The sequence below is a fragment of the Papio anubis genome, chromosome 1, assembly GCF_008728515.1.
Source record: "Papio anubis isolate 15944 chromosome 1, Panubis1.0, whole genome shotgun sequence".
NCBI classification, from domain to species: Eukaryota; Metazoa; Chordata; class Mammalia; order Primates; family Cercopithecidae; genus Papio; species Papio anubis.
The window spans coordinates 156051849-156193169 of record NC_044976.1 but is presented as its reverse complement, the minus strand read 5'-3'; the positions used below and the strand labels follow the sequence as shown (position 1 = coordinate 156193169).

At 48.5% G+C, this 141321-nt stretch overlaps 4 protein-coding genes, 1 long non-coding RNA gene and 1 other non-coding gene across 9 annotated transcripts; 4 read left to right on the top strand and 2 right to left on the bottom strand.

Annotated features, from left to right (window-relative positions):
- Nucleotides 1–4688: 4688 nt before the first annotated feature.
- CDK18 (cyclin dependent kinase 18) lies at nt 4689–33550 on the top strand. Of its 3 annotated transcripts, none has more exons than XM_017950164.3 (15): nt 22210–24188; nt 24378–24610; nt 25127–25252; nt 26039–26095; nt 26939–27053; nt 27241–27335; nt 27639–27701; nt 28656–28779; nt 28910–29030; nt 29821–29918; nt 30147–30252; nt 30346–30388; nt 31072–31162; nt 31416–31493; nt 32109–33550. In XM_017950164.3, exons 1-15 carry the CDS (start codon nt 23993–23995, stop codon nt 32141–32143), a joined length of 1581 nt encoding a protein of 526 aa, XP_017805653.1. In that variant the 5' UTR covers nt 22210–23992; the 3' UTR covers nt 32144–33550. The 3 variants fall into 3 exon arrangements, with proteins under 3 accessions (XP_009187151.1, XP_017805653.1, XP_021783520.1); XM_021927828.2 differs by having other exon boundaries at nt 22212–24188; nt 24378–24520; nt 32109–33540; XM_009188887.4 differs by lacking the exons at nt 22210–24188; nt 24378–24610 and adding an exon at nt 4689–4926.
- A 13097-nt stretch (nt 33551–46647) lies between these two features.
- LOC103878373 lies at nt 46648–69503 on the bottom strand. Of its 2 annotated transcripts, none has more exons than XR_638546.4 (4): nt 69395–69502; nt 68389–68521; nt 67207–67264; nt 46648–47880 (listed from the first exon to the last, which is right to left on the bottom strand). It is a non-coding gene; the product is annotated as an uncharacterized LOC103878373 (long non-coding RNA). The 2 variants fall into 2 exon arrangements; XR_001896133.3 differs by lacking the exon at nt 46648–47880 and adding an exon at nt 66956–67029 and having other exon boundaries at nt 69395–69503.
- MFSD4A (major facilitator superfamily domain containing 4A) lies at nt 69249–102908 on the top strand. The gene is made up of 10 exons (XM_003893220.4): nt 69249–69565; nt 80073–80271; nt 80977–81237; nt 84207–84375; nt 85113–85228; nt 86269–86442; nt 92357–92504; nt 97771–97841; nt 99126–99246; nt 100408–102908. Exons 1-10 carry the CDS (start codon nt 69336–69338, stop codon nt 100461–100463), a joined length of 1545 nt encoding a protein of 514 aa, XP_003893269.1. The 5' UTR covers nt 69249–69335; the 3' UTR covers nt 100464–102908.
- LOC116272004 lies at nt 95074–95180 on the top strand. Its single transcript, XR_004180734.1, has one exon. It is a non-coding gene; the product is annotated as a U6 spliceosomal RNA (small nuclear RNA).
- A 6172-nt stretch (nt 102909–109080) lies between the features above and the next one.
- On the bottom strand, nt 109081–131033 carry ELK4 (ETS transcription factor ELK4). Its single transcript, XM_009188824.4, has 5 exons — nt 130779–131033; nt 123260–123475; nt 119265–120137; nt 118266–118382; nt 109081–115914 (listed from the first exon to the last, which is right to left on the bottom strand). The coding sequence occupies exons 2-5, from the start codon at nt 123464–123466 to the stop codon at nt 115816–115818; spliced, it is 1296 nt and encodes a 431-aa protein (XP_009187088.1). The 5' UTR covers nt 123467–123475; nt 130779–131033; the 3' UTR covers nt 109081–115815.
- Nucleotides 130811–132436, top strand: LOC108582514 (atherin-like). The gene is made up of 2 exons (XM_021927813.2): nt 130811–131811; nt 132290–132436. Exon 1 carries the CDS (start codon nt 130824–130826, stop codon nt 131211–131213), a length of 390 nt encoding a protein of 129 aa, XP_021783505.1. The 5' UTR covers nt 130811–130823; the 3' UTR covers nt 131214–131811; nt 132290–132436.
- The last annotated feature ends 8885 nt before the right edge of the window (nt 132437–141321 follow it).

The following is a 141321-nucleotide window of genomic DNA, read 5'->3' as shown; positions in this document are numbered from 1 at the left end:
TTCTGTTGTCATGGCAATGCGTCAACCTGAAGGGAGTGTGTGTGTGTGTGTGTGTGTGTGTGTGTGTAAGTTTGGAAGGCACCACTGGATGCAGTGGTGGGGTTCTAATTGGTTTGATAGTTGCTAGGGTCAACTGGTCTGTGATTGGCTGACTCTATTTATGTGTCCACCCTGTCCTAGAACCCTCTGGGGATGCAGCTGTTGCCTCATCTGAAATCTAGAATGGTGTGTGCGTGTGTGCACGCATGCGTGCATATGTGTAAACACATGCATGAGTGCACACATGCCTGTACTTTCACCACAAATAGTGAAGGAAGGATATGACACTTGGTGCAGTGATAAAGCAGAAAGTCCCAGGCTCTCTGCTGGAATCACACTGCAATGAGGTAAATGATATTCTCCTAATCATCCCCACTTCTCATAAATCACTGGGAAACAATGGCCTAGGTTTAGCCAGAGGAGGAGTAAGAGTTGGCTCAGTCTAGCCAAGTCTTGCTGTCCCAATGACTCACAGACCTCTAACTAGCTAGGCCATAATGGGTCAGTCCATCTTCAGGTCTCTGCTGCCAATCTCCCTCCTGCCAGCCAAAGGCAGGCTGTTGAGGTGAGTTTCTCTGTTCTCACTTGGCTTCTCATTTCTCATGTCTTCACTTGATTCCTGGAACCCTAAGAAGGGCCCTTTGGCCAAACACTAATGATCTCATACACATGCAGATCATTCTACAGTGTGCAAAGCACTTTGACGGTCACCTTTGCATTTAATTCTCACATTCTGAAAGGCAGGTATTCACACTATTCCCATTTTGCTATAGAGGAAAACAGAAGCCCAGATAAACAAAGTGATTTCTGCACCTTAGGGGCAGAGTCAAGTCTCCGGCTTCCTAAAGGTCCCTGCAGGGCTTTCAGAGGTTGTGCCTGCTTGGATGCAGGGCCAGAGGGGAAGGGAGCCCGTGACAATGTGCAGAAAGGAGATTCTCTGTTGGCTGAACTCTCCTTGTCTGGATGCTGTGCCTCCCAGGGGAAAGTGGGGTGGGCGTGAACTTTGGTTTTTCAAAAGCTATTCAAATGCACTGCCCACACAGTCTGTGAGGGAGAGCTGTTTCCAGTTTCCCTGCTCAGCCCTCAGGCACCCAGGGACGCCTGTCCTATCTGCAGAGCAGTGGCATGTCACTGGCAGTGGGGAGGAGAGACAGGAGCAGAGCGGGGAGTGGGCTGAGCTGCCGCTGGGGCCACCATTGTCATGCTGCTCAGGCCTGCCAGCATTACACTGCTTCACGGCTAGGGTGACCAGGGCCTCCCAGGGATGCCACAGATCCATTAGACTAGCAGAGGGGAAGGGGGCTGCAGGGCCCACAGGGGATGGGCCCCAGGGACTGGGGTGCCAGGGAAACCCCCAGCTGAGAGTCTGTTGTCTGTCCCTCTGCAAGGAGGGAGTTAATGGGCTGCAGAAAAGAGAAACAGCATTGATTGGGTGCCAAGTTTACATCTTATTAAAACCTCACAACAGCCCCATGAGATAGGGACTGTTACCATCTCCATGTTATGGACAGGAAAGGAAGTCAGATACGTCAGTAACTGCCCAAGGTCACACAGTTTATGTGGCTTTAAAGCTCAAAGTATTGCTTGGTAAGGCAGCAGGGAAGGAGTCCCTCCTTAGTGGAAGACCTAGGTAGTGCTGCTTCGACTGTTTTGGGCTTATTGCGAGATGCACAGAAAGAAAGTTGGCATCAGAGGGCGGGGGACACCAAGGGTGTCCAAAGAGGGAATTTTTGGAATGATACAGATGAGAAGCAGAAAAATTAGGATGACCCAAAGAGCACACATACACAGGCCACTGATGTGTATGACCGCATATCACGGGCTCCCTATCCAGCTAGGAAGCCCTGCCCAGGGTCACTCTTACCTAGTTCCCCCCTCCCACCTGCCCATCTGCACTTCCCCTCTCCTGAGGTGGCCAAAGCTTGACGTGCCATTCTCCAGGCTTCATATAGATGCCCACCTGCAGTTCATCCTCTTCCTTCAACCCTGAGAAGCAAGACGATGCTTCAAAACTGAAGCTTTCAGAGATTCTGAAGCAATCCCATGGGGGGGGGGGGGGGGGGGCAGGGGGTGACGTGACAGGCTCCGAGCAGGTGGCTGGCCCTACATCATTTCAGTGCCATCTCTCCTCTCTGGAGCTGTCCCAAATTCTCTTGGGCAGAGTTAAGGGCTTCTTCCTCTGCTCAGCCCATATTGCTTTGGTAGTTGACTGTTGCTCTGAACATCTTTCTCCCCCTGAATAGTGAGCTGCATGAGAATAGGAGCTCAGACTTAAAATCATCTATCCAATGCAAGGATTCAGTATAGTCCTTGTCACAGAGCAGGTGCTCAATAAATGTTTGTTGAATGGATGAATGATGGTAATTATATTTATTATCTATTGAGTTCTGCATTATGAGCCAAGTCCTATGCTAGGCCCTTAGCATACATTACCCTAATATTCACAACAACCATACAAGATTGATTTTAGCAACTTTGTTCTACAGATGGCCTCAGAAAGGTTAGTTCGCTTGCCCAAGTTCAGAGAGCAACCTAAGGAGGTGCTGGGAATCAAGGCTCACTTAAGAAGCTCCAAGGTTCCACTCAGCCTATCACATCAGTGCTTCCAATCTTGACACTCTTGGCTCCCTTATCTTCTAGAATCCAATAGTCACAAGGCTCTATGACCCTTTCTCCTACCTATCTCTCAAATCAGTTCTCTCCTCTCCTCCCTGATGCCGCTGTGTGGTCTAAGCTCATTCTCATTTTCCACTAGGATCAGCCTCCAAATTGGGGGTCTTCAGGACCCAGCACCTGCCTGCCTCTACAGTGTCACCTCCACCCCAGACTTTAAGCTCTGACCTCATAGAACTGTGGGTCCATATTCTTTCACCCCTGCACTCTGCACAAGGGATTATCCCTCCTGGAAAAACAGGTAAAACCCTTCCTCCCCTCTCTTGTGCCCTCATCCTGTAACCCTCACCTCAAGCAGAACAGCTCCTCCCAGGCATCCATAACACTAAGTTCCCTCCTATAGCATCCTAACTGTTTGCTTCCCTGCCCCATTACACCATGAGCTTCTTGTGGGCAGGGACTGGGTTATATTCATCTTATGTGCCCAGAGTCCTGGCTATCATTTGGCATATAAGAGATGTTGAGAAAGTGTTTGTGGAGACCTCTTGACTTCACCCCCTTAGTTCCCTGAAACTCTACCCTTTGGTCCCACTCTCTTTAATCTGCTAGTAAAGCTAGTAAACAGTTCCTTCGCTGTAGTCCTTCTCCCTTTCCCTCCCTGCCCCTTCCAAACCTCTTCATGGCCTCCTGCTCCCCAGTCTTCCCACCACCCACTGGACTATGGAGCCAGGCAGGTTGCTGCACACCTAAAGGCTCTGGATCCATGCACCCCAATAACACTTGGCGGTTTCATTTTTAGGAAGTGCTTGTACCCAGGAAATCTGCATGCCCTAGCAGAGAAAGCAGAGGTTAAAAAAAGAGTTGGGAGGCCCCCTGTGAGATGTCAATTACCCACAGGTCACTTTCATGCATGGGCCCAGTGTCTTCCTTCATTCTCCTGTCTCCTGCTGAGAGTGGGACCTCAGGCCCATGTCTTCCAGAAGGAAACTGTTCTATTCTCAACAACTCACGGTCCCCAGGGAAAGGGTTCGGGTAGAAGCACATGTACACTGTGGAGCACCCCCTCCTAGGGAGACCTTCCCTGTTGGAGACCCCAGACTGCAGTAGCCAAGCCCGCTGGGACGGCAGGGGACACAGACCTCCTTGATGAGGCGCCATAGAGCCAAGACACATCTCCTCTCCTCACAGCCCTCAGGAGGAAGCAGAGATGAGAGGGGCCTGGCAGTGGGGACTGTGCCCTGCACCTCCATCCCCAGATTTTTGTTTTGTTTTTGTGATCCTTGAAGTCAGATGATGTGGGTGCAATGGCCATTGGTCTGAGTTCTAATCATGGCTCGCCATTAATTCTGGTGGCACTTTGGGCCAGTTCAATTGCTTTGCTGGGCCTGTTTCCCCTTCTGTAAAATGAGAGTGCCACTAGCTGAACCAGCTATTCTGTAACTTTTCTTGGGTGATTCTCAAATATCCTGTGGAATTTAATTCCAAAAGGACACGTTGAATTATCCTTCGGGGAGGAAAATGGGAATGATGGCTGGTAGCAAGGGCTTCATTCAGGTCCTGGAGAGGTGGGAACTTTGTCTGGAAAGGTAAGTGACAAGTCCCACTGGATAGAGTAGAAGGGGAGCCCGAGGGCTACTATTGTCAAGAAAATGACCACCAAAATTTGTCCATGCACATTCGTTCCTAGGGCGCTAGGTACTGGGAGGTACCTAGAAGAGGTTGGAACACTGCTTTAGAGATAGGCAGGCACTGTCAGTGTACCCCTGGCGCCTTGGTGTCCTGGGGTGATCCAGTCCAGAAGGCCTCATCCCCTAGCCAAGGCTCTCAGGGCCGGCTTTAGAAACGAAACAGGAAGAGGCACTTGGACCCTGGTTCCCAGAGTGGGAGAAAGGGGTGGGCACCCGGGCAGAGGGAGCCCTGGGGATTGGTAGCGGCTGTGGGCAGGGCGGGAGGGCCGGGGGCGGAGTCAACTTGTACATGTGAAAAACTCTGGCGGGGGCCGGGCATTTTCCTTCCTCCTCCTCCTCCTCCTCCTCCTCCTCCCTCCTCTTCCCCACCTTCCTCCACTCCCTCCCTTCCCCTCCCCTTCTACCTCCTCCTCGACCAGCTCAGGTTGCAGCTTCTCTGGGGAACTGCTCACCTTTCCAGAGCAGGGGAAGCTGCCCCGTGCCCGGTCGGAGACCCCAGTACGGCGCAAGGCACGGCACCTAACCCCGCGGCACCCCGGCCGTCGCGGGAGGGAGCGGGCGCACCGCAGCCCCCAGGACACGCGCGGTGAGTCCCGCGGGCGGTGCGCCGGGGAGGAAGGGGAGGTCGGAGGAGGGGGCACCGCGGCGCCGGGTGTACGGAGCAAAGGTAAGCGGAACGGCTCTTAAAGGCGCAGTTTTGCTTTTGCCCTGGGGCGGGAGGTTGGAGGGAAATACCGGAGCGGCGAGAGGACAGCAGAGGATCACGAGGCGTGATCTGTGTGATACTGTGTTGTGTGTTGAGGGGTGGGGGGTACCCTGGAAAGACCACTCCTAAGTTCCAGGTGCTGGAGAGGGAGGGCTATTTTGCAGTCTAAGACCCTGCGCCCCCTCAGGGAGTCTCCATCTGGGATCACTTTGGCCCCTGGGCTCCTGTCTGAACCCTACAAAGCAAAGTTTTCCACCCAGTCCCGAACCAGGCGCTTTCTAAGCTCCCTTCATTCTGGGAAGGGCAAGGGGCAGGAGTCTCCAGAGACCAGAGGACCCGAGAGTGTGGGGCCACATCGCCGCCTTGAAGGGCTTCCTGGGCTCTGGTGAACTTTCCAGAGCGGCAGGCAGCGGGTGGGAGGCCGGAGCCCTGGGAAGAACGTGGAAGGACACGTGAAGCCCTGCAGGTCCCAGTTCTGGGGCAGGCAGGGGTCTGGGGAATGCTGCCTCTTCTCTCATTCCACCCCGGAAGACCAAAGGGGCAGTGCCCCCTCCACCCCTCATCGGCAGGCGCCAGAGGGTTAATGCAGCAGTGGGAAAAGAGGCGGGGGCAGGGGAGAGAGGGGGAGTAGTGGGCGGTGACCTGTTGGGCTAAGGAGATGTGCCTTGAGGATTCTGCTGTAGTTGGGGGAGACCATCAGGAATCTGAAATCCAAAATCGGGTCTGGACTGGAGGCCTCTGTTTTCGCCCTGCTGGGGGCGGGGATTCCCTGAAGGTGTCTGCAGACCTTGTGCTGGGTGGGAGTTGGGCTACAGAGACAGTGAGGGGTTTTCTGCGCTGCAGGGTCAGCGCCCTCTTAGGCACCAGCGCCGCCTCTCTTCCTTCTCTCTGGGCACCTCCTGGCAGTCGGGGTGGGAGGATTGACACTGTGGGAGTGGGAGGCCCTGGAACCTCTTCTGCGCTGTCTGCTACTGTCTCCCCTTCCTCTCCACCCCAGCCCAGCCCTCAGCAGTTACTGGGCCCTGTGACTCACTGACACCACCGGCTTGCCCCTCCTGTGTCAGCACCCGGTGAGCTTTGGCATGTTCCCGTGGCATTCCCCACCCGGGCATGGGCACGCGGCACATTCCTGGACACTGTCCTGAGAGGATGCCTGGAGCGCCTGGTGGACTGGCATGTCCTCAGAGATCCTCTGCCTTTAGCCTGGCCTTGGGAGGGGCCTGAGAAAATGGTGCTGACGGTGCTGAGGGTCGGCGGAGTACAGGGCGACACTGGCTCCAGGTCTGAGTTTGCATCCTGAAGGCGTTCCAGAGAGAGGGTCACCTTGCCACAGCAAAGCTACTATCTCGGGTTACCCTGTCCCAGCCACCTCCTGCACAGCTGAGGAGCCTGTGGGGCTGACCTCCCCCACCCTTAATCTGGGGTATATCTGACCATTAGGTTCCCAGGACTCTCCCCACTGGGTCTCCAGGACTCTCCCCATACCCTGCCAGGAGAATGGAAGAAGCTCTCCAAGCGTGCCAGAAGTTCTTCCCAGACTTATCGTGTGCCAGAGGCAGAGTAGACAAGCCTTAGTGGCCACCATTTGTTGAATATCTACTGTGTGCCAAGCAGTGTGTCACAACTTTATGAAGTAGGTATTGTTATCATCCCCATTTTACAGGTGAAGAAACTGAGTCTCTGAGACCAGCTTTTCCAAGGTCACACAGAGGTGGGATCCAGCCCACTTCCTTCTGACCCCAAGCCTCTGCTGTCAACCCCTGCCCCATTATGGGGAGGTTGCGGCCCACTCTGGGGTTCTCTGGTCTGCATCAGTCCTCGGGAGAAGGAAGAATGGGGGTGGTGCTCCAAGTATTGAGGCTCCCATCTGTCTGTCCTGCACTAGGCAGAGCCAGCCTTCTTCATGGAGCACAGGAGAGAAGGCACCAGATCTGAGGAGCAAGTAGGTTCTTGTTCTGAGATCTCGTGGGATCAGGCTGCCAGCCCTGCAAACCCCCACTCGGGTCTAGAGGACATGGAGCTGCCTTTCAGGGTGCATTTGCTTCCTCTACAGACCCGGACTCTGTCCTCTGCCTACTTGGGCCGTCCTGCACTCAGGGGAATGCGTCCCACACTGTAGGGCAGAGCCCAGCTTGACTCTTCCCAGTTCCTACCCTAACCAAGCCTCTACTTTCTGGGATCACCCTGTTGGGACTTTTGTCCGGCATCTCCATCTACTTGTCCTCTGATTCCTTCTGTTCTTCTCTAACTGAGCTGGAGACCTAAAGGGGAGGGCAAACCTCTGGCCTTGGTGGAATCCAGCTCCAGCATATAGTAGCTATGTGACCTTCCCTTCACTAGCACACTCATGAACTTCTCCCAGCATCTGTTCCCTCATCTGTAAAATGAGGATCATAACAGAGAGGGCTGTTATAAGATTTAAATGAAATAAGGCATAGTGCCTGGCATGTAGCAGAGACTAAATAACCGGTAGCTATAGTGGTTGGTGGTGCTTGTTTGGCAAGGGAATTTCCTAGTGATTGTACCAGGGCTGGTCTAGAGACCAAGGTAGATTTTCCCAGCCCCATCAGGCCAAGCCCTTGGTTAGACAGAATCTTTTTTTTTTTTTTTTTTTTTTTGAGACGGAGTCTCGCTCTGTCGCCCAGGCTGGAGTGCAGTGGCGCGATCTCCGCTCACTGCAAGCTCCGCCTCCCGGGCTCACGCCATTCTCCCGCCTCAGCCTCCGAGTAGCTGGGACTACAGGCGCCCGCCACCACGCCCGGCTAGTTTTTTGTATTTTTAGTAGAGACGGGGTTTCACCATGTTAGCCAGGATGGTCTCGATCTCCTGACCTCGTGATCCACCCGCCTCGGCCTCCCAAAGTGCTGGGATTACAGGCTTGAGCCACCGCGCCCGGCCGGTTAGACAGAATCTTTACTGCTCTTCTAGGTTAGGGAGGAGGGCTCTGTGTAAGAATGGTGGTGGTGGTAGGGCAATGGGTTGGATGGAAATCTTCCAGGAGTGGCCAGGAATCTGTGCTGTGGGGGCCCTACCTTCTAGCAGGTATGAATGAGACAGGCACTGGGAGCTGGAGAGGCAGCAGCCTCCTGCTCTGAGGGGCCTCTGGCAGCGCCTTCTTCCCCCGAGATAGGAGGACCCTCCCCTGGTACTTAATTAATTGCAGTCCCTGTTCTGCTCTGTTGTTCAAAGTGAGTGGCTAGCCTGGTTTCAGGTCCACCTGATTAGGGCACCTTTGGGAAAAAGTCACATTTCTCTTCCTCAGCCCTGTGTCCCACCATAACCCCTTCCGTCCCCTTCCCTGGACTTTTCACCTTTGCCCTCCAGGCATTCCCTGCTGAGTGGGCACTTCCCCATATCCAGAGGGTGGGAGCAGACCAAGGTTAATCTTGTCCTGGCTCCCACAGCTGCTTATACACACACACGTGCATGCACATGCACACACAGGCTGGGCTCACAATAGCTCAGGCCGAGGGTCTGGGACCCAGGAACACTACAGAGCTGGTAGCTGGGCCTGGCTGGAGCTGGCCAGTGGATCAGCAGCAAGTCCGGAAGAGGAAAAGCCGTGGGCGCATCTCCGCCAGACCTCCTGTCTGAAAGAGAGTCCATCTGCTCCTAGAATCTCCACAGCTACATCTGCAGAGGAGGAGGGGTAGTGAGGCAAGTGTGAGGTTTGGTTTTAAACTGAAAAGGGAGGTGGGTGGATTGCTTGAGCCCAGGAGTTCGAAACCAGACTGGGCAACATGGCAAAACCCCAGCCCTACAAAAAAATACAAAAATTAGCCAGGTGTGGTGGCACATGCCTGTAGTCCCAGCTACTCGGGAGGCTGAGAGGGGAGAATCGCTTGAGCCTAGGAGATTGAGGCTGCAGTGATCCATGACTGCATCACTGCATTCCAGCCTGGGCAACAGAATGAGAACTTGTCACAAAAAAAAAATTTGAAAAGGGTCTTAGGCTGGGTGTGGTGGCTCACGCCTGTAATCCCAGCACTTTGGGAGGTCAAGGCAGGCAGATCACTTGAGGCCAGGAGTTCGAGACCAGCCTGGCCAACATGGTGAAACCCTGTTTCTCCTAAAAATACAACAATTAACTGGGCATGGTGACATGTGCCTGTAATCCCAGCTACTCAGGAGACTGAAGTAGGAGGATTGCTTGAACCCAGGAGGTGGAGGTTGCAGTGAGCCAAGATTGCACCACTGCACTCCAGCCTGGGCCAAAAAACCAGAAAAACAAAAAAACAAAAAACAAAAAAAACGGGTCTTGAAGCAAAGCTCCCTGACAGCATGAGTAACCTGGAGAGACTGGACAGCTTGCTCTGGGAGACATGGGCCAGAACTTTTGAAAGGACTATGATGAGATCCTCTTCCCTGAAACTCTTGATAATGATCCCACCCTCTGAGCCTCCCTACCCCCACCATTAAATAAAAGTCTTCCCTAGAAATGGTGGGGTCGGGGTAGACAAGATGACCCAATAATGGCTGGCTGATGCACTCATGATTATTTATATGTTGAGTGTATGTCTCCTGTCCACGATGGGTGGAGGCAGTTTATGGACTTTGGGGTCAGTTCAAATTATACCTCCTCCACTCAGTAACTGGTTGCCTTAGGTTAAGTAATTTGCTCATCCAGGTTTCAGTTTCCTCTTTTATAAAATGGGAGGATAATACTATTATCTCATGTGCTTACGAGGACTCCAGTGAGATAATGTCCACCCAGTAGCTCTTTGCTTTGCCTGATGTCATTATCGAGGAGTGGTGGCAGAGTTAGTGGGCTACATTTGGTAGTTCTCAGTGCCTTTGGCCCACTTGATATTTTTTCTGAAGTCAGGGTCCCTGCAAACATCAGGACTCGGCCCCCAAATTGGGAAGAGAACTCTATTCTTAAAATGTTTCTGGCCAGGTATGGAGGCTCACGCCTGTAATCCCAGAAATTTGGGAGGCCCAAGTGGGTGGATCACCTGAGGTCAGGAGTTCAAGACCAGCCTGGCCAACATGGTGAAACCCCATCTCTACTAAAAATACAAAAATTAGCCAGGCGTGGTGGCAGGCACCTGTAATCCCAGCTACTCCAGAGGCTGAGGCACGAGAATCGCTTGAACCAAGGGAGGCAGAGGTTGCAGTGAGCCAAGATTACACCACTGCGTTCCGGTCTGGGTGACAGAGCGAGACTTTGTCTCAAAAAAAAAAAAAAGTCTACCCTCCCTCACTCTGAGCACTGTTCCCCATCTTATCATTATTGAGGGAAATTCAGACAGAGCTCTGGAATGATTACTGCCCTCACAACTTGCTTCCCTAAAGAAGCCTGCCCTTTTCTGCCTGGGGAGTCTTCTCAGGAACCAGACCTTCTTCTCTTCTCTGGCCCCAGCCATCCAGCACCCCAGGATGTGGGGTGACCAGCCCAGGAGGGGACAGGGCTGTCCTTCCCACATCCTGGCAGGACCCACTGCCTAGAAGCAGGTGGGCGATAGGTGTTATGCTAGAGGGCATCACTCTTGACAGAAGCAGCGCTGGCTCCCAACTCTGCCTGCAGCATGGGATGAGCCCAGGAAAGGGGTCACAGAGCCCCTCCCTGATCTTGCCATGGAGCCCGGCTGGCAGCATCCTCTGCTGTGGCTGGGCTGGGCGCCGTGTTCTGTGTGGATGCCAAACCTGGCATGGCTCCTTCCCCAAGGAAGGTGGCCCTTGGGGAGGCTGTGACTTTCTTGGCTGTGGTACCCAGTAAAGAGAGTGCCATCTCTACGCAGACCCATGCAGTCCCTTCCAACCCTGTACAAAGTCAGAAGCCCACAGTGTGGTTCCAGCTCCGCCCCATCACCCTCAGTGGCCTCGGGCAGATCGCTCACCTTTCTGAGTCTTGCCTTCTTTGCCTGAAACAGGGCGCAGACCAGGGGATTTCCAAAGCCCCTTCGGAGGCTGCTGGTCTGAGTCTCCGACTTTTGCCAGTGCTGCTAATGAGGTGAGCTGTGTGCTGGGGCCCCAAGAGGGGCTCAGCCTCCTGTTCCTCCAAACTGTAGAGCCAGGGGCTTCCCCCAGCTGATATCTGGGTACCTGGTCCCTGCTGTGCTCAGATGGGCAAGGAAATCCTGGAATGCCTCAGCCCTGTCAACTAGGAGGAGAAGAAGTACCTCACAGAGAAATGGATGCTGGATTCAAACACTACATAGGCACGGGATGCTCAAGGCCAAGGGTTGGCAAACCATAGCTCTTGGCCAAGTCCTGCCTGTTTGTGTATGGCCCATGAGCTAAGAATGATTCTTACATTTTTAAGTGGTCGACAAAAAGTCAAAAGAAGAAAATAAAGTTTTGTGACCCTTAAAAATTTTATAAAAATTTGGCGAGGAAGCAGTGGCTCAGCCTGTAATCCCAGCACTTTGGGAGGCCGAGAGGCAGGATCTAGAGACCAGGAGATCGAGACCATCCTGGCTAACCACGGTGAAACCCGTCTCTACTAAAAAATACAAAAAAACAGCAGGCCGAAGTGCGGAAGCCTGTAGTCCCAACTACTCGGGAGGCTAGTAGGAAGAATGAAGCGTGAACCGGAGAGCGGGCTGCAGTGAGCTGAGATCCGGCCACGCCTCCAGCCTGGTGACAGAGGCAGACTCAGTCTCAAAAAATTTTATAAAATTCAAATGTTAGTGTTCATAGTAAAGTTTTACTGGTGCGAGGCCAAATTCATTCATTTACATCTTGCCCATGGGTGCTTTTGTGCTACAAAAGCAGAGTTGCAGAGTTGCAACAGAGACTGTGGCCCGCAAAGCCTAAAATAGTGGCTGTCTGGCCTCTTACAGAAAAGGTTTGCTGACCCCTGCTCAAGATAATCATAGCTCTCTCCAGACTTTGCACTAAACTGCTCCAGGATCTCAATCTAAAAGTACTTTCTTTTCATTTAAAAATAAGTGTTGCTCTTTTCTTCTTATGTAAGCAATAAATGTTCATTATGGAAATATTAGAAGATGCAGATAAGCAAAAAGAAGACATTAAAATCACCCATAATTCTACCACCCAGGAATAACTACTGCTGGTGTTTTGACTTACCGCTTTCTGGGTTATCAGTGTGCTGTGTTTATATGTGCATGCCTGTGACACATGTGTATATCCTGCATACATACAGCTTTTACAAACTGTACACATCTGTCCTCTTCACTTAAAAACACATCTCGGCCAGGTGTGGTGGCTCACACCTATAATCCTAGCACTTTGGGATGCCGAGACGGGCAGATTACCTGAGCTCAGGAGTTCGAGACCAGCCTGGGTAATATGGTGAAACCCCGTCTCTACTAAAATACAAAAAATTAGCTGGATGTGGTGTCATCTGCCTGTAGTCCCAGCTACTCGGGAAGCTGAGGCAGGAGAATTGCTTGAACCCAGAAGGCAGAAGTTGCAGTGAGCCAAGATCGCGCCACTGCACTCCAGCCTGGGTGATTCCGTCTCCAAAAGAAAACACACACACACACACACACACACACACACACACCCCTCAAACTGAACCCTTGGGGGACACCCAGGCAGGGTGCCCAGCAGGCAGCTGGACCCAAGCATCTGGAGCTGAGGGGCTTGGTGGGGCCACGGCTACAGATCTGGAGTCATCAGCACGCGGGTGGTGGTTTCCACTTCGGGAGGGGATGAGGTCACCCAGGAAGCATGCCCAGAGGGGAAGAGCAAAGGGCCAAAGGGAATTGTGGGAGTGTTGACATTCAAGAGACAGGTAGAGGAAGTGAGTCCACCAGACCCAGGAGGAAGGAAGAAGCAGGAGGAGACCCAGGCTGCCAAGGGAGTGGAATCCGAGGCCCAGGGCCCAGGACAGTGCCTGGCGCTGAGCAGGTGCTTGTGAAATGAGTGAGTGACTTTGAGGGGGCTGAACCCTGGTGAGTGAGTGACACGGATAAAGGACATTTAGAGAACAACTGAACAACTATGAGATGTTCAGAGGCCTGGGGGAGGCCATGCAGGCCAAGGAGGCCTCCTGGGCCCGGCCTGGTGGGAGGGAGACGTGGGGCAATCCAAGTGACCAGAAACTGGGAGCTGGTCAGAGGAGCCCAGTGGAGTTGTTGGTGGTGACATGAAGCTGCTTTTTAAAGCCAGTCTCTCAGATTGGAATGAGGAAGGTTGGAGATGACCAGCCAGGGGTTCCTGTCAGAATGTGGGCACTGGGTGGCGTGGGCCAGCCTGGTGGGGGTGGAGTATAAATAGGAATACGGTTTAGAGATGCTGGGAAATCCTCCCCCTTCCCTCCCTCCTCATGAGACGGAGAGGTCTCCAGGGATGCCAGGCTCAAAGGCCCCTGCAGCTCTGTTGCCAAAGTTGGGCATGGAGAGAAACCCAGAGACATGACTGAAGGTCCCATGACAGGCCAGCAGGAGAGCTGGACGCGGGATGTCTGGCTGAGAGAGGGCTACTGGGTGGGTGGATTTGACACTCTTCATTTCTTCTCCGATTTATTGTATAAAAGATGGTAGGCGTCAGTTTCTGTGCCAGAGCAAGTGGAGAGGAAACAGAAGCTGTTTCCTCTGGGATTTAAGGAAGACCTAAGGAAAGGTTCCAGACTCTGGGATCTCAAAAACACAAGACAGTTGGGGAAGGACCTTCCTCAAGGGTCTTTAAAGAGGGCTGCTAAAAGGAGCAGAGAGGGCTCCTCTGGCTGGGAGAGTAAGGCGGGCTTTCTCTGGAGGCAGGAGGATGTGGGGGATGGAGGCCAGGCCTATCCTGGCCCCTTGCCCCTTCTCTAGTCTCTGATCTGGGATGTTCTGTACGCCCAGGACCAGAACTGACAGAAGGGCTCCTTGTCCCATCTTATCACTTGGACATCCTGAGCCTCCTCAGAGAGTGCAGACCAGCTTTAGCTGGGCCCCCAAAAAGGGTCAAAAGGAAAATACCAGAAGATGCAATATACCTCTATTCCTTGAGCCTCAGGAAGCCAGAGAGCAGCAGGGTGGACATCAGTAGGACTGAAGTGGAGCCACACAGAGGGGCTAGATGCGAGGTCGTGTGGGGTCAGGAAGGGTCATCTGTAGGAGTCAAGGCCAACATCTGAGCCTGAGTAGTGCACCTGCCCTGCAAGGCTCTGAGAATCTTCCCTGAGTGACAGAGCCAGGAAGAGGGCCACAGGCCCCTCCAAACCCCATCCCCACAGCTCTGGAGGCCCTAGCTCAATGCATGTTGCAGGAGGAACTTCTCATTCGGGTTTTTCTCATTCCAGTCCACTCCTCAATGTAGGATGGCGCCTCCAGCCCCAAAACCTCCACAGACCTCACTGGGGGAGTAATTGCTGGGCAGGACACTGCTCCCACTGCCCCAGCCCATCTCCCACTGCTGTCGGGCCACATGCTGGCTAGAGGAGGAGGGTCAGGTTTCAGCTGAGGCCTAGAGTCCAGCTTTCATATATCATTTGCTAGTCATTTGAGGGCTCACTCTGTCTTAGGCCTTGGGTCAGGCTCTGGGGGTGCAGTGAGGAGTCACGCCACAGTGCTTGCCCTTAAAAAGCTCACAGGCAAACTAGGGAAATGACAAGTAAACACTTATAGGACAGGGAGCCAAGTGCCCTGTCTTGGGACGTCAGAAAGCTGTGGGAACACGGAATAGGGACCATCACCTGGCTGGGGACAGTGGAGTTTCAGGCTAGAGGAGATGCAGAGATCCCCATGGCAGGATGAGTAGCACGTTGTTGGTCTGTCCCTAGTCCCCCCTCCATCTGCTTGGGTACCAATCCCTGTATTCCTGTTCCCTCTGAGACCCAAGAGAACTGAGGAGGAAGCATGTCCTGGGGCGTCTGGGGCTGGGTGATTAGACAGTCTAGGCTTGCTCTAGTGTGGCCAGAAAGAGGACAGGGCCAGGCCCACCCCGTTCATGCTCAAGTCCCAACTAGGACAGGAGCTGGCCTGATGAGAAGATACATCTAGAAACAGGTCCCTGGCCTGCCTGAAAGTGGAAGGAAAGGCACCAACATTTATTGCATGTGGCAGTGTGTCCTGGATCTTAAAGGTGACTAAGATGCGGTCTTTGTCCTTGAGGGATCTCATGTGTCTATCTCTGTAGAGGAAAGAGGCTTAAACAAGTCATCATGAAACAGTGGCTCGATGGCCTCATTCAGTCACTTGTCCATGCGTTCCACAAATGCTGAGTACCTGGTGGGCTCCTTACTCTGTGTAAGGCACCAGGGAAGCAAAAATGTTAAGGCCCTGTTCTTGTCCTGAAGGATCTCACAGTGTAGTTATGAGTGTGTGCTGGCTGCTCTGGAAGGGACAAGGAGGAAGGATCTCACTCTACCTAGAGGAAGAAGGTGTGGTCACGCATAGCCTCCCAGGGGAAGTGACCCGTGAGTTGAGTTTGGGAGTGGTTTTACCGAGGGGAAAATTGAGGAAGGGCATCCCAGGCCAAATGATTGCAAAGCCGTGGGGTGTGAGTGGAGTTTGCTCTGGGAATGCCAGGTACATCTGATAAAACCAGACCCTTTGGGGAGGGGTGACAGCTGAGACTCAAGAAGACAGGGATCCAAATACAAAGGCCTGGTCTGCCAGCCCCTGGAGTTTGGACTTTTTCCTGAAGGCAGTGTTAGCTTTGAAGGATTTTTTTTTTTTTTTTTTTTTTTTTTTTGAGATGGAGTCTCGCTGCAACACCCAGGCTGGAGTGCAGTAGTGCCATCTCAGCTCACTGCAAACTTCGCCTCCTGGGTTCAAGCAATACTCCTGCCTCAGCCTCCCAAGTAGCTGGGATTACAGGCGTGCACCTCCATGCCGAGCTGATTTTTATATTTTTAGTAGAGACAGGGTTTCACTATATTGGCCAGGTTGGTCTTGAACTCCCTACCTCAGGTGATCTGCTCGCCTCGACCTCCCAAAGTGCTGGGATTACAGGCATGAGCCACCACCCCAGGTGCTTTGAAGGATTTTTTTTTTTTTGAGACGGAGTCTCACTCTGTCGCCCAGGCTGGAGTGCAGTGGCACGATCTCAGCTCACTGCAAGCTCCGCCTCCCGGGTTCATGCCATTCTCCTGTCTCAGCTTCCTGAGTAGCTGGGACTACAGGTGCCTGCCACGTCGCCCGGCTAGTTTTTTGTATTTTTTAGTAGAGACGGGGTTTCACCGTGTTAGCCAGGATGGTCTCGATCTCCTGACCTCATGATCCGCCCGTCTCGACCTCCCAAAGTGCTGGGATTACAGGCTTGAGCCACCGCGCCCGGCGAAGGATTTTAAATGGGCAAACGACACCATCAGAAAGCAGTTGAAAAAGTTAAGTCTAGGACGCTTATGGCGGTTGAATTGGAGGCCAAGTATTATTCTCAGTTAGCAGCAAGGAAACTGAGGCATAGGGTGTCTTCCCAGGTCACAGCTACTAAGTGGGGTTTCTTCCATGACCCCAAACTGCAGAGAATTTTGGAGAGCAGGGCTAGACACCGTGTGTTCCTCACTGCAGGACATTTCTGGTTGGAGTGAGACTCTAGGAGACAACGGTGCATTTGTCTGGAGCAGAGGTGACCCTGATCCCCACTTTGCCTCCTGAGCAGACATCCAACAGGTTTGCCCAAATTGATCCCGGAAGGCCTTCCCCGCCTACTTCCTACATTCCAAACAGAGGCTGTGGGAATCCTCCTGGAGCTCCAGGACTGTCCAGAGCATCTGTTCATTGGCAGGGTGACTGCAGGCCTGGCTATGCTCATTTCTGACCACCCTGAAGATTTCAGGCCTGCAGCCTCTCTCATCTAGGCTGGGGCAGGGCAAGGTTGTGAGGAGGCCCCAAGGCTTCTGCTGCTGATGCCACCACAGCTGCAGGCACCTAAGCGGTGACTGGCTTCCCCTGAGGTTTGTCCCAGGCTCTTGGAGACTAAGGCCTCCAGCTGTGCAGAACGGGGTCAGCTGGAGGATGAAGGAAGAGATGGTATCTGCAGGCTCCCAGCAGGCACAGTTCTCCCTGGGAGGAGGGAATGGCTCTGAGGTCCTAGCTCATGACGACTGCAAACTTGGTCAGCCATGGCCTCTAGTTCTTTGAAATTCACCCAAAGCCCAAAGTGGCTGAGTGACCAAGGCGGGGGCAGGGACTGGGAGACAGGGTGTCATAGGGATCCTGGCTGGTGGTCAGCCTTCGTGACTGAGGGGCAGACCCTATGGGCTTCAGATAGTGGGCAGCCGCAAGTTACATCCCCCAACCCCTGCCCCTGGGCCCACAGAGACCAAGATTGAAAAGAAAAGCAAACAAAACAAAAAGAGGGACTTGGGGATGCATCTAACATGTGCCTGGAACACAGCAGATGCTCCATATGTGCCTGTAAAGCAGACATGTGCCTGCTGTATGCCACCAGCACCAGGCATAGAGACCAATGTGCTCCAGGTGAGGGAGACAGGTGAAAAGTCATGCCCCATTGAAGGAGGGGCACCTGGTGGTCCTGGGGGTGTGGGGTGAGTTCCGGGAAGCTCCTGAAGGCCCCAGGGACTTGTACAGCATGTAGGGGACAACGAGGAGGGGCAAAGCCAGAGAGGAAGGGGCCCCAGATCTTGAAGGGCCTTTAGGTGCAGGCTGGGGAATCGGGGCTTTGTTCAAGAGGAGGGCAAAGAGGCATCTTGAAGGGGTTTGCTGAGAGGAGACTCCAGTCCTGGCCCCAGGAGCTTAAGAAGTGAAGCTGGCTTTCCCACTCTCCAGTGTACAGCATCCCAGATTCCCAGGATTCTCCACCAACCTCCTTCTCCACCTCCATGGTCTCTAGGTCAAGGTCTCTCAGGGGTCCGGCCCCAGGGCAGGTGTTAGGTCTGGGGCCTGGGACAGGTTGTCCCAGCAGTCAGTGGGCTGGGAATCTGCCCTGTCTGGACACTGGGGCCCTGGGGCTGGCCGGGCCTGCTCTGTGGAGCTTTCTTTCCTCCTAAGATAGAAGATGGAGATTGTCTGCCAGGAGCCAGGGTTCCCTGCCTTGCACGGGCCCCACCCTGAGTGGCCCTGCAGTTGTCTAAGGAGGGGGGACCCTGCCTCTCCGGCCCTTCTCCCCCTCACATCTGCCAAGAGATGATCCTGCTCCCTGTCTCCTGGCCCTCTTCTATCCTGGAATCCGAAAGAATTTTTCAAGAAGGAAGTCTGCGTGGATGTTTGATGAAGTTTATATGAGGACTCTTTTTGTCTGGGCAGGAACTTGAGAGACGAGAGCCAAGCTTTGCTGGACATCTTCCCTGTGCCAGCGGTGTGTTGTGTTGGCTCACCCAGCATGTCCACTCAGATACCACTGGACATTGAAAATGTCACCTGCTCAACATCCAACTCCTGGTCTTCCCACTGAAACCACTACTCCCAGAATGCCTTGTCCCCTCCAGTGACTGTTCCATCCCTCCACTCCGGCTGCTTGGCCAAAACCCTGCAGAGTCATGCTTGACTCTTTTCTCACCCACAACATGCAATCCATCTGCAAAGCTCTTTGGCTCCACCTTCAAAACATAGCCTGAATCCAGCCACTTCTCACCACCTCCGCTGCTCCACACTGGTCCCAGCCACCACCAAGCTCTCTCCCCTGGGCCTCAGCAGCAGCCTCCTGCCCGGGCTCCCTGCTCTCCCATTGCTCCCCTTGTCTATTCTCAACACAGCAGCGTGTTAAAGCCTCAGTGAGATCATGTCAGTCATCTGATCAAGCCCTCCTTACCCCTCGAGGCCCAACACAGCTGCTCCGCGCTCCTATCCAGCATCCTCTCCAGCCACATCATCATCCTGCAGTGAACCAGACTCACTTCTGCCTCAGGACCTTTGCCCCTGCTGTTCCCTGGCTGACCTGCTTCTCCCAGCAAGACTGACCCCCTCACCTTATACCTACTCTGGTATTTCTCCTCTGGATTTCTCCTGAGATGTCACCTGCTTCTCGGGGAGGCCTTCCTGACCACCCTGCTTAAACTTGCAACTGCACTTCCCACACCTTCCCTCTTTCCTGCGTGAATTCCCATCATTGCACTTGTCACCATCCATCATACTGTGTATTCATTCTGTGTATTGTCTGCACCTCCCTGCCCCTGATGAAAGGTATTAGGAAAGGAATTAATATCTGTTTCATTCATCTGTGATTCTCAGGGTCTGCAACAGTGCCTGGCATGCAGCAGGTGTTCAGTGATTGTTGAATGAATGATTGGAGCCAGGAGTGAGAGGGGTTTTATAACATTATTGCGATTCCACAGCCCGCTAGTGGTAGCACCAGAGTTTGGGTTTGTTTGACATGCAATTCAGAGTGGGAGAAAACAGTCAAGCCTAGGCCACAGGGAAGGGGCAAGGGCAGGGAGGGCTCCAGGCAGGAGAAGAAAGGAGCAATATGGTCACGTTTGTGCACTTCGCAACAACCAGGAAACTGCTGCATGATCTCGAACAAGTCATTTCCCTTCTTGGAGCCTCAGCATCTTCACTGGGCAAGGGATGGGGATGGAGGGTGTGTGAGCATCTTCCCCTGCTAACATTCTGGGAGGCCAGCCCTGCTCACTGGGTGCACAGTGGCCTCTGGCAAGTGCTGTCTTTCCTCCCAGCCTGGCTCCTCCTTCCTCCTTCTGTGCCACTCATGGCTCTGGCACCAGCAGGAAGTTCTGGGCCGGCTACTGTGTCCCTGGAAGGAAGCAACTGGAGCGGGCTGAGAGCTTTATGACTTACCTGGGCAGGGAGGTGGGAGGGGAGGCTGGCTGGGGTCTGCCTGCCCACCCTGCAGCTCCTCAGTGGGACTCTGCTCCTTCAACTTCCCCCACCCCCCACTGCCAGGCCAGCATCCCTGGATGCCCATTGCCCTCTTCCCCTGGCACCAGTTGCACGGGGACAGCCCCAGATGGCTCCTTGGCCTGAGGACAAAGGCTGTGCTGTGCCTGGCCCTGGGCTGGCCTCAGGCTGGTCATACTGAGTCCTTCTGTCCCCACTTGGGGGTGAGGGGCAGACAGCACTAAGGTGACAGGCCTTTTTCCTGTCTCCCTTCCCCCTCAACCCCCAAATCTGAGGAGCTGACTCTCCCAAGGGAAAAATGACAGAGGCATCTTGTGTCTTGACCTAGGGAACAACAGACTATTCACTGCCCAGTCTGCCCTGTCACACCCAAGACCCTGCTGGGTTCAATGCCCCGATTGTCCCCAGCAGAGAGAGACATCCACTCTGCTGTGGTCACCACCCCCACCGCCTGCTCCCCTGTCACCATCAGGAAGTCCATCCTACATCTGACCTCCATCCCTCCATCAGGAAGTCCATCCTACATCTGACCTCCATCCCTCCATCAGGAAGTCCATCCCTACATCCCCGGCCTCCATCCCCTCCATCAGGAAGTCCATCCTACATCTGACCCCCATCCCTCCTGCTACTGACAGGCACTTCCTCTCGGGCTCCTCTCCTGCGGGTGGAGAACAGCTGGTCTCCATCGCCTGCACTGCTTGGCCCCACATTCTTGCTCCACTCAGCTGCCTCTGGCCTCACCCTCCCTCCGTCTCCCTGCGTTCACCCCACCCCAGGCACAGGCTGGTGGCTCCTTGCTCCTCACTGAACCTTGGGGAGAGCAGGTGTGACTCAGGGCTGAATCTCCTTTGTCTTGCAGAAATGGGGGGCCTCCTTCCCGGAGGCTTTTAATGAGCTCCCCTCCCCTCAGCCTACAATCGAGAGCAAGGGTGTGAGATTTATGGCTGCTACTTGTAGATTCCTGAGCTGCAAATCCAACAGGCCATCCCATAAATCCCAGACTGCAGGACGGTTTTATGGGGAAGCCCTGTTTTTAGAAAGGGGTGTGGCTGGTCTCCCTCCTGGCAGAGCTCAGACCCCAGGGAGTCAAGTGCCCGCCTCTCCCCACCCCCAGAGAACAACCATGACAAAGCCCGGGGACATCGGTTGGTGCCGTGCAGATGCGCCGGCTTCCAGGACAGTGACTTCCTCTCCTGTGGGGGGCCTCCTGCTTCCCTCCCCTGCTCTGAGGATCCCCTGCCTCAGCACAGCAGGGTAGTCTGGAAGCCTGGGCAGATAACTGTCCCTGACCTGGACCTTAGATGTTTCCTGGTCACGGCTCCAGGTGTACATCATTGGAGATGTTTTTTCAAATGCATTTTCCCAGACACCATTCTCAGAACCTCAGTTCCAGAATCTCAGGGTAAGACCTAGGAATCTGAATTTTTTTACAATGCTCCCTAGTGATTCTAATGCTCAGCTATCTTTGAAAATAGTTGGCTGAGTGCAGTGGCTCATGCCTGTAATCCCAGCATTTTGGGAGGTCAAGGCAGGCAGATCACTTGAGGTCAGGAGTTCGAGACCAGCCTAGCCAACATGGTGAAACCCTGTCTCTACTGAAAACACAAAAATTAGCTGGGTGTGGTGGTGCAGGCCTGTAATCCCAGCTACTCGGGAGGCTGAGGCATGAGAATTGCTTGAGCCCGGAAGGTTGCAGTGAGCCAAGATCACACCACTGCACTCCAGCTTGGGTGACAGTGAGACTCCATCTCAAAAAAAAAAGAAAGAAAGAAAAAAAGAAAATAATTGATCTGTAAAGGGGGCCATCTCCACTCTCCTATCTTACTTGGAAATGGGAGTCACCAGGTAGGAGTGTCTGGGTCCTCTTGTCACTGGGACCCATACCTCCTGCCACCATCACGAAGCCTCCAGTGGCCTGGATGCTATACACAAGTGTGAGGCTTGGTGGCTGCCCTCTGGAAGCTTCCTGTCTGCAAGAGTCCTGCAGACAGCAGACCTGAGACATTGCACAGAGCCATGGAGGAGCAGCTGAAGATGACTGACAGGAAGGAGTTTAGGGATGGGGAATCAGGAAAGTCCAAGGCTGGTGGGCTTTGCCAAGGAAGCCAAAGAGGAAGCACTTTCAGCTACCTTCTCATCAAAGGAGGCATCACCAGCCCCTGAGTTCCTTGAGAATAGGGACCACCCTTTACTTGCCTCTGAAACCCTCATGCCTGGCACAATGCTGGCGCATATTAGGTGTTCAGTTTTGTTTGTTTGTTTTTTGAGACAGAGTCTTGCTCTGTCACCCAGGCTGGAGTGCAATGGCGCAATCTCCACTCACTGCAACCTCCACCTCTAGGGTTCAAGCGATTCTCCTGCCTCAGTCTCCCAAGTAACTGGGATCACAGGCATGTGCCACCACGCCCCACTAATTTTTTTTGTAATTTTTTTTGTATTTTTAGTAGAGACAGGATTTCGCCATGTTTGGCCAGGCTGGTCTCGAACTCCTGACCTCAAGTGATCCACCTACCTCAGCCTCCCAAAGTGCTGGGATTATAGGCGTGAGCCACCATGCCCAGCCAGTTTGTTTGTTGACTGGAACTGAGTGAGACTTCAGGGCCCACTGACAGAGATGAACCTTCCTAGCACTGCAAACCCGAGGCCTCTACTCTGAGAGGTGCCAGCCTGCTGAAGGAATGAAGGAGAGCCTGTTCATACCCAGCCATGAATCTTGACTGGGATCAGGGTGGCTGGAGGGCCACCACTGAGCTGTGTTTGGGGGCAGCCAGGAGCATGCGCTGCCAGACAGAAGACCCTTTCCAGGCTGGCTGAGGACAGAAGGATGTGATCATTAAGCAAAGCCAACATGTTACTGATCCGTAATCCCTTAAACCAGGAGGATTCGGGAAAGGCCTGGTCGCCTTGGCAACCAGGTGCTGGCCAGTGGCAGGGCTGAGAGCATCCTCCAGGAGTGGGCTGTGCCTGGTGCATGGGTAACAGCTGGGAGTGGGTGCAGCGCAGCCCATCATAGGGCTCACCCCGTGGTGCCTTCTTGCTGGCATGGGCAGAAGCCCTTGTGAGGCCTCAAGGGCAATGTGTGCAGAGCAGGATGACAGGGGGGCTGCACTGAGCATGTAGGAAACCATGAAGGGAAGTGGAGGGGACGTGGGACAGTGCTGCTCTGGGTTTTCAGGGCAGGAGGGAAAAAGGAGGGTCTGCAGGAAGAAGCAGTTGCATGGGTCTCATTGGGTGGCCAGCAGGGCATCCTCTATGGGGGTGTCTCTGCCAAGAGGACCGAGCTGCAAGTCTAAGAGGGACAGGCATCAGCTCCCCTCCCTGCCTGTCTGTCCTGAGGGAGAGGAGGGTAGCCCCCCTCCCCCAGCCCTGTGCTCCTCCCCTAAGACCAGAGGGCACGAGGAGCTGGAGAGCCTGAAGAAGAAAGCTTTCATGGTTAGGGACAGGGCCAGTGGGGGTGGGCAGAAAGCTCACACTGCTCCTGCATGGTGTTCTCAGTAGGGGATACCTGCCTGCCTGGAGGGCTCTGGCCTGGGAAGAGGCCAGCAGAGATCAGGCCTCATCTTCTCTAGGGCTCGACTGTATTTCTGGCAAGCTTCTGTGTTTGCCCTGAGACCTTCCACTGTTCTTGACCTCCCATATTTCAGCTGGAGAGGAGATGCAGCTGGTCAGCTCTGATGCAGTCTTCCCCTCCCTCCTCCTTTTCCCCTCTTGCCTCCTGGGGCGTGCCAGAGCAGGGACCTTCATGTGTCAGTATCAGAGGTGAAATGAGGTTTGGACCCAATCATGTCCCAAGGGTGTTGGCCAAGCTGACATTCAGTTTATGGGCCTTGGTCAGTAAGATATACTGGCCGTTGACACATTCAAGCCCTTGGACACAAGTTGGTAAATTTTTCCTGGCCCAAGGACTGCCCAGTTCTGGCACCCTCCCTGCCACCCCAGCCCTTCCCCCAGAACTCTCTAGACCTCTAGCAGCTAAAGGGCTCAGGTCTGGGGGGCCTTCAGGATCCTCTTTGCACATCATGCCTGCTATTATGACCAGTACTTTGCTGGACTAAGTGGTCCATAGAGAACTGCACGGGATGTGGCCGGGTGGGTTGTTGGCGGGAGATGGGGGCAGTGCTGAGAGTTGCTGGGAGGAAGAGGGTAACTGGGAAGAAGAGGGTGAACACCCACCCTCAGGGGGGTCAAACTTTGGAGAAGACGCAACCCTGGCTCCCAGTGATGGTGGCATACAGGTCGACAGAACTTGATGGAAAGAGAGAGCTGAATTCCCAGTGGGTGGAGACCCAGACTGGATGCCTTGTTCATTTCACCTGCTCTTCTCACACCTCCCATCTCAGGACCTGGCTGCCCGGTCCCTCATGATCATGAACAAGATGAAGAACTTTAAGCGCCGTTTCTCCCTGTCAGTGCCCCGCACTGAGACCATCGAAGAATCCTTGGCTGAATTCACAGAGCAATTCAACCAGCTCCACAACCGGCGGAACGAGGGTGAGAGGTCTGGGTCCACCCAGCACCTCTCCCACTTACCAGACAATCCCCAGGCACCTCCTTCCCCTCCCTGCCCACCCCTTCCCCACTGGCCTTAGGAGAGGAGCACAGGGCTGGGGTAGGGGGGGCTACCCTCCTCTCCCTCAGGGCAGAGAGGCAGGGAGGGGAGCTGATGCCTGTCCCTCTTAGAGTTGCAGCTCGGTCCTCTTGGCAGAGACCCCCCGCAGGAGTGCAGCACCTTCTCCCCAACGGACAGCGGGGAGGAGCCGGGGCAGCTGTCCCCTGGCGTGCAGTTCCAGCGGCGGCAGAACCAGCGCCGCTTCTCCATGGAGGTGAGGGCCTCTGGAGCTCTGCCCCGGAAGGTGGCAGGATGCACGCACAGGGGTGTGCACAGGAGGGCAGCTGCCTTACAGCCAGACTTTGTGAGTTCAAATTCCAGCTCTGCCATTCATTAGCTCTATAACTTTGAGCAAGTTACTCAACCTCTGTGCACCATGGTCTCCTTGTCTTTAAAATGGTCATCATGGATTAAATGGGTTAATCTATGCCAAGTGCTTAGAACATTCCTGAACTTAGCAAGGGCTAGACAATTTGACTATTTGATCCACACACATAGGCCCAAATATATGAAAAAATATACTTACAGAATCAGTGCCTGTAAGGGCATGACATTGATGTTGCACAGATGGTGATACTGTGGCCCAGAGAGGCGGAGAGTGACCTGGTTGTGCTAAGGTCACACAGCAGCCCCGGGTGTTCATGTGTATGTCTTGAGCACACACTGGGAGCAGCTGTGAGCTTGGGGTCACAGCCTGTGATTGGGCTCTGAATGGTTGTTCTGCAGGGAACGCTAGGTCCAGAGTGAGCGTCTGGGGCCCCACAGCCCTAGCTACCCTGAAGCCAACAGTGGTGTCCCCATCTCATCCCTGTCACCACAGGACGTCAGCAAGAGGCTCTCTCTGCCCATGGATATCCGCCTGCCCCAGGAATTCCTACAGAAGCTACAGATGGAGAGCCCAGATCTGCCCAAGCCGCCCAGCCGCATGTCCCGCCGGGCCTCCCTGGTGAGTCCCAAGAGGATCAGAGGACACAAGGTGGGGTGATATGCCCTCCTCAGCACAGGCATATCAGTCCCAGCTGAGGCCTATATGGTGTTTCTAGGAAGATTCCTGGGCCTCTGGCGCCACCTGCTGGCTTAAGTGCATTCAACTAGATCGTCCTCCTACATCATCATCCATTTCCTAGATGGGTCCCACTTGGGCTAGAATGGGACTCTAAGCCCACACCAGGTCCCACGATCTCCACATGGTTAAGATCAATAGGCCAGCTGGCATGTGCCTTCCAGTCCTAGCTGCCTATCAGAGCTGTTTGGGACATCTTACAAAACACAGACTCTAAGACCCCTCCAGACACCTATAGAATCAGCCTCTCCGGCTAGGGGGTCCGGGAATCCGTCTTGTTAAGGGTTGGATACACCTGAGCTAGAAGTGTGCTGATGAGACACACCGTCAGGTAGGTGGGTTCTGAACTGGACACTCAAGGTAAAATGGGAAAAAAGGCAGCGTTCACTCTGGAGGAGCTTGTGGTCTCAGTCGGAGACACAGGTAGCCAAGATGTGCAACAATCCCAAGTGCCACAGCCCTGGGCTCCACACTCTTGGCTGTCCTGGGAGGAAGAAACTCACACTTCCATGAGCTCTGTCCTTTATCACAGGGATAAAGGGAAAACGAGCCCCTTCCACCATGGGGTCTCATCCCTTTCCTCCCAGAGGCTGGAGTTGGGGGAGGTGTCATGTCTGTGGAGCTGCTAAGGGCTTCAAGCTCATGGCATTCTGTGTCTCTCCCTCTCAGTCAGACATTGGCTTTGGGAAACTGGAAACATACGTGAAACTGGACAAACTGGGAGAGGTAAGAGGCTGGGTTTGGTCTTCTCCAAATAGCCAGGCAGGATGGCTTGGAGGAGGGGCAGACCTCCCTGGTCGGCCCTCTCTGGTTGGCCCTCTCATGGCCCCTGCCCCACAGAGGTGCACAGTCCTGGCCGTGCACTCTGGCCCAGCCTTTGGCAGGGGTTGAAGTGAGCTCAGATCCTGAAGGAGGGCGTGAGGATAGAGTAGCCATGGCCCTGGGCAGAATCCAGTCTTTTTTTTTTTTTTCTTCAAGTCCTTCTTGCCTGGGTTCAAAACCTACCTCCACCATTTACTAGCTCTGTGACCTTTGGTGAGTTACATGACCTCGCTGTGTGCCTTAGTTTCTTCCTCTGTCCAATGAGATAGTAACTGTCCTATCACATAGGGTTATTGCGAGGATTGGGCAGGTTATGTACAGCACGCAGACAATGCCTGGCACATAGGAAGTGCTATATCACTTAAGTATTTCTGTTGTCACTGTGCAGAGGCCTGGGGTGGGTGAAGGTTTATAGAGAGGGCAACACACAGCCCTTTCCCTCCAGGAGCCCAAAGAGGTGACCTCTGTGTAAACATCAGCATCATATAGGGAAGAAAAAACCTGGTGTTATCATAGAGGGGCACATGGCGTGCTGGGGCTTAGAGGAAGGACGGATTCACTCCAACTGGGGGTCATTAGGGATGCTTCCTGGAGGAAGTAGGCTTTGGAGGAAACAGCATGTCAGTGAAGGGAGGAAGGGCACTCAGGCCCCAGTCATAGCCCAGGCAGAGGCACAAATGGGGAGACACTGGGCAGAGGCCAGCAGCACCTGAATGTGCCTGGGACCGCTGCGGCCCTCCATCCCAGGGCACCTATGCCACAGTCTTCAAAGGGCGCAGCAAACTGACGGAGAACCTCGTGGCCCTGAAAGAGATCCGGCTGGAGCATGAGGAGGGAGCGCCCTGCACTGCCATCCGAGAGGGTACAGCGTCCTAGGCTCCCACACTCCCCCTGGGGCTTCAGGAGGAGGGGTTCACCAGCCTGCGCCCTGGTAGGAGCTGGGGGTGGAGGGTCATTGCTGGAGTGGGACTCCTGGAGCTGACCCCAAGAAAAGAGGGTATGGGGACACATGGCGTCCTGGGGACCCAGGCAGGCCCGTCTCCCCGCAGTGTCTCTGCTGAAGAACCTGAAGCACGCCAATATTGTGACCCTGCATGACCTCATCCATACAGATCGGTCCCTCACCCTGGTGTTTGAGTACCTGGTGAGAGTCGGGCTGGGGCTGGCAGCCTCTCCCTCTTGTGGTAGAAACAGGGTGTGGGTAGGGGAGTGGGAAGCTGAGGAAGTGGGAGAGGTGGGATGAGGGCGAACCAGGCCTTGTTCTGGAATCAGGTTCTCAGATGTTCCCGTGCAGGAGTCGGCCAAGAGCTCAGGCTTAGGGGTGGCTCAAGCCAGGGACCTGTCCCACTAGTGGGCGTGGGCCCTTCCCAGGGAGGGGCTTCCTCTCCTCAGCCTGTGTCTGGGCTTCTGGCCATGGGGCAGGACTGAGTCACGCTCTGTGTTCCAGGACAGTGACCTGAAGCAGTATCTGGATCACTGTGGGAACCTCATGAGCATGCACAACGTCAAGGTGAGGCCTCGGGGGCAGGGTCCCCCCATCTTGGCAGCCACCTGTTCAGAAGCCCAGTGCGGGGACCCACTCTCACCGCCAGGGATCCGGCTGCTGGGGTGGCTCAGACCTTCTCACCTGGGAAAGAGAGAGAGGGCAGTGCCATCAACGAGTCTAGGAACTGGGTTGAGCACTTTACCCCAGGAACAGACACACACTCTCTGCCACTGTCTAGCTGTTGGTATAAAATCCACTCCCAACTCTGAACATCAGTTTCCCCATCTGTCAAATGGGAGTGTGAGCTACCTGCCAGAATGCAGGGAGGCTTCTGGGGAAACTGGGGGTTATGAATGACCTCTCCTGGTGTTTGTTAAAGAATCAAGGCTGGGCGTGTTGGCCCATGCCTGCAATCCCAGCACTGGGAGGCCAGGGCAGGAAGATGGCTTGAACCCAGGAGTTTGAGACCAGCCTGGGCAACATGGCAAGACCTCATCTCTACTAAAAATTGAAAAATTAGCCTGGCACAGTAGCGTGCACCCATAGTCCCAGCTGCTTGAGAGGCTGAGGCAGGAGGACCACTTGAACCCGGGAGGTTGAGGCCGCAGTGAGCCATGATCACGCCACTGCATTCCAGCCTGGGTGACAGAGTAAAACGCTGTCTCAAAAAGAAAAAAAAAAAAAAAAGATCAAGCACATATGTCTCCACATAGGCAGGCATCCTGACCCCCGTGCTCCTGACTGAGACTTCTCTGGCCTCCCCCACACTCACTGCCTCTTCTGCATCCCTGGTGTCCTCCCCTCTGGATGGGACTCCCTGGTGTGGGTTGGGCCCAGGATGGGGGCTGCAGGGTGGGCAGGAGAATGAGGGGCTTGTGCTGACCTCACTGCCAAACCTCTGCCCCCATCCCGGTCCCAGCCTTGGAGCAGAGGCTTAGGACCACCTTCCACCTCACATTTCTCTTCCCCCTCTCCCAGATTTTCATGTTCCAGCTGCTCCGGGGCCTCGCCTACTGTCACCACCGCAAGATCCTGCACCGGGACCTGAAGCCCCAGAACCTGCTCATCAACGAGAAGGGCGAGCTGAAGCTGGCCGACTTCGGTGAGGCTGGGGCTAGGGTGGGGGTCTGATGCCACTGGGGTGCCTCAAGGTGTGGGTGCAGTGGGGGAGGGCATAGCAGTCAACCCCACAGCACCTGTGGACAGAGGTCCAGTGACATGTCTGCCCCCAGGACTGGCCAGGGCCAAGTCAGTGCCCACAAAGACCTACTCCAATGAGGTGGTGACCCTGTGGTACAGGCCCCCCGATGTGCTGCTGGGATCCACAGAGTACTCCACCCCCATTGATATGTGGTGAGTGAGCGCTGTCGGGACCGAGGAGGGGAGGACAGTCCTGGCCACACCTCCAGACTCTCTTGCTGCCCCAAGGGCCTCGGGGAAGAACTTCCTAACTTCCTTTGCTTAAAAGCCATGTGACATCCTGCTGAACTAGATGTTAAAAAATTAAGTCTGAAATATAATCGGTTAGGATTTCCCTGGCTTAAATAGACCCTCCCCCAGGGGCCTGTGGGAGGTTACCAGAGACCCAGAGAGTCCAGGAGGGCCCCTATAGTAAATACGATGAATCTTCCCCAAGCATCAGTCCCAGTGAAAATTTTGAAAGAGAAGTACTATTTTTATGTTAAAATGAACAAGCGTATGATTTGGTGTAAAATGAAAAATCAGCCCAAATTGCAAGCCGAACCGCCAGTGGTGATGAATGGCTGCTGTGACTCCGCCCCGAGGTTCCCCAGGAGAACGGATTTATGTACTTCTCTCTTCCAGTGGGGCACACAGTGGAGAGAGTGTGAGACAACACTGCTGAGAGAATTGCCACATGGGCGCTGGCTGCACAGACCCAAACCTCACAGAGCGAAAGGGGAGAGGTCGCAGCTTTCCCGAGCCCAGGGAAGCCCCCAGAGAGGGGCTGTAGTGGGGGCTGGGCAGTTCTAGGAGCCTCCACTGCCGTGGGACACCCCTCTGCCGCCAGAGCCACGACCCCTGCAGCCAGCTGTGGCAGGTCGTCGTTGGTGCCCTGGTGGAGCAGCCCTAGGAAGGGCGGCCGCCCCTGCCTGATGCCGCCCCTGCCCCTTGCTCCCCGCAGGGGCGTGGGCTGCATCCACTACGAGATGGCCACAGGGAGGCCCCTCTTCCCGGGCTCCACAGTCAAGGAGGAGCTGCACCTCATCTTCCGCCTCCTGGGTCAGTCTCCCGCTGCTCCGCCCCTCTCACCACCAGGGGGCGCCGGAACTCCGTCCAGCCCAGGCGTCGAGCGGGACGGGGAGGAGCGGCTCGCCTAGTTCTCTCCCGGGCGGGGACCCCCTGTGGCCTCGGCCATCTTTGCTCCCACCTGCTACGTTGCATCCCTTTCAAGTCGGCCTTGGCCCTGGGCCTCACTCAGGCCCTCCCCACCCTCTCTCGTCTCCCCAGGGACCCCCACAGAAGAGACGTGGCCCGGCGTGACCGCCTTCTCCGAGTTCCGCACCTACAGCTTCCCCCGCTACCTCCCGCAGCCGCTCATCAACCACGCGCCCAGGTAGCCCCGGCGCCCGCACCGCCCCTCCTTCTGTGGCCCTGGCTCTCCCACCCCCGCTCAGGCACAGCCTGTGTCCGCGCCTTCTCCTTGCAGGTTGGATACGGATGGCATCCACCTCCTAAGCAGCTTGCTCCCGGTGAGTGACCTCCCGGCGGGGCCCAGGGAGAGGCAGCCAAAGAGCCGAAGTCCCCGTGCCCCATGCTAGGCCTACGCCCCAACTTCTGTGGCTCGTGTGCTCACGAAACATCTTCCCTGTACTCTCCACCCCAAGGCTCAGGGGAGCGCTGGCCTCCATACACATCCTCTGGAGTCTCTGCACTGCGAGCCCAAACCGTTACTAGCTGTGTAGCTCTGGGCAAGTTACAGAGCTCCTCCATGTCTCCGTTTCCTCCACTGCAAAGTGGGATTAATTCCTATTTTATAAGCTGGCAGTGAGGATACATTGAGATGACGGGACACACTTAGTGTGGTGCCTGTCTTCTAAGGCACACGATGAAGGGTCGTTATCGGCACAACGCTATGTTCTCCTTCTAATCATGGTTGGTTTGCATCTGTATTTCTATCTCAAGAGAAGGTCACTGTCCTCAAGTTTCATTTCTGGTTTTTCCTGGTGACTGGAGACCAAGGAGCCTTCCCCTGAGTCTTGAGATGGCTTGAGGTTGGATTTGTGGTAGGGGCTGGAGGCTGACCTAGGGCTTCTCCTGTTAGTCTCAAACCCCACCCACCTTGGTGCTCTAACCAGCACAAGAGTCCTGCTGCTCAGAGGGTTCCCTGCAGCCCCCCAGCCAGGGCCCAATAGCCCCACCCTGTGCCTTTCAGTATGAATCCAAGAGTCGCATGTCAGCAGAGGCTGCCCTGAGTCACCCCTACTTCCGATCTTTGGGAGAGCGTGTGCACCAGCTTGAAGACAGTGAGTGTTGTCCGGGCAGGGAGCAGGGCCACCCAGAACAACCAAGGAAAGGGGGTGGTGAGTGTGGGTAGAAGAACCAGAACAAAGAGGCCAGAAGCCCCAGGCCCAGCTGAGCAGCCCTGGGCACCTGGCCTCCCCTGCTGGGGTTCTCACTGCAAACTGAGGGGGCAAACAGTGGAAATGAGACGCTGCCTCCAGGGCTCAGTTGGTCCCGCTCCACCCAGCTCTCTCTCCACCATGTCCTCTCCCCCAGCTGCCTCCATCTTCTCCCTGAAAGAGATCCAGCTTCAGAAGGACCCAGGCTACCGAGGCTTGGCCTTCCAGCAGCCAGGTAGGGGCTTGTGCTCTCCTGGAGCCCTTCCCTTGTTAGTGGAAGCCAGGACAGGCTACCCCTCCCCAGTGGGGAATCCCATGGTCCCTCCGCCACTTTCTTCCCTTTGGAGTCTTCAGGGAGCCGAGAAGGGGTTGGTTTCTCCTGCCTAGGCTTCCTCGTCCAGCTCTTCCCTCTTCAACCCTCACCCCAGACAGGACATTGTGTTTGACAGTAGCCCTGGCAAAGAGGCATGCTGTCTCTGGTGCATTCTCTTTGCAAACTCTGAGCTCTCTAATCAGATTCCATCCTGGGAGAACAGTCCTTTGTTCCTAGAACAGTCAATGGCCTTGGACATTGACAAATGCTTCCCATGCATCTTCTCCTTTAATCCTTAAAACACCCCTTGAAGTTGGTACTACTACTGTTCCCCATTTCATAGTCAATGAAACTGAGGCTCTGGGAGGTTAAATCACAAGACATGCAGCTAGTAAGTAGCAGAGATGGGATTTGACACCAGGTCGGACCCGCTCCTATGTGCATGCCCTTGCTTGCTCTGTCAGAGCAGCTCTGGGGGACAGTGACTGTCCCTGCTGGTCTGGGGTATGCCTTGGCCCCACCTCCTCCATTCTCCAGGACGAGGGAAGAACAGGCGGCAGAGCATCTTCTGAGCCGCGCCCACCCTGCCGTGGCCCAAGGGACAAGAGATCACATGGACCACAAATTCGGGTAGGATGGAACCTGTGTGGCCCTCGGAAGACTGAAGAACGAGGGCTGACAGCCAGCCCAGAAGACCGTTTGGCAGCCCTGCTGGCCACGGCTGTTTCTTCTCTGTGCTTCCCACGTGCCTCCCCAGTAGTCCTCACCTGCATACCAACCCCTCCATTACCCACGTCGGGGCTGGCATGAGCTGCTTCCCTGAGAAGACATGAGAAGGAGGGGGGACCTTGTACCCTCTCCCACCCTGAAGTGTTTGGGCACCTGCGTGGGATGCACATGGGCGAGAGAATTAAGGCGCCAGGATGGGCACTGTGCCCTGGATACAGGCTTTACCCTCCTCCCCCAGGGGCCTGCCTAGGGCCAGTTTGGTAGTCCCCTTTTCTGGCCCCTTGGAGCCCACAGATGTTTCATCTTTTTCCCTTCTGAGAGCAAGAAGAGACATGGCATGCTCTCTGGGACCCTGGAATCCTAGGTACCCACATGTGTGCCAAAGCCTGCCCTACCTGGCAGGTGTCCCACAGCAACAAAAGGAGTAGTAGTTCCCTTTCTTTCCATCAGCCCTACCCCACCCTCATTCCCCCGACACCCTCTGGCTTGAACCGTGGCTGAGCAGCGCCGGCATGCTTGGATGCCCAGCTATGTCCAGAGGTGGCCTGGGTCCGCCAGTTGCACGCCTGCCACCTCGGCCAACCCCCACCGAGCTCACCAGTCTGAATGGAGTTGCCTTAAATTGGCAGGTGGTAGCGTGCTCACTGCCCTTGGAGCTGTGACCGGCTCCTGCCTGTCCACCCCTTCCCCAGGTGGCTTCTGCTTATCTTATCATCCTGGGGCTCCGATTAGCCAGGCCTGGTCAGGGTCCTGGGGACGGCACCCAGATATGCAGAGTCACCCTGACGCTGGTACTGGGCTGACCTCAGCTCCCGGAGGGTTGCACAGCCTCCCCATCCCTCCTTCCCGGCCCTTGTGGCTCGTGTCCACCTGATCCCAATACCAGCTTTCCCGAGCCCCTGCCACCCCAGAGGGCAGCCACGACAGGGAGAGGTATAGATGCCACCATCTGAGGTAGAGGAATGTGGACCAGGAGCAGGCTGTGATGCTGAGACACTTGCCTCGGGGGGCCGGGAGCCTGGGGGGCCAGGGCCCCTGAAGAAGGCCCCCCTCTGTATCCCCCAGGTGTCCTCAACACTGGACTGATCCTGAATGGCACAGGCCAAGGGGAGGCTAGCCTCACCTTTCTACCCAGGGCCCCTGCCCTGCCCACCTCAGGCCCCCACCCTCCACTCCTCCCCACAGTACTGTGAACATCCTGTGACTCAGCGCAGAGACGGATAATATATTTAATTCATGTTGTACAGAAAGGAGCGAGCGGTCTCATACAGAAAAGCTGATTTTGATAGATTGATACCAAAGATGGAGAACCGAAGGCCCCTCTCCAGGCCTAATGAGTGTGGGTGGGGCGTGCTTGTGTGCGTGTGTGTGTGTGTGTGTGTGTTGTATATATATATATAAAATGAGGAGGCCGGGCGCGGTGGCTCAAGCCTGTAATCCTAGCACTTTGGGAGGCCGAGACGGGCGGATCACGAGGTCAGGAGATCGAGACCATCCTGGCTAACACGGTGAAACCCCGTCTCTACTAAAAAATACAAAAAACTAGCCGGGCGAGGTGGCTGGCGCCTGTAGTCCCAGCTACTCGGGAGGCTGAGGCAGGAGAATGGCGTAAACCCGGGAGGCGGAGCTTGCAGTGAGCTGAGATCCGGCCACTGCACCCCAGGCGGGGGGAACGGGGCGCCCTCCCTCCCCAAAAAAAAAAAAAAAAAAAAAAAATGAGGAGAGAGTTTGATTTGTGTGTATCTCTGACCTCCGCCTCACCCCAGGCTGTGGGACAGGTGCCTAGCATTCCCCCTGCTGTATCCTAGGTGCTGCTGCGTTTGGAGCGAGAAGTTGGCTTTTGCTGAGGAGCATCACTGGTGGTTGTGGGTAGGCAGAGGAGCCCCAGGCCTGGGAGTCTGACCTGTGGCCTGGCATTGGCCCAAGTTGGTGCCTGTGGGGTGGGGCTGGCCAGGAGAGCAAAGAGGGACTCCTGGGCAGGGGTCTGGGGTCTGGCCGTGCAGCTGATGCCTGTGTTCCCAGCACCAAATGGCCCCCTGGCTTCTGGGGAGGGAGGAGGCAGGATCAAGATGGGGTTGACATGGGAAATGGCCAAGACCAGGGCAGCAGGATGAGGGTGTGAGCCTTGCTGTAATTCAGGCCCTGCAAGCATTACTGCAGACCTCGAATACACCTCCTGCTGTTGCCTAGACCACCTCCCCATCTTTGATCTGGACGCAACCCCTGCCCACATCACACACAGCTCCCAAAGTGCTCAGAATCCTGCTGTTGTCCAATTCAGTGTCCAGGTTTGTTCTTCCCGAGACCACTCTGAGAATACCAGGCCCCAATCCCTGCCTCGTGACCTGTCCTCATGCCTGGCCTTAAGCACTTTGCAGTTTGCCGGCATGGTTTGCAGTTACTGGAGAGGGTGGCTGCTTTCCAGAGGAGGAAGCTCATGCTGAGGCTGATGATGTCTCCCAAGGCTCTGGAAATAAGGGGCGGGCCAGGGCTCCATTCTCAGCCCAGCACCAGTTCTACCCAACAAGACCTCCTCACTTTGCTTGTAGGCAGCCAGACACCAAAGTAGGATTGTAACTCAGACAATTAGTGCTTGAGGGGAGGAGAAGGGCTGGGAAATGCAGTGGTGGGAATTGGAAACCAGACATTTCTTAAGCTCCCTGCTGGGTGCCAGGCAGCCCTGTGCCCAGGCATTATCTCACTGAATCCTCATGGAAACCCCCCTTTCTCCCCACTTTGCAGATGAGGACATGAGCCTCCCAGGGGTAGCCTGGGGTCACATACCAAATTAGAATCCCAGATGTCTGCCCCCCAGCCCTGTGGTCTTCAAGGAGTGGCAGGCGTGAGGAGGGTTAGGTGGAAACAGTGCAGAGGCCCTGGAGGGAGGAAAACACACAAGGAAGGACGTGGGCAGATGCTGCCTTAAGGAGCACTTTGCAAGGCCACCCTTGTGGCAGGCAGAGGTGGCCCGGCAGGGCTGCATCTTTAGGAGTCGCTGGGGGCAGCCATTCTTGCTGCTGCAGCTGTGGCCCTGCAGTGGAGGCACACACACTTCTGACATCAGGCACTCTGAGCTTCTGCCCTAGAAAGCTGCCAGGGCTGGGGGTGCGGGCCAGCCTGGGGTTGTGGAACTCAGCTGGACAGGCCCACACCAGGCCTTGGATATGGTTGGTGCTCAAAAAGTGATGGCTCCGGAGAAGGAAGCTGGGTTCGGGCATGAAGAGGGGCTGAGTGATTTTGGCCATGAGCTGCCACTGGGTTCCCAGGGACCAGGCTGAGCTACAACGCAACCCAATGTCCTGGAGTGTCGGTTTCCTGGGCACCCCTGCAATCATTTCCTTATGCTGGTGACTGTCAAAAACAGGAGCCTGCTCCATTCTGCAGGAATTCCCGGCCCAAAGCAGCCCTTTGCAAGTCATTTCCCCCTCTGGCCTCACTTTTGCCATCTGCCTGCTTCTGGGACAGGTCGGGAATATCCAGGGTGCAGATGCCTTCCCCTCCACCATGGCAAGTTGGCAGGGGCATTTGAGGCATGCAGCAGCCCTGCAGCTTCAGACAAAATGTCCTATTTGCTGAACTCTACAGGGTGGGGGTGATATCAGCTCCCATGCTCGGCACTGCCCACATCATCCTATACCCCAGTGGGATCTGGAGCTGGCTCTCCCCTGCCTCACCCTCCTGTGGGCTCCCACTCACCGTTCCCCTACTGTCTGGCTCCAGTGGTCAGGGCTCATGTCTAATAGGCTACCACTCCTCTACCCTGCTAGGCCCCCTGGGCCAGCCAAGTGTCAGGCACTGTTGCAGGCCTGCTCCTTTCCTCCCTCCTTGAAGCATCCCAGCCTCCTTTGGGCCATCTCCCCAACTCTATCTCTGCTCAGACCCTTGCTTTTGGCCGTGACACTCTACAGCACCCCCATTGAGCCCGTTTATCTCCAGAAGCAAACCATCAGCACCATGAATTGGCCACAGCCGCCTCCATGCCTGGCCCTGTGCTAGATGCCAGGACATCAAGATACATGACATTCCACCCCCACCTTCCAGAAGCTCAGACCTGCCGGCAGAGATGGCCTTGATTACAACAGGTTTTATCAAGAACCTGCTGTGCATCCAGTGCTGTGCTAGGCACTGACATACACCTGTGAACAAGATGGACAACCCCTGTTCTCATAGAGCTTATGTTCCAGTGGAGGGTATAAGACGTTATCCAAATCAACAGGCATATCAAGGGGGTCATAAGTGTGATAAGACAAAATAAAGCAGGGGCAGGGTTGAGGGGGAAGAATGTGATGGCATAGGGTGGGGAACTGCCTGGTCAGGGAGGGACCTCTCCATCAGAAGTGAGCTATGGGCTGGGCGTGGTGGCTCACACCTGTAATTCCGGCACTTTGGGAAGCCAAGGCAGGCAGATCGCTTGAGCCCAAGAGTTTGAGATCAGCCTGGGCAACATATCGAGACCCTATCTCTATTAAAAAAAAAAAAAAATAGCTGGGCATGATGGCTTATGCCTGTAGTCTCAGCTACTCAGGAGGCTGAGGTAGGAGGATCACCTGAACCCAGGTCGAGCTGCAGTGAGCAGTGATCATGCCACTACCGTCCAGCCTGGGCAATAGAGTAAGACCCTGTACCAAAAAAAAAAAAGTGAGCTAAGTTGTGTAAGGGGGCCAGGTGGACTGTCAGGGACAGAGTATTCCAACAAAGGCCCTGAGGTGAACATGCTTGAGAATGAGTGAGAGGCAGTGAGGCCAGGGCAGAGTGAGCCAGGCAGCATAGCAGGAGGGCTGGATCACGTGGGGCAGTGGCTCTGCCCATTAGATCCACCTGGGAAGTGTTTAAGATGCGCTGCCATCCGGCCCCAGCTCAGATTGATTCAGATGACCCTAACGTGTAGCCAGGGTTGGGAACCGCTCACTCTTGCGGGGGCTTGTGGGCTGTGGTGGGGGTTCTGGATTTTATTCTGAGATGGGAAGCCACTGGCCTGTGTTTTGAAAGGCTCAGAGGGTCTAATAGGAGATGTCAGTCCCTATGAGGACGATGCTGGAGCAGGGAGAGGAAGGGTCTCCCATGTGGTAGTAGAGCAGCAGCAGGTGTGGTGGGAAGGGAGAAGGGAAGCACCTGCTCTCCTGTGTTGCTATGAGAGGGACTGTCATCCTAGTCCCAGGGAGGGCCACAGAGGCTCTACGGTTAGGTAAGCTGCGTGGCCACACAGGGAGTAAGGTGGACTGTCAGTTCCAACCCAGGTCAGCCTACCTGAGCAGCTGCCTCTGGGCAGGTGTCAGCGCTGGCACGGACATCCCACCTCAGTTGTTTGCATGGAGGATGGGCATCTGGTTTCCAGGGACTGGGAAATCTTTGCCTTCTGGTCACCTAAAAGCATTGTCTGACAGGCAGCCAGTAGGCACCTGGGAGTTGGACAAAAGTCACTGTCCCCCACCCCACCAAGTGCCCCCTGCCATCACCCAGCCCCTCTTCTGGACCCTCAGAACCTCCTGCCATCTGGCAACTAAAGGCATCATTGGGCACCGGGGCCCTGCTCCCACCCTAGCTGTGGAGGCCCGGTGGCTGGCGTCATTGCTGATGGTCAGTGCCCAGACTCCAGGCGAGTGTGTGCCAATTCTCCCAGACAGGATGGGTGGGGCCAAGGGTAGCTCTGATGAGATTGCAGGTGCCACATGGCCACTTCCACTTCCTCCCTTGCTTTCGCCTCTCCCTTCCTCCTGCTTCTTTTTCCTTCTCTCAGTGCCCCTTGGGGGCACTAGATATTACTCAGTGGGCGGCCCTGAGTAACAGTGAAATCCAGAGATCAATAATCCGACCCAGCCTCTTCTCTAAGGAAGGAGATTTTGCAGCCTCTCCCTTGAATCACCCAAGCCTCCAGATCCTGAGGTGTGTTCTCAATGCCAAGCATCAACCCTTGCTCCTGCACCCATGGGCCCTTCCTGTCGATGTGACGCAAACATGGAGAGCTGAAGCATGGACATGGCGTGGCAGGGAGGATCCCCGCTGCCCTCCTGCGTGTGGTCAGCACTCCTGCTTGCCCCTTTCTGGGCTAGAAACTTCTAGCCCAGTTCCTCATCTTCCTGTCTCCTCCAGAGCTCCTCCTTCCCTAATTTACTCATTATCCACCAGATGGTTCCAGACTCTGTGCCGGGCTCTGTTTTCAGTACCCAGGATACAAACTTGACTCTGACTTAGACCCCACTCCTAGTAGCTCAGCGTCTCAGAGGCGGCTAGGATGTAATCTTTTATTCCTCTCAGCTTCTTAAGGTCTCAGCTACTTGGGGGAAAGACAGTTGTCCATTAGTCATTCTATTAAAATTTGCCAAGATTTTTTTTTTTTTTCTTCGAGAACAATAAAATGTTTTAATGTCCTCATGTTTTCCCTGGAGGAGGGATTGGCTGAGTCCTGGGTTCCTGGGGAGAAGGAATCTTCCACAACCAGGGAAATATCACACAGGCTCCAAAATCACACAGACTTGGATTCAAATCCCAGCTCTACGGCTTGCAAGCTGTGTCACGTTGGGAATGTTCCTTAACTGCTTTGTGCCTCAGTTTCCCTTTCTGTAAAATGGAGATAGTGATAACACCTGTTTCACAAGGTTGTGAGGATTTAAGATAAATATTCAGGCCAGGCACGGTGGCTCATACCTGTAATCCCAGCCCTTTTGGAGGCCGAGGCGGGTGAATCACTTGAGGCCAGGAGTTCGAGACCAGCCTGGCCAACATGGTGAAGCCCCGTCTCTACTAAAAATACAAAAATTAGCCGAGCGTGGTGGTGGACACTTGTAATCCCAGCTACTTGGGAGGCTGAGACAGGAGAATTTGTTTGAACCCAGGAGACAGAGGCTGCAGCGAGCCGAGATCGCGCCAGTGCACTCCAGCCTGGGCGACAGAGTGAGACCCTGTCTCAAAAAAAAAAAAAAAAAAAAAGAAAGAAAGAATATTCAGGAGGGGCCTGAGCCAGAGTGCTAGGTAAGTAAGTTTCACATCCTCACTCTGCACACTCCCACCCACTTCTCCACAAGCAGGAATTCCAGCTGTCTCCCTCCTGGAAGTAAAGCGGAAGATCATATGCTTTTATTTCTTGCATTCTTCACTCTTGATAAGATCTCAATCAGCAAGAATGTATTAAGAACATCCTACTTAAAATATTTTGCAAGACTTTTAAAATGACCTCAACCCAGAGTTTTTCTCCATGGGAGCTTTAAACGTAGCTGGGAAAGTAAACATGGAAAGAGAATTTATGATAAAAGGCACTGGGTCAGTGTCACTCAAAGTGAAATCTGCTGCCTCTTGAGGTAGTAAATGCTTTGTTCCCCAGACTGGGAAACCACTTGGGAATTCCAGGGGCACCACTGCCTCTGGTACGTCTTGCCAGGTTCCTGAGGAGGCAGCGGCCAGATCTGCACCCGGCCTGACCCTATTCTTTGGATCTTTCTTTTTTGCTGTGTGGAGTAGCAAAGTGTAACTGGCAGATGAGACATTCCTCAGAGAAGCCAGATGAATGTGGCAAAGCATGATTCTGGGCTAGACAAACACCATTCTCCTTGGATTGCAGGATGCCAGGGGTATCCTCTCAGTCCTGTCATTGGCTTTGAGGCCAGACTTGGCTTTTCAGGACCTAGGACTGATTCTGGGGTGTGGGAATGAACTAATCTGGGATTTTTTTTTTCTTTTTTTGAGACACAGTCTCACTCTGTTGCCTAGGCTGGAGTGCAGTGGTATGATCTTGGCTCACTACAACCTCTGCCTTCTGGGTTCAAGTGATTCTCATGCCTCAGCCTCCCAAGTAGCTGGGATTATAGGCATGTGCCACCACATCCAGTTAATTTTTGTATTTTTAGTGGAGATGGGGTTTTGCCATGTTGACCAGGTTGGCCTTGAACTCCTGGCCTCAAGTGATCCACCTGCCTCAGCCTCCCAAAGTGCTGGGATTACAGTCATGAGCCACCATGCCCAGCCCTCAATCTGGGATTCTTAACGTTGGAGTTGATGAGAGTAGGAGGGCCACCTCGGAGAACAGGGGATGGGGCCAGAGGTTAGGGCTCAGTACTGTTTCCTGCCTTGGGCAGATGGCTTGAGTGGGTGCCTTCAGCCACCTGTGATTCCACACCTCTGGCCAATGTTCCACTTGATAATGGAATTTACTGCCTGGCTTCTCTGTAGAAGAAGAAGAGTGGGGGTGGGACAAGGTTGAGATTTACAAGCAATAGAGGTAGTGCTGTGCCAAGCTGTCTCAGCCTGAATCCTGGCACCACCACATCCTAGTTGTATGACCTTAGCCACATAGCATGGCTTCTCTCTGCCTCAGTTTCCCCACCTGCAAAATGGGGTGATCATAGGATGAGTGTGGATTAAATTAATTAGTATATGAAAAGCACACAGAGCCCAGGCGCGGTGGCTCACGCCTGTAATCCTAGCACTTTGGGAGGTCAAGGTGAGCAGCTCATGAGGTCAGGAATTCGAGAGCAGCCTGGCCAACATAGTGAAATGCTGTCTCTACTAAAAATATAAAAATTAGCCAGGCATGGTGGTGCATGCCTGTAATCCCAGCTACCCAGGAGGCTGAGGCAGGAGAATCACTTGAACCTGGGAGGCGGAGGTTGTGGTGAGCCGAGATTGTGCCACTGCACTCCAGCTTAAGCAACAGACTCTGTCTCAAACAAAAAAAAAAAAAAAAAAGAGGAAGAAGAAGAGGAAGGAGAAGAGAAGAAGAGGAAAAAAGAGGAAGAAGAGGAAGGAGAGGAAGAAGAGGTAGAGAAAGAGGAGGAAGAAGAGGAAGAGGAAGAAGAAGAAGAATTTCCTGGTCATGTAGAAAGCACTACACAGTGTAAGCTGTTGTTATGTCATCTTTCCCTGAGGGCACTTGAACCCGGGAGGCGGAGGTTGTTGTGAGCCGAGATCCTGCCACTGCACTCCAGCCTGGGTGACAGAGCGAGACTCCGTCTCAAAAAAAAATGAAAAAAAGAAAATTAAGAGAGACATTTATTAAAACTTTTGGGAGCCAGGCACGGTGGCTCACGCCTGTAATCCCAGCACTTTGAGAGGCCGAGGCAGCTGGATCACCTGAGGTCAGGAGTTCAAGACCAGTCTGGCCAACATGGTAAAACCCCGTTTCTATTAAAAATACAAAAATTAGCTGGGCGTGGTGGCATGCACCTGTAATCCCAGCTACTCAGGAGGCTGAGGCATGAGAATTGCGTGAACGGGGAGGCAGAGGTTGCAGTGAGCTGAGATGGTGCCACTGCCCTCTAGCCTGGGCAACAGAGTGAGACTGTCTCAAAAAACAAAGAAAAAAAAAACTCCTTGGGTCCAGGTGCAGTGACTCACACCTGTAATCCCAGTGCTTTGGGAGGCTAAAGCGGGAGGATTACTTGAGGCAAGGAGTTCGAAACCAGGCTGGGCAATATAGCAAGACCTTGTTTCTACAAAATACTTAAAAAGTAGCCGGGCATGGTGGTGCATGCCTGTAGTCCCAGCTACTCTGGAAGGTGAGGCAGGAAGAGCGCTTGAGCCCACGAGTTTGGGCTGCAGTTAGCTCTAATTGCACCACTGCACTCGCGCCTGGGCGACAGAGCAAACCTTGTCTCAAAAAAAAAAAGTCTCCTTGGCTTAGACCACTCTGTGAAACACTAGAGATTCAGAAATAAATACAGTGTTCTATCCTCAAGGAATTCACAGCCTGGTAAAGGAGAGAGACATCGGTTGCAGAAATAACAATGGCTTTGAAGTGGGCTTTGGTATCTGCATTTCACAGATGTGGTAGAGATTATCCCAGAGATTGTAAACAGCTGCCCAGATGACTTGCTCCTTCCACCTCCCTCCACTGCCCTTCCTCAGCCCCTGCAGTACCTACCTGGTTTGCAAGCCTCATAAACTGAGTTGGGCCTCACTGCTAGGTTCATAGCGGTGAATGAAAATATGAACATGAAATGTCTGCTGCATCAGGAACTTGCTGGAACCCACTCTTGCCTGGTCAGCTCTCCCCCTTCCCTTCCATGCAGCAGCAGGAACCTCAGGGCTACCCCTGCTGCCTTGAGCTTAGACTTCAGACTCAAGTGCTCATTTACAGTCACGGGGTACAGCCAATCTTGTTTCCAAGGTGATTCCAAACTCTACTCCCCAACCTCCACCCCTAGGTGTTCCTGGGCTGCAGAGGGGCTCCAGAGAGGCTTCAGGACATCCCGCTGACTGTCCCACTGTAACCACTAAGGGTTGAGCCTCCTCGCCAGCAAGGTGCCTAAGCCCCTTGGACCCTGGCTCTGACTTCTCTGCATACTCTACAATCTTGCTACTAGACCAAGGACCCATTTTCCCTGAAGGGCACCTCCTCCCTCAAGCCCTTGTGCCTGAGTCTGTCCACGTTCCCTCTGTTTGGACTTCCTTCCTTCCTTCCAGCTCCCTGCAGCACCAGTTCCAGTTTCAGTCACTGCGCCTTGGGCAAACTCCCTCACCCGGCTGAGACCTTGGTGCTTCTGTCCCTACAATGAAGGTGGGCCCTGGATGCCCTCAGAGTCTCATTCTTGCTCCTGGATTTTACATAAACGTGTCTGCTGTCACTTTCGTGTTTTATAATCCCCCCTCTTCTTCTTTCAAACATGCCTCCAACTCCCTTCCTCCAGGAAGCCTTCCTTGATCAGCCCTGTGAATACTCCCATATGCACTCAGTTCTGTGGTAGCAAGTGGGCCTATGCCAATGCTGGTGCCAAGGGGTCCACAGGGGCCTTAGTGCCCTCATAACCTCCATTGCCTGAAAGGCCACCCGAATACCTACAACCTAAGTAAAAAACAGAGCTTAGCATAGGAACAGTGACCACTTCTCAGTAAATTTCCCAAGCATTCTCCCAATCCCCAACCAGACTTGCCCCAAGCCGGACAGTCTAGAAATTCTAGCTGTCTATAGTCTACACTGTTTTTTTTTTTTTGGAGACAGAGTCTCACTCTGTCACCCAGGCTGGAGTGTGGTGGTGGTATCTTGGCTCACTGCCACCTCCATCTCCTGGATTGAAGCAATTCTTCTGCCTCAACCTCTCAAGTAGGTGGGACTTACAGGCACCCGCCACCACACCCGGCTAATTTTTTGTATTTTAGTAGAGACGAGGTTTCACCATGTTGCCCAGGCTAGTCTTGAACTCCTTAACTCAGGCAATCCACCCGCCTTGGCCTCCCAAAGTGAAAGGATTACAGGCGTGAGCCACCACACCCAGCCTAGGCTACACTCTTGTATCTAGGTTTTCAGTGTCTTAAGTCTTTTTGAGGTTTAAGTTGTAAGCTGCCTGGGTTGAAAACGGCCATGCTTTCTAATTCCTGACTGTGACCTCCCCCAGTGGCTTTGTCAGGGTAATGACACCACTTGGTGACCAAGTAATTTTTAAAATAATTATTTGGGTTTTTGTTTGTTTTTATTTTTTGAGATGGAGTTTCACTCTTGTTGCCTAGGCTGGAATACAATGGCACAAACTCAGCTCACTGTAACCTCCGCCTCCCAGGTTCAAGCAATTCTCCTGCCTCAGCCTCCCAAGTAGCTGGGATTACAGGTGCATGTCACCACGCCTGGCCAATTTTGCATTTTTAGTAGAAACAGGGTTTCACCATGTTGGTCAGCCTGGTCTCGAACTCCTGACCTCAAGTGATCCACCTGCCTCAGCCTCCCAAAGTGCTGCAATTATAGGCATGAGCCACCGCACCTGGCTAATGTTTTTAGTAATTACGAAAATGCTTTCATGCCCAGTAGCCCTTGTTGCCTCACCTTCTGTGAGGAGACAGAGCATGCACGATTTCCCCAATTCAGTGGATGGGGAAACTGAGGCTTTGGGATTTTGAACTCCTTGCACATGGTTGGTTAAGTGGCAACAGTTGGCCTCCTATCAGGCACACCCCTGCCCCAACCCTGTGCAGCATAGGTCAGTGACTCTGAACTGCTTTATTTGCCAGCTCAGGTTTTAATCCGTTTCAGCATCAGGGCAGTGAGCAGTGGCCCCAGGGCTGGCAGGAGAGCCAGAATAAGCAGATTTGACTTCTAATCTGACTCACCCAACTGGTTCAGAATGCAGCCAAGCGGGGAACTTTGGGTGAGCTCCTCCTCTTCCCCTCCCTTGCTTGCTCTCACAGTTGTCCTCTAGCCCCTCTCTCTACCCTCCCCGCCCCCCCATGTAGGGGCGGGGTCCTAGGAGGATGTGAGCCCAGGGCCGCGCGGGCGGGATGTTTTTCTCCTCGGCATTGTTCTCCCATGCCCATTGTATGCGCTGAGAGCAGCACGTCACCAAGTCGCCTGGCAAGCTGTCAGCAGAGCTGGGGAATGTTTCCGGAGTGGACTAACCCGTTACGAATGGCCGAAACTTTTTAAAAGCGCTGGCATTTCTTTGGATGGCCAGACTGGGAGAGCCAAAGAGAAGGAAGGACTTGGAAACTCCTGACTTTGAGGCTAAAGGTCCCAGGGACCTTGGCAGACCCATGGTGTGCCAAGAGGGCCGTTCAGACTGGGCCTGCCACCCAGTGAGGGATCTGGAAATGTCACGTGGGGGGTATGGCAGGTGGGGCAGTGGATGGAGGGCTCAGCTGGAAGTGTGGAGGGAGTCAAAATTGTATTATATTTTGTTTACAACACCTGACCCCAACTTGGAACTTGGGATGGCTCACACCTGAGTATGGGAAAGGACCTAGTCACCTTTGAAAGCTTCACTGAGCTCCCCACAGAGGAAATGGAAAGTCAGAATTGTTTTGGAGCAGGTCAGTGTTTGCCAGTGGGTGAGCAATGCTCAGCGCTCCCAGCTCTTTCCTCCCAGAGAAAGTATTCCTCTATGCATCCCTCTCTTTACCACTAGACCGGGGGCGCCGTCTCTCCGAGGTGCTTTGCGTACATTTCCTCATGGTTTGATTGGTCTTGTGAGGATCAACTCACAGCAAGACCAATAAGCTTGTGTAGTAACCCATTTCTTATAGATGAGGAAACTGAGTTTCACAGAGGCTGAGATTGCTCCAGACCACACAGCTACTTTGTGGCAGAGCTGGGACTGGAACCCAGGTCTGTGACACTCCAAAGTCCATGTTCTATGACAGAATTTCTCAAGTATTCATGTGCATAAGTGATGACTGGGGTGCCAGCTGAGAGTGCAGATTTCTGAGCCCTGTCCCCTCTTCCTCATCCTAATTTAACAAATCAGAGTTGGGGGCAGGGATCTGTATCTTTGACAAATAACAGGTGACTCGGAAGCTGCTGGGGCACAGGTTGAGAAACGCTGCCTTGGGGCTCTGTTGTTTTTTGAGACAGAGTCTTGCTCTGTCACCCAGGCTGGAGTGCAGTGGCGTGATCTTGGCTCACTGCAACCTCCATCTCCCAGGTTCAAGCAATTCTCCTGCCTCAGCCTCCCAGTTAGCTGGGATTACAGGCATGTGCTACCACGCCCGGCTAATTTTTTGTTTTTATTCTCCAATTTAAAACTTTTAATTAAAAAGTAAACTTTAATGTCAAAAATGTAAATTTGGGGAGGGCAGAGTATCACCTGAGGCTGTCATGTCACGCCGGAGGGTTGCACAGCAGGCTGAGCAGAGGTGCTCCTCACATCCCAGACGATGCGGGGGCCGGGCAGAGGCGCTCCCTCACTTCTGAGCGGTGGGCAGCCGGGCAGAGGCGCTCCTCACTTCCCAGACAGTGGGCAGCGGGGCAGAGGCGCTCCTCACTTCCCAGACAGGGTGGCGACCAGGCAGAGGCACTCCTCACTTCCCAGACAGTGGTCAGCGGGGCAGAGGCTCCTCCACTTCCCAGGCAGTGGTCAGCCGGGGCAGGCTCACTTCCCAGACAGGGGTGCAGCGGCCAGGCAGAGGCGCTCCTCCGCTGGAAGCAACAGTGGTCAGCGGGCAGGCGCTCCTCACTTCCCAGACAGTGGGCAGCGGGGCAGAGGCGCTCCTCACTTCCCAGACAGGGTGGCGGCCAGAGAGAGGTGCTCCTCATTTGACGCCTGGCCAATTTTTGTATTTTTAATAGAGACGGGGTTTCACCGTGTTGACCAGGCTGGTCTTGAACTCCTGACCTCAGGTGATCCGGCTGCCTCAGCTTCCAAAGTGCTAAGATTACAGGCATGAGCCACTGCACCCACCCGGGACTCTGTTTTATGACTTCAGCCAAAAGAGCAACAACCTGGTCTGAAAACACAGGCGCAGCCCAGGGCCCTGCTGAGCCCTCAAGGGGTGGCCCTCACCCCTCACTCCACCTTCACCTATGGAGTGAAACCCAGGAGAAGTAGCCCAGTCTCTCAGAAGGCAAAGGACCCATCTTCTGCCTAGAAAATCTCCCATTGCACTTTATAACATTTTCAACCCCCAAAAGAGAAACCTGAAACACACCGGAACATTTATTCATCCCTCAGAGGTTTATGGGCCCCTTGCCATGAGTAAGGGGTTGGGACAGATACCGCTCAGATGGGTAAAGCAAGTTTCTCAGAGATGGGTGCATCAGGACCCTCCTGTTTCAGAATTATCTGAGGGTTTGCTAAGAATGCAGAGTCCTGGACCCTACCCAGACCTCCAAAGTCAGAATCCCTGGGGGATGAACTTTGGGAATCTGCATTTTAAATACTCTCCTCAAGCAATTTTGTAGCAAGTAGAAGTTTGAGAAGCGGTTTCCTGAGAGTCTGGGAAGGAAAGGAACTGGGAACGCTGTAGCTTTGGGTCCTGCGGGTTAAAGACCATGGTAAGACACCCAAACTACATTTGTCGGCCAGGAATCCCTGGGGTGCAGCTGTGGATTTGTGAAAGGAGAGCTGCATGTGGCATGTGGAGGTCTGGGCTTGAATCCTGGCTTGGCTACTCTGTGATTCTGGGCCAGTGACTTAACCTCACGGAGCTCAATTCCTCACATGCCAAATGGGATACTCTAGTCCACCTCCCAGCATCACCACGAGGACCTAGTGACATGCCGCAGCTCCAAATGAACAGCACTGGCTTGTGCTGGAAGGAGCTCATTCTGCATGATGTGGCTCTAGGCAATGCCATCAATGGGCTCCTAGTAGCCTCGAGCTGGAGCAGACCCACATCACTCTGCTGGGGAGCCAAGGGCTGGGGTGGGGTGGCTGGTTAGAGTTCAAAATCAGACTCTGGACTCATGGGGTGGCCCAGGGTACCCAAAGAGGGTCAGAGCTCAAGCTGTGCCTCACAAGACCCTGAAGAAGACAGTATAGCCCTGGCAGGATAGCCTTGTGGTTAAGGGCATAGGTTCTAGAGCCAGAGGGCTCAAATCCTGGCTAGAGTACTTGCTAGCTGAGCGACCTTGGGCCACTTACTTCACCTCTCTGTGCCTCAGTTTTCTTATGTGTAATATGGAGATATAAAAAACGTACCCACTTCCCTCACACAGGGGAAAAGCCCTCAAAATATGTCACACATATTAAGCCATTATTGACTATTAATGGAAGGATTTTATGCATGGGGAGTCTTTTAATAGTTGACTTCATAGTTGTCTGTGTCTGTGGAGGGCTGTGTGCCCTCCACGTCCAAGTTTCCCCCTGGCTGCCCTAATCTGGAGATGATGCCGAAAATGGAGCCAGACGTCCAAGTCTTCCAGCTGGGATTTATCCTCTTGGTAAATCTGCTAGGATATAAGGATGAGGATGAAAGCAACGGCAGCCAGATTAGGAAGCATCTTTATTAGTATCTCTTAAACCAAGGCTTAAGAGAAAGCATAGATGGACATAAAAGGAATTCAACACTTGCTCTTCTCTTTTTTTTTTTTTTTTTTTTTTTTTTGAGGCAGAGCCTCACTCTATTGCCCAGGCTGGAGTGCAGTAGCGAAATCCCGGCTCACTGCAGCCTTGACATCCCGGGCTCAAGCCATCCTCCCACCCCAGCCTCCTGAGTAGTTACAACTACAGGTGTGCCCCAGCATGCCTGGCCAATTATTTTACTACTTGTAGAGACGGGATCTCAATATATTGCTCAGGTTACTCTCTAACTCCTGGGCTCAAGGAATCCTTCTGCCTTGGCCTCCCACAGTGCTGGGATTACAGGTATGAGCCACTGCACACGGCTTGCTCTTCTCTTCCATTTCCTTTAGGTTCAGCCAGGGCATTGTGGCTCACACCTGTAATCCCAGCACTTTGGGAGGCCAAGGTGGGTAGAGCACTTGAGATCGGTTCAAGGCCAGCCTGGCCAACATGGTGAAACCCCGCCTCTATTAAAAATACAAAAATTAGCCAAGCGTGATGGTGCATACCTGTAATCCCAGCTACTCGGGAGGCTGAGGCATGAGAATTACTTGAACCCAGGAGATGGAGGTTGCAGTGAGCCAAGATCATGCCACTGCACTTCAGCCTGGGTGACAGAGCAAGACTCCATCTCAAAAAAAAAAAAAAAAAGAAAGAAACCGGCCAGGTGCGGTGGCTCACACCTGTAATCCCAGCACTTTGGGAGGCCAAGGTGGGCAGATCACCTGAGGTCAGAAGTTCAAGACCATCCTGGCCAACATGGTGAAACCCCATCTCTACTAAAAATACAAAAATTAGCTGGGCGTGGTGGCACGTGCCTGTAATCCCAACTATTTGGGAGGCTGTGGCAGGAGAATCCCTTGAACTAGGGAGTCAGAAGTTGCAGTGAGCCAAGATGATGCCACTGCACTGCAGCCTGGCAACAGAGCGAGACTCCATCTCAAAAACAAACACAAAACAAAACAAAACAAAAAACCCCAATATTTCCTTTAGGTTCAACTTCCATGTGGACTGGGGGCAGGGCTTGGGTAAGAGATGGGTGCAGGCAGTCTGTGAATTACGAGATCTTTGCATGCTGAGAAACTGGGAAGGAATGGGATTCTCGGCCAGCTATGCTCTTCTCCATGAATCTGCTAAAAGGCAAGGAACCATCTCAAATCCTCTGAGAGGAAAGGAGACAGATTGGGGTTGGGCCCTGCTTCAGTCACTCCCCTGCTCCTGTCTCCTCCCCTCCTGCCCAATTTTCTTCTGGACAGGTGCAGGCAAGGAGACTTGGAAGGTTCCCAGGAGGGAGTGGAAGTGTCAGGACAAACGTGTTACCTGGGCTCCCAGCCCCACTTTCTCCAAGATTACTGATGGGATGTGAGAAAAAGCCCTCCTCCTGCCCCTCTCCTGAGGCCAACCAGCCGTCCCGGGAGCCCCTTCTCCTCCAGCTAGACCTCTGGGGGTTGGTCAGTACCCATCCTTGGTTTGGAAGATGCAGCTCTGTCTGAAGGATGCTGCTGAGTCAAGGGCCCCCCAAGTGGAGAACAAGCACCACAGCACGTCTGGCAGAACACCCTGAAAACAGTGATGCACAGAAAGGAGACACCGTGGTGAAGAGACGCCTGTGGCCGACTTGGACTCTCGTAACCCAGCCGTCTCACAGAAGGTGGAGGAAGCAACAAGGGCTTGTGGTCATTCAGCCTGCATTTGCCAGCACTCGGCACACCCCATGAGTCAAGGTGGGGGCCATCCCAGGTGGCAAAGAAGACAAGGTCCACACCCACCAGGAACCCAGGTCATTGGGAAACAGTTGGCTACATGGGCACAAAGGAAGGAGCCGCTGATTCCATCTGGAAGGGGGTGACATACGAGCTGCACAGTGGAGGCTAGTTCGCATTTCTGCAGGACAGAGGAGAACAACCAAGGGGCCATGTTCAGAAACCACCGATCCTGCTGCGCTGGGGGAGGTTGGGAAATGATAGGGGAGGAGGATGGAAATGCATTGAAGACACTGAGCTTGGTCCTGTGCACCATGTGGAGAAGGGCAGCATCCATTATTTTTTTGCTGATTATTAGAATTGATATGTTTATCATACAAAAATTGAGGGAGAAACAGAAATAGGATAAAGAAAATTAAAATCACTCATATGCCAACTACCTATAAATAACCACTGCTAGTTAATATTTTAATGCTTTTGTGAACCAAGAATTTTCTAGGGCAGGTGTCAATTCATTTAGAGGTTTATTTTCGCCAGGTTAAGGATGCATGCCCAGAAGACAGATCTGTGCCTGTCTCCAAAGATGATTTTGAGGGCTTCAATATTTAAAGAAGAAAGGGTGGATGTTGGCGAAAGAGGAAGAAATTTTTAAAAGGCATGGGGAGATAAGAGGTGAATGGTTGCATTCTTTTGAGTCTTTGATCAGCGCTTCACGTGTGAGAGGTGGGTACAGGTGGGTAGAGTCACCTATGCACTCATCTAGCTCAGTGAATCTGCGTTTTCACATAAGATAAAATAAACATAGGGGCCAGCATGGTGGCTCAAGCTGTAATCCTAGCACTTTGGGAGGCCAAGGCAGGTAGATCATTTGAGCTCAGTAGTTCGAGACCAGCCTGAGCAACCTGGCAAAACCTAATTTCTACAAAATATACAAAAATTAGCTGGGCATAATGGCACATGCCTGTGGTCCCAGCTACTTGGGAGGCTGAGGTAGGAGGATCACCTGAGCCCAGCAAGATGGAAGCTGCAGTGAGCTGTGATCACGCCACCACGCCCACTCTATAATCTCTTGCTTTTATAAACAGTGCTGCAATAAATAACTTGGTACATATGTCATGTTTTACATGTACAACTCTGAATGCAGGATAACTTCCTGGAAGTGAAATTGCAGGTCAAAGGGCAGGGACAGTTATAATTTTGGTGGATATTGCCAAATAGCTCTCCATAGAAGTGATGTTAATTGCTTTAAAATGTCCTTCTTTTGCTGTAAATGAGGGACATAATCAAGTCTGAATTTAGAGCCAGTAAGGCTGGATTAGGGGAAGGTCGGCAGGGACCAGCTAGGAAGCTGCTACAGTCGTACAGGATAAATCGCCTGGAACTGAACTGTGGGCCAGAACCACTGGACTAAGGCAGTAGAAGAAGCTGGAGCCCTGAATCCAAGGAACATGCCAGACTTAGAACTGACAGGACACAGACATAATTGGCATTTGGAGATGAGGAAGCAAAAGTCTCTGACACGGACGAGTGGGAAGCTGCATCTGAAGTCAGAAACTAAAGTAGCCCAACAAGCTGGGCGTGGTGGCTCACATCTGTTATCCCAGCACTTTGGGTGGCCAAGACAGGAGGATTGCTTGGGCCCAGGAGTTCAAGACCAGCCTGGGCAAAAAAGGCGATCCCTGTCAGTATAAAAAATACAAAATTTAGCCAGGTGTGGTGGTGTGGTGCCTGTGGTCCCAGCCACACAGGAGACTGAGGCTGGAAGATCACCTGAGCCAGGAAGGCGGAGGGTGTAGTAAGCAGTGGTCACGCCACTGCACCCCAGCCCAGGCAACAAAGCAAAACACTTTCTCAAACAAAACAAACAAACAAAAAAAGAGCCCAACAGAGAAGGAAGGAGGCTCTCAGATTTCAGGAACCTCTGTTTCACACAGGGAGAGATATTCATTACGACGATGAAACTCTCAATTTGTTTCATTCTCCTATGTTAGGAGAATGACCATTCTGAAAAAGATAAAACACACACATTAAAAGGGAATTGAAATTTTCCATTCATGGGCCGGGCACAGTAGCTCACACCTGCAATCCCAGCACTTTGGGAGGCCAAGGCAGGTGGATCACCTGAGGTCAGGGGGTCGAGAGCAGCCTGGCCAACATGGTGGAACACTGTCTCTACAAAAAAAATACAAAAAATTAGCCAGGTGTGGTGGTGCACGCCTGTAATCCCAGCTACTCGAGAGGCTGAGGCAGGAGAATCGCTTGAACCCAGGAGGCAGAGTTTGCAATGAGCCAATATCGCACCACTGCACTCCAGCCTGGGCAACAGAGTGAGACTCTCCAAAAAAGAAAGAAAGAAAGAAAGAAATGAAATGAAATGAAATAAAATGAAATCTGCCAGCTGACCAGGCTGGCTCACTCTTAAATATGAAAAGACAAAGATCTTCAGACATTGAAAAATGACCTTAACATGAAAAAGAGACAAGGATAAATGGCGGTGGTGGTCAGGGCAGTGCTTCATAAAAAAGAGAAATAATTTAGGAAACGGAAGACAAAAGAACATTTTAAATATTTCAGGCATTCTCAGATAGATTGGAGAGGTGTTACATCCCTAAACAAGGACAGGATACTATGAAAAGGAGTAATCAGAGAGTAAGTGTGAACTACTGGAAATTAAAGATAGGATCACAGAAATAAAAAAGTCATTAGAAGGTGTTGGAAGGTAAGAGAATTAGTTGTATATCTAAATGATAGTATATCTAGATCCTAAAAATGTCCTTAGAGGTAAAAAAAGAAAGAAAGAAAGTTTACCTAAAAATTTCCTTAGAGGTAACAAAAGAAAGAAAAAAGAAAGGGTACCTCTAAAAATATAGGCATCAGAGGCTGGGCATGGTGGCTCATGACTTTAATCCCAGCACTTTGGGAGGCCAAGAGGGTGTTTCACCTGAGATCAGGAGTTCGAGACCAGCCTGACCAACATGGAGAAACCCCATCTCTACTAAAAATACAAAATTAGCTGAGCATGGTGGCACATGCCTGTAGTCCCAGATACTCAGGAGGCTGAGGCAGGAGAATCACTTGAACCTGGGAGGCAGACGTTGTGGTGAATTGAGATCTCACCATTGCACTCCAGCCTGGGCAACAAAAGCAAAACTCCATCTCAAACAACAACAACAACAACAACAACAACAACAAAATATATATATATGTGCATGTATATATATTTGCCTCTCTCTCTCTGTATATATATCTATATATATATATGCATCAGACTGGCCTCAAAATTCTCACCAGCAAAGGCTAGAACTATGCCTTCAATATTCGATGACCAAAGCAATTTTCAACCAAGAATTCTATATCTGTCCAAATTACCATTCAAGTGTGAGGGTGGAGCAATGATACTTTCAGACACGAGGGACTCAGTAAACCTATATACCACACACTCCTTGAGAAATTAAAGACGTGGTGCAGCAAAATGAAGCATAAACAAAGAAGAAACAAGTAGAAGAAAGGAAGAGAAGGAGGGAAGGAAGGAGGGCTGCCCCAGGCCAACACCTACACCTGTGTGGCGGAAGGACAGAGGGCTCTGTGTAACCAGTCCTGAGAAATAAGGCACCTCTACTCATTAGATGGAAAGGCGGGAGCAGACTTGAATAAATAACAAGGGCATTATTAAAGAATAAGCCTGGCATGTCTGTAATCCCAGCTACTTAGAAAGATGGCTTGAGTCCAGCCTGGGTGACATGGTGAGACTCTGTCTAAGAAAGAGAGAGAGACAGAGAGAGAGAAAAAAGAGAAGGGAAAGAAGAAGAAAGAAAAAAGGCAATTCGAAACTCTTATGAAAAACTAGAAGAAATGAAAGACAATTCATCACAGGACATTGTGTGGCTCTGTAATAAACAATATTTACATTGTCACAAAATGTGAACACTATTTATTGGATTTAAACATTACAAACAACCGATAAGCAAAGCACAGAAGACCTAATTATGGTGAGAAAATTAGAACATAAATGTTGTCAACATTGAACATTTAAAGTAAATGTGCCGGGCGCGATGGCTCATTCCTGTAATCCCAACACTTTGGGAGGCCAAGATTGGTGGATCACTTGAGGTTAGGAGTTCGAGACCAGCCTGGCCAACATGGCCAAACCCTATCTCTACTAAAAATACAAAAATTACCAGGGCGTGATTGTGCATGCTTGTAATCCCAGCTAATTGGGAGACTAAGGCAGAAGGATCACTTGAACCCAGGAGGTGGAGGTTGCAGTGAGCCAAGACCATGCCACAGCACTCCAGCCTGGGTGACAGAGCAAGACTCTGTCTCAAAAAGAAAAAAAAAGAAAAAAAGTAAATGTTCAAGAGACAGAAGTTGGGAAGGGCAGCCTAAAGGGAAAGGTAGGAGTGATGATATCTTTATCCTATAAACAGTGAGTCAAAACTACTATCAACAGCTAGTGGGATGAAAAATAAAGATGTAGTCACTTAAAGCAACAGAGGTAATTGACAGATTTATTTTTATTTTATTTAGAGGAATTAAATAAGAACAGTTATATATACTGACAGTAGGGTGGGGGGAGGGTTGTTTGGATTAGATATGTGAACTAAATTCTCATTTTTTATAAATTATTATTATTATTATCATTGTTTTGTGTGTGTGAGACAGGGTCTGGCTTTGTCACCTAGGCTGCAACCTCCACCTCTGGGGTCCAAGGGATTCTCCTGTCTCAGCCTCTCAAGTAGCTGGGATTACAGGCACGTGCCATCCCACCCAGCTAATTTTTTGTATTTTAGTAGAGACAGGGTTTCACCATGTTGCTCTGGCTGGTCTCGAACTCCTGAGCTCAGGCAATCCACCTGCCTCACCCTCCCAAAGTGCTAGGATTACAGGCGTGAGCCACCGTGCCCTGCCTCATTTGTGATAGTTATAAATTAATAGAGGATGTTTAAACTTGAAAAACCAAGGAACAGTGGCATTAGCATATTATTTAGAGAGATGGAAGTTACTCCCAGAATAAAGAGCTAAAAGAGTTAGAAGCAGTTGCCTCTGGGGAGCAAGACTAGAGGTGGGAGGGATGAGGTAGGGGACTGTAAGCTCTTCTGTTCTAGTTTATTTTTAACCATGTGCATGAATTACTTTGATATAAAAAATTTTAAGTGTGTCACAAGACAGTTACAAAGGTGGAGGGTGAGAGCTTTTGTGGCCGTAGATGAGTTCTGGGGGCCTGATTCAGGTGAGACACTGGAGTCATGAAATCCCTTGCAGGTAGGACTGAAAAACAACCTAGATACATGAGGACACTGGAGATGGGAAAACATTCCGATTTTTACCAGGAGACAGAAGGTATTTCTGGAAACTATAGACCAAACGGCTCAATATAGAATCCTGGCAACATTCTAGCACAGATTATTAAACAGATGGCTTGGGAGTGCTTTGTGACTTTTTATTTATTTATTTATATGCCACCTCATTCCAAAAAGAGGAACCTGTAGTGGCTTACAGAGATACATACTATACTACAAGATAAAAACATTTCTTTAAATGAGGAAAGGGTCTCAAAAAGTTAAACACAGAGTTACTATCTGACACAGCAAACCACCCCACTAGTATGTACCCAAGAGAACTAAAGCATATTCACATAAAAACTTGTGCATGAATATTCTCAGCAGCATAATTCATAACAACCAAAAAGTAGAAACCCAAATGTCCAACAGCTGATGAATGTATAAACAAAATGTGGTATGTCCATACAGTAGAATACTATTCAGTCATAAAAAAGGAATAAAGTTCCAATACGTGCTACACCATGCATGAACCTTGAAAACATTATGCTAAGTACAGGAAACCAGATACAGAAAGCCACATATTGTATGATTCCATTGATATGAAATATCTAGAACAGGCAAATCCACAAAGACAGAAAGTAAGTTGAGGGGAAGAGAGAATGAGAAGTGACTGCTAATGGGTATGGAGTTTCTTTTTAGGGTGATGGAAATTTCTGGAATTAGTAATGATGGTTATACAATCTTGTAAATACACTAAAAACCACTGTACACTGTATACTTTAAAAGGGTGAATATTATGATATGTGAATTACCTCAATTAAAAAGCTTTATTGTAGAAAAAGTTCAGGAAAGGAGGGTGTGTTCGTCCATTCTCACACTGATATAAAGACATACCTGAGACTGGGTAACTTATAAAGAAAAGAGGTTTAATTGACTCAGTTTTGTGGGCTATACAGGCTTCTGCTTCTGGGGAGGCCTCAGAAAACAATCATGGTGGAAGGCAAAGGGGAAGCAGGCACATCTTCATATGGCCAGCAGGAAAAAGAGAGCAAAGGAGGAGGTGCTACACACTTTCAAACAACCAGATCTCATAAAAACTCACTCTTGAGAGAACAGCAAGGGGGATGTCTGCCCCCATGATCCAATCACCTCCCATCAGGCCCCTCCTCCAACATTGAGAATTATAATATGACATGAGATTTGGGTAGGGACACAGACCCAACCATATCAGAGGGTGAAGAGAAAAAGACAAAAAATAAAGTGGAACCAAGTCAATGTGTAACACATACACCACAAAATTCTTTATGAGTGATAAAGATGGACCATGGCTTTGATCTTGAGATTTGCAGTAGCTACCACAAACCTGGAAAATAGTGTTAATTAAATGATTCCTGGAATCCATAAGATAAACATGGTTTATCAAACTGGTTGCTCAGGAGGATCATGGCCTTTTTTTGGTGCTGATGCCCAATAGGTATCTCTTCGTTGTATCTTCATAAAGAAGACCCACTGGCAACAACATCTCTCCATACCTCCAGTGACAAGAGTCACACAGTTATATCCTAGGGTCACTCAAATTGGACACAAAGCCCAAGTATAATTCAATAAATGCACTTTAGTGCGGGGCCTAAATGGTACAGGATATGCAGGCAGTTCTTCAGTGGTAAAATGTGGATTTTCTGGAGCAGTGGTTTCCAACCCTAGCTGCACATTAGGAAGCCCTGGGAACTTTTGCAAAATACCAACACAGGACTCCACCAACCAGAGATTCTGACTTTTTCTATGTTTCCAGGGGATTTTAATATATAGCCAATCTGAGAACTGGAGATTGATAAATTGTACATTTTTCATGAAATCCTCTATAATAAATACTATTTCTTGCCTCTGAGTTTCATCAACTCAAGGTTATAATACTTAAACACATTTTTATGTAGCTAATATTTTCTGAATGCCAGCTATGTACCATGCAGGTGCTGTGCTCTAAGATGTAAGGATAATTGTGTGACCCAATCTCTATCCTCAAGGAGCTGATACAGTATTGATTCGGGTTACAGACACCTCAGCTGCTCTTCATAAGGGAAGGTGGTGAGGAGATGCAGAGAACAAAAGGCAGGCACCCAGGGCAGCTCTGGGTGGGCGGAGCACTCCCAGAAGAATGAACAACTTAGCTGAGTTCCAAAGGAAAGACTAATTATGAAAAAGTGGGGTGGGAGACTGGTACATTGTGGTCAATATTTTTCTCAATAATTTGGATGACTAGGAGGCGGAGCTTGCAGTGAGCCAAGATCACGCCACTGCACTCCAGTCTGGACCACAGAGCCAGACTCCGTCTCAAAAAAATAAAAAATAAAATAAAATAAATAATAATTTGGATGACTATTAGTAACCATTCTATATGAATGTGAGGTGCCATGATTACTCAAGAACATCTGGAGGACTAGCCCCTTGCTACATGACTGAATGGGAGACAAAAGTGCACCCGTGGGCGAGAGGAACTCAAACCAAAATTGACACATCAGGGGAAGGCAACTAAGAAGTGTGAGCAGTGCCACCCTGAGTGTTTTAACAGAGGCTTCACATGTGTTGTGTAATCCTACATCGACATTTTACAGTTGAAGAAAATCAGCCTTATAATGTCAAGGTAGCTGCCTTGAGTTGGCACAGCCAAGTGTGTAGCCAGAACTCAAGTCTAACCCTGTCTCACTCCACGGTCCAGGTTCTTTCTGTTATTCCACATGTATCAAGTCCTGTACTTAGATTCAAAGAATCAACTACTCATAGACAAGTTAGGAAGTTCAACTGCATTTTCTGTGGCGGAAAATGTTAACAGCTCTCAGCTTATGCAATAGTCTTAGATGTGTGTATTGGAGTTGAATGTGAGAGGCAGACATTCTCATGGGAAGGAGCCAGACTTTGGAGTCAGGCAACGCAGGCTCAAAACTCAGCTTTGCCACTTACGCTGTATGACTTTAGGGAAGTTACTCTGCTTTCCTGAGCCTCACAGTCTTCTTATCCATAAAATAGGCATAATAATGCCTACCTCACAGGGCCATTGTGAAGATTAAAGTTAATGTATATACATGGGAATGTTTTCCAAGATAGACCATATGTTAGGCCACAAAATAAATTCCAATAAATATTAAACAATCAGACTGGCTAGGCTGGGCATGATGGTTCACACCTGTAATTCCAGCACTTTGGGAGGCCAAGGGGGGCAGATCACTTGAGGTCTAGAGTTCAAGACCAGCCTGGCAAACATGGTGAAACTCCATCTGTACTAAAAATACAAAAATTAGCCGGGTGTGGTGGTGTACGTATGTAATCCCAGCTACTCAGGAGACTGAGGCAGGAGAATCGCTTGAACCCGGGAGGCAGAGGTTGCAGTGAGCCAAGATTGTGCCACTGCACTCTAGCTTGGGCAACAGAGAAAGTCTCCATCTAAAATATATATATATATCAGGCTAGCTACGGTGGTTCATGTCTGTAATCCCAGCACTTTGGGGGGCAAGAGGATTGCCTGAGCCCAGGAGCTCAAGACCAGCCTGGACAACATAGAGTGAGACCCCAGCTCCATGAAAAAAAAAAAAAAAAAGAAATTGAAACCATACCAAGTATTTTCTCAAACTACAATGGAGTGAAACTAGAAATCAATAACAAAAGGACCCCTGGAAACTATACAAATACATGGAAATTAAATAATACATACTTGAACAATCACTGGGTCAATGAAGAAATTAAAAAGGAAATAAAAAAAGTCTTGAAACATGAAAATGGAAACACAACATACCAATACCCACAGGATGCAGTAAAAGCAATACTAGGAGAGATGTTTATAGCAATAAATGCTTATATCTAAATAGTAGAAAGGTTTCAGATAAACAACCCCATGATGCTCCTCATGGAACCAGAAAAGCAAAAACAAATTGAACCCAAAATTAGTAGAAGCAAAGAAATAATAAAGATCAGGGCAGAACTAAACAAAATAGAGACTAAAAATAGTACCAAAAGATGAAAAAAATGAAAACTTGTTTTTTCTAAAGATAAACAAAATTGACAAATCATTAGCTAGACTAAGAAAAAGAGAACACCCAAATAAATAAAATCAGAAGCCAGGCACGGCGGCACATGCCTATAATTCCACAACTTTGTAGGCTGAGACACAAAAACGCTTGAGGCCAGGAGTTCGAGGCTACAGTGTGTGATGATCATGCCTGTGAATAGTCACTGCACTCCAGCCTGGGCAACAAAACGAGCCTCCATCTCTTAAAAAAAAAAAAAATCAGAAATGAAAAGAGAGACATAATTGACACCACAGAAATACAAAGAATCATTAGAAACTATTATGAACATCTATATGCCAACAAATTGGAAAACCTAGAGGAAATGGATAAATTCTTGAATATATATAAACCACCAAGATTGAGCCAAAAAGAAAACCTGAAGAGACCAATAATAGGTAACAAGATTGCAAGACTGCACCAATCATGCCACTGCATTCAAACCTGGGTTACAGAGCCACACCCTGTCAAAAAAGGAGAGGGGAGAGGGGTCTTACACAAATTCTTCTCAAATTATTCCAAAATAATTAAAGAGGAAGGAATTCTTCCAAACTCATTCTACGAGGACAGCATTTGATACCTACCTAATATCAAAAACCAGACAAGGACAAAACAGAAAAAGACAACTATGGGCCAATATCTCTGATGAACATAGATGCAAAAATCCTCAACAAAATATTAGCAAACAGAATCCAACAACACATCATAAAGGTAATAATACACCATGATCATGTGAGATTTATTCCAGGAATGCAAGAAAGGTTCAACATTTGCAATTCAGTAAACATGATACATCACTTCAACAGAATAAAGGACAAAAACCATGTGATGATCTCAATAGGCACAGAAACAGGATTTAAAAAACTCTACATATTCTCATGATAAAAACTCTCAACAAATTAGATTTAGAAGAAACATACCTCAATACAATAAAGGCCATATATGACAAATCCACAGCTCACATCATACTGAATGAAGAAAAGCTGACACCCTTTCCTCTAACAACTAAAACAAAATAAAGATGTCTATCCTCATCACTTTTATTCAACTAGTACTGGAAGTCCTAGCCAGAGCAGTTAGGCAAGAGAAAGGAACAAAGGGTATCCAAATTGAAAAACAGGAGTCAAATTGTCCCTTTGCAGACAACAGGATTTTACATAGAGAAAAATCTAAAAGACTACACACACACACACACACACACACACACACCCTCTTGGAACTGATAGATAAATTGACTAAAGTTGCAGATACAAAATCGACATACAAAAATCAGTAGTATTTCTATATGCCAATAATTAACTAGCTGAAAAAGAAATCAAGAAAGCAATCTCACTTATAGTAGCTACAATAAAATAAAATACCTAGAAATAAATTTAACCAAGGAAGTGAAAGATCTCTACAATGAAAACCATAAACACTGCCGAAAGAAATTAGAGACACAAAAAAATGAAGACATCTCATGCTCATGGATTAGAAGAATTAATATTGTAAAATGAACATACTACCCAAAGCAATCTACAAACCCAGTACAATCTGTATCAAAATACCAATGACTTCTTCACTGAAATAGAAAAACAATCCTAAAATTCACATGGAACCACAAAAGACCCTGAATAGCCAAAGCAATCCTGAGCAAAAAAAAAAAAAAAAAAAAAAAAAGAAAGAAAGAAAGCTGGAGGCATCACACTGACTTCAAAATATACTACAGAGCTATAGTGACCAAAACAGCATGGTATTGGTATAAAAATAGACACATAGACCAATGAAACAGAATAGAAAACCCAGAAATAAATCCATGTATTTTCAGCCAACTGATTTTCAACAAAGTTGCCAAAAACATACCCTGGGAAAGGATAGTCTCTTGAATAAATGGTGCTGGGAAAATCAGATATTCATATACAGAATAATGAAATTAGACCCTCATCTTGCACTATGTATAAAAGTCAACTCAATGGATTACAGACTCAAACATAGGATCCAAAACTACTAGAAGGAAACATAGGGGAAATGCTTCAGGACATTGGTCTAGGCAATGATTTTATCCATAAGACTTCAAAAGCATAGGGAACAAAGACAAAAATAGACAAATGGGACTATATAAAATGAAAAAGCTTCTGCATAGTGAAAGAAACAATCAACAGAGTGAAGAGACAACCTGTAAAAAGGGGGAAAACGTTTGCAAAGTATTCACCAACAAGGGACTAATATCTAGAATATATAAGAAACTCAAACAACTTGACAGAAAAAAAAAATTAAAAAGTGGGCAAAGGATAAAAAAAAACAGACATTTCTCAGAAGGATACATAAAAATGGCCAAACAAATATAGGGAAAAATGCTCAGCATCACTAATTATCAAGGAAATGTAAATCAAAACTGCAATAAGATATAATCTCACCCCAGCTAGAATGGCTGTCATTAAAATGATAAAAAAAAAAATCAATGCTGGTAAGAAGGCAGAAAAAAGGGAACTCTTATACACTATGGGTGAGAATGCAAATTAGTAAAACCATTATAGAAAATAGTATGAAGGTTCCTTAAAAAACTAAAAATAGATCTACCTACCATACAATCCAGCAATTCCACTACTGAGTATTTATCCAAAGAAAAGAAAATCAGTACATCAAAGAGCTATCTGAATCCTCATGTTTATTGAAGCTCTATTCACAATAGCCAAGATATGGATTCAACCTAAATGAACATCAACAGATGAATGAAGAAAGAAAATGTGGTTTATATACACAATGGAATACTATTCAAACATGAAAAATAATGAAATTCTGTTATTCACAGAAACATGATAAGTCTGGAAAGCATTCTAGTAAGTGAAATAAGTTCAGGCACAGAAACATAAATGTAGCATGATTACATTCATATGTGGGAGCTTAAAAAATTGAGCTCATAGAAGTAGATAGAGATAGGATTGTGGTTATTAGAGATTTATAAGGGTAGGGGGATGGGGAGGATAGGGTGAGGATGGTTAATAGATACAAAGTTACAGCTCGATGGGAGGAATAGGTTCTAGTGTTCTGTAGCACTGTAGGGTGAACATGGCTTACAATAATTTAGTGTATATCTTTGAATAGTTAGAAGAGAGGATTTTTAATGTTCACAACACAAAAAAATGATAAATATTTGAGATGATAGATATGCTTATTGCCCCAATTTGATCATTACATACATTACATACATTATACCTGTATCAGAACATCACCCCCTGTCCTCAGACTGTGCAGATAAAAAAAATACTCTGTACCCCATAAGTATGTACAATTATTCTGTGTAAACTAAAGATAAAAGGAAAAAATAATGTATGTGCAGGCAAGGAAAAGGTATTTACAATACATGTAACCGACAAAGAACTCACATCCAGCATATATCAAGAACTCCTAAATAAATTTCAAAGAGATAGACAACCCGATTTTAAAAGTAGGCTGAAGACTCAAAGGAATATTTCAGAAAAGAGGATGTGCAAATTGCCAATAAGCATATGATGAGATACTGAACCATATTTGTCATGAGGGAAATGCAAATGAAAACCTTTGAGATACTAGTACCCTTACAGGGGAACGGAGAGGAGGGGAGGGGAGAGGAGCAGAGGGGAGGGAAGGACTGACAATGCCAAGTGTTGACAAGGATGAGGAACTAAAACTCTAGTAGGAGTGTACACTGGAACAACCACTTTGAAAAACTGTCTTGCTGCATCTGCTAAAACCAAACCTATCTGTGACATAGTAATTTCACTTCTGGACATAAACTGAATAGAATTGGAGCTTCTGTCCACCAAAAAATAAGCATACAAATGTTTAGAGTAGCTTTATTGTAGCTGCAAACTGAAAACAGTCTGAATGTCCATCAACAGTAGATGAGAAAAATATATTGTGGTATATCCATGTAATGGAATACTACATAGCAATGAAAAAAATGAACTACTGCTCTCACATACATAATGTGGAGCAAGTACACTACTGTTTCTGGCATGGGTGCTGGAAATGTTCTATATCTTGAGGTGGATGGTGGTCACATAGATGTGTACACATATAAAAACTCATCAAGCTATTTAAGACTTGTGCACTTTAATACATGTAAGTTTAACCTCAATCAAAACAGTAAACTAAAAAATACTATATGTCATGTGCTTGGCATGGAGTGGACACTGAATAAATAGCTGTCAGGATTTGTAGAGAAGAGGAGGCAGCAAGCCCATTGCCCTGTGCACTGCTCAGACCATTGGGGAGCCCTGGGTGCAGTGCTGGGAGCCATCCTATTTGAGAGGGTCGCTGACCATGAGAGCATGGCATGACAGTGCAATAAGAATAGCAAGGGAGTACTTGGTAAATGAGAGATGGCTGAAGGAAGCAGAGACGATGATGTCAGGAATAAGACTTGAGAAGAACATAGAGTGTATTCCAATAGTGAATGGCTCTCTGTAGAATGGGAATTAGACTTCTGCTTTGTGGCTCTAAAGCAGTGATTCTCAAACTGTAGCTGCATCTCAATCCCCTGGAGGGCTTGTTAAAACACAGATTACTGGCGGGCACAGTGGCTCACACCTGTAATCCCAGCACTTTGGGAGGCCAAGTCGGATGGATCACTTGAAGGCAGGAGTTTCAAGACCAGCCTCGCCAACATGGTGAAAACCCATCTCTACTAAAAATAGAAAAGTTAGCCAGGCGTGGTGGCACACGCCTGTAATCCCAGCTACTCAGGAGGCTGAGGAAGGAGAATCGCTTGAACCCAGGAGGCAGAGGCTGCAGTGAGCCAAGATCACACCACTGCACTCCAGCCTAGGTGATAGAGCTAGACTCTGTCTCAAACAAAAACAAAAACAAAACAGGTTACTGAGCCTCACCCCTAGAGTTTCTAATTCAGCTAGTCTGGGGCAAGACCAAGAGTCTGAATTTCTAACAAGTTCCCCAGACATGCTGCTGCTGGTGGTCCAGGGACACGCTTTGCCAGCCACTGTTCTAGTGCACAAAATGAGGATGGCAGTTTGTGTTGTTGTTAATAATAATAATAACCGTGAGAATGTATTGGGAACTTGGTGTACCAGCTCCTGTGTTACATACTGTCTACATTTTCTCACAGTAAGGGGGTTCTTATTCACCCCATTTAAGAAACGAGGAAACCGAGGGTTGGCTTCTCACTGATTTCACAGCCTGGGCTAGATTCTCTGATTCCAAGCCTAGGTGTGCTCAAGCTGAGGCCAGGTGGCTACCTGCAGGGATGCTATAAGTGGAATCCCATTTCTGAGTGGGAAGTTGCACTAATTTCTTTATTTTATGTATTTATTTATTTATTTTTTGAGACAGAGTTTTACTCTTGTTGCCCAGGATGGAGTGCAATGGTGTGATCTCGGCTCACTGCAACCTCTGCCTCCTGGGTTCAAGTGATTCTCCTGCCTCAGCCTCCTGAGTAGCTGGGATTACAGGCATGTGCTACCATGCCCAGCTAATTTTGTATTTTTAGTAGAGATGGGGTTTCTCCATGTTGGTCAGGCTGGTCTTGAACTCCTGACCTCAGGTGATCTGCCCTCCTCGGCCTCCCAAAGTGCTGGGATTACAGGCGTGAGCCACCATGCCTGGCTGGTTGCACTAATTTCAGGGGGTCCTTCCAACTGTCTGTTAGACTAGCTTCAACTAGCACTTTTAAGCACTAGCACCTAGTAAGCCCCAACTAAATGCCAGACACTAGGCAACACCTCTCCAGGGTGTTTATGGCCACTGGTCTCACGCTAAGATGTTTCCGGGTCATCTCACCTCCTCCTGTCCCTCCCTTTCTTGGCACTTGTGTGACCACTCCCTTTACCCTCCAGGCAGGCTAGCACTAAGTAGCTCATCCGGATATTTGGTAAAGGAGGCTCTTTGTACACACACCCACCTCTGCTGTATTTGCATTCATGTGCCTTAGGATGGCTGGGCCATGCAGGTATAGTCCTTGGCACCAAACTATCTGCCATCTGCCCCATGCCAACCTCAGACAGAGCCTTCCAATCCACCCCCACACTCAGGCCAGCAGAACAACCATACAGGGAGTGACAAGACAAAATCCGGAGATGGGGGAGGGTTGGCTTCATGACCCCGAATGGCCAGAGGAACTGCAGGATGTGCTTAATGACCTTGAGCTGGAGACTTCACTCTACTGCTCCTGCCTGGCCTCTGCAGAATCTGCGAAGCAGAAACCAGAAGGCCCTAGGGACAGAGGGCAGCCCCAGGTCACTAAGAGGATCCTGCTAAGCATGAAATCAAGCCCAAGTCCCAGTGACTCCCCACTAGGCTGATGAGAATCAGGCCTCTTCTCTTTATATCTTGTTTAAATATTTAAGGTTTTCAATTCTAACAGAAACAGTAACAAAAACAAAATACACTACATGGGTTTATACACTAAGGAATTTCTGCAGCTGTAATGCATGTAAAAGGATAGTGGTAAGGGTATCTAAATCTTATTTCATTGTTTGCTTACTTTCTCCTGTGTGTTTCCACGACATAGATTACCTATAGATGGTCCAAGATCTGCAGGTGATTTATTGCTTCTCAACTTCCAGGTATAAAGCATAGGAGTTCAGCCAGGTGTGGTAGCTCACGCCTGTAATCCCAGCACTTTGGGAGACTGAGATGGGCAGATCACCATGGGCCAACATGGTGAAACCCTGTCTGTACTAAAAATACAAAAATTATCCAGGTGTGGTGGCGTGCACCTGTAATCCCAGCTACTTGGAAGGCTGAGGCAAGAGGATCACTTTAAACTGGGAGGCAGAGGTTGCAGTGAGCTGAGATTGCGCCATTACACTCCAGCCTGGGTGACAGAGCAACACTCCATCTCAAATAATAATAATAATAAATTAAAAATAAAAGAATAAATAAAAGGTCGGGCGTGGTGGCTCATGCCTGTAATCCCAGCACTTTGGGTGGCTGAGGCGGGTGGATTATGAGGTCAGGAGATCGAGACCATCCTGGCTAATACAGTGAAACTCCGTCTCTACTAAAAATATAAAAAAATTAGCCAGGCGTGGTGGTGGGTGCCTGTAGTCCCAGCTACTCGGGAGGCTGAGGCAGGAGAATGATGTGAACCTGGGAGGCAGAGCTTGCAGTGAGCCAAGATCATGCCACTGTACTCCAGCCTGGGCAACAGAGCAAGACTCCATCCCCCACCAAAAAAAAAAAAAAAAGCACAAGAGTTCAGCGTAGTATAAACACCTCTCACCAAGGAGTCAGAAATCCAGGCACCCAGTGATGAACCAATCCTGTGGTCCTTGCCTTGGAAGGGCGGCACTAAACAGAGAATGAGCACCAGGATAGATTGGGAGCCCCAAAGAGGGAGCCTAGGAAGGTCAGAAAAAGGCTTCTGGAGAGCCAACCCTTGAGGCAATAAATAGATTTCAGTCTCCAAGAGCTTAAGAACCCTTTACTCCCACAGATCCTTTATTCCAATTAATGCAACATTTCCATATTTGGGAGTCTCAGATCACTTTCCATGGCTTGTGAGGGTGGGGGATAATTCCCTTCTAATTTATAAGGGGGAAATCAGAGAGTAGTTAAAGAAGGATGAGTAACCACAAGGTGCCCAACTAAGAACCGACATTTGAATACACAGCACAAAGGAAAGACTGGATAGCCTCTGCCCTTGGGGAACTTGTAACTTGGAGATAGGACATGTAAATGTAAAGCCAAAAGTAATTATATAATTTTTGTGCAAACAATTCACCTCACCAGCTATTTATCCAGGACTTGCTATCTGCAAGGCATTCTTTTATGTGAGGCACATGAGAAGGGGTGGAGTTAGAACACAGGTAAATATGCTACCAGCCCTTAGGAACTCATGATTTAACTGGCTTCTGGTAGGGGCTGGAGGAACAGTCCATGGAATGTAATACCTGGCCCTGTGAAGATGGGGTAGAAGTACAGGAGTAGATGAGAGTCTTGCTGGAAATGAGAATTTAATAGAATTAATTCATCTGGAAAAGATGCTTAGAGGAGGTGGACAGTGTGTGATGCTGGAAAATAGAAGAGACAGAGAAAGGGATGAAGAAAGCAATAATAAGTAAAACCTTTTCACATATAGACTTGTCTTTCAGACCCCGCTCAAAAGTCACCGCTTCCATGAAGCCTTCCCAGGCAGAATTAGACACTTATCTCTCCAGGCCCTCAAACCGCCCCATTACAGAACGTACCTCACTGCTGTACAGTGGCCCCCGTCTCTGTGGGTTCTGCATCCGTAAATTCAACCAACTGCAAATCAAAAATATTTCGGAAAAAAATTCATCTGTACTGAACATGTTCAGACTTTTTTCTTGTCATTATTCCCTAAAAAATACAGTATAACAACTATTTACATAGCATTGACAGTGTATTAGATATTATAAGTAATCCAGAGATTATTTAACGTATACAGCAAGGTACTGTAGTTGGGGAGCGCCATTTAGGGAAATTATGGAAGGATTTCAGGTGTTTGGGCTAGAGAAGCAAAATCACTAGAGCAAGGTCATTTTGGGTGTGAAGGACTTACATGACAGAGCGATTAGATTTGTTCTGTGTGGGGCCGTGGGGAGCAGTTACAGGGTGGAGATTTTCAATTTTGCCTGAGACCCTTTCTACAACCAGAGCTCATCCACACTGCAAGCAGAGCCCCGGGAATATGCAAGGTCCCCAGCACTAGAGGTGTCAGTCAAGAACAGGACTGGCAAGCATTCAAAGGCAGTTATGGGGAGGGGACAGGGGACTCAGTTGGAGGCTATTCCTTCCAACTCTGAGCTTCTATGGTTCCTGGAGTTCTGTGATAGTGGCAGAGAAGACTCAGTCAAAAACTTGTGGTTATGATTTGTTTAGTGTTTTTTTTTTCCCCCAGAGGGTAGCTTTTTAGTTTATTATTACTGTGCAGGCCCCCCATTATCACTATCAAATAAGTACTTGTCATCACCCACAGAGTGATGAGCCAGAGGGACCCTGGGACTCCCCCCTCTCTGAGGCTCACTGTCCAAGGAGGGATGGGGCAGATACAGGGGTGCCACTGTGAGATAGGACCAGTACCTGCAAGATCAATTGGTTGCCCCACCTCATGCCAAGTTGTCTTGGGGACACCCGCCCACATACCTCCTCAGTCTTTTCAGCCCTGGTCCCCCTGGTGGGCCAGTGGACATGGTGTCATGGCTCCTGTCACTACTAGAACACCTGGGCAGAGGTGACACCGCAGGGCCTTACTGTTCTGCCTCTAGGAACCAGATTCTGGCTCCCTTAGGAGCGGGACCACACAGAACCCACCAGGAGCCAGAGGCTACCTGATGAAGGGGCAGCCTAGGTCAGCTGCAGGCTCCTGGAAGGACACCCAGTCTAGAGACTAATCAACCCTTACTCACTGCCAAGGCTTTATCCATCGAAGAAAGGATTTTCCCCAGAAGTCTTTTTAATTTTTTTTTTCCAAGAGATTATTTCAGAATTCCTCCCGGGGTTCCTCCAGGACGCGGTCCTTCCCTCTCTGCCCTCCTCCAACTAGTTAAAAGGAGAGAGACAGAGAGTCAGCATAGACCAGTGTCATCCTCCTCCCTGCCGCACCTGGCCAGGGCAGGGATGGGATGAGGCTGGGAAGGGCCTCATCTCAGGCCCTTCCAGGGAGCTTAGTGTGAGGAAGATGTTGAGTTTCTAGGGTTCTCCTTCCAAAGGGTACTGTGATTAACCTCTTGGGGTTCTAATGAAAGCCATGCACGAATACTCTCCCAAGAAGAAACGTATGTACAACAAGATTTTGCCTTCTGTTCGGGGGGGAAAAAGGGGTGCCGTTAGACCCTCGAAGTCCATCTGTGAAGCGCCTAGGTTTAAAGGGGTCCGGGTTTCCTCCACTGCCACAGCCCGGGTGCGGGGAGAGGGCCCCTAGCCTCTCTCTGGAGATACAGGATGTCTCGGGCTCTACATCTGCCGGGCTCTAAAATGGGCGCTCGGGCCCCTCGGTCCCTGGAGGCTGCATCCGGAGGCTGGTGGGACTGGTCGAGGGAGAGCGGGCGGGGGGCAGCGCAGCTCCCGGTTGGTCTCCGCAGCCGGGGGAGGGCGAGCATGTGCGCTCGGGTAGGAGGAGGAGGCCGGCGCCTGGCACCGCACGGGGAAGGCGCGGGAGCGGACGCGCTGCCCACCCGCCGCAGAGGCGCCCCCGCCGCCGCCCGGGCCCGAGGGCGGGGCCCCTCGCTGGGGCGGCCCCTCCCCGCCCCTCCCTCCCGGCCGCGGGCCTCCCCAGCCCGGCCGGCCCTCCCGCGGGCGGCACTCGGGCACCGGGCTCGCCGGGACCAGAGCCGCGAGCCCGCCAGCCGGCGCCATGGGCTGCGACGGCCGCGTGTCGGGGCTGCTCCGCCGCAACCTGCAGCCCACGCTCACCTACTGGAGCGTCTTCTTCAGCTTCGGCCTGTGCATCGCCTTCCTGGGGCCCACGCTGCTGGACCTGCGCTGCCAGACGCACAGCTCGCTGCCCCAGATCTCCTGGGTCTTCTTCTCGCAGCAGCTCTGCCTCCTGCTGGGCAGCGCCCTCGGGGGCGTCTTCAAGAGGACGTGAGTGCCGCACCCGTGCGCCCCCGCCCCGCGGCCCCCGGCACCCACCCTCGCCGGGCCGACCCTTCCCTCCTGCCCCGCGACCCGGCCTCTGCCCCAGCCCTGTGGGGCTGCCCGTCGCCCCCGCCTCCCGGCTGCGACCACCCCTCCCAGCTCCGCCTTGGCCGAAGAGCTGCCTCCCTTCCTCCCTCCCCCGCAGCTCTCCCTGGAAAACTCTCTCCAGAGACTGAAGGTGACTTCTGGCTTATTTATTTGTCATCACTTATCCCTGTGAGAGGATAAAACCAGTTCCCACCTGCTTCCCCCACCCACCGCCCCATGGGGAGAGGAGTGATAGAGTTTGCAGAGGTGGGGAGGGTGCCCCTCTTACACAGCTCCTCTGGCGTTTATCAGTAGCCCCGGCTGCCGGGGGCGGGATTGGCAGTGAGGTGGAAGGACCCTGGGAGGGCCAGCTCTGTGGCGGTGCAGGGTGCTGGAGGTGGCCTGCGGCTTGACTGATTCCCAGGGCCGGGCTCCACCGTAGGCAGCTCCACATCAGCTAACACAGGCTGTCCCTTCCCCTGGGTAGCCACGGAGTTGGTGGGTCCTGTGTAGCCCTCCTCCTGAGGCAGCCAGAACATGGTTCCTGCGTTGGCCTCCGAGACACACAGAACCTCACCGTTGAGGCCAGGTTGGGAGGGGCAGGGCACTTTACCCATAGCTTGGTAAGGTGACACTCCAGCCTGGTGCCAAGGTTCCCCTCCACTCCCCCCCAACCTCATGCTACTCCTGCTTGGCCTCTGCCCCAGGACAGGGCTCTGGACTCTCCCTGGCACCACCCCCAGAAATCCCCCTTTGATACCATTGCAGAGCCTTATTCTCTCGACTTAAATTGAACAGGGCCACCTCCGGGGGCCCTTGTGGAAAGACAGCAAGATTCACTCTCCCAGTGCAGCATGGAAAACAGAGACCCATAATAGAATAGGGAATAGATGACTTGCAAGCCAGAGGCTGTTGGGTGATTTCCCCAGTCCCCAGCTCCTGGCTGAGTGGTTTCCCAGATCCCATGGACTCAGTCGAGCAAGCAGCCGGCCTGGAGACAAAACCGCAGTTGGGCTATCCCAGAGAAACCTCTGGAGGGGCTGTAATGGGCTGTGGTCATGCCCTTTGGCTCACGCCTAGAGGTGTTTGTGAGGGCAGGTGTTTCCATCCATCCACCTCGCTTCCAGAGCTGGTGGAGGGAGCACAGGTGTCAGTACAGCTGGACCCCACTTTAAGCCTTAAAAACATGACTAATTTTGGAAGTGATTATCCCCATTTTCCCCAAATCCTCTTGTAAACCAAATTATTCTCCTCTTAAAAAGCAAGTCTCCTTGTGTACACCAGTGTTTTGTGGGTGTGGTACAGGATTGGAATATACAGAAGATTCAGAAAATCTTAAGAAAAAGCTCAAGATTCATTCTGCCTAGAGGTTTAATTGGAAACTAAGGTAAAGGATCCATGGCTAGCAGAGGTTTTTTGGTTTTAAGTACTTTGACTTACAAAAGCTCCTTTACCTAGAACTTTTAAAGAACACATGTAGTGCAAAGAACACGAAGGGGAATGAGGATAATTTGAAATGACACGTTGGCAGGGCAGGGTTTGTGAAACCAGCAGAGATGCACACCCGCCTAGCTGGGCCATCTCTCCCTGGGTAGCTTTGTGTCTCCCTCAGCACTGCTTACCCAACAGGGGGCTCTGAACAGGCAGCAGAGAGAACCCTGCAGCAGGAACTGGCTCACAGAAGAGAAAAAAAATCATGGTAACAATGATAACTAACTTTATTCTGCACTTACTGTGTGCCAGGCACTATTCATAGTACTTCACATGTATCAGCCCATTTAATCTTCACAACCACCTTGCAAAGTAGTACTGTTATCTCCATTTTATGCATAAGGAAGTGGAGGCACAGAGAGGTTAAGAAACTTGGCCCACAGCGCATGGTTGTTAAGAAGAGGCCTAGCCAGAATTTGAACGCAGGCGTTGTCTGTAAAACAGATACTTAGGCAATGCCTCTTGTTTTGTGAGTAATCAGTGTAAACTCTGCGGATCAGGCACAGGTTTGGGATGAGTAGCCCTGAGGATGCTCATGGGCTGGGTGTTCCTGAGCTCTGACAACTTCTAGGAATGTAATGGTGACCCTCTGGGGCTTCCTGCTGAGATCTTTGGGGGGTGGGGTAGATCCTATCAGTGGTTGAGGTTTAAATTCTGAACCTCAGTCCTCCCACCCCCAAGACAAATGCCATGAAGAACTCTTGCCTTTGGTTAAGAGAAGAGCAGATATACAGTGGAAACAGAGGGATGTCCAGGGTGGCCTTGAGTGTAGGCGACAGTCTCCCTCCACCTCGCTGACTCTGGGCAGCTCTCATCACAGTCTCCCATCCCTGCCTACAGAAGCTCCACCAGCCCTGCAACAAAGCTTTAAAGCTGGATTCCGTGGGACCATGTCTCAGTTAAAATGCAATACCCCTGCAAGCAAGTGCTTTGCAGCTTAAGTGATTAGCAGCTAGCGCTCTCGCTTGGTTTATACTTGTGAGTGGGGGATTGCTTTAACAAATCTGTGAGAGCCAGCTGTTGCGGGGGAGTGGGGGAAAGTTTAGGATGACACATGGGAGAGGAGAGTTGGGGGCAGTGTCTTTCTCATGGGTTCCTACTCAGGTCCTGCCTACTGCTGGGCCCAGACCGAGGGCGCAGGCTGAATGGGGCTTGTGGATTCCTCCATAGGGATGTACTTTGGGAGGACTACGTGTGGAAGGTGGAGAGCCTTGGCTATTGGAGTGGGTGCAGGGGAAGACTTGAGCTCAGGGCAGCACCAACTTGCTTAATCTCTCAGAGAAAAACTAAAAGCCACCTGTTTGGCAAGGGCGTGTAGGTATGTGCTTTGTCAGGCAGGAAAGGGGAAGGGGTATTTAGATTAAAGATTGGGATTTTTCCTGGTTTCTTGGGGACCTGTCTAACCACCCTAGGCAGTTGGGAGACCCCTTTATCTCGGAGGCATCAGCGTAGGTAAACAACTTTCAGAGCTTCCCCAGGCTTCTCACAGCCTCACCTTGGCCTCTCCCCAGCCTATGCTCTCTTAACAGAGGGTTTGTCAGAGTTCTTCCTCTGTTAAGTTCTTCCTCTCTTTGCCCTGTTCTCTTTCTCTTTTTCTCTCTTTTTTCTCCCTCAAATTCCTTCTAATATGCAATCCTACCCTGCCCCAGACTTAGCTATGACTCCCTCCTGGCCATTGCATCAAACCCTGTCTTCCATACACCAGTTGTACAGGCCACCCCCAGACACGCTGGCCCCCTCCAGTCCCTGGAACACAGGACAAACCAGCTTCTCCCCCTGAGCTGGGCCCTGGTTGGTCTCCTATCCAGAAAGCCTCTGCCTCTCCCTCCAGCACCTTGTCTACCAATCAGCATGCAACAAACCTGTGCCAAAAGCCTACTGAGCGTCCAGCACCAGACATTATCCTTGTTTTAAAAATCAGTCTCAACATGGGACTGTCATATGGTCCCAACTCCCAAGTATGATCCCCAAAGAACTGAAAATGTATGTCCACACACTAAACGTGTACGTGAATGTTCATGGCAGCATTATTCATCCCAGTCAAAAAGTAGAAACAAATCAAATGTCCATCAGCGGATGGATGGACAAACAAAAACGTGGTCTATTCAGCCGGGTGTGGTGGTGGATGCCTTGTTGTTCCAGCTACCTGAGAGGCTGAGGTGGGATGCTCGCTTGGGTCCAGGAGTTCAAAGCCAACTTGGGCAGCATAGTGAGACTCCAGTGTCAAAAGAAAACAAAACAAAAATGTGGTGTATTGGCCGGACGCGTTGGCTCACTCCTGTGATCCCAGCACTTTGGAAGGCTGAGGCGGGTAGATCACCTGAGGTCAGGAGTTTAAGACCAGCCTGGCCAACATGGTGAAACCCTGTCTCTACTAAAAAAAAAAAAAAAACAAAAAAAACCACACACACAAAAGTTAACTAGGCATGGTGGTGCATGCCTGTAATCCCAGCTACTCGGGAGGTTGTGGCAGGAGTATCGCTGGAACCCAGTAGGCAGAGGTTGCAGTGAGCTGAGATTGTGCCATTACACTCCAGCTTGGGTGACAACAGTGAAACTATGTCTCAAAAAAAGAAAAAAAAAAGTGGCATATCCATGCAATGGAATATCATTCAGCCATAAAAAGGGATGAGGTACTGACACATGCTATACCACAGATGATCTGGAAAACATTATGCTAAGTGAAAGAAGACCGACACAAGCGATCACATATTATATGATTTTACATAAATAAAATCATATTATTTATGTAAAAGTTCAGAATAAGGAAATCTACAGATACAGAAACTAAATTAGTAGTTGCCTGGGGCTAAGGGTAGGGTGTGGAGATGAATGGAGAGTGACTACTAATGAATATAAGATTTCTTTTTTCTTTTTATTTTTTGAGACATAGTCTTATTCTGTTGCCCAAGCTGAAGTGAAGTGGCGCGATCTCGGTACACTGCAAACTCCACCTCCCGGGTTCTTCTTCAAGCAATTCTCATGCCTCAGGCCTCCCTAGAAGCTGAGATTACAGGCATGTGCTGCCACACCCGGCTAATTTTTGTATTTTTAGTGGAGACAGGTTTCACCATGTTGGCCAGGCTGGTCTTGAACTCCTGACCTCAAGCAGTCCACCTCCCTTGGCCTCCCAAAGTGCTGGGATTACAGGTGTGAGCCACTGCGCCCAGCCTGGATATAAGATCTCTTTTTGGGGTGATAGAAATGCTCTAAAGGTAGATTGTAGTGATGGTTTTACAACTCCAAATATTCTAAAAACCATTAAATTGTATGCTTAAATATGCGAATTTTATAGTATGTAATTTATATGTCAATTTTTTTAAGTTAAAAAAACCTCAAAGCTAGGTTTGGTGGCTCACACCTGTAATTCCAGCACTTTGGGAGGCCAAGGTAGGAGGATCACTTGAGGGCAGGAGTTCAAGACCAGCCTGGCCAACAAAGTGAGACCTTGTCTCTAAAAAATTTTTAAAATTAGCTGGGCATGGTGGTGCACACCTGTAGTCCCAGCTACTAAGGAGGCGGGAGTGGGAGGGTCACTTGAGCCTGGAGGTTGAGGCTGCAGTGAGCTGTGACTGCACCACTGCACTCCCACCTGAGCAACAGAGCGAGATCCTATCTCAAAAACAAAAATAAAAATCTCAAAACTTATCCCACCCATTAATTCACTCATTCAACAAATACCTCTTGAGCCGGAGGGTCTGTTGTATTCACTTGTTTTAAGGGTGAGTACAACAGACAAGGTAAAAGTCACTGCACTCATGGAGCCCACACTCTGGAGAATTTTACATTGTGAAATGGAGGCAATCAAGCAGGGTAGCATGGAGAGTGGCACATTTTAGGGGCTACTTAGCTAGGTGCTCAAGGAAGCCCTTTCTGGGGAGGTGATATTAAAACTGGCTCTTGCATGACAGGAGAGAGCCAGGCATGCAAAGAAATTGAGGGAGAGGTGTTCCAAGTGAACAGACTGCAAGTTCAAGCTCAACCAACATCTAAGGAGCACGCCCTGTGTGCCCAGCACCAAGGCGGGCCCCAAGGGATGCCGTCATGCACAAGTTACAGCTCCCAACCTCAGAGTCTAACAGGGTGGTCCTGCCGTACCTTGGAATCTCCCCAAAGACCAGTTTGTCTGCCCCTCCCTTTGGATCTCTCCAGCTTTAACATGGGATCCTGAACAACTGGGGTATCAGTGTGAAGGCTGGGGTGACCAAGTTAGAGGGGGGCCTTTTTACCCCTGGCCTTACCCTCAGTCTCAGCTGCCCCTTCCCCATCAGCCTGGCCTGAGATAGAGTCACCAGCCTGCCCTAGCTCCCAGGGGGACCCTTGTCACCTGGTTTCTTGTCCTAGGTCCCCAAACCATCTCCTTCTGGGCTGCTGCCCCTTTGGGCGTGGACAGGGGCTAGGGACACTTCCATCTGTGACTCTTCCACAGTTCTGCTCTCTGCACCTCTCCCCTGGTCCTTTGAGGAAGGAGATTATCCAGGCTAGGAGGGGAGAGGCAGGAGGAAGATATCCTGAGCATCCCTGCTGGGCAGAGGGATCACCTGGGACAAAAATGTGAAGAGAATGTTAATGCCATCAGGCCCTACCCAAGGTGGCATGGGGGATGGGCCTCAGCAGCATTCTTCCCCACCCCTGGGGTGGCAGGCAGGAGTGGGCTCCTTGGCATCTTACTTCTCAGGACCTTCCCCTGTTTGGGAGCCAACCATTCCCTCCTCTTTTCACAGAACCAGGAGGGCAAGAACAGGTGCCCAAGGCAGAGCCAGGTCAAAGTGATCATGTGTCCCCTGTGGGAAAGGCAGAGCATGGGGCTGAAGGGGGTAGCAGCAGCTCAAGGTCACCCAGCAAGAGGGGCTGGGCAGGCGACTCCAGCAGAGCCACAGCTCACCTGGGGGAGATCTGGCTCCACTCCTCTTCCCTCTCCCACTTAGACCTTCTGTGTGGAGCCATTAATAAGTAACTTGGTCATTTCTGAGACTTCCTGAAGTAGGTTTTCCAGACTGTCCAGGCTATTTCTTGGGTCTCTCTGGGCCTTGGGGAAAGTGAGGCTGTTTCTCTAATTGGACTGAATTAACCTGTGAGCCCAGGACCAGGAGAGGGAAGATCAATGCCACTCTGCCACTCTTCCACTCTGCTGGCTTTGCCTGGGTTGGGAGCCCAGACTTTGGATCCTGGCTTAGTTCTACTGCTCTCTTTTCCCCTATCTGGGCCTCAGTTTTCTGATCTGTAAAATGAGGGACAGGACTCATGTCATTGCTGCCACGTTAGCTGGGATGCTGCCCAGGGTGGGGAGTTAGTGGGACAGGGGACAAGGGGCAGGAGCAGGGGTACCTCCCTCCAACAGTTCCTGGGCCAGCCTCCCAGGGTCACCCCAAAGGGCATTGCAGCAGGAATAGGGGCAGGCCTGGGAGGGTGGAATCTGGGAGCTGGCACTGGTCTCTGTACCCTGTCAGCTCAGTGCAGTTCTCTGGGCCCAGCATTGCTCTTTGGGGAAGTCAGGGCCAGCAGGGAGGCAGTGAGCACCTGGGAGGGGTGGCAGGTGGCCAGGGGAAAATCCCAGAGAGTGAGCAAAGGAGGATGAAATGTCACATCACATGGACTCCTCCTGGCAGCCTCAACCTCATGCAGAGCTTGTTATCCCCATTTTACAGCAGAGGAAAGCGAGGCTCAGAGGGGCTAAGCGTAAGTGGCTTGCCCAAGCCACACGACTGGGAAGTGGCCGAGGTGGGCCTAGAACCCAGTATTCTGATTCCAGATCCCACTCCATCCTGGATGCCAAAACTGTTTTGACATGGTTATTCCCTAATTTTTAATGATCCACATTCCTAGAAGGGGCTATTGACCAAGCCATTTAAAACAGGCAATAAATGTATTTCAGTCTGGCTCTGGGATGTGTCTGGAACTTCCTTTTCCTTGGCAACAGCATACCATTCTAAAGAAATTTGTTCAGGCTGATGTTTGGAATGCCCAGGCACAGCCCTGTGGAAGCATCTAGGGAGGGTGGGCAGCCTGGGATCTACAGACAAGATTTCCTGTGGTACAGATGTCCCCGTTTATTGGGAACAGGTCTCCATCGCCCTAACCTCTGGGCCTATCAAGCTAAAATCACAGCCCAGGGAGATGCAGGGAGGGGATTTCCCAGGCGTGGTTCTCTCCAGCCTCCCTTTTCCGTCTTTTCTCTCTTTATTCCTCCCTCCTGCCTATGGCTGAGCCTGGGACAGACCATGTCCCCAGTGGGCACCTAGTGTCCTTCTCAAGAATGACAGATGAGAGGAGACAAAGAGCAGTGAACAGGACAGAGATGAGACCTGGACAGGGCTTCCTGACCCGTTCCAGTCCTTCCTGACCCCTTCCCCTTTTCCCGATCCCCCACTGTGCACCTGGCACCTTCCTGGCAACCCATCCCTACATGATTCTTTCTCTGCCTCTATCTCTGTCACCCCTATCAGATAAACTAGCAAAACTCGCACATCAGCCTCCCAGCAGTGCCTAGTCCCTTCTACCAGGCCATCCTGTGTGGGGTGGCAAGACAAGCATTCCCCAAGCACTGCGCCAGTCACTAGCCATGTCCAGGAACCTGGGTTGAGCATCTGCAGGGCCGAACTTAGGGCCAGGCATGGCTTCCACAATGAACAGGCGGAGGCAGATGCCTGGGGAAGCTGGTGGTGGAGCCAGCAGTGATGCTCGCGAGCATGTGGAGCTCTGCTAACCCCCGCAGAGGGGTGTTAGAGGCGCATGTTCTAGAGACTGCAGCTGCTCTCCAGTGCTTCCTAGCCCTGCCATTCAACGCTCTGCAGAATCTGGCCTCCTATTCTCGGCTGGCGCTCCCCTCTCCAGCCTGGCTGGGTCTGTGGCTCCCTCCCCTCCCCTCCTGCATTTGCACCTTCTGAGTGGAGCCATAAGTGAGTAACTCAGTCACATACCCATACACATGCACCCACATGTGCACACACACACTCCTCCCTGGAAAAGCAGCATAGCATAGGGACTATCAAGCCAGAAGACCTTGGTTAGAGTTCAGGCTCTGTCTGCTGCTATCTTAGCCTTTCTCAGCCCAAGTTTACTCACAGGTCAAATAGGCACAATGACAAAGCCTGCCTCACAGCCTTGTCATATGCACCAAATGACAAACGTTAGCAGTTGTCAGCAGACCACAGTAGCACTCGATGTTATCCTGGTTTCCTCTCCCATACCTCTGCGCAGCCCCTGCCCATGTCAGTTTACTGATCCCAGATCCCGTTCCCCTCAGGACTTTGCTGCAGGATGCATGATTTCACCACTTCCCTGCAGGACTGAAAGGCAATAATGATAATGGGCTAGTTCTTCAAGGGAGTTTTTGCACTTGCCTTGGGGCATCCCTGCTTACCGCAAAGTGAGGTGGTAGAAATGTCGTGTCCTGGTACTGGCGTCAGTGGGGGGACCTCTGAGAGTGCAGACAGGTGACCCTCTTGCTATCCCTGAAGTCAGGCCACCTAGGAGGCTGCCTAGTCTGTCTTGTCCAGGGAAAAGGAGGGGAAAGAGAGAGAACAATGATGAGCAGCCTGCTGTTTCATCAGCCCCATGGTGTGTGTTAGCATTGTCTCCCCATGATGTACTCTCCCTCCATCTCCTTCTAACAGCTGGCCTTGAGGTTGGTCCCCTTCCCCTCCCCCATGAGTTCTGAGTTGGGAACACACTGGGGTCATGACTGTCATGATCGGTAATCTCCCCAGCAGATCAGCCTGGAAACAAGAAAAGAGAAAATAACGAACTGCTGCTATCAGCAGAGCTGTTCTGATAGAGGATTTATCAAAGATGGGGCAAGATGAGATGGCTGAGGACCAAGGCCAAGAGCCAAGGGGGTCGGGGTAGAAGCTCTGGAAAGACAGCCTGAGGCCCTCCCCTTTTTTTTTTCAGTGTGAAACTCCGAGAGGCCTTTCCCCCTCCATCTCTCAGCTCCCACCTTTCCAGGTCCAGCAGCCACAGTGGAGGCTGATGCAGGGGGTCTCTCACTTTTCATAATCTGAGAAAGTTCCTCTACAACCTCCAGAACCTTCCTGCTGCCCAATCTCTCCTCTCTGACATTAGACTTTCAGACTGGTCTCAGAAAATACAAGTCTTAATCCTTTCTCTGAGAGTCTGGTTATTGGGCAGAGTGTCCTAAAAAGACCTTGACAGAGCCTGAGACACTCCATCCATTCATTCACTCATTCATTCATTCACTGGTAGGGTAGCAGGCCCTCCCCCTGCCTCCTGTGGGCATTTCTATTATCTGAAGAAGGGGAAGATCAACACAGTCACCTCTCAGTGGGGATGGCCGCAGCGCCTCCTTTCCCCACTTCTGCACATTTGCCAGGTATGGAGCCTGAGACCTCTGCCTGCTACAGGAGTCACAAAATCACCTGAATACCTGAGCTGTGGGCGCTGGTGCGGGTGGCTCAGGCCGGGTGCCTGTGAAGTAGTGGCTGCCTCACCATTCCTGTGTGGGGAGGGCACAGGGCAGCCAGTGCCAATGCCTGCACAGGAGGAAATGCCCAGCTCAGGGACTTCTGGGCTCAGGTTCCATCGGGTCCCACCTGCGGTTGCATGCCTGTGGCACAGGTCTCTTGGATGCTCAAAGCAGGTTCCCTGAAAAGGGTGGGAAATATTTTTGCATTTAATTGCTTTTAAGTAAACCATTTAGGATTTAAGGAAATAACATACAATTGTTTGTCAATAGAATAATAGTGGCTAGGCTTTGTGAAGTGTCCTGCAGCCACCTTGTGAGGTAGATTGTTATCTGAGCAGATGTTGACAACTTGCCCACAGCTAATAAGTGAGCAGCTTCTTCCTCAGCTCTCTTCCTTTTCTGCCAGAGGGGGAGAAATGTCTTGGCTGCCCAGACCACCCAGTGAATGGAGGAGAAGCGGGAGGGGATGCTTCCAGCCCCCTCCCCTGACATCACCCTTCCCTCCTGCAGCCTGGCCCAGTCCCTATGGGCCCTGTTCACCTCCTCTCTGGCCATCTCCCTGGTGTTTGCCGTCATTCCCTTCTGCCGCGATGTGAAGGTGCTGGCCTCAGTTATGGCGCTGGCGGGCTTGGCCATGGGCTGCATCGACACCGTGGCCAACATGCAGCTGGTGAGGATGTACCAGAAGGACTCAGCCGTCTTCCTCCAGGTGAGCCCTGCCGGCAGGCACAGGACTGGGAGCTGGGGAGGGTGTGGGAGCTCCCTAGGACCCCTCAGTCTCTCTCAGCCTCCTCCCCCAGGGAGCCACTTACCAGCAGGGTTAGTAAGTTCTGGACTCCCATCTCTAAAGCAGAGCATTGATCCCTGCCCTCACTGCAGGGTGTCCCAGGAGCCTCAGCGCTCAGGAAAGAAAACTCTTTGTGAACTGGAAAGAGGGTATGACTCAGGGCTTGCCTCCCCTCTCCTTCCCCTCCTTCCCTGTCTCTCCTTTCTTCTTCCTTCTCCCCCCCAGGATTCAGCCAGTCCTTCCCTTTTTGTGCCTGGGATTCAGCCAGCCTTTCCCTTTTTGTGCCCCCTTCCCTGTAGGGTGTTAGCTGGTGGATGCTACCATGGGGATCAGTCCCAGCTGGAGATTGACAGAGATGGGGAGGGAACTGGGCACTGTCACCCGAGTCATCCCAGGCCGGCAGCGTGGTTGAGAGAGGAGTGTCACTCCTCACCTCTCCTCACCTTTCCTGCTTCCTACCCCCATGGCTCCCTACTCCAGGGCTAGGCAGTAGCCCCCAGATGGGGCAGAGGGTGGAATTGGGGGAGGAGGCTCAGTGTGGGTACTCTGGGCTGGAGGCCAGGCCACTGCTTCCCTGGCCTGAAGACTGAGCCACGTCCCCACCCGCCACCTCTCCTCTGTCCCCAGGTGCTCCATTTCTTCGTGGGCTTTGGCGCTCTGCTGAGCCCCCTTATTGCTGACCCTTTCCTGTCTGAGGCCAACTGCTTGCCTGCCAATAGCACAGCCAACACCACCTCCCGAGGCCACCTGTTCCATGTCTCCAGGGTGCTGGCCCAGCACCACGTAGAGGCCAAGCCTTGGTCCAACCAGACGTTCCCGGGGCTGACTCCAAAGGACGGGGCAGGGACCCGAGTGTCCTATGCCTTCTGGATCATGGCCCTCATCAATGTGAGTGTCCCTGGGGCGGGCCGGGTAGGGAGCTAGTGGACAGTCCACACATCCCAGTCCACCCCACACGCAGTGCAGATTCTTCAGATGCTGAGAGTGTGCTGGGGCTGAGGTGTGCATCCCAGAGGCAGGAGGATGGGAGGACTAATCCTCCCCGGGATCCCCCACACTACTCCACCTGTGATTGCAGTTCTCGAGGAAGGTACAACAATGAGCAGGCTGAGTGCAGTGAAAATCAGGGTCAACTGTCGAATTATCGGAGGCTCTGTGGGAAACTAGTTTTTTTCTCCAAGGCCAGATAAAGTGGGCCCTGGACAGACCCTGGCAGGAAGTGGCAGGTTTTTCTCTGGGGCCTTTCATCGATGGTGGGATTCTCTTGTACCCTGCTGTCAGGGGCTCCTGTGGAGGCTAGGGGACAGACAAGATGGCCTCTGAAGGGCCAAGGCAGCCTGTGGTGGGAACAGTGAGAGACCACTTCACTCCATGACTGCGTCAGATACCGAGGCCCGCTTTGTACACCCCTGCCAAGTGAGCACTGACTCAGGCCTCTGGCTGGAAACCTCCTCTGGTGCTCTGCAAACCCAAGTTGGGATCTCTCATGTTAACCCATACTGGAGCCAGAGTGTCAGGTGGGGAGACCCTCTACCCACATCCGCCTGGCTTGGGGAGGACTGTCGGGAACACCAGAGAAGCCCTGGCTCCTGGGCTGGGGGTGGGAAGACTCCAGTGGCCACTGTCCTGGCTGTGGGGTGGAGGCACCGTGCTGCTTGTCATGGTGGCTTAGAGCCTCTCTTTGCAGTGGGCGGACTTCTCAGCTCTCCTGGGGCAGGTAGGCTGGACTCAGGCACTAGAGCAGTGGCCCAGCTGCTGCTGAGCCTCAGAATATGCCACACACATAGCACTGAAGGGAGCCTTTGAGACCACCATTCCAGTGAGCAGCAGGGCGGCGGGGGGTGTCATGCCATCACCAACTCAAAGCCCTGACAAGGGACTGGTAGGGGGCTGAGCCCGGCTGGAAGCCCTGACCCTCAGCATAGACCATCTACTGGCTGCCCCCTCATCACCAGTCCTTTTCCTTCCTTTCCTTTGTAGATTTCCTTTCCCTGGTCGGAATCTCCTCTAGGGACTCTCATAAACGCACCCTCTCCCTCTGCTCCTTCCCTTTCCAGCCCATGCCCATCCAGTCCTTCCAGGAGGGACCTGTGAAGGGAAGGAGCAGTGTCAGTAGAACCTCTAGGCTGGGACTCCCAGACCAGGAAGCCGGAAGGTCCGGCTTAAGCCCGAGGTTTGTTCTCTCTTGCCCCACGAGGTGCAGACTGGAGGGACTTTGTTTGCTGCAGGATTTCCGGACTTTTTCTGTTGGTTTGTGTCTGAAAATAAACAGTCCAGCACAGAGGAAGATGGGGCTGTGCATATACTCAGGAGGGTGTGCACACACACACACACACATGCACACCCCACCTGTCCTTCTCTGACTTAAGGTGGGGCTGCCTTCCCTGAATGGAATTCTTATAACATCAGGCGTGTTCCTGCCAGCAATGCCAGCCAATCCTCTGTGAAGCCCTTCCCAGCACCCACCTCCCTGGAAAGCCCCACCTGAGTGATCACGCCTCTTGTACAGCTGTTTCCCCTTGGCCTTCACTCAGGCACTCTGCCACTACAGGCCTCTGTGGGTGGGTTTCCTGTTTCCCCCCTCACACTGGAGGGAGGGCTGTGTCTCCCCCATTAGGGCTCAGCAGGGGCTGTTCTCTCCCCACTCAGGCCTGACTGCCAGGGGCCACATCTGACCTTGACGTCTTTTTGAGTGTGCAGAAAGGCTCCCAAGGTCACCATAGGGAGGTGCCAACACAGGGGTGGTTTTTGTCTTTCACTCCTGTTAGGTGACTTTGGGAAATACTGGTGAGAGCCAGCCTGCCTCCAGGGGCAGGGAAGGGCTCCCCGAGAACAGCACCAGACAAGGGCTGGCAGTCTGCCGGTCTTCCATCTCTACCCTGCCGGCCTCTCCCATGGGCCGGGCAGACCCCAGTAGCTGGGCGTTCTCACCAGCCTCTAGGACACATCCGCAGCTCCCTGGGCTTCTTCTCTTTCCTAAGCAAAAGGAACTGGGCTGAAGCTGCAGCAGGAAGGACAGTAGTTAGACTTGAAGTGGTACTTCCTGGCAGCCAGGGTGGTGAGACACAGGCAGGGGCCTCTGAGGGAGGTGGTGGAGGCTTCCCCAGGCAACTTCAGAAGCAGGAGCCATTTCCCACTGCTCTGAAGGAGTTCTGATTTAGCACAAATAGCAGCAGACGAACATTGGGCTTATGTGTGTGGGCTGCTCGTAAACATGCATTTTTCAATCAAAAGGAGACCACGTTTTTGTTTTCAAGCCCCTGAGGAGAGCCTCTGTGCCCTGCTAGGATACACATCACCAAGGCAGCTCCTCAGGTGGAGACAGCGCTGGAAGAATCAGGATGCCAGGCTCTGTTCTGGCTTTGCCCTGAGTCCACTGTGTGACCAGGGCAGTCTCTCAGTCTCTAGTTTATCCCTCGGATCTCTTCTAGTTCTAACAGGTTATGACGAAGTGATAACATCCCCCAGCATATTTTGTGGAGATGTGATGCCCAAAAGCAAAGCTGCTTTGTAAAGCATCATGTGACCCACCAGCATGGAGAGTGAGGTGTGATGCTCCGGCAGGCTCACCCCCAGCACCTCTCCTGGGCCGGCAGAGAGTTTGAGTCTAAGCTTTGCATGTGACAAATACCTGTCTTTTCAGGGCAGTGAGTATGTTGATCAGGCAGGAATTACACCAAGCTTCCCCGCTCCTACCTTGGTCAAGGCACCTGGCTTCTTAGGTAGGGATGGCTCAGCTCTTAGCTGGGCACCCTTGGAAAAGAGCTGTCTTGTCCCAGGACTATGCACATGCAGTGTGTGCAGAGGTCAGGCGTGGGAAGGGGGAGCCTTCTCCTGACCCTCTGCCTGCTCCCCAGCTTCCAGTGCCCATGGCTGTGCTGATGCTGCTGTCCAAGGAGCGGCTGCTGACCTGCTGCCCCCAGCGGAGGCCCCTGCTTCTGTCTGCTGATGAGCTTGCCTTGGAGACACAGCCTCCTGAGAAGGAAGATGCCTCCTCACTGCCCCCAAAGTTTCAGTCACACCCAGGTAGGGGCTAAGATGAATTTGCATCCTCACAGCCTCATGTTGAGGCTTCCTTAGTAACCCCTCTCCCAGAGAGAAGAAATCTAGATCACAGGTGATTTTTTTTATTTTTATTTTTTTATTTTTTGAGACAGAGTTTCACTCTCGTTACCCAGGCTGGAGTATAGTGGTGTGATCTTGGCTCACTGCAACCTCCGCCTCCCAGGTTCAAGCGATTCTCCTGCCTCAGCCTCCCAAATAGCAGGGATTACAGTCGCACATCACCACACCTGGCTAATTTTTGTATTTTTAAAGTAGAGACGGAGTTTCACCTCGTTGGCCAGGCTGGTCTCGAACTCCTGACCTCAGGTGATCCATCTTCCTCAGCCTCCCAAAGTGCTGGGATTACAGGTGTGAGCCACCATGCCTGGCCACAGGTGATAGTCTTTTTTTTTTTTTTTTTTTTTAATGGTGCAACCTGGCCAAGAGAATGAGGAAGGCAAACTTCTGGCTCCACCCTCCATTCTGCTCAGCTTTGCCTTTTGTTATGTTGGGCAAGTCACCTGACCTCTCTGAGCCTTGCTTCCACCCAGACTGGGAGATGGACAGGGGTTGTCCCTAACAGAAAGGTGGTGAAAGTGGAGGTAGTAAGTGGGCCCCATCCTGCAGGGCTCTTCTGACTGCCAGCCACGGCCCTGGGACGTGCAGAGGGAGGGAGCAGAAGCTGAGACTCACCCCTGTTTTTCCTGTGCCTCCTGCAGGGCATGAGGACCTGTTCAGCTGCTGCCAAAGGAAGAACCTCAGAGGAGCCCCTTATTCCTTCTTTGCCATCCACATCACGGCCGCCCTGGTCCTGTTCATGACAGATGGGTTGACGGTGAGCCTGCCTCAGAGGGCGCCCCCTATTGGGGGACCCTTCACCCCAAGACTCCAGTCTGGGAAAGGCAAGAGAGAGAGAGGAGCATGAAGGTTTCCTGGAGACCTCTCCTGGAGTACAGTTGATTCAAAAATTTAATCTAAAGCCCTAGGGAGACTGTCTCCAGAATCAGTCACAGCGCGTTGGTACTATAGGCTTCTTCTGTCTTGGCCAATTGTTTTTTATTTTTGTTTTATTTTTGTTAGTGCTATAGGTAGGGGCCTAACTGGTTTGTTGTCAAGGACAGGCTACCTGCATTTTTTAAAAGGGTGGTGCCCTATTCCCCAATTAGAGGTCATGCTATATAAACGCTAGGGTACTTTGCTTCCTGGAATACATTACAAACCTGGGTGTCTTGAGCCATTGTTGTAAACAAGCTTCAGGTGGAATTTAGGCTCAGCTGTTCATTCCACTAGTGACCTCTGTTACGTTAGTCAGCACCTTTTTCCAGAAACTTCTTAGGATTATATTAGGGCAGTCGTAAATGGCTGACCAACTGATTGCCATATGATGGCCTCTCCAGAGAAAAAAGCCCTAAGAACTTAGATGACCTGATGGAAAGTATTCGTGCCAGTACTGGTTGGCGTCTAGCACTTGGTGTGACCTTGGGCAAGTCACTTCTGTCTACTTTCTCATCTGTAAAACCAGATGCTTGCACACACCTTTTTTTTTTTTTTTTAAAGTGGTGTTCTACTCTGGTTGAAGTGGGGAGCAGTGCCTGTCTGCCCAGGCCCTGCGGGCACTCCCATGGAGATCCAGAGCCACCTCTCTGGAACCCCTAGGTCTCCGCGGTGCAGTCTGTAAGCTAAGGCACCCTGGGTTCTGTCCTCAACGTGCTCTGTGGCCTTGGCTTAAAGCCCAGCACTGGCTGAGCCTCTGGGAGCGGGAACAGGCAGTCCTCCCTCTGCCCTCACCACACGTGCCCAGCCTGGGCTCCCTTTGTGAGGGTCGTCGTCTGGCTGGGCTACAGGTGTGCTCAGCGGCACCCGGTCTCTCCACAGGGTGCCTATTCCGCCTTCGTGTACAGCTATGCCGTGGAGAAGCCCCTGTCTGTGGGACACAAGGTGGCCGGCTACCTCCCCAGCCTCTTCTGGGGCTTCATCACACTGGGCCGGCTCCTCTCCATTCCCATCTCCTCAAGAATGAAGCCAGCCACCATGGTTTTCATCAACGTGGTAAGCAGCTGAATAGCCTCCTCTCACTTCCCCTCCTGGCCCTACCCGAGGCCTGCACTCTGCCAGCAGGATGGGAACTCAGGAGTAGAGGGAAGACAGGAGAGAGAGGATGACGAGGAAGGGGTGGGAGCCTGGGAGGTGGAGCCTACCTGTGTGACCACGAAAAGTCTCTTCCCCTCTCTAGGCCTGTGATCTTATACCATTAAAACATAAAAGGAAAGGTCTGTAGGAGGTGCTGGCTGCAGTGTGTGGAGCCCCTCCCAGCCGACAACCGGCCACAAGGATGAGGAAAGCCAGTGCTGGCCCTGGTCCTCCTGGGTTTACCTTGGTGCCCAGCTGCTTAGAGCCCTCCAGTCAGTGGAAAGCTATGGAGGCCAGGGATCCTGCAGCCTTCGGAGTCACCACCTTGGGCTGGGGCCTGGGGATTTGCATTCTGTAGCTCTCCTAGGGGTTTTTTTTTTTTTTTTTTTTTGAGATAGGATCTCACTCTGTCACCCAGACTAGAGCTCAGTGGTGTAATCTCAGCTCACTGCAACCTCTGTCTCCCAGGTTCAAGTGATTCTCCTGCCTCAGCCTCCCAAGTAGCTGGGATTACAGGAGCCTACCACCATGCCTGGCTAATTTTTGTATTTTTAGTGGTGATGGGGTTTCACCATGTTGGCCAGACTGGTCTTGAACTCCTGACCTCTCAAGTGATCCACCCGCCTTGGCCTCCCAAAGTGCTGAGATTACAGGAGTAAGCCACTCTACCCAGCCCTAGGTGATTCTTAAGTAGGCAGAAGGGCATGGAGGATGGCCTTCAAGGAACCGATCTGCCTGGGAGGCAGGAGGTCTGGGCCTGAGCAGTGGGTTAAGACTCTTGCCTTGGTGTCCATCCACATCACCATCTATGACACAGGGGTCCACATTACAGACTCCTGCCAAATCGTCTAGTCCAACCTCCCATCAGGCTGAGCCACCTCTATAACATCCCTTCCAAGGGGACCGCTGTCTGCTTAAACACCTCTAGTAACTGCAACTCACTACCTTTCCAAGTAGTCCAATGAGGGTACTAAGCCCAGGAAAGAAAGCATTTCCTTTGTTGAATTTCTAGCAGATAAGGGGTTTGGACATAATGTTGCAGTTTCAGAGACAAAGATCATGATCCCTGAGAAAGGCCTTTGGATTTGACCTTGTGCCAGTTGACCCTCAAGAGAGAAATTTCAGTTCAATGTAGATGGGAGGTGGGTGGCTAAACCCAAACTCAGGAGGTTGAGGGTGAGAGGGAGATGAGCAGTGGAGGAATTTGCATTTCTCTTTGTCAGTATTTTTGAGTTGAAGGGAGTTGTGTTCTGCAGGACTCGGGGTGACATGGGCCTGTTTATAGTAGAGGATACAGGGAGGACACCTATTAGGAAGAGGGGTCTGTGAAAATACCATTGTGGGAGAGTAACTGAATGAGGAAGGCCCTGAGAGAGGGGAGGGGGGATGGAGAGTGGGAGTGGAGGAAGCGCTAAGCTCAGCAAGGAGGAAGGCCCCTGTCCATGGAGCTGGGGCAAAATGATGTCAAAGGGGAAAGGTTCCAGAAGAAGAAGGGCACAGACATGGTGACCAGCCCTGGCTTCCTTGTCTGGGTCAGACACAAGGCCAATTGCTAAGACAGAGGAGAGTGGGTGGAAATCTGAGTTTGGGAAAATAAAGGTCTGAAGCATCCACATGTGTTAGGCATTGCCCATAGATACTCACCTGGGGTGCTGGGTTTTAAAAAGGAAAATCAGGTTCCTGGGCCCAACCCAGACTGACTAAATCCGAATGTCCAGGAGGAGGCATAGCAATCTATGTATTAAACAAATGCCCCATGGGAATTACATCATTCAGCAAGCTTAGGAAAACACTGTCCTAGATCAAGTGACTCCCAAATACATTAGATTCACTGGAGCTGCTTTTTGAAAATAGGATCATGAAAAGGCCAGGTGCAGTGGCTCACACCTATAATCCCAGAACTCTGGGAGGCCGAGGCGGGCGGATCACGAGGTCAGGAGTTCAAGACCAGCCTGACCAACATGGTGATACCCCATCTCTACTAAAAATACAAAAATTAGCCGGGTGTGGTGGTGTGTGCCTGTAATCCCAGCTACTCAGGAGGCTGAGGTAGGAGAATCGCTTGAACCCAGCAGGTGGAGGTTGCAGTGAGCCGAGATGGCGCTACTGCACTCCAGCCTGGTGACAGAGCGAGACTTCATCTCAAAAAAAAAAAAAAAAAAAAAAAAGAGAGAAAATAGGATCATGGACCCTGTACCCCAGAGATTCTAATTTAGGAGGTGTGGAGAGGAGCCTGGGCCTCTGGGTTGTTTTGGAAGCTTTCCAGGTGCTTTTGTGGGCACCCTGTTTGGGAACTGCAGCTGAGTGGCCCTGAGCAAGCCTCTCCCGTGTAGATGCGAAGTGCCTGTGTCATATTCACGGTGACTATTTCTGAGTATTCCTCTCTAGGTTAAATTAATGGCCACCTGTTCTTAGCGTTCTCCTGGAGCTCAACAGCTACTTCCTGACTTAGTATGTTTGTGCTGTGTGCAAAGCCTTGCTGCAAACTGCAGGCCGCCAAGTTCTGGAAGACAAGGTTCTTACTTTCAGAGAACTTATGGCCGGCCAGAGGAGGGCAGTGTGCCCTGGCACAGATGGAGGGTGAGGGGGTGTAGGCAGTGGGGATGCAGGCTCAGTGCCAGACTGAGTCACTGGCTGAGGCAGGGGCCATACCGCGTGGGAAGAGAGTTGGTGGAGCTGATAGTTCGCCCTGGTTGTATTTAGTCTTCTATCACCAAGGCTAAAATAAGACTTGGGTGTCTTTAAAATGTCCCCAAATCTGGGGATTTTCAGGGTGACAGTCTTTGAGGCTTGGCTGGAAATGCATGTAGTTTGTACATGGGATAGCCAGGTGGAGGAAGAGGAGCAGGAGTGGCGGCTTCCAAACCCCGGCATCTGTCCCAGGCTCCTAAGTTGAACACTGAATATCAAGAAGGTGCCAGCCCCTGAAGGCAGGAGGTGAGCAGGCCTGGCTGAGGTTCAAAGGCCCATGTTCAAAGGCCTGGGTTAGTGGGTAGGAGGCTAACTTCGGGGGAGCATGGTAGGCAGGGTGGGGGATGGGGAGCAGAAAGAGATGAGGATGGGAAGTAGACAGGGGCTACATCCTCAGAGTTTTGTAAGCCGGGCTTTGAATTTTATTCTAAGTGGGCAGGAAGCCAATAGAAGGTTTTAAAAAGGTCTGTATTGCATTTTATTTTTATTTTTTTGCATCTCACAGATACATTTATTCATGCTATGAAGTAAACGGCACTTATACAAGCGTCCCATGATGTTTCACATTTCCATCTAACATAGCTTGCATTGCATTTTTAAAATTTATTTATTTATTTATTTTTTATAGAGACAGGGTCTCACTATGTTGCCCAGGCTGGTCTCGAACTCCTAGGCTCAAGCGATCCTTCCTGCCTCAGCCTACCGAAGTGGTAGAATTAGACAGGAACCACCATCTCCAGCCTCTTGCACTGCATTTTAAAAGTGTACTCTATGTGGAAGAACAGACTGTAGCTGGCAAGAGTTAAGCATGCACTGTCTGTTATTGTAGTCCAGGCACAAGAGGGAGGTGGTTGGGTTGCGGGTAGTCTGGATGGATCCGGAGCAGTGCAAAGATTGAACATGTTTTTTGAGGTGGTATGGACAGGACTTGCTGCTGACCCAGGTGTGGGAGGAATCAAGGACCTTAGACACAGGACTTGAGCAACTGCATGACTGGGATGCTCTCACAGGATTGGCAGAGGAAATTAAAAGTCCAGTTTGGGCCACATGGTTAGTCATCCAGGGACTGACTATATCCAAGGGGCAACTTTAGGTGCAAGTCCGGAGTCCTGGACACAGCTCATGGCTAGAGGGATAGATGTAAGCACGCCTGCTGTAGAGGCAGGTGAAACGTGGAGCAGGGCACTGTGGATATGGAAGAGCCAGAATAGAATCCTGGGCCACCTCAACATTGAGAGAGTGAGCAGAGGGGGCAGCAAGAACAAATGGATCTCAGGGACCATGTTCCATGCCAAAGAAAGACATGACCTTTGGAACCACAGATAGGCTATTACTTTCATATTTTTACTGCATGAAAGAAGTCTTTTGTCTTTCCATTTCCATTGTGAAGGGAAGGTGTTTCTCTCTTTCAGCCACTGTTTTGTGGTTGATCCCTCCCCAGGGCAGGAAGTCTGTCTGGGTAAGGCCTCTGAGCCTCGAGAACACCTTCCACCTAACAGATCCTGTGGCAGAGACCGAAGGGGTGCTAGAGGAGTGTAAAAGCCTCAAGGATTAGGAGCACCGCCTTTGATTTTCCAATTGGAGCAACTCTCCCAGGATCGGCTCCCAACTCTCCGAAAGTCTTTTCCTTTCTGCATGCCCAGAAGTGGAGGGGTTGGGAGCTGGATGAGATTTCTTGCCTAGCTCTATAGTCCGTACTTACTTTTTAAATAAACAGACGTCCTCATCCAGGAGATTTTTACCTCAAAGCCATAGGCTGCTATAGAAGATCCTTATCTCCTGAGATGTCTAAGAAAAGCCCACAGAGAAACACTAGGACTCATATTTGTCTGATGCACCACAGTTTACAGAGCCCCTTCATTTATATAATTTCACTACCACTCTTTAGTGTGGCTTTTGTAACTATTCCTATTTTGCAGATTAGGAAGTTAAGAATCAGAGCAATCAACTACTTCCGGGTTCCACAGCTGTAAAAAACACCGTCGGGACTTCCACCTGGGTCTTCTGACCCCAAATCTTGTGCTGCCTGGGTTTATTCCCAGATACATCTTGCATAGAAGTGACTCAATGCAGACATAAAAACGTGTTTAAAGAACTTAGAAATATGGTTATATAAACAAAAATATGCTTGAGTGACAGAGACCTTGACTGAACTAGAAAGATTTGGCCGGGCATGGGGGCTCATGCTTGTAATCCCAACACTTTGGGAAGCTGAAGCAGATGGATTGCTTGAGCCCAGGAGTTCAAGACCAGCCTGGGCAACATGTCAAAATCCTTTCTCTACTAAAAATACAGAAAATTAGCAGGCGTGGTGGCACGTGCCTGTAGTCTCAGCTACTCAGGAGGCTGAGGTGGGAGGAACGCTTGAGCCCTGTAGGTCGAGGCTGCAGTGAGCTGAGATCGCACCACTGTACTCCAACCTGGGCAACAGAGTGAGACCCTCTCTCTCTAAAAAAAAAAAAAAAAAAAAAAAAAAAAAAAAGGTAAGAAAAGAAAAAAGATTTCTGGGTCTCCAATCATAGGTTAGCATCTGCCATGGGAATCTGAGTCAAATCTGAGGGTGCCAAGCTGAGCCACTGACCCTCTCCCTGGGAAGCTGGCTAGGATTCCCAGAGGATGGGACCCTGCTGCCACCATCCCTTTTTCCCTGCTATCTGATGGCTTCCTGTCTGTGCACTCTTGGCTTTCAGAAGAGAAGCACCTTCTCACAAAGAAACAGAGGACTCTCCTACCCCCAGGGCTGGCAGGGCAGAGAGAGCTGATGAAACTGGCTTGGGTGGAGTTCCCGTGGTTACAGATGAGACCTTGGGGACAGGTAGTCCTCAGTCGCCAAACGCTTACGCAGGGTGTGCCGTAGCTGTTAGGGGAGATGTCTAGGTGGGGAGATGTCTAGGTGGGAAGATGTCTAGGTGGGGAGATGTCTAGGCGGAGTCTCCTTTCCACGCTTGCTTCCGGATGTCAGAACGGTCCCGGGAACACTGCGGTTCCCGCCCGGTCCACGGGGTGGCGCGCGGGTCACACAGCTGGGCTCCTGGGGCCAGAGAGGAAACGCCGAGTCAAGAGACGCCGACTCCTGGCGGTTCCTCAGCACGGATGCTCGGCTTTTCGCAATTCCTAACCGCCTCCACCTCTGCCGCGACAGGTCGGCGTGGTGGTGACGTTCCTGGTGCTGCTTATTTTCTCCTACAACGTCGTCTTCCTGTTCGTGGGGACGGCAAGCCTGGGCCTGTTTCTCAGCAGCACCTTCCCCAGCATGCTGGCCTACACCGAGGACTCGCTGCAGTACAAAGGTGAGAGCCGGGCCCGAGCCAGGAGGCGCGCTCTAGCTGGGCGCTGCCGCCTCGCTCTGCGCCCTCTCTGTGCTCTTCTAGGCCAGCACCATCTCCCAGCGAGAACGCTGCCCTAGCTCCCTGGAGAAATGAATGCCCCGCTCCTGACTCTGGCGGGAGCAGGCTCACAGCGGGGATCGTTCTGACCCGCTGGGCTCCCTCCATTCAAAATGATCCCCGTAATGATGGGATTGCAGGCCACAGAGAGCAGTTAAGCTTCTTTTTTCTATCTGCTTTGTGCCCATTGTAACGTCTGCTGACCTGCAGCTGACATTTTGTGCGATATGCATGTGCTGGAAATGCCAAGTTCAAAGAGAAGCAAAGATGCACAGGAGAAGTTACGGCATAGGAAAGGCATTTTGTAACCTAATTTTCAGTAACAGTACGTGCCTGCCTCGTGGCTGTGGTGGATGTTGTTAAAAACATGGAGGATTAGAACACTGACTCCACATCTGGTTTCAGGAGTGACACAGCCTCTTTGATGTCAGAAATCTCGAATTCTCTCTACTAATCTCCCTCCCCTTTCCCTAGCCTCCCAAGTGCCTAGCAAAGATCTCTTTTTTAATGAGTTAATTAAAAATAATTATGTTTTGAACATCACCAGAGACGCACTAGAAGCTGGAAAACCAGCATTAAGATGAGCAATTTCTGGCCGGGCGTGGTGACTCACGCCTGTAATCCCAGCACTTTGGGAGGCCAAGGCATGCGGATCACCAGGTCAGGAGATCGAGACCATCCTGGCTAACACGGTGAAACCCCGTCTCTACTAAAAATACAAAAAAATTAGCCGGGCGTGGTGGTAGTAGTTCCAGCTGTAGTTCCTGTAGTTCCAGCTACTTCGGAAGCTGAGGCAGGAGAATGGCGTGAACCCCGGAGGCGGAGGTTGCAGTGAGCTGAGATTGCGCCACTGCAGTCCAGCCTGGGCGACAGAGTGAGACTGTCTCAAAAAAAAAAAAAAAAAAAAGATGAGCAATTTCTTTAGAGAGGAGTGGGGGAAGTTGGTGTACAGGGAGAGTCAGGGCAGTTAGAGCTGCACCCAGCTGTCATCCACAGCCTGGATCCTTGAAATCGAAGGATAAGCCCCAGATAATTTTAGCACATAACATCACCATCAGTCGTTAGGAATAAAATCTTTTCTATGATAAAGTTGCACACTTTTTGTTTTGTTTTCAAAATGGAATTTTTTTTTATTATATAAGTCGTATGTGCTCACTGCTAAAACCTCAAACAATAGAAGCATAGTTTAAAGCAGTAAGTGAAAGTAACTGAAAATAACCCTCTTAGCAGTTCATTTCCTCCCAGATCCCTTCTGAGCTTGTGAGACCATTCTCTGCGCTATTTAATTTGTAGTTTAGAAGACAATTCCTGTGAGAGAGTGAATTAGAGATTCAAGTGCATCTGAGTTTCTTTGGCTTCTGGCTCCTCTGAGTGGGGGTACTATACATCATCTGAGAAACACCCCCAAATCAGGGCACACCTGGTATAAATTCCATTGCATCGTGACTCTGAAGAGATCCTGGCCATGGTGAAAACTGAGGGCAGAAAATGCATCAGCCAGTCATCATCCAGGCAGCCCCTCACTCACCCGTCTTTCTGCTACTCAGGACATCATGCTGGGCCCTACGGGACATGGCCAAGGAAACACAGCCTCTCCCTGCCGCTTGTCCTAACAACAGGACAGCCACGCACCCAGCTCCCACGGGCGAGGGCCCAGGAGCCCTCAGACTCCTCCCTCGCCCGTCAGTCTCCAAGAATCAAGGGAATAAATGAAGTAATGAAATAAGGTAGCTATCACATGTCACACAGCAAAACTCAAGAGTTTTAGATGATCAACAAATGTTAGAGCTTAATAATGATAAATGAGGCCGGGTGCGGTGGCTCACGCCTGTAATCCCAGCACTTTGGGAGGCTGAGGTGTGAAGATCACTTGAAGTCAGGAATTTGGGACCAGCCTGGCCAACATGGTGAAACCCCGTCTCTACTAAAAATACAAAAATTAGTTAGGCGTGGTGGCGGGCACCTGTAATCCCAGCTACTTGGGAGGCTGAGGCAGGAGAATCGCTTGAACCTGGGAGGTGGAGGTTGCAGAGAGCTGAGATTGCACTCCAGCCTGGATGACAGAGCAAGACTCCGTCTCAAAAAAAAAAAAAAAAAAGTGATATTGATTGATTCGCCTGCAAATGATCACTCAAATCCATTCTCTTCATTTCTTACTGTCCCTGCCTAATTTAAGGGCTTTATCTTCATTGACCTGCTTGGACTAGTTAATGGTACCCAGCTTTTTCCAAGTTCTAATCACCTCCATCCCTTCTTTGATGGGTCTTGACTTGTCTCCTTTTCTTCAGTCTTGCCTCCATCTAACCCAGCTGGCTGAATGTTAAAATCACCTGGAGCTCTGGTACCAAAACCCAGTGACTGGGCCTTACCTCTGAGTCTGATGCAACTGACCCAGAGCTGCTGGGTGATTCTAATGTGCAGCCAGAGGTGAGGACCATGTACTAAGCCACCCTCCACACGGTAAAACAGGGCTGTGCTTACTTCAGCAGCACATGTACTAAACTTGGACCAACACAGAGATGATTAGCATGGCCCCTGTTCAAGGATGACATGCAAATATGTGAAGTGTTCCCCAAAAAACCCAGAAAATAGAGCTGATCACAACCTCCAGATCTACCTATGAAGCGTCTTTCTCTCCAACCTTCTCTCTCCCTGCTTCCCCTCGAAGCCTGCAACCTAGCCACAAATTACATGCTATTCCCTGATAGCACAAAAACTGTTCTGTACCTGCCTGCTTTGGCACGTGGTGAACCCTCTGCCCGGAACGTCCTCCCCGCTCCATCTCGCCCCTTTATCTGCCTGCTCTTCCTTCCAGACCCAACTCCAGGAAGCATCCCCCTCCAGGAAGCTCCTCTGATCCCCACTGGAAAGGTGCTTTGTGCCCTTTGACGTTGCCCCTGTCTCTCATGTTTGACCCATCTCAAGACTTTTGTACCTATGTTATCTGCTTCTTCTCCTAGACAACATGACCCCAGCAAGGGACAAGGGTAAGAGCATGGGCTGTGCAGGCAACTGCACACCTGGCCGTCCTGCCTCCAGAGTTACTGGCTTTATGACCTTGTGCAGTTTCACTTCCTTCCCCTCTCTGAGCCTCAGTTTTCTCATCTGTAAAATAAGGATGCAAATACCTGCCTTTTATGATTGTTTTGTGAATCAGAAAAAATGTAAAGCTTTTGACTTAGCATCGAAGCTGGCTCACAGGCACTCAATGTCTTGTTAACTCTTAGTATTCACCTGAGCATCCTCAGTGGTTAGCACAGAACCCAGTGGTCCTCAGTTTCTTAAACAAATGAGTAGAACAGACAGTTGGGTGCTACTGGAATTCAGGGAAGGGAGTGAGGGGGCAGTGTTGATTTAAATAAAAGTAGCTTCATAGAGGGGATGGGATGTGAGCTGGCCCAGAATCTAGAAAAGCAGAGAGGAAAATGGAAAGGCATTCCTGGGCAGGGTGGGGCAGTGAACAGAATGAGAGCAAAGGCACAGAGACAAGTCTGAACATAAGTGAGACTGAGCGAGCTAGAAGGAACATGCCAAGTCCAGAGTAGACAATGATGACAACCATTTTATTTTAAAAAAAAAATAGTGTCTACTATGTGTTAGCTGCTGTGCTACTAACAAGCACTGGTTTATGCCAGTGATCTATATGACAAGGCATGGCCATCCTCTCCTGGGCTTCCAGCCTTGTGGGGAGGGCTGGCTGGTCAACACAGTGTGGTGAGAGCAGGTGCAGGGTGATAGCACAGCACAGAGAAGCAACCCATCCAGGCTTGGGGACCAGGGAGGAACATTACTGATGGAAGTCAAAACTAGGACCTAAAAGATGAATGGGAACCAGCTGGCCAACATGATGGAACCCCATCTCTACTAAAAATACAAAACTTAGCCAGATGTGGTGGTGCATGCCTATAATCCCAGCTTCTTGGGAGGCTAAGGCACTGTACTTCAGCCTGGGTGACAGAGCAAGACTCTGTCTCAAAAAAAAAAAAAAAAAAAGGTGAATGATAATTTACCAGAAAAGAGGAGGAGGAGGAATGTTCAGTGGGGAGTAAAGGTGTGTGTTGGCCTGGAGGTGAGAGTATGGGGGTTGCAGGGGGAGAGAGAAGCCTGAGCCGTCAGCAGGGGCAGAGTCTAAAGGGCCCTGCAACCACATGAAAGCCCTTGGCCTTCATCCTGAAGGCAGTGCTGAAGGGCTTGGGCAGAGAGTTGGGCTGGTTTTGAGTTTACTGTGTGCCAGTCCTATGCCGGGCTCTTGGCATGTCTTACATCAGAGTTACCCACACAGTAACTCTGTGAAGGATGTGTGAAGCCCATCTTACCGAGAAGGAAACCAAGGCCTAGAGAAGTTAGGGAACTTGTTTAAGGTCACATGGCTATGTGACTTTGAACCCATCTGACTCTGAAGCTTGGGCTCTGAAGGTCTGCGCCATGCTGCCAGACTCATCAAAGCGTATGGCTGGTCAGTGCAATGCCAGGACAGCGAAGACACCAGTCTGCCTGCACCAGAGGGCGAGTCTCAGGATATCAAGCAATCTTTCTAGAAAGGTAGGTAGCAGTCAGAATGGGAATGGTGCTGAATGCCAGGGCTAAGCAAGATGGGATCTACCCTGAGAGAGTGATGAGCAATTGAAGGTTTCAGAACAAGGAAGGGACAAAATGACAGTAAGACCTCGGCATTCCCAAAGCAAAGTTACAGGCTCATGTCTGAGAAATCCAAAGTAGTCCTTTCCACCATGCCATCTTCCAGAGGTTTCCCAGAAGCAACCTAAGTTTGCTTTTTTTTTTTTTTCTCCCCCTTTTTTGAGAGGGTCTCACTCTGTCACCCAGGCTGGAATGCAGTGGTGCGATCATGGCTTACTGCAGCCTCCAGCTCTTGGGCTCAAGGGATCCTCCCACCATAGCCTCCCAAGTAGCTGGGACTACAGGTGCACACCAACATTCCTGGCTAATTTTTTAAAAAGTTACTTTTTGTAGAGACGAAGTCTTGTGATGTTGCTCAGACTGGTCTTGAACTCCTGGCCTCAAAAGATCCTCTCACTTCTGACTCCTAAAGTGCTAGGATGTGCCTCCCAAAATGCATACGCCACTGCGCCTGGCCAAGAACCTGGATTGTAACACTGACTTCTGTCTCCTTAACTTGCCTTTACCAAACCAAACCTTCTCTTTTTGTTAGGCTGTGCAACCACAGTGCTGGTGACAGGGGCAGGAGTTGGCGAGATGGTGCTACAGATGCTGGTTGGTTCGGTATGTGGGGACCTTTAAGGGCGAGGGGAGCATTTGGGGAGCACTCCTCTGACAGGTGAGAAGATGCAAATAGCCGCCTTCTGAACTCAAACTGTCCCTTTCCTGAGTCTCCTGCAAAGCCAGCAGGGCCCCTGTGCCGGCGTTACCTGTTTCCGTTTCCAAGCCAGCCCTGAGAGCTGAGTCTCCATATGTGGGATCTGGAGATGTGAACGGATGCATGGAAAAGTCCAAAGCAAACACAAGCCATGTCTGGGAGCGGAGCCAGAGGTGGCCCGTGGGAATGCTATTTAGCTCTCAGAGCCTGAGATGGGTTGGAACTGCAGTCAGAGTTCTTTTTCCGTGCCTTCGGAACCCACCACTCCCTACCCCACCTCTCACAGCCTCTGGCCGCACTGCAGAGGGCCCGGCTTCCTGCCCAACTCTGGCCCTGACCGAGAAGGCCAACTCTTCCAGTTCTCTTCAAATCTACCCATGTTTCATTTGTTCACCAGGAAAAAAAAAAAAAAAACAAAAAACCTAACATCTACTTTTTATTGAATACTATAATGTAGATTATTCCCCTTTTTACAACAGAGGATTTGGAAACTCAGATGAATTTAGCAACTTGCCCTAGGTGAATCACACTTCTAGTAACTGACAGAGACGACCTCACATCTAGATCTTTCAGCCTCCAAAATCTCCCTCATCGTGACTCAATTCTCCTTTCCTCCTCTTTTGTCCTGCTGGAGGGAGAGAAAGAGCTACATCTCACCATACCCTCCTCATTGAAATGACATGATGTCTGGGACTTGCTTTAGTGTAACCTAGTGCAGAAAAGAAGCGCAAGGCCACAGATGAAACTGGTGCTGACTGCTAAAGTTGAGTGATGGGTTCGTTGGAGCTCCATATACTACTTTAACATGTTTTAAATTCTCATAATAAAAGATTAAAACAATATATCCTTTGCAAAGTTCTGGTTAGGGCTTATGGGTATAGAAGTACCTAGTATGACTGAAATTTCAGTGATGATAGAGATTGTCAGAAGGTTCCAGAACACAGAGCTGCCAAGGGACTGCAGGGGGTCACGAGGTCCAGCCCCTGCCTTAGAGCAAGACTTCAGCCTTCTCCAGACACATAACTTGAAATAAGGCCACGGTCTCCCTCCTCCCCGTGATTCCATCTCTTGGTATGACGGGCCTCAACTTGACTGAAAAACCAGCCAAGGATGGAGAAGGCTGCTTCCTCCAATACGCCTTCCACATGAAGTTTTAATGGTCTGTCTCTCTGTGTTTTCCCCTTTGGCAGATATTCCAGGCTCAGGGCAGCTATAGTTTCCTGGTCTGTGGCGTGATCTTTGGTTGCCTGGCTTTTACCTTCTATATCTTGCTCCTGTTTTTCCACAGGATGCACCCTGGACTCCCATCAGGTAAGGAAAGAATCTGTTTCTACACAAGAGGAGGAAAACAGAGCGGGGGTGGGGGGTGGGGGGAAACAGGGGACATGCTATGGATCTTAACGTGCCAGAAACGCTGCTCTGTTCCAAGTAAAATGCAAGGAAATGTTTATTTTTCTACAGCTTCCTTTTCCCCTCTTCCTGCTTTCCATACGATTGTCTGCACTGGACTCTTAAGATAGGCGAGAGCTGGGTCAGCTGACTCATGGTTTCTCCATTAGCAGAGGGGCATGGATTGTGAACTTGGCTTCCTGCATCCCACCATACCACGGAACCATGAGCCAAGAATCTCTTTCCAGCCTGTTCAGGGCACTGAAAGGCAGAGCCTGACTCCTTGGCTGGAACTCAGCCCAACGGCCTAATTGGCCATCTCTTTGCAGTTCAGGATTTTGATTCTAGTCCAAATCTTTTTTTCAAAAAGAAGTCCTTCAGGCCAAGTAGCAAAGAAAGCCTCCTTCAGGGCAGAGACAACTCCTAAGAATAGTCTCCCTTCTAGAGACCCCAGGCAGGGGGAGTCCCAAAGCTATTTTCATAACCCTGAGCCCTTACCTGCGCTTTTGCCCACTGCTTTCAAAGTGCCCAGGGACTGTATCGGCTGTGTGCAAAGCCAGTTCTTAAAGAGAAGGTGCCCAGGCAGAGACTTTGTCCTCTCTATAAAAAGCAAAATAATCATGAAAAGACTAAAGGAACAGGCATCCACCATCTGCTCTCAGTGGGTTAACATATCCATCCTCTAAACACTCAGTACAAAGGCCCAGAAGGAAAGGTGGCCCCCAAAACAGCACTAACTAGAGCCTCACTTCTGAGACAGCAGTACTGGTTCCCACAGTGCAGAGTTTCATTGAAGACCTACATTCAATTAATATTTACTGAATATTAAATGAGTAACACTTAATGGGTTCCTTACTCATGGGAGACAGACACATTCCCCAAGCCCTAGACAGTAGTCTCAGGAAACTGCCTCCACCAACTGTTCGCCAGAACTAGGGGGTCTGACTTTTCACTTTGCTCCCTCTAGAGCCACAGAATGGCAGAGAAACAAACAGACTGGGTAAGTTCTCAGAATGAATCATCGCTGCATCTCATCAGAGCTGCTGAAACATGCTACCTGTTTGTTTTGTTTTTCTTTTGTAGTTCCTACCCAAGACAGATCAATTGCAATGGAAAACTCTGAGTGCTACCAGAGGTAAAACTGGGTGAAGGAGGCAAGAGAAGACTTTCAGCCTCTTGATCACCAGCACGACCATACTGTTTCAGAAAGCTGGGTGGTGGTGGAGGCGCTCTCAATGACCGTTAGTCTTCTCCACTAAAACTTGGTTGGGTAGAGGAAATTAAATTGGGTCCTGGTACCTGGTCAAAATCATTAGAAATTTACCTGGCTTCTCAAGGTACCTTCTTCCCTGGTTCAGACTGTTGGTAAGAGCTGTCCAGATACCCAGATGGGAAGGAAGGAGACAGCCGCGTGCTTCACTCCATTTGTCACCTCATGCATGGACCATACTCTGGGTTTGAGATCATTCTTCATTGAAGTTTGTAAAAATAGGTTGAAATTGTAAAGCTCCACGATCATTGCTATATGTAGATATACTTCAATTTAAGCAAAACAAGCTGCAAGTTATTCTCTGGCATGCTCAAAGGATTTTTGTGCTTTTCACTTAATAGTCCAAAGTCCCTTAAATTCCCGCTGCAGACATCAATAGCTTATCTATATTCTCAGACACTAAAAGGAGAAGTGGAATCTTGCTCTCTTTGGTATACTAATGTAGTGGTATGCTAAGGTAGCTCATACCAGCTTAGAAAAGCTGATTGTAAAATTTTCATGTTGACAGCTGGTTATTAAATGCAGCCATTATTAAAAATCAAATCATACAAACTTATAATTAAATCAATTACATTTAAAACAAAGGTAATAAATATTCAAAGCATATCACTTCCTAATTTTATCTTGCTGCTCTTGAGGTAATTTCTGTCCATGGTACCTGTGTGGTGGAATTACTACGTATGATGGTGTGCTACTGTGCACCTTGTCCAACCCCACTCTTGGTGATAGCATGTTGGTAGCCTGCAATCAGCCAGGTGGGAGTGTTAGCATGGACACTGGCAAAAGCTACAGATCCCAGAGAGCCAGTGTTTAAACATTTACCAGCATACCACTGCTAGTAATCAAGGCTAACTGGTCCAGAAATCGCCCAGGAGAAGGAGATGGATGTTCCATTTTTCTTTACTGACACTGACTAGCATATAAAAGATATAGAAACAGCACTAAGAATTTCTGAAAATACCTAATGAAAATGATACATCTTTTTTTGTTTTTTTTTTTTTGAGATGGAGTCTCACTCTGTCGCCCAGGCTGGAATGCAGTGGCGTGATCTCAGCTCACTGCAACCTCCGCCTCCCAGTTTCAAGCGATTCTCCTGCCTCAGCCTCCCGAGTAGCTGGGACTACAGGCACATGCCACCACGCACAGCTAATTTTTTGTATTTTTAGTAGAGACGGGGTTTCGCCATGTTAGCCAGGGTGGTCTCTATCTCACTGACCTCATGATCTGCCCGCCTCGGCCTCCCAAAGTGCTGGGATTACAGGCGTGAGCCACTGCACCCGCCAAAAATATTACATCTTTTATAGGGGGAAAAAAACTCTTTATACCATGGCAAGGCCTTTTCTTTCACAAAAAGCTGGGCGTACTGAACAATTCAAGCTGTGCAGTAGTAGACTGAAAGCAGAATTTGTTCAGGAGTTACCGCTTCTGTCCAGAGCAAATCCTGCAGTGATACAAGGAGAATGTAAACTTGCCAGCTTTAGACAGGGATCAGTCCTGAGACTGTTGGCAGTAGCAAATGGCTGTTAGAGTAACTGTAAAATGGTTTTGCCTGTACCTTCTCTATGTATATACAAATGTACATGTATAAATATAAAAATTAAGTGATCATGGTTCTTGGTAACCTGTCCCAAGTGCTGTGATTCACATGCCTGACACTAAAAGGTTCTTCCTGGTCCAGTCAGCCAGCTGTGACCAACAGCAGCACAGCTGAGTGCTGAGAAGCTGGCTGGAAAGAGAAACGTGGCTCAAGCACTGGCTCACCTTCTAGCTGTGTGGCCCTGGGCAGGTTACTGAGGCTCTTCCAACCTCACTTTTCACATGTAAAATGGCATTTCTAAAAGTACCTACCCTACCTCAATGGAATTCTGAAAAAATTAAGCGAATTTGTATAAAGCACTCACAATATGCCTGACACAGAAACTGCTTAATAAATGTTAGTAATTTTTAAAACCTCTTCATAAGCAGCTTAGAAATTATTCATGTTTGGTACATATTTATTGCAAGTCAAGCAGATCCAACTTTTTTGAAAGCTGGTGGTCTAGGAGTATAGTTTTAATTATGTTTGTAAATACTCAGAAGTATTAGATGCCAGTCTAATTTAAATGCAGTCTGACTGTAGCGAGTGACTGACCTGGGCAATGAAAAAGCAGTTGTATTTTTCTTGCGGTTTTTCAAGAAAATATCCTTTTTATACAGACTTAGAAAGAAGAATCAATGGCTATATCGAAGTTGATTGTGACTAATTTGTTAATACAGAAAACAACATTAAAACAAATCTAAGAGTACCTTTCCTAAAATAAAACATTTCAACTTACTAAGTGTGTTATCCGTTACGAAGAACAATTGATCCTCTTGTATAAACTCAGAAACAAATGGCCTGATGTTCCCAGAGACAGGTCTCTCATACTATAAGTTAATATGGCTTATATTTTAGAAGAAAGAAAACTGTCTCACAAGGGAAACTGATATTTTTTAAAAAAGAAAAAAAAATTAAATAAAAGAAGAACCTCTCATAGCAGGGCTGAGTGCTACTATTCCCTATTACATAAAATCAGAATAAGGAAAAGGCAGATCGATTCTTACACCACACACTTCTCAATCAGTTACACAAGTAGGACTTTCTGCCTCAACTTCCTTTCAGGAATTTGGACATTTCAGAATCCTGTGGAATCAACGTTTTCAGATTTCCCTCTGCTACTTGTGTACGGAAATCTAACCCATCAGGCACATCTGATTCACTAAAAGAAGACACAGTGACATAGAGTTCTTTTAGAGTGAATTTCATTTATTCAGTCAAAAAGGATTTGTTAAGCACCTGCTATGTTCAACGCACTAATCTAGGTACAGACATACAGTGGTGACTGAGACAGAAGTCCCTGCCTCACAGGGATTATACCGCAGGTGAAGACATACAGACAGCCAACAAATTATGTAACATGCCACAGGGTGAGGGGTAATGTAGCACCACAAAGAAACATACAGCAGGGAAGGGGGGCAGGAATAGGGACTGTCAAGAGATGCTCTGGGGCCAGGCGCAGTGGCTCACACCTGTAATCCCAACACTTTGGGAGGCTGAGGCGGGCAGATCACCTGAGATCAGGAGTTCAAGACCAGCCTGGCAAACATGGCAAAGCCCTATCTCTACTAAAAATGCAAAATTTAGCTGGGTGTGGTGGCGCACACCTGTAGTCTGTAATCCCAGCTACTGGGGAGGCTGAAGTGGGAGAATTACTTGAACCCGGGAGGTGGAGGTTACAGTGAGCTGAGATTGTGCCACTGCACTCCAGCCTGGGTGACAGGGTGAGGCTCTGTCTCAAAAAAAAAAAAAAAAAAAAAAAAAAGGAGAGAGAGATGCTCTGGAAGGCCTTTCTAAGGAGGTCCTATTTGTGTAGAAAACTAAATGATATGTAAGACCAAGCTATCCAAGTATGTGAAAACATCCTGTCAGGCAGGGGACACAGCAAGTACAAGAGCCTTAGGCTGGAATATGCTTATGGTACTGGAGGAACAGCAAGTAGGCTGGTATGGCTCAACTGCAGTGAGGAAGAGTCACACAGAACAAGTGGGAGTGGTTGCTACAGGCCAGATCTTATAAGTCATGGTATGTGTAGAGGTTTTTTTGAGTGATATGACTGGGAGAGTTGTGAGCAGGCAAATGACACGATCTGATTTACATATGTGAAGTATCACTGGTTGCTATGGAAAAGAGACTGTGGGGCAAGCATGGAACTGGGAAGACCATCTGAGTACCACTGCAATAGACTGAAAAAATACTGGTGGCTTGGAAATGTAGATAGCAACGGAAGTGGTGAAAGTGACTGGATTCAAGCAATATTTTGAAGGTGAAACTGACAGAATTTGCTGATGGATTGGGTGTAGGGTGAGAAAGATAAGAATCAAGGATGAGCCAGGCGCGGTGGCTCATGCCTGTAATCCCAGCACTTTGGGAGGCCGAATCAGATGGATCATCTAAGGTCAGGAGTTCGAGACCAGCCTGGCTAACATGGCAAAACCCTGTCTCTACTAAGAATACAAAAATTAGCCGGGTGTGGTGGCAGGCGCCTGTAATCCCAACTACTTGGGAGGCTGAGGTGGGAGAACCGGTTTAACCTGGGAGGCAGAGGTTACAGTGAGGCAAGATCACGCCACTGTGCACCAGCCTGGGTGACAAGAGTGAAACTCCGTCTCAAACAAACAAAAAAAGAATCAAGGATGACCTGAAGGAATCTGACCTAAGTAACTGGATACATGATGAAGCCATTTAACTCTGGAATGCCATGGGGAGACATTTAGAGTTCTATTTTGGACATGATCATCTTATGATGCAATCTTGGATGTCAAGAAGGCTGTTAGATATAGAAGTCTAGAGTTTAAAAGAGAAGTCAAGGCTGAAGATATAAATTTTGTGGTCACATTGCCCAGGTTGGAGTGCAATGGCGTGATCTTGGCTCGCTGCAACCTACGCCTCCCGGGTTCATGCGATTCTCCTGTCTTAGCCTCCCAAGTAGCTGGGATTACAGGCATGCACCACCATGCCCAGCTAATTTTGTATTTTTAGTAGAGACAGGGTTTCACCTGTTGGTCAGGCTAGTCTCCAACTCCTGACCTCCAGTGATCTGCCCGCCTCAGCCTCCCAAAGTGCTGGGATTACAGGCATGAGCCACTGCACCCGGCCCACTTCTGTTTCATTTAATAAAATGAAGTCATTTTCATTGACCCCCTGCAGTTACAAGATGTCCTCCAGTAAGTACAGTGTTTTGTAGCAACAATCAGTGTAAAATCATATAACTGTTACTTATTATCTCCTACCTGATAATGCCAACCCTGGGAAATTACCCAATATTAGGGTATTAGTTTGTCATTAACTGCAACTATGAAACACAGAAAGTGCTTGCAAAACAGGTAGGCTTCTCAAAAGAAGTGTCAACAGTCAGAAAGGTTAGAAAACGGTGGTGACTTAAACAGGCTTTTTTTTGTTTGAGACGGAGTCTCGCTCTGTCGCCCAGGCTGGAGTACAGTGGCACGATCTTGGCTCACTGCAAGCTCCGCCTCCTGGGTTCACGCTATTCTCCTGCCTCAGCCTCCCGAGTAGCTGGGACTGCAGGCACCCACCACCACGCCTGGCTAATTTTTTGCATTTTTAGTAGAGACGGGGTTTCACTGTGTTAGCCAGGATGGTTTCGATCTCCTGAACTCGTGATCCACCTGCCTTGGCCTCCCAAAGGGCTAGGATTACAGGCGTGAGCCACCGCGCACAGCCTAAACAGACTTTTTAACTGAAGGGCTTCGCACTCTTTATATTCTGAAATCCCTTTTGAACTTCTGTGAAGAACCCATTTCCCAAACTGATTTTGCCTCATGGGGCTGCCGTGGCAGGTGATACTCTGAGAGCAGTGTGTTAGGAGCATGCAGCACTCCTCACTGTGCCCCACATGCTAACTGACCCACCAACCAAAGGGACATTGCACCCATTTCACCAGGGTAGTGAACTTCCCCCTTTGCCCCAGAACAATCTGTCACTCTATCCGCCTGTGATATTCATTTAGAGATATGAAACAGCTCTCTCTGCCGTCATTTTGCCACCTATACACCCCACTTTTGGGCTGGGTGCGGTGGCTCACATCTGTAATCCTAGCACTTTGGAAGGCCGAAGCGGACAGATCACCTGAGGTCAGGAGTTTGAGACCAGCCTGACCAACATAGTGAAACCCCGTCTCTACTAAAAATACAAAATTAGCTGGGTGTGATAGCACATGCCTGTAATCCCAGCTACTCAGGAGGCTGAGGCAGGAGAATCGCTTGAAGCCAGGAGGTGGAGGTTGCGGCAAGCCAAGATCGCGCCACTGCACTCCAGCCTGGGCAACAAGAGCAAAACTCCGTCTCAAAACAAAACAACCCACTTTCCCTTATGTATATTATTTTGACCCAATTCTGAAAAAGCCTAATTTAATTTGCTAAGTGAAGTCTAAATTGCTTTTTACAAGGGCTAGATAAAAGCCTCTAATTTTTTTTTTTTTTTTTTTGAGATAGGGTCTTGCTCTGTCACCCATGCTGGAGTGCAGTGGTGTGATCTCAACTCCCTGCAACCTCTGCCTCCCAGATTCAAGTGATTCTTCTGCTTCAGCTTCTCAAATAGCTGGGACTACAGGCACACCCCACCACGTCCGGCTAATTTTGGGAGGATTTTTAGTAGAAATGGGGTTTCACCATGTTGGCCAGGCTGGTCTCAAACTCCTGACCTCAGGTGATCCACCCGCCTTGGCCTCCCACAGTGCTGGGATTACAGGTGTGAGCCACTGCACCCAGTTGATTAAATTTTTAAAAACTCTTTTTGAATGTAAACAAATTTTTCAAGTAAAATAAGAGATTTCACATAGTGAATATTTTTTCTAGCCACTCAGTTCTCTCTTAATTCCTTTTATGTCAACAATCATTTTACAGTTCACCACCTATCTGAATCTAGACTTTAAATATTTTAATGCAGATACATACCAAATTGTTGAAGGCCAGATTTTAATGATAACCATTGGGAAAACAACTCTTTCCTGACCCACAGTTAGCATGGATGAAAATGTAATACAGAGACTGTAAAGAGACCACTTCAATGAATGTGAGAGAAGGGAAATAATCAATTCAGAAAATCATTTTGTTAAAAATATTTATTTAAAAAAATACAATTGCTGTCCATATCTAGTTGCACATATATCTATTAACATATCTGTATACTTTTAGACTTGTAGTAAATTTGCTACAGTGCTTTTGTAAAGCCAGCTTGCATTATACAAAGCAAATTCCTCTGTCAGTTCTTACATAAAATAGATTTTTAAAAATGTATATCTTTCCTAAAAGATGCATAATATCACCATTATAGAATTTAACAAAATTTTTGCATAAAACCTGGGAAGTGATAGAAAAAATGATCACCTGATTGGTCAGAGCAACCCCTTACTATGTCTGGAGATGCACTTGAGTATCAACTACACATTTATTTTTCAAGCAGCATATTATTATAAAGCCCTCAAAGTGCTTTCGCATCCTTTCGCTCACCTCTACACTCTCTATAAAGTTTCTCTGCCACATACAGATAGAATTCAAGACTCTAGCTACAATCATCCTAATCAATCTTAGAGCAGTATCTCTTTGTTTCCCAACAGGTAAGTCAGACTGCTTAGCTAGGTGATATGGCAGCTTCCCTCCAGCTGTTTCATCAACTAATATGAATTTTAATAAACGTTAGCAGTGACCATTTTAATTGCTTTTTTAGGAAAAAGAAAAAAAAAGGTGCTTCTAATACTCTGAAGGCGCTTTTTAGGTGTCCCTAATGTAAATTGTGCTGAAATTAACTAAGATAAGCTATTAGTAACACTTTAACAGTTATCCATTCCTTTGGGTAGGTATGCACTTACATTATATGTAAGTATCTCTACAAAGTGTTAGATACTGGATATGAGATATAGATTTCAATAAAACAAGGGAAAAAATAAACAATGAAGTAATTGTCTTCTCAGTTGAGCTGACAGGTTTGAAGAAAGCACTCTTGACATGTTCTTACTACCACATATCCCAAACTAAGACATATACATAAAATAACACATCTGGGCCGGGCGCGGTGGCTCAAGCCTGTAATCCCAGCACTTTGGGAGGCCGAGACGGGCGAATCACGAGGTCAGGAGATCGAGACCATCCTGGCTAACACGGTGAAACCCCGTCTCTACTAAAAATACAAGAAAATTAGCCGGGCGAGGTGGTGGGCGCCTGTAGTCCCAGCTACTCGGGAGGCTGAGGCAGGAGAATGGCGTGAACCCGGGGGGGCGGAGCTTGCAGTGAGCCGAGATCGCGCCACTGCACTCCAGCCTGGGGCACAGAGCAAGACTCCGTCTCAAAAAAAAAAAAAAAAAAAACAAAACAAAACACATCTGTCCTGTGTTAACACTGATGGAACGCACTGCAACAGTCCCATGGCAGACATATGCTTTTCTTCTGAATTACAGATTGGTGGAATGAAAATTAAGAGTTTATTATTAAACATCTTTTAATTTTTAAGTGACATCCATACTTGATGGTTCACAAACTGCCACTGCCACTGTGGTTAAATCACTGGGTGTATGAAATTTAAAATAATCTAACCTAGAGTTATTTCCCATTAATCAAACTCATCCCTAATTGTCTCTTAGGAAGGTCTTCTTAAAAGAAGATCAAGTAGGGCTCATGAAAAATTACTGGTTTGTTCTTCAAAATGAAAAGTTACATACCCTTATTTTTTAGCCAATTTGATTATTTGATAAAGCAAGGGCGTAATTCTAAGTTTTAATCAAAAATTTTTACTTGCCTCAAACTAAAGCCAACCGGTAACAAAATTACTGGACTGAATTCATATTTAATCTTCCCTGCCCACAAAGATAAATGAAAATGCTCAAAGGCAAAAGTAAAGAAATATAATTGTGATTAGAAAAGATCCAGGGCCAAAACAAATAAATAGGACTCAATGAATAAAAAATTAATTGTATTCATTTCTTTTCTATCTTTACATATATGCATCTGTTAATTTCACTAATACTGAACAGGGAAGTTCATAAAAATGCTACTCTACCACATAAACAATAAATGTAAGCAATGAATGTACATACAAAGGCCACTGGTTAATACTGCCCCAAGAAACAAAACAATGAAATATCTTAGGATTGTGTCCTCTACACAATAGACAATAAGCAACAATGACCAAACGGAAAAGAAACTTAAAATTGGATACTTTAAAAATTTAAGTGTAATCTATCAATTGCAAATTATTTTAAAAAATCGTTAATTTTTACAAAGCACAATATTAAAAGCTTGCAAATTATTGTAAAATATCCTAGCCAAAAGGGCATACCTTAGAGAGCCCAGAGGAACGGCTCATTAGGTAACCCATTTATCCCTTCTACAAACACCCTATAAATGCCAGAAAACATAAACAAGAAATAAACCTTACTTCCCTGACCCTCAATATCCTTAAGTTGAAATTAAACAAAAATAATTAAGTGCTTCCAGTTATTAAAAATCAAACAGTGCTAATATTGGTGCCCAAGAAAGTGCCAAGTGATTAACACCAATATATGGCATTCCCACCCCTGAACTTTAGGCATTCTTGAATGATTCCATTGGCTAGAACTCTGGGCTAGCCACAGGAAACCCCCACCTCCTCCCTGACCCCATCCAGAAGACACCAGGCCTGTGTGAGCACGACTCACAATCCCTGCAAGGGAAAACAACCAGAAGGAGCCTTTATGAGATGGGAAACAAGGCGAAGTTGAGAAGATCATTCAGCCCAAGACACTCTACTCGGAGGTTTTGGCTAATACTAATGACATACAGTTTAAAAGGATAAATTAGGCCACAATGCCAGCATTCCTCCACTACTGTATTCAATCCATGGTCGAATCCCTGTACTTTAGAAATACTGCTTCCAGTATAAACCTCCTCTTGGAGAAACTTACAACACAAACTAATAAAGATTTTACACAAAAGCAAACATAAATGTAGAAATTTTAAGAAAGGACATCCTTATTTGCTCAATAATACATGAACCTAAGAGAACAGTTTACGATGACTTTGTTTAGAGTATGTCACATGTAAGCAATGTATTTCTAAAATGTTGGCAAGCAATTCGTCTTTAAGGCCTACTGAAATGTGCAAAGCATTAATCTTTTAAAAAGTGGCAACTGCAAAGTGCAGCAAAATTTTTTTAAGTTTTAGTATAAAATAGACTAGGAGCCATCAATGTATGTTCCCTCTGAAAACAGATTTACACACACACACACATTCAGTCAACACATCAGTATATACGCATACACATACATTTACTAGGACAATAAATCAGAATGACTTGGAAAGAAATGGTCTAGTCTCCCAATTAAATATTTCAAAGTAAAGTTTTCAACCTCATAAAACTTCCTGATGTGGACTATACTCAAATGGTTAGCACTCAAGAGATTAACTATGTTGACTGTATCCCTCATGAATATTCTTGTTAAAAGTTTCCTTTAAAATTATGTCAACAACAGCATGAATTTCCTGTTTTCTGTAGAAAGCTTACAGCCAGTATTTCCCCTCTCACACAAACCACTCTGGATTTTCATATTTCACAATAAGTAAGTGTGGATGGCAGCACCTTAGAAATTGCTATTTTCTGGCAGGCTATCCATCTATCACAACTTTTTTCAGAGAAGTGACTTGAAGAAACTGACAGCTTCAAATGAAACAATTATACTACCATTAATGATTCACCTTTCAGATTTGCTCGGCTTACAGGTCAAAACATGACTCCTATAGTAAAAGGTTCCACCAAGTACAAGAAATAAAATCAAACCACCTTCTTTTCTTAATATACCACCAGCCACAAGAATTCTAGATTCTAAGATTAAAACTTCAACTTCAGTAAGCAGAGTTCTGATGACATAAGAAGAATAACAGGGCACTTTGTTTCAGGCAATGCCAGCAAAATTAAAACAGTAACACAACATTTGTTGATCCCAAACCAAGAATATAATTCTATTTTCCATAGAACCCGGTCTCTCGTCAGAGTATCTGCTGAAGAAAGATAATTATGGCTGACCTCCACACTTCACCTACACTACAATGGACTGAATAATTAACTTCTCAATACTATTTTAGAAATAATATATTCTATCATAGCTTCAGATGACACACTACATCATGAGTAGTCTTTTTAACTTTCCTACTGGTTTGGTAATTCATTTAGAGCCCCAGGTTTCTGCACAGAGACCTGCATTGGTCTCCAAACTTGTTTTCACACCTAAGAATGGCACCTAAGCACGATTCTAGATTCCTGGCACGGGTAAATAAAACATATACAGTCAGTGAGGTTAAAAACAGAACAGACCTATGAAGAAAAGTATTCCTTCAGTTGCTGCAATATCAGATTTTAAAAATAAAAAACGTATTAATGCAGCAAGAAAATGTAACTTGTTATATATTTTAACATAAAACAACTTGAAATAATTCTAAATTTGTTGGTAAAATACAACATAAGGCCCAAACAAGTTTGTGAGCAGACTAGTAAAATAAAAAGAGTCATACCTAACATGAAGATAAGAGACAACAGACTGACGAAAGTAATACGAATGAAGCCGTGGAAAACATATGGTAATGGATGATTATCTGGGAATTTATCAAAAAGAATTAATGTGAAATTTCAAAAGCGGACAATAAGCTCTCCTGAAAAACTCCAGATCTCTAGGATTTCTCCATATATCATAAGAGGAACATCATACATGTTTGGAGATTGGACTGGGAATGTGCTGAGTCAGCAGTCTTTAGGTAAAGCGTATGCTTCTGGAGGGTGCACAAGACAACGAACTGGGGTGTGGGAAGAAAGTATTATAACTGCTCCTCAAGATTTACTCTTTATGCCATCCTTGATTTCAATTTTTGTGTATTTTTTATAACAGACATATTACTTTGGTATAGCGGTATATAGTTTAACATATACCCATATGAATTCTTAATAGGGAAAGTTTTTATGTTTGATAACTTTTACAGATCAATTTGTGTGTTCAAAAAGGCTGGACACTCCTTTTCTGAACCACTGCTTCAGAGGTATTGAGAAGTGGTACTGAGTGGCTCTAACTGTGCTCACATTCACCAAAAACATAAAGAGACACCTGTAAGAACTTGAGAATCACGGTAGAAAGTCTGAGATCAGGATGAAACAATGCTGTCAGACTGGACATCACACAATGCAGGGGTGAATGGAACTGAAGTGATACTATCAACAGCCTGGAGTTACAGCTCCAGAATTCCAAACCTCTGATTTACTTCAGTCAGTCTTGACTTTTAAAGTCTGTAATATAGTATGTAAATCTTCAAGGAATTTTCCAGTTAAAAAAAATCCAGTAGCCTAATAGAAGCTCATAGGCTTACTGTCCCTATCAAAATTTCAACTGTCAAAATGTGGGAAAAAATTAAACTCATATTTTAACTCTAAAAAGCTTACAGTTGACCTTTTAAGGGCCTCTAATTCTTTTTTTTTCTTACCGTAGTCCTCAAAATCTAGATTCTTTGTGCATAAATTAAAAAAAAAAAAAATCAATGAAAATTTCCACCTTTGTTCAAACACATAAAGTATGCCATGAGCAATACAACATCACAAACATACTGTGACAAACCATTAATAAAGAAGGATGACTAAGCCAGGTGTGGTGGTGCATGCCTGCAGCCCAGCTATGCAGGAGGCTGAGGCAGGAGGATCACTTGAGCCCGGGAGTTTGAGTCCACCCTGGGTAACACACCAAGACTCCATCTCTAAAAAATTAAATTAAAGGATTACTGAAAGATCTCATTTCTAAAAAAAAGAAAAAGAAAAAGATCACTGAAGTCAGACATGAGATTTTAATTTTGTATTTTTAAAAGTCAGTATATAAACAAGAAAAACTATTTTAGAAATTATGTGAAAATCCACTCTTGGGTGGAGTAAATGCAATGGTTTGCCAGCACTGGCTCTGAGCCAACTGTGCACATCCCTTCTCAACTCTAAGGTGGTAGGCTTGAAATCAGCCACAGGGGGAGTAATTAATTCATATCAAAGAAATCAGCAAATGCTACAAATTCAGGGCTTCCCCCACCACCACCCCAGAGATCCTGGTTGTTAAACATTTTCTAGCACACGACTGAGTGGATAGTGGCCGGAGCAGAAGGAAAGCTAAGATATCAGAGATGTCTCAAAACCCCATTCAATCTGTTCCCCTTCTGTAACTTAGGCTACTGCTGTCCAACAGCATTCATCCTGGCAAAGTGACTAGGGATGGATACGAGCTACAGTTACCAAATACAAGTCTCTCCAGTGAAAACTGATCTGAAGTGGTACATCACCTTTCACACTAAGAATTCTGTGGATATTCAACAGAATATGAAGCTGAGACTTTTCCAGGAAGGAGGTAGTCTATAAACTGAACTGTCTGCCTCATACACCTGCAGTAAGGTTGTAAACTTTGACTTAAAAAACGATACGCACACATACATTTCTCCAAATTAGTTGATCTCAAAGAGATAGCAGATCACCAATCTGTGACAGCCTTACACCTCTCAGAGGCTATAGGTTTATGCAAAAAGGACTCACTAAAATGGTTTGCTAGGAAGTTGCTTCAACTGAGTTTCAATGGTGGCCTTGGTTCCAAGGTACCTCTGTGCTGAGACAGTTAATTATGAAAAATACCATCTGTGAAAACAAATCAATGGCTTTTCTCCTTTAATTCAAAAAGATAAAATACCTTTGTGCTTTCAAAATTTAACACATCTAGTTAAATCAACCATCTATATCTACTTATTTAATGTACAAAATGTTAACCTAATAAAACTATTCCAAAGTGCTGCTGAGAGGTCCAATTTCAAACAGGCATGCAAACTAAATAATTCAATATGGAAAAAAAGTCCAATATGTCTGTTCCCCATCACTATTAAACGCTACCTTTCAACACTACTATTGCACATCTCAGGAACAGAACCTTCAGCTGATAACCACAAATGAACCAGTAACAAGTCTCCGACACTACAGATACAAAGGCAGCTCACTGAATATGTTCCCTCTACTACTACTAAGTTAGCTAGCATAGATGTCTTCTTATACAAGAGCTTCTCTACACGTATATAAGCACATTTAAAGTAAATACCATGCATCTGAAGATGCTAGTTTGTAACAGTGTCAGTTTGAGCCTTAAGTCCTTACTCCTTCATTCCATTTAGTTCATGTGATTCTACAGGGTTAGAAGACGAGTTTAACCAGTGGGAGAGGTTGGTGGGGGAGGGTAGTAGTGGTGGTAAATGGTGACAACATATAATTTAATCCTGGACTTTAATGCCAAATTTTTCAAAAGACTCCACTGTGATACTGATATCAATTCAGTTTGGAGAACCAACAAATTTGTACCTGGCATTGATTACCATATGGTAATATTTTAAAAATTTGGTAATGTAGAGAAGAAGGCCTACATTTTTTACTACTAATATGAACAATCCAATCCCTATGTATAAGCATTCCTAAATGAACTCTGCTCTTTCCCATTTAAAAAACAAAAAAGTTGAAAGAAATAAGCACATCTTTACTTCGCTACTGACTGGGGAGGCTTCGCTTTGAATTCTACCTTCCTAATTGCATCTTTAAAACTATCATAACCTCTAACAACCTTAAACATAAAGGAAAGGTGATAAATATTTAGCAGAAAATGAGGTAAAATGAACAGGAAAAACACAGGGTCCTTCACTCGGTTATCTTCTGAGAAAACCCCTACATGTTGTTTCAAGTTATTTGATCAAATCTTTTACTCAGAGATGTTTCAAATATTCAAAATCCAAGTTCATCCTCCTAAAAGTGATCCTTGCCCATGCTATTCCATGGGCATATAATCATACCACCCAGAGGGCAAACAGCATTTCTGTGCTAGATGTGAAGTCCCACATTCTCACAAGGTGTTCCAAAAACTATCTTAAACCCCAGGTCTAAAAATCTTTCTACAGTGAAATAGACTAGCTCCATGCTCTGTTGACAGGTTCAGACGGGATCACACATATGGCTATGAGACCCACCCTGAATAAACGTAAACAAGATGCCTTTTCGTGGAGTTGCTTACACATGTTATAGTTCACACAAAACAATCTCCCCAGTATGACTGCTCCAATCTTACTTTGTATGAATAGGAATGATCCTTCTTTTTCCCCTGCTTAGGAACAGCTCATTTTAAGCCATTCTACAGAGCACACTTAGTCCTAAAGATACCAATTCATTTCACAAATATTTCTTTAAATAACAGATTCTAAGCATAATTTTTCCTAGCCAAAGGGTCCCAACAGACAGAAGGAGTAACTTTGTTCTTCATTGCTCTTGCAAAGCACAACCACTAAACCCCACCACAAATTTCTTCAGCACAAAGCTCAAAACATTTTGAAAGGAGAAAAGAAAAGAAAGGAAGGAAAAGAACAAAAGAAAAAGAAAAGGAAAAGACAGAGGGAGGTGGAGTTTGGACTCCAATTAAGGCATTTTTATACATATAGTCCAACTTGAGTCCTATTCAAAGACAATCCTAAAAAGATGCTTTCAATGGGGAATGGCAAAAATCACAACAGTCTATTATTAACATTGTAGAACTATCAATTGCTCACTTCAAATGCAATCATGTTGAATGTCTCTCTGTTCTTTGTTCCTCGGTTCACTCATTCCACAAGTGCATAGGTTATGTCTTCTGTAGGTCTGGGGAAAATGGGCCAGGGGTGGAAGGTCCATCCAGCCCAGACAGAGTGAATGGCCCATGACTGTTCAGTACAGAAGGAAACTGAGAAATAAAATAAAACACGTTATCATCCTATTACTCAACCCCAGCTTTTACTTTCTGTCCTACTCTATTACCCGAGGCAAAACACAACAGCCTTCTGCAACGGCTTACAGGACAAAGGCAGTGGCTGTTTATCATGAAAGAATAATGATGTCATAACAAAAACTAAAAACAAAAATCGTTTGTCCTAACATATTAAATATTAACATTCTCCAACTTACCTCGATGGAGTAGAAACAAAGAACAACCTGTACCTTCCTTCACATCCTAAGGTACACACGTTTACAATTAACCTCAAATGAAGGTTTTAGAAAGTTCGAGAAAATGACAATATGCACTATAGAGTGTAATTCAATTATGAAGCAAATCATAAACCCTCAAAAAGAGATCCAGAAAGGTACGAATAGTTAGAGGGTGTCCATAATAGAAAAAGGTTCCCCATCAAGTATTCTGAGGCCAGCTCTATAGAGAGATTCCAGGCTGAAGCTATAGGAGCACTAGACTTTGCTTAAGGTCTCACCTGACTCTATAACTCAATCTGCTCATAAGCGGCAATGAAAAAACATATGAAAAATTCTCAACTTTTTTTCCTATTCAATAATTTTAAATGTTTGCAAAAAAAAAAAAGCAGAAGTAGATTTTTAATTTTCTTCCTTTTCCCTACCATTCCATTTCTAAAAGAATGAGAAGTTAAATTACAAAATATAAGAAAATCAGAGATAGTCAACCCTGAATAAGTAAATGAATTGGCTCCAAGAAAGTCTTTAAGTTATAACGTCTAGGTGTTTTGGGCAAAATAATGGCTAAACCTATTAGGAATGGCAAGAATTTTCCTAACACCTTGGTGAAGAGATAATACAATATTCACTTTTTAAAAACCGTATATATAAAATGTTGATTATCAATTCTGAGTGAGGGAGAAACGGGAGTGTTTGATGTACCATTTTCAACACCTTTCTCTATTAAAAAAAAAAAAAATTATTGGGCCAGGCGCAATGGCTCACGCCTGTAACCCCAGCACTTTGGGAGGCAGGCCGAGGTGGGCGGATCACCTGAGGTCAAGAGTGATCACCATGGAGAAACCTCGTCTCTACTAAAAATACAAAATTAGCCTAGTGTGGTGGGCATGCCTATAATCCCGGCTACTCAGGAGGCTGAGGCAGGAGAATCGCTTGAACCCGGGAGGCAGAGGTTGCGGTGAGCTGAGATAGCGCCATTGCATTCCAGCCCGGGCAACAAGAGCGAAACTCCATCTCAAAAAAAATTTTTTTAAAAATCCTTAATTAAAAGAAGGAACCTATGTGCAGAGTTTCCCCGTATGTGTATGTGTGAATGTGTGTGTGTGTGTGTTTGTGTGTGTGACAGAGGGAGAGACAGGAAGTGAGTGAGTGAGAGAGAGAGAGAGAGAGAGAGGATTCTGTTTTTTTTGAGACAAGGTCTCATTGTGTCACCCAGGCTGGAGTGCAGTGGTGCCATTATAGCTCATTGCAGCCTTGATCTATTGGGCTCAAGCGGTCCTCCCACCTCAGCCTCCCAAGTAGCTGGGACCACAGGCACGTGCTACCATGCCTAATTTAATTTTGTTTTTTTAATTTTTAGTACAGACAAGGTCTCCTTAGGTTGTCCAGGCTGGTCTCAAACTCCTGAGGTCAAGCGATCTTCCTGCCTCAGCCTCCCAAAATGCTGGGATTACAGGCATGAGCCACACAGTGCCTGGCCCATTTTTTTTTTTTTTTTTAATTTTTTTAAATAGAGAATTTCTAGTGACAAAAAGTTGGGGTGGGCTCTAAATCTCCTACAGTATAGAACAATTCTTGGTCTAACTCAAATGTAATAGTAAATAATGAAAATGAAACTTTGCTGTATTTATCCAAGCTGTTTGCCAGCTAGAAAATTAACATTTGGAAATTCAAAAATAAATCTAAATAATATTTATTGGGCAGGGCACAATGGCTCACGTCTGTAATCCCAACACTTTGGGAGGCCAAGGTGTGCGGATCACCTGAGGTCAGGAGTTGGAGACCAGTCTGGCCAACGTGGTGAAACTCGGTCTCTACTAAAACACAAAAATTAACCAGGTGTGGTGGTGCACACCTGTAATCTTAGCTACTCCGGAGGCTGAGGCAGGAGAATCGCTTAAACCTGGGAAGTGCAGGTTGCAGTGAGCTGAGATATGCCACTGCACTCCAGCCTGGGCGACATGGTGAGGACGCCATCCCAAAAAATAAAAAAGGAATATTTATTAAACAGAAGTTTTATAATGATTAAACTGAATAGTGGGACCCTGCCTTTTTGCCTCTTTCTTCATTTAACATGCTCCAACTACAGAAGACAGACTTTTACAAAATTACCTGGAAAAGTGTGTTAGCACCTTGCAGTCTGGCTGGACTTAGGGGAGCAACGGGACTGAGAGTACTCCAAAAGTGGATACTGGAGAGCAAGGGGCTCGGAGTCAGTATGATGGGTGTCTGTAATACACAAAGCAAAAATATTCACTGAATGACTTACCAGGATGTTTTATCCTTGAAATAGCATACAAATAACCCAAACCTAAATATTGCCCTATCCTCCACTCCAAGTATCTCCAAGTCTGAAATTTTATCATGACAACTCATAAATGATTTTTACAAGTTAAGAAAGATAAAGGTGATAATAACTACTTAAAAATTTTTAAATTTTTATTTCAATAGTTTTTGGGGGTACAAGTGGTTTTTGGTTACATGGATGAGTTATTTGGTGGTAAATTCTGAGATTCTGGTGCTTAACCTCTTTTTAAGTCAACATTTATAAAGTCTTTTCCAAATAGAAAAACCAACCGGAATTCAGGTACAGAGGAATAATGGGTAACCAAGACACCAACATGTTTGTTTTTTTTTAATAATGAGGCCTGGGAAAAATCTATTAAAATGTTCTATGAGATGAGCAGGTTAATAAATAGCTAAAGTAACTGTACCAACTTGTTACTCAACGTCACACTGGTCATTTTTCTTACGGTTCTCAGGACCTACTGTTTTCTAACTTGAGATTATCACTGTTTTATAAGGTACCAACGAGTTTTATAAGACTGAGAGACAGCGAGAGAGCGTGTGTACTTTCTTTAGGAGGAAATAGAAAAATCAAAATATTTATTTAATTGTAGAACAATGAATTTTTTAAGAAAATACTCCAAACTTTCTATTTTAGCAATCCTAATTAAGATGAGAAATGGGGTAACTTTCACATGATAGTCACACATAACCTTTCTAAGACAAACCTAAGTAAAAGAAAGCAAACTTGAGTGTATAAATTCTGGATTTGCTTAAAAGGGCAAATAAATGAAAGCAATGGTGATACCATAAAGAGCGAGTTACCTGTGAAAAAAATGCTGGTGTAAGAGAAGCTGTAGGGAGAGATGGGCTCAGTATTCCCAGTGGGCTTGGATCACTGCTTGTGATCACAAGGGTGGGTGCCAGTTCTAACCCTTTGGGTTTCTTGGATCTTGATGAATTATTTGCTTTGTCCTTTTCTGGCAAGACTGAATCCTGGTCTTTAGGCTCCAGTGACAAGTTCTCTGCAAGTTCCATTGGCTGAGAAGCCACTGAATCAATGTCTGTGTCGATGTCTGGGTGAGAACTCAGTGGTGGCGAAGGTGTTCTGGGAGGTTCCTGCAAAGGGGGTATAGACGAAATGGGTGGTGTGGTGGCAAAAACAGTTGTTACGTTAGATGCAGAAGTTGGGGCTTCCAGGGAAGGAAGTTTTGGGGAAACCAATGTCTCCAATGCTTGGATAGTTTCTTCTGAAGATGGAGAAATACTTGGGCTGGTTGAAATAGTAGCAACAACAGGTTCAACCGGTGGCTTTTTGGAAGGTGTCGTGACAAATTTGATGACAGATGGTGTGGGCTCCTGAGGAGATTTTTTCTCTGCCAGTTTCTCGGCTGGATTCTCAGTCTTTATCAATTTGAAAAGCTTTACATTGGAGGAGTTCAAAGAGTTGAGAGTAAATGAAGAATATAAGCCAGAGTGTATGTAGTCATTGCGGCTAGAGGTCTTGGCACCAGGCTGAGGTGGTTTCTCTTTCCCTCCATTCTCCACATCTTTGGAACTGCTGCTGACTTCACTGAAGTTTAAACTTTCACAGTCACCTTCAATCCTGCCCACTGTCATAGGATCCATGTTCAAAATCTCTGGATAAGAGACAAACTTGTACACAAACTTCTGACCATTCACTTTTTTGATGATATTCTGTAGGTTTAAAAAAAAAAAAACCAGCATTCTTATCCTTTCTTACAAACTTTCATCCCATAGTTCATGAAAAAGCTGGCGTCGGCCAGGCGCAGTGGCTCACGCCTGTAATCCCAGCACTTTGGGAGGCCAAGGCAGGCGGATCACGAGGTCAGGAGATCAAGAGCAGCCTGGACAACATAGTGAAACCCCGTCTCTACTAAAACAGAAAAAATTTGCAGGGTATGGTGGCGTGCGCCTGTAGTCCCAGCTACTCAAGAGGCTGAGGCAGAGGAATCATTTGAACCCAGGAGGCGGAGGTTGCAGTGAGCCAAGATCAAGCCACTGCACTCCAGCCTGGGGACAGAGCAAGACTCGGTCGGTGGCTCAAGCCTGTAATCCCAGCACTTTGGGAGGCCGAGACGGGCAGATCACGAGGCCGGGAGATCGAGATCATCCTGGCTAACACGGTGAAACCCCGTCTCTACTAAAAAAATACAAAAAAAAAACTAGCCGGGCAAGGTGGCGGGCGCCTGTAGTCCCAGCTACTCGGGAGGCTGAGGCAGGAGAATAGCGTGAACCCGGGAGGCGGAGCTTGCAGTGAGCTGAGATCCGGCCACTGCACTCCAGCCTGGGCGACAGAGCGAGACTCCGTCTCAAAAAAAAAAAAAAAGAAAAAGCTGGTGTAATAAGGTTCTCCATTTTAGAAGTAGACGTCACTTACTTAAAACTTTCAAAATCACCTAAATTCATCTAGCCATACCAAACACAGTCCCTACTATTATGGAGAAGTTAAGGCAAGAACACTTCAATGTCTTATTAACAAAACCGAATATGTTACATAAAAGCTGAAGAATTTTAATTGCTTACCACTCTCAACCAAGTATGTGTACAGGTGAGAAGTCCCTGAACTGCAATCTCAAACAATTCCAAAGGTATAACCCATACACAGCCTGAGTAAGCAAAAAGGAATTTATTTATTTTTTTGAGATGAGGTCTCGCTCTGTCACCCACGCTGGAGTGTAGTGGTGCGATTCAGCTCACTGCAACCTCTGGTTCCCAGGTTCAAGCAATTCTGCCTCAGCCTCTCAAGTAGGTGGGATTATAGGCACACATCACCACGCCTGGCTAATTTTGTATTTTTAGTAGAGATGGGGTTTTGCCATGCTGGCCAGGCTGGTCTTGAACTCCTGACCTCAACTGATCACCCACCTCGGCCTTCCAAAGTGTTGGGATTACAGGCGTGAGCCACTGCGCCCAGCTGCAAAAAAGGAATTTAGAACATAATATCTGTTAAGGTTCTTACTTCCTTCAGAAATTCTAGTTTATCTCCAGACAGGAAAGCTGATAAGATCAACCACTTAACTGTGAAAGAGCCCAGCATGGTGGCTCATACCTATAATCCCAGCACTCTGGGAGACCAGGCGGGTGGACTGCCTGAGATCAGGAGTTCAAGACCAGCCTCCTGTAAAGATTGTGAAACCCCATCTCTACTAAAAATACAAAAAGTAGCCAGCTGTGGTGGTGCATGCCTGTAATCCCAGCTACTTGGGAGGCTGAGGCAGGAGAATCACTTGAACCTGGGAGGCAAAAGCTAAAGTCAGCTAAGATCACGCACTACGCTCCAGCCCAGGTGACAGAGCGAGACTCTGTCTCAAAAAAAAAAAAAAAAAAGTGAAAGAAATTAAGATCTCAGCAATTTTAACTAAAAAACCAACTCTGTGTATAAACAACTACTACTTAAGGTATAAGGTGTTAATTTGTATTCCCTGGGTTAAACTAAAACTAAAAATTAAGATATAAAACAAGTATATATATGTAGATATATATGTGTGTGTATATATACATATATGACGCCCCCCCTCCCCCAAGTCAGGGTTACTTGTCACTCAGGCTGGAGTGCAGTGGTGTGTGATCATGGCTCACTGCAGCCTCGACCACTTGAGCTTAAGCGATCCTCCTGCCTCAGCCTCCTGAGCACTGGGACTACAGGTGTACACCACCACCACGCCAGGCTGTTTTATTTTTTGTAGAGACGGGGTCTCCCTGTGTTGCCCAGGCTGGTCTCAAATTCCTGGGCTCAAGTGATCCTCCTGCTGCAGCCTCCCAAAGTGCTGGCATTACAGGCATGAGCTACTACTCCAGGCTTCACAATTTTTAAAGTAAATTATGACACACACGAGAATATTTATGTATCCTCAAGAATCTCAAATTGCTTTTGTCATATTCCAATTCTGTACATACTTTTTCTTTCAAAGACAACTGTAATTAGGAATAAAATATGTGTAATGGGAATAAGTTAATAAATAAGATCTGGGGTGGCTGGGTGTGGTGGCTCACACTTGCAATCCCAGCACTTTGGGAGGCCAAGGCAGGTAGATAACCTGAAGTCAGGAGTTCGAGACGAGCTTGGCCAACATGGTGAAATCCCACCTCTACTAAGGAAATAAATAAATAAATAATAAAAAATTAGCCGGGCATGGTGGTGGCCACCTGTTATCCCAGCTACTTGGGAGGCTGAGACAGCAGAATAGCTTGAACCCTGGAGGCAGAGGTTGCAGTGAGCCAAGATCGCACCACTGCACTCCAGCCTGGGCGACAGAGAGAGATTCTGTCTCAAAAAAAGGAAAAAAAAAAAGAAAAGAAAAGAAAGATTTGGTAGAAATACAGCCTGAACATTTATACCTTGTATCCTAATTCTAAACTGCTGCTACAAAATACACCGGATTAAAATAAACTAGGACATTGGTATCTATAACCTCAACAGAAAAGAAGGAATCATTCTTTTTTTTTTTTTTGAGATGGAGTCCCTCTGTTGCCCAGGCTGGAGTGCAATGGCACGATCTCGGCTCACTGCAATCTCCGCCTCCAGGGTTCAAATGATTCTCCTGCCTCAGCCTCCTGAGTAGCTGGGATTACAGGCACCCATCACCACGGCCAGCTAACTTATTTTTGTATTTTTAGTAGAGACGGGGTTTCACCATGTTGGTCAGGCTGGTCTTGAACTCCTGACCTCAGGTGATCCACCCTCCTTGGCCTCCCAAAGTGCTGAGATTACAGGCGTGAGTCACTGCGACCAGCCAAGAAGGAATCATTTTTGTCTTGAGGTTCTCTGTATAGTGTAAGATCAGGATGTGTACTACCTTTACATAATAGTATCTGAGGGCTCGGCTGAGTTTGTCATAATTCATGTTAGGTTTGTTCTTGCGAATCCCCCAGAGACGAGCCACCTCTTCTGCCTGCAAAAGCTTAAACTGCCCATCATTAGAGGTCCAACAGATCATGTGCTTGTTCTGAGGCTTCTGCAGGAGCTGAAGAAGGAACTGCCACAGGGTGATAGCACTGTCCATAGCAATGAGCTGAAACAATATAGATAAGATATGTGATAATATTAACAGCCTATTTAACACTGTATGTCAAGCACTGTTTTAAGTGCTCTAAACGTATGAATTCATCCCCACATTTCTATAAGGTAGATACTACTGCATCCTCATTTTACATAAGAAAAAACTGACTCATAAGCGGGTTAAGTAACTTGTCCAACATCACACGAGGAAATGGTGAAGCTAAGATCTAAGCCCAGGCAATCTGGACCCAGAGTCCAAACTCTTAAGGATGCCACGCTGCTTAAGAAATGCCTTAAGCAACAAGCAACTTGCAAGGAGGAGAAGCTAGTTCCCTAAATTATAGCAAAAGACAATGATTGTCAATCACTAGTGACTGTCAATCACTGTTGTTAAATTTGAATCCTAAAATCTCATTGCTGTATTCTCTCAGGAGACCACCATTCCAGCATCTGTCTAAATCAACCTGATTTGGTTATTTGCCTGTGAGTGTGTTTGTGTCTATCTCAGGATGGCGCAGGGGCTGAGGTGTAGGGAATAACCTACTTTTGCTCCAACTGGTTTCCATCACCATAAATGTCATTTACATACAAATTGGCAGCATTTTGAATTCAACAAAGTGTTCTCTTAATTTCTCTGTCACTGTTCTGTCCACAGGGATTCCATCTGCAAAGATTCTCCTTTGATTAGCAACCTTTATGTGATTATCAAGACATGGGTTGAAGAAAAATCTTTTAGTATCTTAAGTTTCAGGATCTCCCTATTTAGGCCACAGTTTCTCGATTTTGGCATTATTGGTTTTGGGGGCCAGATAATTCTTTGTTGTGGGAAGTTGTCCTGTACACTGCAGTTTGTCTAACAGCATACCTGGCCTCTACCCACCAGATGCCAGTAGCACCCCCTGCCCCACTGAGACCATCAAAAATATCTCCAGACATTACCAAATATTCCCCTACGGGTCAAAATCATCCTGGCAGATAACCATTGGTTTAGGCAAAGGAGCAGCAAGGAATGCTCTCTCATAAAGGTATTTTCCTCATAGAATTTCAAAACACCTTTCTATTAGGAAGAATTCTTTAGGGCAGAAACTCTGGCCAAATCCATATAAGTGTGTCCTAAGAATCCTATGATTGAATACTTCACAACACAACAAAAACAAAAACAGAAAACCTTCCTTTCTCTAGTAATAAGATCTCAATGGGTTAGAATAGAGTTTGAAAACAAATTAAATCAATACCATTAAAACACTACAAGAACAGATCAAAATTGGACTACATCAAAATTTAAAACCATTGTGCTACAAATAATGCCATCAAGTGAGAAGACAATCCCCCAAATGGGAGAATATTTTCAAACCATGTATCACAAAAGGAACCTGTATCCAAAATACATAAAAAACGCCTACAACTTTAAAAAAAAAGTAAAGAATTTGAAAAGACATCATAGTAAAGAAGATATACAAATAGCCAATAAACACACAAAAAAATGTTCTACATTGGCTGAATCTGCCCACATGTCACCACTATCACCACCACCCCCATCCTGGCTCCCCCAGGTTCCCTAAGCCCAGCCTAGTTCAGCCTGGTTCCCGGGAGGATGAAGTTCGTGTACAAAGAAGAGCATCCGTTCAAGAAACACGCTGCTCCCAGAGCGAGAAGATTGGAACGAAATACCCAGACCGGGTGCCAGTGATAGTAGAAAAAGCTCCCAAAGCTTGGATAGGAGACCTGGACAAATTCTACTTCTTTTTTTTTGAGATGGAGCCCCACTCTGTCACCCAGGCTGGAGTGCAGTGGCGCAATCTTGACTCACTGCAACCTCCACCTCCTGGGTTCAAGCGATTCTCCTGTCTCAGCCTCCTGAGTAGCTGGGATTACAGGCACCCACCACCACGCCCAGCTAATTTTTGTATTTTTAGTAGAGGCAGGGTTTCACCATGTTGGTCAGACTGGTCTCAAACTACTGCCCTCATGATGTGCCTGCCTCAGCCTCCGGAAGTGCTGGGATTACAGGTGTGAGCCACCGCACCCGGCCCAGTTCTACTTTTTGATCCGGAAGCGAATTCATCTCCGAGCTGAGGATGCCTTGCTTTTCTCTGTCAACAATGTCATTCTGCCCACCAGTGCCACAATGGGTCAGCTCTACCAGGAACACCATGAAGACTTCTTTCTCTATGTTGCCTACAGTGATGAAAGTGTCTACGGTCTGTGATGCTGCTGGCCCTGAGCTGAAGGGGGGGGTCTCATTCTGCAAAGAGAGGTGGCCTCCCTTTCTTGACCTCCTCCTCCAAGCTCAAACACCACCTCCCTCATTCAGGACCGGCACTTCTTAATGTTTGAGGCTTTCTCTCCAGCCTCTCTTAGGATGGGTAATGGTGGAGTTGGCATCTCGTACCTCTCCTTTCTCCTTTCTTCCCCTTTCTCTGCCTGCCTTTCCCACTCTGCTTTAGACTTCTTGATTGTCAGTCTCTGTAACATCCAGTGGTTGTTTTGGTTTCTGTTCCTTTTCTGATCGCCCAAGGGGCTCAGAACCCCAGCAATCCCTTCCTTTTACTACCTTCTTTTTGGGGGGTAGTTGGAAGGGACTGAAATTGTGAGGGGACCACCAAAAAAAAATGCTCCACACAGTTATTAGGGAACTAAAAATCAAAACCACCTAAGAAACCACTTCATGCCTACTTGGAAGGCTACAATCAAGAAGATAGACAATAACAAATATTGGCAACGATGTAGAGAAATCGAAGCCCTTGTACATTGCTGGTGGGAATGTAAAATGGTGTAGCCACTTTGGACACATTTACCACATGACCCAACAATTCTACTCCTAGGTATATACCCAAAAGAAATGAAAAATATGTCCATACAAAAACTTACACAGTAACGTTCTTAGCAGAATTATTCATAACATCTAAAAAGTAGAAACAAACTAAAAGTCCGTCAACTGATGAATGAATAAAATGTGGCACATTCATAATGGGGTATCATCCAGCCACAGAAAGGAATGAGGTACAGACACACACACACACACACACACACACACACACACAAGGACGAACCTTGAAAACATTATGCAAGTGACTAATAGAAGCCAGTCCACAGAAGACCACATATTGTATGGTTCCACTTATATGAAATGTCCAGAATAGGAAAATCCATAGACATAGAAAATAGATTAGTAATTCTTTAGGACTGGGGGCCAAAAAGGGGGGGGAAGAGAAGTGGAGAATGACATATAATGGGTACAGGGCTTCTTTTGGGGGTGATGAAAATATTCTAAACTTAGATTGTGTTGATGCTTGAACAAAACCCACAGCATATTACACCTAAGGAGATGAATTTTATGGTATGTGAATTATATCTCAATAAAGATGTTTAAAACAACACAACAAACATTACAAAAGTTAGGTCTGGGAAGACTAATTCTAACAACAACTCACAGAAGATGGGATCCTTACGGGTCAACTATGCCTACTTCCAAAAAGGGCAGAGATAAGAAACTGTAGTGGAAAATAGTTGAGTTTCCATAACTTTTCTGAAACACTGAGAATGTCCTCCAATAATCCTCATGATTATCACTTTGAAGCTGGTTGTACAGAGATAGTCATCTAAAAGTAACGATGCAAAAGTAATAAAGGATAGAAAGGGAGAGATGCTGCCCACAGTGAGAATTCATGGAAAAGCTGAGGCCATGAGTCCCAAGTCTCTTTCATCACAGTCACATACTCTATCCATTAGGGAAACCACTTTCCCAATGGATAAAAGCACTCACATCATTGATTGATTGTAAAAAAAAGCATTACATATTAGATACCAATAATAATCCACAAATATGAAGTGCTCCCTTAATGCCAAATAACCGAGCCCACTGGAAATCATAGTTCCCCATAGCCTCACTTAAGCGGGGCTAAAATAGTGGTTTTATACTATATCCGTTAAGCATGGTGGAGGCAGGTAGGGGTTCCCTGTTATGTCTCTGAGTTTACCTGATAGGCCTTCCTTCTGATGCCTAATGATGGCAAGTTACTGTTCTACAACACAGTTTTCCCACTTAAACAATTATTTCTAATCTAATCCTGTTAAAACTACTTTCTAGTAAATGTTATCTTAAGCCAAGAACTCAAATTTCCACATTTCCAGACATCACCTTCATATAAGACTGCTTTTAGGGGTGGAGTATGAATCCATTTGTGAGATGATGAAGGAAAGACAGAGAATGGGAGTCTCTAGCCTACACAAATGGGGTGCCTATTACTCCATTTGTTTTTGAAAAAATTCCAACACCCGAATCCTAGAGTCTTAATACCTATTATGTAGATAACATTTGAGCCCTGTAAGTTTAAAGCCTCGGCTATACATCTAAAAAGACAAAAACAACAAATTAATGTCCCCATAATGAGCACTCAAGGAGATTCCCCAAAATACAGGTGTTCCCCAGATGGTACAGTTAACTTGCACCTTCCCTGTTGGTTATCAGTGGAGCAGCATGTATTCAGTCAAACGCTGGTGAGTTGTTGGCTGCTTTAGGGTAGAACTGAGCTGTTGTGGAAAATGCTGATGCTTCTTTAGCATCTAGTGTGTCTACGATAGAAGGTTGTGGACAGCAAAAGAAAAATGGCTTTGGCCAGGTATAGTAGCTCACGCCTGTAATCTCAGCACTTTGGGAGGCAGAGGCGGGTAGATCACGAGGTCAGGAGATGGAGACCATCCTGGCTAACAAGGTGAAACCCGTGTCTATTAAAAATACAAAAAATTAGCCGGGTGCAGTGGTGGGCGCCTGTAGTCCCAGCTACTCGGGAGGCTGAGGCAGGAGAATCCCTTGGACCTGGGAGGCGGAGCTTGCAGTGAGCCGAGATCGCGCCACTGCACTCAAGCCTGGGCAACAGAGACTCCCTCTTAAAAAAAAAAAAAAAAGAAAAAATGGCTTTGAGGTTTTAGACTGAAGTATTAGAAATGATTTTGAGAAAAACAAAGATATAAAATGGACATTTTCAGTGGGTACTTTAAAGGAATATTTTGTTAATTCAATTATAATATTGTTATTCTTTTGATTGAAAAGCACCTAATGTCTTCGTATATAGTTAAGTCAAAACTCTTCATGTTAGTTTCAAAAAGTGTGGTATTAACTATGATCTTCAATGATTTCATCAGATATAAAAGAGAGCTGGCCGGGCATACGTCTATCATTCCAGCACTTTGGGAGGCCAAGGAGGGCAGATCACTTGAGGTCAGCGGTTCTAGACCAGCCTTGGCCAACATGGTGAAACCCTGTCTCCACTAAAAATACAAAAATTATCTGGGCATGGTGGTGGGCACCTGTAATCCCAGCTACTCGGGAGGCTGAGGCAGAAGAAACATTTGAACCCGGGAGGTGGACGCCACAGTGAGCTGAAATCACGCCACTGCACTCCAGCCTGGGAGACAGAGCAAGACCCTGTCTCAAAAAAAAAAAAAAAAAGGGCTGGAGAAAAAAATCCCCTAAGACAGTTATTAAAAACTACGTGGTGGCTTCATGCCTGTAATCCCAGCACTATGGGAGGCCAAGGAGGGAGCTCGAGCTCAGGAGTTCACGACCGGCCTGGACAACATGTTGACACCCTGTCTCTACCTAAAATACAAAAAATTAGCCGGGCATGGTGGTGCGTGACTACTCGGGAGGCTGAGGTGGGAGAATGGCTTCAGCCTGGGAGATGGAGGTTGCAGTGAGCAGAGATCACATCACTGCACTCCAGCCTGGGCAACAGAGTGAGATCTTGTCTCAAACAAAAACAAAAACACAACACAACAAAACCAAACCTTTTATTCTTATCAAAAAAAAAAAAAAGGAAAATTACTTGATTTTCCTTCTCACAAGAATCTCGAGTTTTCTACAATTGCAATTTTTAAAGTTTAAAATTATAACAAAGGAAGAAAACACTTAACTGGTCCAAATGAAGGAGTTTGATTTTTGAGGTAGTAAAGGCTGACAACATAATTGATTCTATTTTAACACTTCAAAGATAGACCAATCCCTGTGCTAAACTGAAAGAAGTGAGCATGTTGAAGTAATGTATTAAGGAAAGGAAGTCTCTATTAAATAAAACCTTTTCCACCCTAAACATGTTTATAATACACACAGTCCAGTTGCTGTGGTGACCCATAGCCCAACTATTTTTCAGAGACAGTAGCTAAGACCCAAAAAAACACAAAGTCTCCAAATTTTCTTCAGTCTGCTACTTAAAACCAAGTATCAAGCCTAGTTTCGAATCAAAATACTCACCGTTGTCAAAAAGTAACCAAAAGTAACCAGACATTTTTAACTACACAGGCTCCTAAAAAAATATTCTCTTTGTATAGGATCCTGCAGTCCTTACAATATTCTTACAATAAAACTTGAAGACACTACTTCACTAGGAATGAACAGATTCCACTTATGCAGTTTTAATGTTTAAGTAAAATCAAAGAGAAGAGTGTTCCTGAAGGGAAAATATTGAATCATACTACATTTTAATGAAAACACCGCTGCCAAGCCTAAATATTGAAGCACCGTTTTCCAAGCCAGGGGGTGGGAAAAGGGGACACAGGATCTGATCTATCAACCAAAGAGATGGGCAGACCATTCTGATGAGGCATAAAACTCCAGAATCTTTATTTAAATTCCCCAAATTTCAAAGAGCAATAGCTGGAGAAAAAGTCAAGTGTGTACTTTTGACTACTTCAGTCAACAACATCCCTATTTCCTTCCAAGGCCAGTTACTATCCCGCCCCGAAAGATGTTTCCAATTGATCTTCCCAGGAACGAAGCTACCAGCCTTGATGCAGCTGTGCACAAGGCGGAAAGTAAAGAGGGGCGGGGGGCCGCTGGAGCCAAATAGCAAAAGAAATGAAACTCGACACCGGATGACTAGCGAGCTTGGGGAGAGGAAGAAACACGGACGGCCGCGCGTGCCCCACAGGAGATCAAAGTCCAGGGGAAAAGGTGCAACCTCACCGGGCCTTGGTAAGCACTGAGTTACTGTACTTTCATTTTCCAACTTCCTGTCACTACAGAAAGTCAGAATTGCTCCCCTCCTCCCCACCCACGCCGAAAAAATCGCCGCCACCTTTCGCCCACGGGACCTCGGGGGACCAAATAAGAGGCGACGAGAGCTGAGCGGTGCGCTGCGGCGTCCACCTGCGCGCCGCGGTGCCCGGCCGGCCGGGGGCGGACCCAACAGGAGCGCGCGCCCGGCCCCCGCCCCCACTTCCTGTTGTGCCGCGCACCCCTGGGCCTCGTCCCAGCTCCCGGCCGGTGAGGCTGTGGCCGCGAGATCCCGAGGGGGTGCGCGGGGCTGGCCGCTCACCGACGCCACGCGCGGGGCTCCCCCTCGGTCTCCGCCTCGAACACGATGCGCCTCTCCGCCCTCAGCCTCCTCCTCACGCTGGAAACTCGAGGACGGCGCGGCAGCCGCTGCGACCCCCGCGGCGGAGCCGGAGAACGCGGCGTCGGCCCAGCCGAGCCCGCCGGGTGCCCGCAGCCGCCCGCATCTCCCGCCGCCGCGGCTCCTCGCGCCCCGCCCTCCCCGCCCCCGCACGCGGCAGCGGCGGCGCGGGTCTTGGGGCCGCTACACGCCGGGCGCGCGCGCTCCGGGCGTTCCTCGCAGCGGCGGGGCCTGCCAGGCGCTCCGCGGCCGCCGCCACTCTCAAACCCCCCGGCTGCGCCTGGGTCCCTTCCAGACGCCGTAGTCGCCATACGTCACTTCCGGGGGGAGGGGCCGCGACTCCGAGGGGTGTTGTGAGCCGCGGCTGCGGGCAAACCCGGGTTTGGTGTGGCTAGGGGATGCAGCTAGGGCGCCTCCTGGAGTCGTCTCGCCGCTGTCCGCGGCGTTGGGTGCAGTTGCTTCCAGTTCCCTTAGGCGCCCGTCCGGGACGCGCCAGCACCCAAGCTGCCGCCTGGGCCGGGACCTTGGACTACTCAGGGGCGCGCCACGTTCTCCTCGGTTGGAGGGAAGAGGTGGCGCTCGCGGAGCAACCTGCTGGGGACCACTTCTGTTGGTGTTAAGAGGCTCCTCCCTCCTGTGTTGCTCGTCCGCCTTACCACTCGCTATTAGAAGTTGGGGTCGCTACAGCTTTCTCACCGAAGTGCCAGATACCAGGACATTACAAACGCTTGATAAATACTAAATTAGCACTGTGGCTTTCTAGCCTGGGGACTAACAAATGGGAGCGCTGGAGTCGTGGGAAAAGTTTGCCATGGCGATGGAGGCAGTGACCAGAAATCCATTCGTGGCTCTACCCCTTACTAACTCACCAATTTTAAGCAACCTTAACCTCTCTAAAACAAGGATGGAGACAACCCAGTCTCTCAGAGTTGTTGTAATGATTAAAGAAGCTAAGGTGCATGAAACACCTAGCAAGAGTTTCTAGCTTAGAGGTTCTCATTAAGTAAAATTCTTAAGGAATCAGGTCACACTTGGTACAAGAAGCTACTTGAGCAGTTTAGCACCAGAAGGAATGTAAAGTCATAAATTAGGACAGCTGAACAAAACCTCCAAGAAATAGATTACATGTTTGTTTAACAAGAAACCAAAGCCAGGTCAGTGTCTGAGTTACTGGTTATTCGTGACCATTTACTAGCTGTGTGACCTGTAGTGAGTTGCTTAACCTCTCTGAACCTCAGTTTCTTCATGTAAAATGACGATAATAAGCAGCATTGCTGAGAGGATTAAATGAAATATAGGGCGTAATGTACTTAGTGCATTACCTAGCATATAGTAGATACCCAGTAAATAGTGGTGTCATTTATTTTTGCCCCCACAATTGAATTTGTAGTTAATTGAACTCACTGAAATGTGATTCTGTCATCCTTTTGTAGGCTTTTGGAAGAGAATCATCACTTCCTTGATTTCCGGCCTCCTCCTCTATAATGCAGAGTAATTATAATCCACAAAGGTAGCTTATTCCTGTAAAAAACAACTCTACCAAAAGATGTTAGCTTTCCAAAATAAATTTTACCAAAGCATGCAAACGTATTAAGACATGTTTTATAAGGAACATACGGTATCTGAAAAGCCCTAGCAGTCTTGGCCCCTAACATAAAATTTTCCTTGCAACAACTTCCATCTTGAAAACCAAGAAAAAAAAAATTATTAAAGTAGGCAGTTTAAGATATACCTATTGGAAACATTTGTTTATAGAAAGATTTCATTTTAAAGCCTCCTACCAAGAACAGTTGAGGGTTGTGGAGATTTGCAGACTACCCTGCTGTGTTCAAACTGGCAGTAAACATCTGATTAAGCCTTAGGGTCAGTAGTTGTGTCATACCCCTTTTAGACTGAGCTTACAGCATTGTCAATTGCAGTGTATTTTTGGAAAACAGCCTGCTTTGGGAGTTCTTAAATTAGTCATAGCAAGTCTGTCTGCTTTTAAATTGACTTTTTTTTTTCTTTAAGGCAGTACATGTTGACAGAAGAGAAAGGAAGAAAAGTGGATTTCTAACTAGAGAACTTGAGGGGAAAAGTTAATTAATGTGCCTGGTTTTCCCACTCAAGATTCTATAAATACGCAATCTCTCTCCATGGTTCCTCACACAACAGATGGTTCTGTTTGTGCAAACTCCATGGTAGTTACGTTGGTCAACCAAAAAGAGTCAACCAAAAAGACCGTGCTCTTTTTCGTTATCTTGTTCGGTCACTTTCCCACCAGATAGATGGATTCCTAATCTTAGCCTTAGTTACTCAGGGCCATCCCAAAGAACATTTGTAGGTTTTATTAAAATGTTTGTTTGTTTTTTTGAGACGGAGTTTCGCTCTTCCTGCTCAGGCTGGAGTGCAATGGGACAATCTCGGCTCACTGCAACCTCCGCCTCCTGGGTTCAAGCGAGTCTCCTGCCTCAGCCTCCCAAGTAGGTGGGATTACAGGCATGCGCCACCATGCCTGGCTAAATTTTTTTGTACTTATAGTAGAGATGGAGTTTCTCCGTGTTGGTCAGTCTGGTCTTGAACTCCCAACCTCAGGTGATCCGCCTGCCTCGGCCTCCCAAAGTGCTGGGTATTTTCTACCTGGTCTGCCTGAGATTTTGTTTCTTTTTTTTTTTTTTTTTTTTGAGGCAGGTCTTACTCATCACCAGGCTGGAGAACAGTGGCAGAATCTTGGCTCACTGCAACCTCTGCCTCCCAGGTTCAAGCAATTCTTCTGCCTTAGTCTCCTGAGTAGCTGGGACTACAGGTGTGCACCACTACGTCCGGCTCATTTTTGTATTTTTAGTAGAGACGGGGTTTCACCATGTTGGCCAGGCGGGTCTCAAACTCCTAACCTCGTGATCCGCCCGCCTCGGCTTCCCAGAGTGTTGGGATTACAGGCGTGAGCCACCGTGCCTGGCCTAGATTTTGTTTCTTAATCATTGCAGTTATCTCAGCTCTGCAACCCCTTCCCCCTAATTTAATTACATTTCCTATCCCAATAACACGTAGTTATGATAATTACTTCTCAAGACAACTTCTTCTTCCCTCTCTTTTATTTCACTGCTTCATCATTACTCCCAGTCGCTATCCCTTTTTCCTAAAGAAGTGTTTCACAGATTATGACTAAGCAAGCGTGGAGCCATCCAGTTGCCTGTTATGTCTTTCAAGCAATGTCTTGCACGTGACATCAAGAAGAGATATCTTTTAAGTCAAAGAGAGCACCCACAACCGCAGGTGGGTATAAGTGTGGAGCAAATTGCAACATGACTGAGAAGAAAGAAAAAAATCTGGGATATCTGGGTTCTAGCCTTTGAGTCTCCCTAAACTCAAAGCTTGAAAGTTACCCTTTCTGGGTTTCACTTTCAATGTCTTTAGAAATAAAAGAGACATACCTTTCACTTCATGCCTGTGATGGATAGACTAAAAGAAAAAGGTAGTAGGCTGGTTGTGGTGGCTCATGCCTGTAATCCCAGCACTTTGGGGGGCCGAGGCGGGTGGATCACTTGAGGTCAGGAGTTCAAGACCAGCCTGGTCAACATGGCGAAACCCCGTCTCTGTTAAAATACCAAAAAAATTAGCCAGGTGTGGTGGCAGTCACCTGTAATCCCAGCTACTCGGGAGGCTGAGGCAGAAGAATGGCTTGGACCCGGGAGGTGAAGGCTTCAGTGCGCTGATACCACATAACTGCACTCCAGCCTGGGCGACAGGATCGAAACTGTCTCAAAAAAAAAAAAAAAGGCGAATGATGAAATGATGCTTTGAACTCTTGGTAAATGGCCCTATTGCTATTATATTTGTGTGGACTGAGATCTTAGATAGAGGGAAAGTTATCTTTGAAAAGAAAACTCTGACTAGCTGTATATTGAATCTGGCAGCACTGGCAACCCCTACTACCTGTTAAGGTCCTAAACTTTACCAAATATAACCAGTAAAAGTTTCATCCCCAATAATAAGGCTTTTTTTTTTTCTTTTTTTTTTTTTTTTTTGAGGCGGAGTCTTGCTCTGCCGCCCAGGCTGGAGTACAGTGGCCGGATCTCAGCTCACTGCAAGCTCCGCCTCCCGGGTTCACTCCATTCTCCTGCCTCAGCCTCCCGAGTAGCTGGGACTACAGGCGCCTGCCACCTCACCCGGCTATTTTTTTGTATTTTTAGTAGAGACGGGGTTTCACCGTGTTAGCCAGGATGGTCTCGATCTCCTGACCTCGTGATCCGCCCATCTCGGCCTCCCAAAGTGCTGGGATTACAGGCTTGAGCCACCGCGCCCGGCCAATAATAAGGCTTTTAATCAGAAGGTATTCAGGGCCCAGAGAAAACCCAATCAGAAGGTCCTTGAACAAGGTACTTGTGGTCTCTATAGACTGAAGTAAACTCATGGCACCATCTTTCAGGACTTGCTGTAACCTCCACACAGTACATTGTTTTCTCAGAGAGGGCATGACAAGACATATGTTACTGCAATTACTCCCTGGGGCATAGCAACTATGTAATATGTTTGATGACCTGTCACAAACACAGCTCAGAAAATAGCTTCATATAATTTTCATTCTTCATCTCTATACCCAGTCTACTTATTTTCTTTTAACATTTTTAACCTCAATTTTACTGGTCTTTGATAAATGTATTATTTCTAGGCCTATAAAAATCGATATGGAATATATAATAAAGAAGAGAGAATATATCAATTTTTGTTTCTGAGACAAAATCTCACTCTGCCACCCAGGCTGGAATGCAGTGATGTGATCTCGACTCATTGCAACCTCTGCCTGCCGGGTTCAAGCGATTCTCCTGCCTCAGGCACCTGAGTAGCTGGGATTACGGGTGTGTGCCACCACACCTTGCTAATTTTTGTATTTTTAGTAGAGATGGGGTTTTGCCATGTTAGCCAGGCTGGTCTCGAACTCCTGACCTCAGGTGAGCCACCTGCCTTGACCTCCTAAAGTGTTGGGATTACAGGTGTGAGCCACCTTTGGAAAAGGTGTTCCTTAATTGATAAAAGCTCATGAAATCTGCCTCTTATATAATTGTTTAAGATTCTGGTATTTGGACCAGCTCCCTGCAGAATACATATTGCTCTGAATTTTAAGCCAAAAGAATTTTTCCTCCCTAGTGTATTTTATAATCACTGTCTGAAAAAAAATTCTTCAATTAAAATTAATTAAGGAACCACCAGTATATGATAACTATTCTGTTATTACAGAAGAAACGCAAAGAGCATTTGCTCTTCTAGGAATTTTGAGTCTTACATTGGCAACACTGACACTCTCAGGGACCATCATTGCTATCCACGACTTCAGCATTTTCAGAATTCTTTTGCTATCCCATTCACATGAACAAAGAATTCAGCTAAGGATCCAGAAATGATGGGAGAGGCAGTCAGGCTGACAAACGAAGATGTAAGTGCAGCTCTGAGCAAGGTTTTGTGTTGCTGTGAGGGAAGGAAAGTGAGGGTTTGGAGAGAGTAAAATTGCCACCTCCTACTGCATTAAAGAACATTTCCTGGAAAAGGTGGAGTTTGAAAGACTTGGTGCTAATTCAAAGAAGTGGAATGCCATCTTTTTCTTCCTTGCTTTATATATCCAGCAGCAAAACAAAATTGTTCTGCTGTGCTAGAGAATTTGGCTTGTGAGTTGTGTACACAACTCAGGAGTGTGACACAGCTACCAGCTTTCCTCCTTCTAACTCTCAAGGGAAGAAAATTCAAGTTCCATCTAGGCTTGCTCTGTAAAGTGGGAAATTTGCTGGTTTTGTAGGCTTTTTTTCCCTTCTTTCCTTTTCTCAGCTTCTCCCTGCTTCTCAGAAGATGCAGTTGTGATGCCTGTAACTTACCAAATTTATCTATGAATCAGATTCCAATGAGAGACCCCTAAAGTAGAGGGAGAATAAGGGGTTCTCCCCATGATGGAAAATACCCAAAGACAAGGTTTTATGGAGCAAAGAATTCTGGCTAGATTTGGTTTGTAAGTGGATCCCTCCCCACTGTATGTATACTATCTTTGTGTCTTTGCTTCTTCCCCACCCCCTTTCCCAGCTCTCTCTCTCTCTCTCTCTCTCTCTCTCTCGTTCTCTGAACCCTTTTTCTTCCTATGCATACTTTTTCCTTTCCCTTTTTAACCTCTATGTCTTAATCCTACCAATGGCCCTCTGAAAATTTATTAGCCATGATAGGGATTCTTAGGCCTGAGATTTCTTATCAAAAAATATTTTTAAAGCATTAACCGTATGCTGAGCTCTGTGCTGGATATTTTGGGAGATTCAAAAATAAGATCAGTCTCTTCAGAAGTTTCCAGTAGATAAAGGGGTAAAATCACTGTAATATAGGAAAGAGTATTTAGTGGAGGTAAAAACTACGAATGTTGAGAGTAGGGAGGAGAAGATCAGCACAATCTTCGTGTTCCCACCAGAGAACAAACCTGACCACTCCAGGGTATGGTATTCAGGCATTTGGCCTAAATGTCTTCTCCTTTACTCTCTCCCATCTGACTGTCTCCTACTTTAGGTCTCAGCTTAGATGTCCCCTATTCCAGGAAGTCCCCCAACACCCTAAACTGGCTTTGGGACTTTCCAGTGTCTCCCATCATGTCCAGTACTGGTCCTTCTTGCAGCACTCTCCACACTGACTTGAAGTTTCTTGCTTGTCTCTTCAAGCCTTTGAAATGAGTTCTGGAGAAGAGAGCCCCGGTTGTTTAGCTTTGCAGCACAGCTCCAGAATAATCCCTGCCCCAGGAGTGGCTCAGTAAAGGTTTATTGAAGAGATCATCCAGGCGAAGGGAATGGCATGGCAGAGCTCAGAGGCACAAACTGCCTGGCATAGAGAATTGCAGCATGGCTTGCACTGGAGCCCGTTTCCTCTGCCTCTCCATGGCCTTTGCTTCACCCACTATTGTCTCTCTCACCTTTGGCCTCTCACCTCCTCCTCCTTCTGCTAGTAAACATGCTCAAGTCCCACCCATTCTCAGAAAACTTCCCCCTTCAATTATCAGCCTTTCCTTCTCTTTAGTATCAAACCTCAAAAAATAACGGTTTGTATCTCCTGCCTACCCATCCTCACCTTCTGCTCACTCTTCAACCCGCTGAATCTGTCTGCTGTTTCTACCACTGACTTTTTTCCCTAGTAAAGGCTACAGCTACCCTGATTGCCAAATCTCACATTCCCTTTTCAGGCACTGTCCCGTTCGCCGTCTTCGGCTGTTCCTCAAGACCAGTTTAGATGTCGCCTCCTTAGGTACACATCCCCTGACCTCCAGAGCAGACTTAGCTGTCCCTTCCCGGCACCCTCCTGGAAACACTCTCTTCTCTTGGCCTCCGTGATTCTTCTATCTCCCTGACCAGTTTTTATCTCTCTTTTGGGACTTCTCTTCTACCAGCTCTGAAAGAAGGTTCTGTCCTTGCTTCAGGTTTCTATCTTCGGCCTGTTGTCTTTCAACACACTCCTCGTAAGGGACCCCATTCTCTCCAAGCCTTCATTCATCACCCAGATGCTAATGAGCCCTAACCTTTATCCTGACTTCTCCTGTGAACTCTGGATCCAAGTTTCCAGTGTCCTACAGGATTTCTCCATCTGAATGTCCTCATGACACCTCCATCTCAGAATATACAACTTGAACTCATTACCTATACCTGCCACACCAAACCAGATCCTCTTTCCCAGTTTCAGTTGAAAGTGTTACCCAGACACCTCAGTCATCCCCAACAATTCCTTCTGCCTTACCCTCCACAGACAGTTGGTCACCATGGCCTGATGTATGTACCTTTAGAATATCTCACATTAATCTGTTCCTCATGCCTGTCCCCAAGGCTCTCATCATCATCTCTCTCTCTCTCTCTTTTTTTTTTTCTTTGTTGAGACAGAGTCTCGCTCTTTTTGCCCAGGCTGGAGTGCAGTGGTGCTGTCTTGGCTCACTGCAACCTCCGCCTCCCAGGTTCAAGTGAGTCTCATGCCTCAGCCTCCCAAGTAGCTGGGATTACAGGTGTGTGCCACCACTCCCAGCTAATTTTTGCTTTTTTTTTTTTTTTTTGTAGAGACAGGATTTCACCATGTTGGCCAGGCTGGTCTTGAACTCCTGGCCTCAAGCTTCCCAAAGTGTTGGGATTACAGGTGTGAGCCACTGTGCCCAGCCTCTCATCATCTCTTGCTAGGACTATTGCAGTAGCCTTCTAACTTGTCGCCCAATAACAAGGCAATCCAGTCCATCCTCCACATTGCCACATGGAAAATTTCTGAAGTACACATTTGATTGTGTCACTCAGCTGTTTAAGAGTAGCCAGTGATTGATTTCTCTGCTGCTTCCAGAATCAAGTTCAAACTGTAACCTGAAAGACCTGAAAGCAGCAAAGTTTAAAGGCCATATCACCTTCCACTGTTCCCTACTTTCACCTTTTACTGTCTAGCCCTTTTTAAGCCTAATCCCCTCCCTCATAAACTGTATCCCCTGCAAACACATCAAGCGTTTTTAGGACTCCAGCCTTTTGTTTGTATAGTGCTCTCAGCCTAGATTGTCTCCTCTATCCCATGGGATTCCAAAAAAATAAATGCTGTGTCAGTCATCTCTGTATATCCAGTGGGTCCTTGCCCAATGCCTGGCATAAAATAGGGACTTAGTAAATATTGAATGATTAATTCCCACTTCAAGGAAGACTCAGCTCTCAAATGTTATTTCTTCCCTGCTTCCCCTGACCACTGCCCACCTCTACCCTATGAGATGTGATTGTTCCTCCCGTGTGAATGTTCCTATGTATTTAACAAATATTTCATGAGTTCCTGCCATACACCGGGCACTGTGCTAAGAAAGAGGAATATAAGATGCTTTCAGGGCCAGGCACAATGGCTCACACAGGCAATCCCAGCACTTTGGGAGGCCGAGGTGGGCAGATCAGTTGAGCCCAGGAGTTCAAGACCAGCCTGGGCAACACGGCAAAACCCCATTTCTATAAAAAAATACAAAACTTAGTTGGGCATGGTGGCACGTGACTGTAGTCCCAGCTACTTGGGAGGCTGAGGTAAGAGGATGAGGATCACCTGAGCCCAGGAGGTGGAGGCTGCAGTGAGCTATGATAGCACCACTGCACTCCAGCTTTGGTGACAGAGCGAGACCCTGACTCAAAAAAAAAAAACAAAAAACAAAAAAAAACAAAAAAGAACAAGACATTTTCAGTTAAGGTTAATAGACTGATAAGTAACCAATTATAGCACTGTATGAATTTGACTTCTCTAGGAACCTCATATAAGTGGAATCATTAGTATTTGTCTTTCTGTGACTGGTTCATTTCACTTGGCATAAATGTCCTCAAGGTCCATCCATGTTAGAATTTCCTGAATAATACTAGAGACTCACTTTTATAGCATATCCGTTTGTTCTAATTTTTTTTTAATGGAGTCTCACTCTGTCGTCCCAGCTGGTGTGCAGTGGCACGATCTTGGCTCACTGCAACCTCTGCCTCCTGGGCTCAAGCAATTCTTCTACCTCAGCCTCCCAAGTAGCTGGAATTACAGGTGCCCACCACCGCGCACAGTTAATTTTTGTATTTTTAGTAGAGACGGGGTTTCGCCATGTTGGCCAAGCTGGTCTTGAACTCCTGACCTCAGGTGATCCACCCTCCTCGGTCTCCCAAAGTGCTAGGATTACAGGTGTGAGACACTGCACCCAGCCTGTTCTGCCTAAATTTTTTTAAACGGTGCATTAATGATGCAATAGTCACCTCTTACATGACAGCTTTCCTTGCTCTCCAAACTGTGTATTATTACCATCTCTTCTGTATCTAACAGAGGAGGAAGAGAGGTGTATATGCCTCTTTATAGCCTGTGTAACATTCTGTTTTGTATTATAGCCATGTGTGTACTTGAGATGGGGACCTTAGTGTCTCTTGCTGAACAGAGTGCTTTATACACAACAGACCAACCCGTTTGGTTGGATGAATGGTCATATTCAACTTCTTCAGATGCCACTATTCATAGCAATTTACCATTGTCCACAGCCTCAAATCAGAGAATCTCAAGGTTAGAAGGTACTTAAAAATAATGTAGCCCAAGCATCCCTTAATGCTTCAATCTCCTCCACAGCCCTGCACCAAGCAATTATCCAGCCCATGTTCCAAAACCTCCAAGGCAGAGCCCTTGACCCTTTGCCTACCAAAACCTGTATTCCTGTAACCTCTCCTGGCCCCATTCTGATCTCTGGGGAACAGCGAACAACTCCATCCCTTCCTCCTCAGAGCAGCCTTTTCAATAGCTGAAGACTGCTCTTGAGTCTCCTGAGGAATCTCTTTGCCAGGCTAAATATATCTCCATCCTTTAGTGGATTTCAAGAACCTTTACTATCTTGCCCATTACCCTTGCTCTAAATAAGAGGTAAAATGACAATAATGGCCAGATTGGGCACAGCATGGGTTTTCTGTTGCAAGCTATTGACCCCAAATGAACAGTCATAAGCTTTATATAAGCAAAAAGA

What these genes read in the sequence shown, in the direction of transcription:
- CDK18 (XM_017950164.3), top strand. Translation starts at nt 23,993, where the DNA reads ATGCCTTGTTCATTTCACCTGCTCTTCTCACACCTCCCATCTCAGGAC. An exon ending in CTGCCTTACAGCCAGACTTT is followed by an intron (nt 24,611 to 25,126) that starts GTGAGTTCAAAT and finishes CTGTCACCACAG; the next exon opens with GACGTCAGCAAGAGGCTCTC. An exon ending in CTTGGCCTTCCAGCAGCCAG is followed by an intron (nt 31,494 to 32,108) that starts GTAGGGGCTTGT and finishes TCCATTCTCCAG; the next exon opens with GACGAGGGAAGAACAGGCGG.
- MFSD4A (XM_003893220.4), top strand. Translation starts at nt 69,336, where the DNA reads ATGGGCTGCGACGGCCGCGTGTCGGGGCTGCTCCGCCGCAACCTGCAG. An exon ending in ACTCAGCCGTCTTCCTCCAG is followed by an intron (nt 80,272 to 80,976) that starts GTGAGCCCTGCC and finishes CTCTGTCCCCAG; the next exon opens with GTGCTCCATTTCTTCGTGGG. An exon ending in CCATGGTTTTCATCAACGTG is followed by an intron (nt 86,443 to 92,356) that starts GTAAGCAGCTGA and finishes CTGCCGCGACAG; the next exon opens with GTCGGCGTGGTGGTGACGTT.
- ELK4 (XM_009188824.4), bottom strand. Translation starts at nt 123,466, where the DNA reads ATGGACAGTGCTATCACCCTGTGGCAGTTCCTTCTTCAGCTCCTGCAG. An exon ending in CACCAGCATTTTTTTCACAG is followed by an intron (nt 118,383 to 119,264) that starts GTAACTCGCTCT and finishes TGTGTATTACAG; the next exon opens with ACACCCATCATACTGACTCC. An exon ending in GTGCTAACACACTTTTCCAG is followed by an intron (nt 115,915 to 118,265) that starts GTAATTTTGTAA and finishes TTTATTTCTCAG; the next exon opens with TTTCCTTCTGTACTGAACAG.
- LOC108582514 (XM_021927813.2), top strand. Translation starts at nt 130,824, where the DNA reads ATGCGCCTCTCCGCCCTCAGCCTCCTCCTCACGCTGGAAACTCGAGGA.